At 46.3% G+C, this 144,179-nt stretch overlaps 1 protein-coding gene across 1 annotated transcript; it reads right to left on the minus strand.

The window, feature by feature from the left end:
* Window positions 1–27,685: 27,685 nt before the first annotated feature.
* anxa6 (annexin A6) lies at window positions 27,686–113,364 on the minus strand. Its single transcript, XM_068043054.1, has 23 exons — window positions 113,280–113,364; window positions 111,887–111,981; window positions 108,793–108,906; window positions 105,054–105,144; window positions 91,419–91,498; window positions 85,606–85,662; window positions 82,773–82,866; window positions 82,114–82,209; window positions 80,469–80,527; window positions 78,849–78,971; window positions 76,977–77,035; window positions 72,914–72,992; window positions 69,983–70,064; window positions 66,985–67,079; window positions 63,604–63,717; window positions 61,331–61,421; window positions 58,077–58,156; window positions 51,593–51,646; window positions 43,626–43,719; window positions 42,768–42,863; window positions 32,457–32,515; window positions 31,227–31,349; window positions 27,686–29,993 (listed from the first exon to the last, which is right to left on the minus strand). The coding sequence occupies exons 1-23, from the start codon at window positions 113,290–113,292 to the stop codon at window positions 29,934–29,936; spliced, it is 1,908 nt and encodes a 635-aa protein (XP_067899155.1). The 5' UTR covers window positions 113,293–113,364; the 3' UTR covers window positions 27,686–29,933.
* Window positions 113,365–144,179: the final 30,815 nt, after the last annotated feature.

A 144,179-nucleotide genomic window follows, 5' to 3' on the forward strand; every position in this document is an offset into this window, starting at 1 on the left:
TTGAGGGATAAACACTAGCTGGGACACTGTGAAGAACTCCTCTGCTCTTCTTCAAAACAGGATCTTTAATGTCCACCTGAGAGGGCAGACGAGCCTCGGTTTAATGCTTCATGCAAAACATGGCACCTTCTACAGTGCAGAATTCCCTCAGTACTGCACTGGGGGTGTCAGCCTGGATTATGGGCTTGAGTCTGTGGAGTAGGAACTTGAAAGCATGACATTCCCTGCATCAAAACTAACATTACTTGCATCAATAACGTAGATCCATAGCATTTCTGGTCTAACCATGTGGAGCACATGCAGGTGCCTGTTGCCAGTTTGAAACAGGAAAGAATACGCAGCATTGAGCTACATTTAAATGTTTTCTCTTCCTCCATCTGCCCCGGGGCAAGAGAACGCTACCCACTGAGCCATGGGGTGACATTGTAATGAGGAGCGTGGGGGATACTAGTCACTGGCCAGAAACAAGAGATGGGCAATGATTTGGTTTCTGTTTGGAGAACCTTCCTGATTTTCATACAAACATACGAATTAGGAGCAGGAGTAGGCCACTCGGCCCTTCAAGAAGCTCCACCATTCAATAAGTCCATGGCTGAACTGATTACTCCACATTCCCACCTACCCCCGATAACCTTTCACCCCCTTGTTTATCAAGAATCTATCTACCTCTGCCTTAAAAATATTCAAAGACTCTGCTTCCACCGCCTTTTGAGGAAGAGAATTCCAAAGACTCACGACTCTCTGAGAGAAAAAAATTTCTCCTCATCTCTGTCTTAAATGGGCGACCCCTTATTTGTAAACAGTGACCCCTAGTTCTAGATTCTCCTACAAGGGGAAACATCCTTTCCACATCCACCTTGTCAAGACTCCTCAGGATCTTATATGTTTCAATCAACTCACCTCTTACACTTCTAAATTCCAGCAGATACAAGACTAGCCTGTCCAATCTTTCCTCATAAGACAACCCACCCATTCCAGGTATTAGTCTAGTAAACCTTCTCTGTACTGCCTCCAACACATTTACATCCTTCCTTAAATAAGGAGACCAGTACTTACACAGTACTGCAGATGTGGTCTCACCAATGCCCTGTATAACTGAAGCATAACCGCCCTACTTTTGTAATCAATTCCCCTTGTGATAAACGATAACATTTTATTAGCTTTCCTAATTGCATGCTGTACCTGCATATTAACCTTTTGCGATTCATGCACTAGGACTCCTAGATCCCTCTGCATCTCAGAGCTCTGCAATCTCTCACCATTTAGATAATATGCTTCTTTTTTATTCTTCCTGCCAAAGTGGACAATTTCACCTTTCACATTATACTCCATTTGCCAAGTCTTTGCCCACTCATTTAACCTATCTATTTCAGATTGTGAATTCGTGCACAGAGCTCCACTCCATTAATCTTTGATGCCTCTTGCTTTAAAATTAACATTGTTGATCTTTCTGAACCACCTCACTTATCGACAGGTTGCTATGTGCTGTACAAAGAACAGGAAGCTCAGTGCGTCTGAATACCTAGAAGTTAAAGAAAGTTGGGGATTTCCAAACCGGTTTCTTTCTTGTGCGTGAAACTCAGTTGACGTTGAGAGCAGCTGAACCAGTTCCATGCTTGACTTGAAAGAGCAGACACCTGACAGAAAATTATTTCCCTCCTTTCACCAGTCCTCACAAGCTTTCCATAGAAACCAATTGATGCAGCAGCTGAACAGGTCAACCTTTAAATGTCACAATGACTACAAATATTTACCCTGTTCTATTCTTGGCTATCGTTGCTGCATGCTAACACATGCAACCCTTTCTTCAATTGAGAAACCTGGGTACAAAGCTCAGCCCACAGAATGATATCAACCAGTCCCCACAGTCACAAAGACAAACCAGGCCCCACAGTCACAAAGACAAACCAGGCCTCATCGTGACAAACACAAACCAGGCCCCATCGTGACAAACACAATCCAGGCCCCATCGTGACAAACACAATCCAGACCCCATCGTGACAAACACAAACCAGGCCTCATCGTGACAAACACAAACCAGGCCCCATCGTGACAAACACAATCCAGGCCTCATCATGACAAACACAATCCAGGCCTCATCGTGACAAACACAAACCAGGCCTTATCGTGACAAACACAATCCAGGCCTCATCGTGACAAACACGATCCAGGCCTCATCGTGACAAACACAATCCAGGCCTCATCGTGACAAACACAATCCAGGCCCCATCGTGACAAACACAATCCAGGCCTCATCGTGACAAACACAATCCAGGCCTCATTGTGACAAACACAATCCAGGCCTCATCGTGACAAACACGATCCAGGCCTCATCGTGACAAACACAATCCAGGCCTCATCATGACAAACACAAACCAGGCCTCATCGTGACAAACACAAACCAGGCCTCATCGTGACAAACACAATCCAGGCCTCATCATGACAAACACAAACCAGGCCTCATCGTGACAAACACAAACCAGGCCTCATCGTGACAAACACAATCCAGGCCTCATCATGACAAACACAAACCAGGCCTCATCGTGACAAACACAATCCAGGCCTCATCGTGACAAACACAAATCAGGCCTCATCGTGACAAACACAAACCAGGCCTCATCGTGACAAACACAATCCAGGCCTCATCGTGACAAACACGATCCAGGCCTCATCGTGACAAACACGATCCAGGCCTCATCGTGATAAGTATAAACTCAGCCGCATAGTGATAGATACCAACCAGTGCCTAGTGATAGAAAGCAAGGGGATAGCATTGTTGTGCTCAGAGATGTTGCCAGCCACTTGTTAAAAAGCGAAAGAAAAGATTTGCATTTATATGGATCCTTTCCTGTTCTCAGGCCATCCCTACTCTTGAATAGTGCAATTGTATCTTTTATTTCCACCTGAGGGAGCAGGCAGGACCACAGTTTAACCCCCCTCTGAAAGACAGAAAACTTGACAGTGCAGCAATCCCTCGGTACCACAATGAAATATCGGCCTGGATTATATGCTGAGGTCACTGGAGTGGGACTTGAACCCACAATCTACTAGATTCCACAACGAATACGACCCTCTGAGCCACCATTGGCACCTCAATTTCCTTGCTTGGTAGCCTCAGATTTTTTGGTGAATGCCTCTTTAATCTCATATACAGGGAATTTCCTCTGTCTTTGAGTTGAGTCTTTTAAGGCCTCGATTGTGGGGGAGACCAAAACTCGGGGCCATAAATATAAAACGGTCACCAATAAATCCAATGGGGAATTCAGGAGAAACTTCTTTACACAGAGGGTGATGAGAATGTGGAACTCGCTACCACAGGGAGTGGTTGATGTGAATAACATAGATGCGTTTAAGAGGAAGCTGGATAAACATGATGGAGAAAGGAATAGAAAAATACGTTGATAGAGTGAGATAAAGTAAAGTGGTAGGAGGCTCGTATGGAGCATAAAATACAGGCATGGATCAGTTGGACTGAATGGCCTGTTTCTCTGCTGTACATTCATTTGATTTCTCCAGCCTTTATAAATGTGCTTCAGCCTTTTGTTCCCTTTGGTTAAATACATGAATAGGATGGGAATAGAGGGATACGGTCCCCGGAAGTGCAGAAGGTTTTAGTTTAGGCAGGCATCAAGATCGGCGCAGGCTTGGAGGGCCGAATGGCCTGTTCCTGTGCTGTACTGTTCTTTGTTACTACCTGACCTTTCTGCTCTCTGTCACTGGTATTCTCCTCAATCTTAGAATCTCCCCAGTAGTGCCTTTAACTTTGTTACTGCCTATGCTGCAATATATAATCTGCTTTAAGACAGAGATTCTCCTGTTAATTCCTTCTCTCTTATTTATTTATTTAGAGATACAGCACTGAAACAGGCCCTTTGGCCCACCAAGTCTGTGCCAACCAACAACCACCCATTTATACTAACCCTACAGTAATCCCATATTCCCTACCACCTACCTACACTAGGGGCAATTTACAATGGCCAATTTACCTATCAACCTGCAAGTCTTTGGCTGTGGGAGGAAACCGGAGCATCCGGTGAAAACACACACAGTCACAGGGCAATCTTGCAAACTCTGCACAGGCAGTACCCAGAATTGAACCCAGGTCCCTGGAGCTGTGAGGCTGCGGTGCTAACCACTGCGCCACTGTGCCACTGTGCCGCCCCAGTTACTTGGCTCAACTGCCAGTTCATGCTGAATTAGGGATAGCTTCGTATCATTTGCTAAACATTTGATCCAGACCAGTACAGCCCCAGTTTAAAGAGAAGACTTTCACCCTCTCGCTCTGAACCAGGTTAGTATGTCGTTCCCAGAGGTTCAAGGTCTGTGTAAAACCCACTCCACTGCCCGTTCCCTCAGAAGGATAATGTAACATATGCAGAGTAATAAAGATGGAATATAGGAACAAAAGGAGGCTATTCAGCCCCTTGAGCCTGTTCTGCCATTCAATTAGATCATGGATGATTTGTAGTTTAACTCCGTCTACCCACCTTGACTTCATAACTGATTGATTCTCATGCCTATAAAAAGCCCGCTGAATAAAGAAACACATTTATGTCGCATCTTTCACCTCTTCAGGAGGTCCCAAAACAATTTTAACAACCATGGAAGTACTTTTCAAGTGTAGCTGCTGTTGTAACATAGGAAACACAGCAGCCAAGTTGTACACAGCAAGATCCCACCAACAGCAATGTGATAATGATTAGATAATTCATTTTAATGATGTCAGTTGAAGGGCAAATATTGCCCAGGACACCTCCACAGCTCTTATGACAAGTTAATGTATTTGGATCTTTCATATTCACCTGAGAGGGCAGATAGTGGGGGCAGGGGGGGCCTTGGTTTATTGCCTCATCTGAGCATCTTGAATACCTCTGACAGCACAGGGAGTGCACACTGAGTGCTGCCATACTGGCACTGGGAGTGTCAACCTGGATTATGTGCTCAAGTTTCAGTGGTAGGGCTTAACGCTGTGACCTTCTGAGTCAGAGGCAAGAGTGTTAGCCATCGAGCCGCAGTCTACATCCTGCACAGAACGTTCTGTCCCCTTACCCAACCAGCACAGGAAGAGATTTTAATGAGAACTCTTGACTAATCATCATCTCTGGGAATCCCCTTCTAAAATACTGCAACAGGACAGGAATTCAGGAATTGAGTAGCAAATTACTGACTAGTTAACCTACTGATAAGGCATTATCGACCTCTCAATATTCCTTACAACCTAATCTTAAGCCAATAAAAAATGTTTTCCTTATTGAGAAATGTAGACAAAGGGCCAGGGTTTACCAAGTTGAACACAAGCAAGGTTGAAAAGAGTTGGCCCGATAGGAACGCGGGAACAAAAGGAGGCCATTCAGCCCTTTGAGTCTGTTCCATTGTTCAACAAGATCATGGCCAATGTGTATCCTAACTCCAAATACTCACCTTCTCCCCATATCCCTTAATACCTTTGATTATTAAAAATCTGTCAATCTCAGCTTTAAATTTAACAATTGACTCAGCAACAATCGCCATTTGTGGACGAGAGTTCCAAACGTCTACCACTCTCTGCATGTCAAAGTGTTTCCTAATTTCCCTCCTGAACGTTCCCCCATTCAATGACATCATTGTTTATCCGAATCTTCACTCCATTTACCAGCCTTGGTTTCATAACCCTGAATACTCTTGCCCGAATCATTTAATCATCTTAAACACCTCAATTAGATTGTCCCTTATTTTTCTATATCAAGGGAATACAATGCAACTAGTCCTCATCATTTAACCCTTTTTAGGCCCTGGCATCATTCTGGTGAATCTGCACTGCACCCCCACCAAGGCCAATATATCCTTCGCGAGGTGTGGACCCCAGGACTGAACACAGTTACTCCGGATGCAGTCAAACCTGAGCTTTATAGAATTGTAACATAACTTTTACCCCATTGTATTCCAGTTCCCTTGGGATAGAGGCCAACATTCCATGAGCCTATTTCTTTTATCTACCATTGCCGTAGTGTTTGTGATTTCTATGCTTGGGCCCCTAACCTCTTTAGGCAGGAGAGAAGACGGGGTAAATTGAGAAGCACTGTTTCACTGACACTAAGTTTGGGCTTTAAAAGCCTCGTTTGTCGGCGGAAGGAATGTCTCATGGAGATGAGGCACTCCATAATTGTGAGAGAGTTCTTGAAAGAGTGAGTTTGGGGGTGAAATTCAAGTTTGACAGGGTGGAGATGGAGTTTCAAAATGAGTGTTAGTGGTTTCCTTACCTGTTATACAACCCGCTTGGGTTTCCTGAGCGTCTCAGTTGTATTGTTTTTTTGTGGGGGGGAGGGAGGGGGAGGGGCGGGGGGGGGGGGGGAGATGAGATACCTCAGGAAGTGCTGGTCAACTGATGCCAAACTTTGGGCTGGATTTTGTTCTCCCCAAGGCATCAGTTTCCGTGGCGGGGTGGGAGGGGCCTGAAGATGCCTGCGGGAGAGGGCCGCCACACAACCTGACGCTGGGAGGGCCCGGCCTGATATTACCAGCGGTGACGAGGCCGCTCGGCAATGTGACCTCAACTTGAATATTTACACAAATTGAAATTAATGTATTAATGGAACTCACGTCAACGCCTGATATCCGGCTACAACCTTTGGCCCAGTGGCCGGCACTCCCACCCCTTTGGATCCCTGTCTGGGGAAACGAGGTGCCACACCGGTGAGGAGGGTGGAGGAGGTAGGTTTATCAGTGCGGGAGGGGAAGAACAGGGTCAAATTAACATCATGGGTGTAGGGGACGGTAGGAAGGGTTGTCGTTGTAAGTCTGTGCAGTTTGGAGGGGGAAGGTTGGATGATAAAGGTGTGTTTAGGGGGGGGAAAGGGCAAAGAAATAATTTAATTGTTATGGGGGGGGATCGGAGAGGGTCAAAAGAAATGTATTTATTTATTTCAATTCACTTTACCTTTAAATATTTAAATTAGCCGGTAGGCCTAACATCCCTTTAAAAATGGTGTCAAGGCCTCCACGTGATTGGGTGTGGGTGGGAGATGGTGGCCCCACCCCGGCTATTTAAATGCGCCACCCTGTTTAGAATGGTTATACACACAGCTTATACACACTACTGAGTCAGCGGCGCTTGAGATGGCTTGGCCATGTGAGCCGCATGGAAGATGGCAGGATCCCCAAAGACACATTGTACAGCGAGCTCGCCACTGGTATCAGACCCACCGGCCGTCCATGTCTCCGCTATAAAGACGTCTGCAAATGCGACATGAAATCGTGTGACATTGATCACAAGTCGTGGGAGTCAGTTGCCAGCATTCGCCAGAGCTGGCGGGCAGCCATAAAGACAGAGCTAAATTGTGGCGAGTCGAAGAGATTTAGTAGTTGGCAGGAAAAAAGACAGAGGCGCAAGGGGAGAGCCAACTGTGCAACAGCCCCGACAAACAAATTTCTCTGCAGCACCTGTGGAAGAGCCTGTCACTCCAGAATTGGCCTTTATAGCCACTCCAGGCGCTGCTTCACAAACCACTGACCACCTCCAGGCGCGTATCCATTGTCTCTCGAGATAAGGAGGCCCAAAAGAAAGAAACATTAATCCCATTACCCTCTCACATCCCCACCTTCCCTCAATTCCCCTACCATCTACCTATACTCGGGGCAATTTATAACGGCCAATTTACCTATCAACCTGCAAGTCTTTGGCTGTGGGAGGAAACCAGAGCACCCGGCGGAAAACCCACGAGGTCACAGGGGTAGATCAACCCAACAGGTAATCAGTCCCAACTGATGTAAAAACAAAAAGTGCTGGAAATACTCAGCAGGTCAGGCAGCATCTGCAGAGAGAGGAGCAGAGTTAACGTTTCAGGTCTGTGACCTTTCATCAGAACTGATATGAACTGAGAACTGAGTTCCGATGAAAGGTCACTGACCTGAAACGTTAACTCTGCTTCTCTCTCCACAGATGCTGCCAGACCTGCTGAGTATTTCCAGCACTTTTTGTTTTTATTTCAGATTTCCAGCATCTGCAGTATTTTGCTTTTGTTTTAGAGTCAACTGATATTCAGTCACAACAGGAGATATTAGGACAGATGAACAGGTTAAAGGGCCATTTTAACTGAGGAGAGAGAGTGGAGAGGTTTAGGAATTGCAGACTTTAGGGCTAGGCAGCTAAAAGCACGGTCGCCAATGGTGGACTGATTAAAATTCAGGATATGCAGGCCAGAATTGGAGGAGTGCAGAGGTCTCGGAGGGTTGTGGGGCTGGAGGAGATTACCGAGATAGGGAAGGAGCGAGGTCACGGAGGGATTTGAAAACACAGATGAGAATTTTAAAATCAAGGCATTGCTCAACTGGGAGCCAATACTGGCCAGCGAGCACAGTGGGTGATGGGTGAACGGGATTTGGTGCAAGTTCGGATACAGGCAACAGAATTTTGGATGATCTCAAGTTTATGTGGGTCAAGTTTACATTCATGTCAATCATCGAAACATTTAAGTTTGCTCCAGGCCATATTTGTAAATTCAGAGCAAATCAAATTACAAATATTTTCACAAATTTTTGAAATCCAATCCTTTTTTCTTGCTCTCTTTTCAAAACAGGAGTATTTTCATTTTTATTACAAAGCTGATACTGTAAGTAGTTTATAAAGAAGTATTGAAGCTGATGATGGGGATCTTTGATCATCATCAGTTTCTGTTCCTTTTTCACCGGTGTACATGTTGACTAAGACCAGAGGTTTTACAAATTTAACTCATTCAAAGCTATGCTTCTGAACTATGAGCAGATTTCTCCGTTCAGCAAGTGTCAATTCCCGGGATCAGTCACATGGCTGACTTCCAAGCCTTTGGGAGGTACTCCTTTCCCCAGGTTAGGGCATCTACCCACTACAGATACCCTGACCACCAGAGACTGTTGACTGACCTGAGTGAGATGCATTATGTGGAGAGACTGGAGAAGCTGGGGTTGTTCTCCTTAGAGCAGAGAAGGCTAAGAGGAGATTTAATAGAGGCGTTCACAATCAGGAAGGATTTTGACAGAGGAAATAAGGATAAAATGTTTCCAATGGCAGGAAAGACAGTAGCAAGGGGATACAGATTTAAAATAATTGGCAAAAGAACCAGTGTCAACATGAGAAAACTTTTTTTTTTACACAGAAGGTTGTGATATGGAGCGCGCTGCCTGAAAGGGCAGTGGAGGCAGATTCAGTCGTAACTTTCAAAAGGGAGTTGGATAAATACTTGAAAAGGGAGATTTCGCAGGGTTATGGGGAGAAGGATTAATTGAATAGCTCCAACAAAGAGCCAACACTGGTATGATGGGCTGAATGGCCTCCTTCTGTGCTGCAAGAGTCTACGTTTCTATAATTTGTAGAAGAAACAAACTGGATTCATTTTATTTGGCTGAAAGAGCTGTAAACATAGGAACAGAAGTAGGCCATTCAGCCCCTCAAGTCCATTCCACCATTCAATTAGATCATGGCTGATCTTTTGCTCAACTCCATTGACCTGTCTTTGACCCATATTCAAAATCATGAAAGGGGTTTAAATAAGAGAAACTTTTTCCACCAGCTGAACTGCCCATAACCAGAGGACACAAATTTAAGGTAATTAGCAAAAGAACCAGAGGTGAGATGAGGAGAAATCTCTTTGCACAGTGACTTGTTATGATCTGGAATGCGCTGCCTGCAAGCAGATTCAACAGTAACTATCAAAGGCGAATTGGATAAATACTGGAAAGGGATAAAATTGAAAGGATGTGGAGAAAGGGCAGGGGTGAGACTATTTGGATAGCTTTGTCAATGAGCTAGCACAGCTACAATAGGCCGAATGGCTGCCTTGTACACTGTAAGATTCTCTGGTTCTATGCCTTGATACCCTTGCCCAATAAAAATCAAATGTTTCTCCGAATATTTCTTTATGCGGCTCAGTGTCACATTTTGTCTGATAATGCCCCTGTGAATGCAATTTAAAAATAAATAAACAAGTAAATGTGTTTCCTGAGAACTGAGGATGTTTTGTTCCTATCTCATTTAAATATTTTCTACTCTCCTCTCCGGAAGGTACTGACTGATGGCTCCTCTGACAGATTTTTTAAATGTAGTTTATTCATTCTTGTAAGAACATAAGAAGTAGGGGCAGGAGTAGGCCATTCGGCCCCTCGAGCCTGCTCTGCCATTCGATAAGATCATGTCTGATCTGATTGGGGCCTCAACTCCATCTAACTCAGCCTTGCATATTTTCAATGACTGAGCCTCCACTGCTCTCTGGGGAAGAGAATTCCAAACACGAACGACCCCTTTGAGAGACTAAATTCCTCCTCATCTCTGTCTTAAAAGGGAGACCCCTTATTTTAAAACTGTACCCCCTAGTGATAGATTCCCCCATGAGGAGAAACATCCTCTCAGCATCTACCCTGTCAAGCCCCCTCAGAATCTTATGTTTCAATAGGATCACCTCTCAACCTTCTCAGCTCCAATGAGTATCGGCCCAACCTGCTCAATCTTTGCTCATAAGACAAGCCCCTCATCCCAGGAATCAACCGAGTGAACCTTCTCTGAACTGCCTCCAATGCAAGTATATCCCTCCTTAAATAAGGAGACCAAAACTGTACACGGTACTCTAGGTGCAGTCTCACTAATGCCCTGTACTGTTATAGCAAAACTTCCCTACTTTTACACTCCATCCCCCTTGCAATAAAGGCCAACATTCCAATTGTCTTCCTAATTACTTGCTGTACCTGCGTGCTAACTTTTGGTGATTCATGTACAAGGACACCCAGATCCCTTTGTATCGCAGCATTCTGCAGTCTCTCTCCATGCAAATAATATTCACTTTTTCTATTCTTGCCGCCAAAGTGGACAACCTCACATTTTCCCACATTATTCTGCATCTGCCAAATTTTTGCCCACTTACATAACCTATCTATAGCCCTTTGTAGACTCTATGGGCTGGAGTTAGGAGTTTGTCGCGGATCCCAGGAGCGAACCCAGAAATGGCGCCAACCCCGCTCGTCACCTGTGCAGCCGGCCCACCGCAAACAGGTGGCGGGGGGGCCGAATATAACAATGGAGGCACGGGGCCTGCCCAATTACGTGATGGGGTTGGGCCTGGAGATGCCAAATACAATGTCACATGACTCCAGAGCAGGTGCATATTTAAAGGTCTGCCAGCCCTGCATGTACTTCTGCCTGGTTTAAATGAGTGCTTTCCTGAGTGCCCTCTGATGCCCCAGGACCCCTTCTGCAGCCACTGCTGCCTGATAAGCAAGGAGCTGAATGTGAGCCTGCAGCGACCATGGCCCCATGCTTTAGCGTTGCCTCCCTCGAGATTCTCCTCCAGGCTGCAAGGGAATGGTAAGAGGTCCTCTTCCCCAGCAATGGCAAGAAGAGATCCTCCTGCCTGATCAAGCAAGCCTGTATGGAGATCACAGAAGAGATCAGCAGCCATGGTGTCACGCCCCTGAACATGGGTGCAGTGCTGCAAGAAGGTCAATGACCTCCTTCGTTCTGCCAAAGTGAGTGTTCCATACCTCTCTTCTTTTTAGGGTCTGCATGTGGCTGTGCAGGAGAAAGTGGGACATGGGGAGGGAGCGAGACATGGGGAGAAAGTGGGGAGAAAGCGAGACATGGGGAGAGAGCGCGAGACATGGGGAGAAAGTGGGGAGAAAGCGAGACATGGGGAGAGAGCGTGAAACATGGGGAGAGAGCGGGACATGCAGGCTGCACAGGCCAAGAGGGTTAAGCATCACCTCATCCTGACAGATGCATGGCTGCATCCCAGCCACAGGTCACTTTCTTTCACAGCTCACCCTCAATAACTCCACTGAGAGCTGACAGGATGATGAGCTATATGGGAAAGCCCAGTAGGGGAGGAGGGGCTGCTACTAGCAGAGCTGTCATGTGGATCACTCTGAGAAAAATAACTATCTCCCTCTTTCTACATGCAGGACAAGAGGGCACATAACAGCAGGGAGACTTCCCAGACTGGCGGAGGCATCCCAGACATCCGGACTCTCTCCATCGCTGAGGGGGAGGCATTTGAACTAGTGGGGGCCCAGGGTGGCTGCACAATCGCAGATGGTGAAACTGGAGTCTCTGTGCAAGAGAGTGAGGATTGTCTTCCATCAACATACAGATCACTTCTGGAGACCCACATCATTCCTGGTTGACATGCCGAGGCCTCTGATAATCAGAGGGCTGTGGGTGTCCAGGCCCATGCTGAGCCCCAGACTGATGATGAGCCTCTGGTGTCGACAGCACAGGGCATGCTGGAGTTGTAGGGAGAGGTAAGGCAACATCTGGCGGAGATGCCAGAGGAAATGTGCAGCAGTGAGTGGATGATGGAGGAGTCCATTCTTACCATGCGTGCTGCCGTATCCCAGGCATGTGAGCGCATGGCTTCCCCCATCGAGAAGTTGGTGACCCTCATGGAGAGCCAGATCCCACAGGTGCGCACAGACCTGCACATCATCGCCTTGGCCATGAGTTCAGTGCAGCAGCGGCAAGGTAAGAGAAGGACAAGGCCCCTGGAGTCTTCTGCAGCTCCTCGTCCTACTCTGGTTAGCAAGGAGGTTCAAGAAAGCCTTGAAAGGGATGAGGAGAGGCTGACCTCACAGCTGGGGGCTCCCGTCAGGGCACTCCAAGTGTGGACACTGGCTCCTCAGCCCCTCTGCCAATGAGCCCAGCTCCAGCAGTTGCAACGCCTGAGGAGAGTCCTGCACCTGTTCAGGAAACCCTCAGGCAGCCGGGGTCCTCCAGACCTCAGTTAGCCAGAGGACGGCCGCCAAAGTCATCACAGGCCAAGGGGCAGCCTGATCATCAGCCTGCCTGCAGCCCAGTTGTTAGCGCAGGGGTGACACCGCGCAGAAACATTTGTAAATGTATAAAGAAAACCGCCTTGAGACACTTGTGGTTTCATGGAAGTTTGACATTTGTTTTCTCTGATTAAGTTCTTTTATTTTTGAAGTTAACTTGCGTTGTGGAAAATGATTATTCTATCATGGCTTAACTGCGAGCTGCTGAATTCACCCTTCCCACTTCGTGGATGTCAGTTTAGGCACGGCCCTATTTGATTAGCATCTCCCATGGGCCATTGTGTGTGGTTTCGCTGGGCGCTAGGCAGGGAACACAAATAGAAAGGAGGCGACAGATCGCATGCACTGAGGTGAGTCTTTATTGATTTTACTCTGAGAGTCCATCATGGTGGCTGGAAGCGGGTAAACGGGTATGTGGGTAAGCCTCCTTGGCCTGTTGCTCAATTTGGCGAGCCTCTGGTGCAAGGGCTTCACCATCCAGTGCTGTTTGTTCATCTCCCTCCACCATGTCCTCCTCATTGTTTGAGGAGTGACGTTCAATCATGTCCTTATCATGCAAGACCTTCCCACTCTGCAGTGCTCGGTTGTGCAGACCACCACGATATGCGAGACCCTCGCTGGGGCATACTGCAGGGCTCCACTGCATTGATCCAGACACTGGAATCTCATCTTCAGCAGCCCAATGGCCTGCTCGATGGTTGCTTGGGTGGAGCCATGGCAAGTGTTGTACCTCTACGCCACTGTAGTGCAAGGGTTCCTCACAGGCGTCAGTAGCCTTGTCTTCAATGGGTAGTCCTTGTCCCAGATAATCCATATCTGAAGGCGAGCGGGGGGGCCTGAAGAGCTGTGGCACCTGGGACTGTCGAAGTATGTAGGTATCATGGCTGCTTCCCAGGAAGTGGGTACACACCTGCAGGAAACCCTTTCAGTGGGCACCAGACCAGTTGAACGTTGACAGAATGGAAGCCCTTCATGTTGATGAAGATGGCTGGCTGGTCCATTGGAGACTTGATGGCCACAAGCGTGCAATCTATCACACCTTGCACCCTGGGAAAATCCAGCAATGGCCACGAATCTGATTGCCCTCTCGGCTTGACTGTCAGGGTCGGTCCGGTACTGCACATAGTCACCGGTCCGCTCAAACAGGGCAATGGTCACCTTCTTGATGCATCATTGAGCTGCTCCCTGGGAAACACATGTCCCTGGTGAATCCCTAGAAAGATCCAGATGCGTAAAAGTTAAGTGTCATGGTGATCTTCAAGGCCACTGGCATAGGGTGACCCCAAATCCCATAGGTCGCAACTCATCCTGCAGCACGTCGCATAAGTTGGTGTCAGCCTGCCTGGAGAGCTGCAGTCTTCACTGACAATGCCACTCAGACATTTGGAGGTAGCTGATTTGAGTCCGGTACGTGCTCTGGCGCAGGTGGGCCCTTCTTGGCATGGCCAGCTGCTGTCTCTCTTGTTGTGGAGCTTCACGGGCAGCACTGGCACAAGGCACTGCATCATGCCACAGGGGTACAAAAAGACAGGGTGTGTGAGATCCATGCCAGGTGATCAGTGGGCCTCCAGAGCACCGTCCTTGCAGAGACGAAAGTGCCTTGTCACATTTGCCTTTGCTACCCCTCTCAGTTTCCTCACTAATGGCCCTCAGCATCCACTCGTGCTGATAGCCAAAACCTTTTACCCTGCAGGATGGGCAAAACTGCCACCTGAAACCAAGCCAGTCCTTGCAGAACACCTGAGACCCAGGTCACCTGGTACTGCCACCCCAGACCCAGCTCACCCATGCAGAAACACACAGCACTGCCATCGGACAAAGGCCTCTGCTTCCCCATCTTCCCCAATGCAATGCTGGTCATGGCTGTCTACCCTCATGGCACTGAGGTCTCGCCTCGGTGCTGCCAGGTTGCCAAAGGCAAATGAGGGTTGCCCATCATTCATTTAATATGAAGCGTCCCATTGAATTGCTTTCAATTACATGCAAATACATTAAAACTCACTGTTCTACAATTAAAGTTACACTTCTGTATTTGGCAGGATGGGGTGGGGGTTGGGGGAGGGAGGTGGTGACATCACCTTGGTGCTTTTCTGCCGCTGACTAAATCCAGAACCAATGTCATGACGTCAGATTTCTGGTCGGACTCGTCTGACCCTATTCTCCGGTCCCCCACACTTCCACTCTCTCTACACACGGCCTCACTACATTCAGCTATTTGGCCAGTATTTTATGCTCTCCCCCATGGTGAGTTTGGAGGCAAAGAGGGCATTTAATCAGGCAGGATGGTTGCGGGTGGAGACTCTGCCACCTCTCATCTCCGTCCCAATTAAGTCCGTGGCAGGAAGGCCCGTGTTTGGCTTTCTCGCCCCTCTGCCAATTGAGGCCAATAAGGGTCAATTAATATCCAGTTATGGTCTTCTTTCCACCGCCACTAGTCTTAACCCAGTGGCCTTAGGGTTAGGCCTTAGGGTTAGGCGTTAGGGTTGGGCCTTAGGGTTAGGGCTGGGGCCGGAGGCGAGGGTTACATTAATGTTAGGGTCGGTTACGGTCACAGGTCAGGTATCAGGGCCAGTCGCTACACGGGGAGCATGACATGCAAGCCCGTGCCGGGTTGCTTGTGTTCTCTCGGGGCAGGTGAGGGGCGTGGGGTCCCTCATTCAAAGAGACTCAGTGCCTGATGGAGGGATCTAGCATCAGGAAGGGGGGCCCCGCTGAGAGCCACTCCTCTGCCTTTGCTGCCGACAGCCCCCCCCCCCCTCCAACCTTCCCCCCCCTCCAACCCTCTTCCTCGTAAGCCCCACCCCATGAAACCCCTCCCACCATCACTTACTTGTAGCCTGGGTTGCTCCACAATCCTGGTCCTCCAGTGGGTGTCATTCTGGCAGCAGCCACCACCTCCCCAGTGGCGCTGCTGAGCGAAAGAATGGCTGGCCTCTGATTGGCCGGCAGCTCTTGGAAGGCGAGACTTCCCGCCCCTCCGGGTCCTGATCCCGGGAAGGCCCGCCAGTGGCCTGTTAAATGCCTGATTGCCACGTAATACCCGCAGGCCTTCCTGGAGGAGGCAACATGTGTCTCTCTCTGGCTCCCAAGCTGTCAGCCGAGACCCCAGTCGCCTCCATAAAACTCCCCCATTTATGTCCTCCTCACAACTTGCTTTCCTACCTATCTTTGTATCATCAGCAAATTTGGCTACAATATCCTTGATCCCTTCACCCAAGTCATTAATATAGATTGTAAATAGTTGAGGCCCCAGCATTGATCCCTGTGGCACTCCACTAGTTACAGTTTGCCAACTGAAAATGGCCCATTTATCCCGACTCTCTGTTTCCTGTTAGTTAACCAATCCTCTATCCATATATTACCCTAACAACTCAAGCTCAGGAATCCCGACCCCCACCCAGCCTCTGATTTCCCACTCGACACCAGACCCAGATCCCCCACCCCCATGCCCAGGCCTCTGATCCCCCCCTCTATCATGAGCCCTGCAACCTTCCCCCACTCTTTCAGGTCTTGACCTCCCCCCAGGAATCGGCAGCCCACCCGATCGCATCCCCTCTTCCCCTGAAACAGATTGTACCTGGGCCTGGGTCTTGAAGTCGGGACCTCCTTGTCTAAACAGACCCTCCCCCTTTCCTGCCTTGTGACTCCCCTCCCCCAACCTGTCTTGTGACACAGTTCCTAACAGAGCCAGACAGAACATTCAATCAAGAACCTTAACCAAAACGGAGTCTCATTTTCAATTACAAACTTCTGAAAGGATTAGAAAGGATAGGTACTTGATGGCCGACACAGAGTTAGTCCAGCAGGGAAGAATGGGAACAGATATTTGGACGGAACTATGAATTGACAATAAAACAGTTGTGGATGCTGATCCAGTATCATATTCCTGTTTGTGTGCTGTATAACTCTATGACTCTATGTCCTATTTACACCTCACCCCCTGTACTCACTGGCACCTGGTCCACCAACACCTGGTTTTAAAATTCTTATTCTCGTGTTCAAATCACTGCATGGCCTCTTCCCACCTCCCCAACAACAACCCCTCCTCCCATCTCTGTAACCTACTCTCCGAGAGCTCTGTGTTTCTCCATCTCTGGCCTCTTGTGTAGCCCCCACTCCCTTCGAGCCATCATTGGCAGCCGTGTTTTCAGCTGTCCCGGCCCTAAGCTCTGGAATTTCCTCCCTAAACCTCCAGCCTTTCCACCTCTCCTTTAATCATCTGAATTAGGTGTGATTTAATTGGCATGTTTAAGACAATTAAAGGATTTGAGAGGATGGATAGAGAGAAACGATTTCCTCTGATAGGGGGAGTCCAGAACAAAAGGGGCATAACCTTAAAATTAGAGCATTCAGGGATGATGTCAAGAAAGACTTTTCACGCATAGGTTAGTGGAAATCTGGAACTCTCCCCCCCAAGAAAAGCTGTTGAGACTGGGGGTCAACTAAAAATTTCAAAAGTAAGACTGATAGCTTTTCGTTAAGAAGGGATGTAAAGGTTTATGGACCCAAGACTGATAAATGGAGTTAAGATAGAGATCAACCATGATTTAAATGAATTGTGGCCTCCTCCTGTAAGGCACTCCTTAAAACTTACCTCTTTGATCAAATGTTTGGTCACCTGTCCCCATGTCTGTTTCTTTGACTCAGTGCCAATTTTCTTACTGATTTACACGTCCCTGTGATATACGCTCCGTGATTGATCCTGGTGATAAATGGTTCTCACAGTGAATGCTACAGTTGGTACTTCAGGGGTTAAAGAGTACAGTTTCCCTTTCAGAACAAAGCTCTGACCCCCACCCCCCCCCCCCCCCCACCCCACCCTCCCTCTAACCACCACTACCCCAGCTCCCTGCCAAAAAGAAAGACTAATGTTTATCAGTGCCAGAAAAATCTTTCAATGAAAGACAGCCAGTTCCCTTCGAAACATTAATAGTTGCTACCATAAAAGGGGCATGTCAGTAATGATGGGGATTTCCAGCTGTCAAGATCTGGTTCAAGTGTGAAACAATTGTTGTTCAGCAATTTGCAGAACTGATCTGCTTAAAAAAAGACTTCCTGTCGGGGAAAGCAAAATGCTCGACCCTTTCAATTATTTATCTCTCTCTCTCTTGACATACCAGAAGACATTCGGTTAACAATGTAACTGCTGGATCTTTAGTGCAGTGGATTTAAGTCTGAGCCTTAATTCTCAAATTGTTCCCTGTGCAAAAATACACTCCATAGAATCGTAGAATGATACTGCACAGAAGCAGGCCATTCGGTCCATCGTGCTGGTGCCAGTTCTTTGAAGAAGCAGTCCAATTATCCCAAACCCACTGTTCCTTCCCCATAGCCCGGCAAACAATTTCTCCTTCAAGTAAAAAACAATTTCTCCTCATCTCTCCGTCTGGCTCTTTTGCCACTTGGGGGAATTTTTTTTTTAATCGGAGGAAGTGACCAGAAATTCACGCCTTTAAATGCGAAGTGCGTAACTCGGTCTGATTGGCCCATGCAATGTCAAACCAACGTGAGCATTGATTCTGAGTGTCGGGGGCTTGTGTTATGATGAAGGGTGAAGGAAGTTGTGGCTGTATTCTCTGGAAAAGAGATAACTTTGAGTGGCCTATATTGGCAATGCCTCAATTTTAAAATCCTCAACTTTGTGTTCAAATCCCTATGTGGCCTTGCACCTCCCTATCTCTGTAACCTCCTCTTGCTCAACCTCCCAGTTTTAATCACTCCACCATTGGCAGCCATGCCTTCAGCTGCCTGGGCCCCAAACTCTGGAATTCCCTCCCTAAACCTCACGCCTCTCTACCTCTCTCCCCTCCTTTAAGATGCTCCTTAAAATCGACCCCTTTGACCAAGCTTTTGGTCACCTGTCCTAATATCTGCTTATGTGGCTCAGCGTCAAATTCTGGCTGAAAATGCTCCGGCGAGCATTCAGTGGACGGTGTAAACGGATTCAAAGTGCAACTGGGGGGAACGTTTAATGATCCCTGCTCTCAGAATTTGAGCACAAAACCCAAGCGGATACTCACAGTGCCAATACTGAGGGAGGAGAGAGAGGCGCAAGGTTTAGGGAGGGAATTCCAGAGCTTCCAGGGATGTTTTACTCTGTTAAAGGTGCAAGTTGATGTTATTGATGAAATTGAAGTGTTCAGGATTATGGAGTGAATTGGCCAAAGCTGAGCTGTTGCATGTGGTGACAGTGACCATGTGTCATATTGGCTTGACTTCCTTCAGAAAAATGAGGAAATTGGAATTTTTTTAAAAAGGGAAGTCGGGGTGAGGTGGGACTTTTTCATCCTAAGGGTTTTAAAATTGTTGACCAAGTTACCAGAGAAGGGGTTTGAAGTGGACAGTGTAAATGGGTTCAAAGGGCAACTGGAGGACACTTTTAATGATCCTTGAGTACAAAATCCAAGCTGACATTGCGACTGGCAGTACTCAGGGAGTGCTGCACTGTTGGAGGTGCCGTCTTGCGGATGAATTGTTAAATTGAGGCCCAAAAGAGCCCATGGTACTGTTTCAAAGAAGGGCAGGGGAGTTTTCTCCCCGTGTCCTGGGTCATACTTATTCCTCAACCAACATTTCTAAAAACAGATTATCTGGCCACATCACATGGCTGTTTGTGGGAGCTTGCTGTGCACAAGTTGACTGCTGCTTTTCCTTACATTACAACAGTGTCATAGAATGCGAAGTGCTTTGGGGGTGTGGTGAGGATGTGAAAGGTGTTCAATCAATGCAAGGTCTTTCTTTCTCAGGGCTGCAGTGCTGTACCCCAGGCTCCCTCTGACAACAGTCTAAAGTCTGGTGTGTGGGAGCACTGAATTTACCTGCAGCTGTGTTGCTGGAGAGAGCAGAGATGGGGGACGCTGTGGTGAAAAGGCAGATAAGTGAAGTTGAGACCCAATGTAAAATGGAGAGGCTCCCTAGGGCATAATAGGCCTTTGCAGTTCTTAAAGCTTTGGAGCTTGACAGGGGTAAATGGCAGGACGTTGTTTCCCCTGGCTGGACTGTCTAGAACTAGGGCTCGCACTCTCACGATAAGGGGTTATCCTCAGGATTGAGATGAGGAGAAATTTCTTCACTCAGAAGGTTATGAATCCTTGGAATACTTTACCGCAGAGGCTGTGGATGCAAAGCCATGGAGTATATGCGAGACAGAGATCGATAGTTTTTTGGGGGCATTAAGGAAATTAAGGGATATGGGGATTGGGTGGGAAAGCGGAGTTGATGTAGAAGATTAGCCATAATCGTATTGAATGGCAGAGCAGGTTAAAGGGGCCGAATGGTCTACTCCTGCTCCAGTTTCTTATGGTCTTATGGATGCAATGGCCTAGCTTTTCCTTGGTACAGTCCATATGAGCCCAAATTTAAGAATCTGCGGTATTCTTGGCTAACTTAATGGTACTTCAAATGAAATTTGTGGTTTTAATTTGTGAAAGCTATTGAACCCAGGAGGCATTGATAGTTCAGATAAAAGGCAAAATCCTTTTTGCTTTAGCCAGCTATCAGGCTGTTTCTTTCACATGATAAACAAGATAACTGGACTATGATGAAAAGCAACTTTCAGGTTATGGTATTTCTGACCAAGAGACCCAGGGATCATAAATAGGGCTGAAATCAACAAACAGCCATATTTCAAAGCTGTGTTTTGCTTTGATGTAAAGTTAGAAACTTAGTGAAATTCTATGTTGCGATAACTCTGATAAGAAATGAAACAGGACATAAAGAAAATGGATATGTTGTTGTTTGTTCCAGGGGATTCTAAAACCCAACTAAGAGACTCAGCTGATTTAAGTGGTGCAGAGTGTTTTGAAGACTGCAAGAAGATACCACAAGGTGACATTGATTTGATGATGCCAGTGTTTATCTTTTTTTGAAACGCAACGAGGGTCAGCTATGTGTGTTTTCTGTGCTTCCTAGTCATAGAATCATAGAAGGTTTAAGGCTCAGAAAGAGGCCAGTTGGCCCATCATGTCTGTGCTGGCCGAAAAACAATCCACCTGTGCACTTGAGGTGCATATCCAGACTCCTTTTGAATGAGTTGAAGGTTTCTGCCTCAACTACCAGGCTACAGGCCAAGTGCTGGAAAATAGGATTAGAATAGATAGGCTTGGTGGCTGGTATGGACATGGTGGGCCGAAGGGCCTGTTTCTATGCTGTATAACTCTAAGACTATACCCTTTAAGGTGGTGAGTTCCAGACCCCCACCAACCTCTGGGTGAAAAAGTTTTTCCTCATCTCCCCTCTAATCTTTCTACCAATCATTTTAAATCTATGCCCCCTAATCACTGACCTCTCTGCTAAGGTGAATAGACCCTTCACCTCCACTCTATTCAGCCCCTCAAAATTTTGTACATTTCAATCATATCTCTCCTCAGCCTTCTCTGTTCCAAGGAGAACAACCCCAGTCTATCCAATCTTTCCTCATAGCTGCATTTTTCCAGGTCTGGCAACATCATCGTAAATCTCCTCATTCCCCTCTCTAGTGAAATTACATCCTTTCTGTAATGAGGGGACCAGAACTGCACACAGTACTCAAGTTGTGACTTAACCAATGAGTTATACAGTTCCAGCATAACCTCCCTGCTCTTAAATTCTATACCTCGGCTAATAAAGGAAAGGATTCCATATGCCTTCTTAACCACCTTATCCACCTGTCCTGCTACATTCAGGGATCTGTGGACATTCACTCCAAGATCCCTCACTTCCTCTACACTTCTCAGTATTTTCCCATTAATCATGTATTCCTTTGCCTTGTTTGACCTCCCCAAATGCATCACCTCACACTTCTCCAGGTTGAATTCCATTTGCCACTTTTCTGCCCATCTGACCAGACCATTAATATCTTCCTGGAGCCTACAGATATCCTCCTCGCTATCTACCACACGGCCAATCTTTGTGTCGTCCGCAAATGTCTTGATCATTCCCCCTACATTTACATCCAAATTATTGATATCTACCACAAAAAGCAGGAGACCCGGTACTGAGCCCTGTGGAATGCCACTGGAAACAGCCCTCCAGTCGCTAAAACACCCGTCAACAATTACCCTTTGTTTCCTGCCACTGAGCCAACTTTGTATCCACCTTGCTGCATTTCCCTGAATCCCATGGGATTTAATTTTTTTAACCAGTCTGCCATGTGGGACCTTGTCAAAAGCCTTGCTAAAATCCATGTAGACCACATCAACTGCATTACCCTCTTCTCTCTTCCTTGTTACCGCAAAAAAATTGATCAAGTTGGTCAAATCCATGCTGACTGTCCTTGATTAGCCTGTGCTTTCTAAGTGACAGTTTATCCTGTCTCTCAGAATAGATTCCGATAATTTGCCAATAATAATTCCGATAATAAACTGAGGTTAGACTGATTGGCCTGTAATTATTCGGTCTATCCTTCACTCCCTACTTAAACAGAGGTACAATGTTAGCCATTCTCCAATCCTCCAGCACCACACCTGTATCCAGTGAGGACTGGAAAATGATGGTCAGACCTTCTGCTATTTCCTCTCTTGCTTCTTTGAACAGCCTCGGGTACATTCCATCTGGCCCTGGTGATTTATCAACTTTCAAGGATACTAATCCTATTAATACTTCCTCTCTCCCTATGTTTATCACATGCAATACTTCACACTCCTCCTCCTTAACTACAATATCTGCATCGTCCCCCTCTTTTGTGAAGACAGACGCAAAATATTCATTAAGGACCATACCAACATCTTCTGCCCCTACACATAGGTTACCTTTTTGGTCTCGTATCAACAACATGCAAGAAGTCAGTACTTTGTGGAACTCTGATTGTTTAATTATCTTGGTGGTCCTGGAATGTGTGACCAGGAAAAGAAGTCTAAGAAAGGTGTAAAAACATTAAGGCAGGCTCTAACACCATGGTTTGAACAAAGAATCAGACGTCCCATTGGACAATTGTAACTTAAGGTGGATTTTGATAGGACAGTATGAAGCTGCAATGAAACGTCCATGCCCACCTTGGAAAGAAGGGTAAAATGATTGTTATAAAGAACGATTTGATGCTGCAGCTTAGCAACTTGGTCAGTTGCCGAAGAATACGATCAACATAAGGTGACCACTCACTGCATGATCGTATACATTACTTCTTGTAATGTATTTGTGCTATTCTTCCAAATCTAGTTAAGGCATTAGTGTTTAATTTGAGCTTTGAGTGTTGTCCCAATATTTATCGTAATTCTTGTATCCAAGTCATAGATTAAGCTACCAGGGGTAGAAGTTTTTGATTTATACAAAGATAAAGCAGAAAGAACTTTCTGCTAATGCTGTCCATTTTACACCTGCCCCCTTTTTCCATTACTTCTTGCAGATGTAACCAAATGAGATGGTAATGATGTTGTACAACTATTTAAGGGTTGCCACCCCTCCAGGATTGGCCTGGAGATTCCAGGATTTAAAGATTAATCTCCAGGCCACTGCTGTGAGCAGGAACTCAAGGACAGAAATCCTAAGGACGTTAAAAATTGAGTTTTTAAAGAAATTTCTGAGGGCTTTTGTTTCCTTATTGGAGATTGGGGGTTGGGGGGGCGGGGGTTGGTGTTACATCTTCTGGTTGATTTCTAGTTCCCAGATGTTGGAAATAATCATACTTTAAACTTGGAAAGGCTGGAGTCTTTGTTTATTCATTCAGCCATGCTGCCTGGTGTAAGACATCTTGAGACTGGTTTCCTGTTACACATCACATGACTCTCCAGTGCAGCTGTGAATGTGCCCCCACTAGAACACTTACACATTACAATTAGTTCCTAGCACTTTACAGATATGTCATGCAGACCCCCACCTGCCAAGAATGAGGCATATTATTTTTGTCATATGAACATTGATTTTAAACAGCTGCTGGAGTGAAGAAATGACTTGTCTGAAGATCACCAAACACTGGCCTGGAAGGACATTTGCATACTAAGAGACGTTGCTTGTGGAGACAAAGGACTATTCCATGATCTAATTAACCCAAATGGATTTTGATCACCAGACATTGAAGATGTAAGGAAGCACATTCCAGGGCCTGCTAGGATGATACAATCCACAAAGCCAGGACTGGTTAAACCAGTTGGTCACATGATTAACTGGCAGGTCCAGGTTTTTTGAACTAGCCACAGGTCAGTTTGAATTCAGAAGGCAGTATTTCAACTGAAGCTGGAACAAGGAAGTCTCTCTCCTGGCTGTCTCTCTCTCGCTTTCTCCCAAGCCACCAGACCCATGGAGGACGCATAAACCTCAAGAGAGAAAAGACTCCGAAATTGAAACAAGTTGAAACGTGAACTGGGCCCCAACGAACAGCAGGATTTACTGGCAACCAGACTCCACATTGAACTTAAAGGCCAGTGAATACCTAATAGATATTGCCTCAAACTAAGCTTTTAGTCACTTGTCCTAATGTTTCCAGCTGTGACTCTGTATCAATTCTATAAGATAGTGTTCCTGTGAAGCACCTTCAGACATTTCACTCTGTTGCAGGTGTTATATTAATTCCAGTTTTTGTTGTTCTTTATCCATTCTGATGCCTAATTTTGCTACAGTCTTATTAAATTATCGAATAAACACAGTACCAGTGGAGAGGCAAACATTTTTGAAGTTACAGTTTGCAAACTAATTATGTTGCAAAGTATAGTACAGCAGCAAGTCCATCACTTCACCTCTAGACTACGAATCCAGTCCGTTTATATTGTCTGTCTGGCCACAGCTTGAGTACGGTGTGCAGTTCTGGACACCTCATTACAGAAAGGATGCACTTTCACTAGAGAGGGTACAGAGGAGATTTACGAGGATGTTGCCAGGACTGGAAACATGCAGCTATGAGGAAAGATTGGATAGGCTGGGGTTGTTCTCCTTGGAACAGGGAAGACTGAGGGGAGATCTGATTGAACTGTTCAAAAGTTTGAGGGGCCTGGATAGAGTGGAGGTGAAGGGTCTATTCACCTTAGCAGAGAGGTCAGTGACAAGGGGGCATAGATTTAAAATGATTGGTAGAAAAATTAGAGGGGAGATGAGGAAAAACCTTTTCACCCAGAGGGTGGTGATGGTCTGGTACTCACTGCCTGAAAGGGTAGTTGTGGCAGAGACCCTCAACTCATTTAAAAGGAGTCTGGATGTGCACCTCAAGTGCCGTAATCTGCAGGGCTACGGACCAAATGCTGGAAGGTGGGATTAGAATATGTGGATCGTTTTTTTGGCCGGCACAGACACGATGGGCCAAGTGGCCTCTTTCTGTGCCTTAAACTTCCTATGATTCTATGATTCACAGCACAGGAGAGTGAGAAGGTATACACAAACAGTCTCATTTCTGGTTCATAAACTTTCCTTGCAGCAGTAACATGTGGAACATAAAACAGCGGCATCAACAGTTGAACCCAATGGCTTGCTCCTGTTTGATTTATAAACAGAAAATGCTGGAAGAGTTCAGCAGGTAAGGCAGCATCTGTGGAGAGAGAGAGGGTTAACGTTTCAGGTTGATGACCTTTTATGAGAATTGAATTTAACTCTGCTTCTCTCTCCACAGATGCTGCCAGACCTGCGGTGTATTTCCAGTATTTTGTTTTTATTTCAGATTTCCAGCATCCACAGTATATTGCCTTTCGCCTTCTGTGTAATCCTCTATTTGACTCAACTGAATTTTGACTCAGATCCAAATCATTTACTATTCAGTCACAAAACTCATTGTGTTTTCCTTAATTGAGCGGGAAAGGTTTGGAGAGAGACAGAACTGAGCAGGTCCAACACAGGAAGCTGCCCTTGGCCGTCTTTGCACTCAAGTAGGCACAGGGATAAAGAACAGGCTGAATTGCTTAAAAGTCAATTACCTGATTGAGAACATGTTGTCACACTTACAAGACGTGAGACAGAAAAAAAAGACTCAAACTGAAGAGTTATAGAAGTTGACATTAAAAATGGGAATTCTGTAAAAGATGCATACTTGAACTGTTAAAAACAAAGGATGCCTAACCAGGTTGACAGGTGTTAATTGAACCCATCAAGAGACACTTTTGAATTGAATGGGTTCTTCTGAAACAAAGAAAGTGTGAAGTAGGCACATCCTAGTCTATTGTTGGCAACCACAGGGAGGAAGATCCATGTCTCCCATCAGAGACAAAGGCATGAAACCATTTTTGACCTTAAAGGTAGCGGCCCTTGAAGAGAGAGAGATAGAGACCAGGAATAAAGCATCAAACAGTCTTTCCAGCTAAGGGGCTGGGAAAAATCCAGCAAGCCAGAAGAGATGCACCCTGCTGTGGAATTCTTCATCTTTACTCATACAGCAGTGAATTAGAAGTGATGCACTGTCTTCAACTGAACTTTCAACCAAGAGAGAAATCTACAATCAACTCAGGCCTGCAACACATGAGAACTTGACTTCTGAGACAATGCGACGGGTTTACCATGACCCCAAAAACTACCCCCACTTACAGCCACATACTAGAGGCCTGCTCAGGTCGGGAAAAAGGAACCCAACCGAACCACAGCAGACCCTAGCCCAACCCGGCCCGAGTCCCTCTGATTTAGCCCTGAGCCCGACCCGACCCGAACCCGCCCTGACTCAACCCCGACCCGACCATCCATTTACTTACCTTCCTGTCACTGAACCTGCAAGAAGCTGCAGCGCATGCGCGATGACATCATAGTGATGTCACTCGCTCACTGCGCAGACTCAGTTTCGTCCTGGACTCCCAGCTCAGGTTAAGCTTTTGAATTTCAATACTCACCAGAAGAGCACTTATCGTGTGTGTCCGGCCCGGCCTGACCCGACCCGACCCAAGCCCGAAAGCCGGATCCGGAAGATGGGCCCGACTCGACCTGAACCCAACACACGGCGTCGGGTCCCGTCAGGTTTGGGTCGGTAGCAGGCCTCTACCACATACCCCTTTTCCTCTCTATCTGTCTCTTGTGTGTGTGTCTGCGTGGATCCGGTTACGAAAATTTTGGGTTAGGCATATTGATCAATTAATAATTGATTTTCTGTTTTAAACATGAACAAAAAAACCTGTCACTGTCTGTTTATTTGGCAAATAAAACACAAAAGGGGTTAAACTCTAATAAAAAAAAACACTAGCTATGGTCCGGTGAGAGTTAAACAATGGGAACCACCCAGAACCCTCACTATGTGGCCCTGGCAATGGGGAATGGGAAAGAACATTTCTTCTGTCAGGATGTGAGTTCATTTCAGAGGGAGAACAGAAAACAAACTGAGATGGCCAGACTGTGCTCAGTGGGAAGGACTGTTGGCTGAGTCATCAAGATTGTCTTTGAGTTTAAGTTGAGGTTTAAATATTGGCCAGGTCACAGGGAAGAACTCACCCACTCTTCTTTGAACATTGGCCATGGGATCTTTTTTATCTTTACCTGAGGGACAGACAGGGCCTCGATTTAATGTCTCAACTGAAAGACAACACTTCAAATGTTTTTTTGTAATTTATTCATAGGGTGTGGGCATCACTAGCAAGACTTGAGTTTATTCCCCATCCCTAACTGTCCTTGAGAAAGTGATGATGAGTTCCCTTAGTGGTTTGTCAGGCCATTTCAGAGGGCTGTTAAGAGTCAACCACATTGCTGTGGGGCTGAAGTCCATGTAGGCCAGACCAGGTAAGGACAGCAGATTTCCTTCCCTAGAGGACATGAGTGAACCAGCTGGGTTTTTCATAACAGTCTGATGTGTGGTCACCAATGCTGATACTGGCTTTTTATTCCAGATTTATTTAATTAAAGTGAAACCAAGTTGCCCCATTGCCATGATGGGGTTTGTACTCACATCTTCAGAACAGTAATCCAGGCCTCTAGATCACTAGTTCAGTTACATAACCGCTATGCTACCGTATCTATTTAAGGAACAAAGCAATGCTTGCTGACTTCATAAAGAACAAAAAGGAAAAGACGAGAAAAGTGGATCTTCACAAGTTTATTGTAATTTTTTTGTAAACATAAGGCAAGCTCACTTGTAACGTGGGGAGGGTTAAGAAGGACTCAGAGCATGCGGAAGAGAATGGTGGCTGAGATTGGCAAATGTTGGACCAGTGGGAAGGTATTGCACCCTGAGCAGTGATTCTCAGTGCCGAGAAGGTAAACCCGAGTCAGCATTGGAATGACGTTCTCTGATCTTTGACGATTGGTGCTATCAGTCTTGTGTTACCAACTCTGGTTGGATGTAATAGTGAACATTTCATCACATGACCTCCTGCCCAGTTGAACATCCTTTTCTCTCATCTCCAATATTTTTATGAACGTGCTGAAAGAAAATAAATAAAACTCCCAATTGTTTTTAAGGCCCTGATTTTTTTTTTCCTGGGAGTTTCTCATAGCAGGAGATTAACCTTCAATTCCTGGAGACTCCAGAGTAATCCCGGAGGACTGGAAACTCTCCTCGGTGGGGGTGAGGATAGCGCAAGACAAGCAATTGCAAATCGACAGCCTGATTTTAACTTCCATCATGGCTGCCGATTGGAGATACCAGTAATTGGATGGTAGCCAAAGACCCATTTCTTCCTCCCTCAATGTATGAGATCTGACGGGTAAGACTTCACGTCTTGCTATTGTAAGTCACTTTTCTATCAGCTTCTATTAGAAGCTGACACTAACATTGATGGGGGAAGGTGGGGAGGGATGAGCAGAAATGATGTCATCCTGTGTAGCAAGCCAATTGCAGGTGGAGTCTACCTCTCCAGGACCATCCTGGTTAGTTGGAGGGCTCCAAGTGTCCCATAATACATCGGAGTTGTCCAATCTGATAGAACTCATCACAGAGCCCAGGGGCCGCTGCTGCTAGTGGTTAAGCCTTGAACTTAAGGCCTCTGGTATGTTGCTGGAGCTTGAATTAGACAGGGAAATAAAATGGAGTTTGTTTTACCTGAGCCTGGGAAAGTGATTAGTGAGGAATTCACCCTGTGGATGAATTCACTCTCTGTGGCTCCCAGAGCAAAAGATGAGGAATTCCCCTCCTGCCTAATTGAATAGTCCGAATTCTTATAATGAGTCACAGATGATGTGTGGATTCCAAAGAAAAACTCGACATTTGAATGATTTTTTTTTTTGGAAAGGGATTTCCTTCGCTCTTCTTGGGTTTTCCAGTGGATTTTTTCCTCAAGGAGAGAATAGTCCCAGATAGTTTGAAGTCTAAAGTCCATCTGTTCATCTTCATGAGTTAGAAACCAAAATGCAAAAAACTTTCAATGAAGCTGGTTCTTGCAAACAATTTGCATGTTGACCAGGTATTGAGAGATACAAGAAAGTGCTGTGTGAGGAGGGGACGGTGTGGTGAGGGAAGGGCAGGGGGTTTTGCAATGCAATTCAACGATGGAAACCTGGAGGCTAATCTAAAATTCAGCCTTATAGAGTAGAAGATCTTTTTAACTAACATGTAGGTTTTAAAAAATCTTTAAAACACATTATTGATATGAGATAACATTGTATTGAAACTAATAGCAATTAAAATTTAGTTGAAATATAAATGAAACTTGGAGGTCAAGTGGCCACAACATCAGAGCAAGAGGATCTTGAAAACGGGGAGTGAGGCGGCGAGGTAGAGGGATTTAGAGGGCAGGAGTGCGGAGGCTGAGAGTGGAGCTATCAGTGGTGGAGTCGGAGCAGTGAGGGTGGGGAGGGAAGGGGAGTTGGTGGGAATTCTTAACTGGAGGTGTTTTGAAAGCTAAGGATGGGACTTTAACAGCAATCCACTGGGAATGTGGGAGTGAGGTACCGGGGCAGATTGCCCCTAAACAAGGGGGCGGTGTGTCAAGGGTCAGGGTCGGGAGACCTCCCAGTGGGAGATGCTGAGTCTTAATTGGAAAGCTGAACCATGAAAGTTCAAAACAGTTTACCCCGGGGCTCAATATTGACTAAAGAAGTTTCGGCATCTGTAGACTGGATTGTGAAGTTATGGGAGGTGTTTTTGCTGCATGAAATACCTATAACTCGAACCACTAGATGACTAGCTGTGATGAAGAAGGGTATAAAGGACTGTCAAGCTCAACTCCCGACTCAGAGCTTTGGTAGACACAAACATGGGGTGGGGCGGAGTAGGAGGCTGACAATTCCTTTCCCCCCCCCTCGACCCGCATTGACGTCTAGTGAGGCCCTGTTTCAGCAGTGGAGCCTGATGACCTCCGCCCTTGTGTCACCCCAAAGGTAGATGATAACAGCAACATGGTTCAACAGAATAACATCTTCTAGTCCTCACCACCGCACAATGCCAGGAGAACCTTGCCATAGTCCCCGGAAGTGTCTCCCTAAAAATAAACACATTGTTAATTCTTTTGTCCTCGTACACAATGAAAGTTCACGCAACCTAGATAGAGATCAGCATGCGGCACAATAGGAGGCCATTCAGCCCATTGTACCTAGGCTGGCTCTTTTGAAAAAGCTACCCAATTAGTCCCACTCCCTCTCATTCTTTCCCCACTGTCCTGCAATTTTTTCCTTTTCAAATATTTATCCAATCCCCCTTTTGAAAGTTACTATTGAATCTCCTTCCACTGCCCTTTCAGGCACCGCATTCCAGATCACAACAACTCACTGCATAAAAAATTCACCCCCTCTGGTTCTTTTGCCAATTATCTTAAATCTATGTCCTCTGGTTACTGACCCTCCTGCGACTGGAACCAGTTTCTCCCAATGTGCTCTATCAAAACCCTTCATGATTTTGAACACCTCTATTAAATCTCCCCTAATCTTTCTCTGCTCAAAGAAGAACAGCCCCAGCTTCTCCAGTCTCTCCAACTATTGTCACCAAGCTCAAGCTGTACCTCAACTTCAGGAGTGGGTAAGAGGCAATGTTGGCCCCTGTAGTACTAGCAATGAGTACGTCTGTAGCATGATAACTTTGAATGGGTCAATGAACGAGTTACAGTACAGAATTTCATTCAGACCCATTAACATGCTTAGTGCAAATATATCCCGAACCATTTTACTAGCTCGCAGTTTGTTCATCTTTTGCTCCTAGTCCTGGAACACTTGGCATCTAAAATTCTCATAGTCATTCAAATCCTTCCCAGGCCTCACTCGCCCCGCCCCACCCCCATCTCTGTTCCTACAATCCTGGCCTCTCGCGCATACCTCAGTTACTTCACCCCACCATGGGCCGCCTGTAGCTGTGGGCACTAAGCTCTGGAATTCCCTCCTTAAACTTCTCCACCTCTCCCTCTCCTCCTTTAAGACGCTCCGTAAAACTCTACCTCTTTGACCAAGCTTTTGGTCATCTGCCGTAATATCTCCTTATGTGGTTCGGTGTTAAATTCTGACATGGAGGGAATTGAACAAAAGGATGAGAATTTTAAAATCAAGACATTGGTGAATTGGGAGCTGGAGCAGGTCAATTGGTACAGGGGTGATGGGTGAAACCCAATTTCACCCTGGTCTGAATGACTCAGCCAATCTGTGGATGTATTAGCAGTGTGAGGGAAACCTCACTCTGATACTCCTGAAGTGGAGTTAAGGTTTGACAGTTCCCCTTGGACACTTGCCTCTATCGAGGAGTAGAGGCACACGTCATACATCTGCTTGAACTCGTGCCGGATGTTTAAAAGATCTATTTCACTCCTGGACACCATGATCCTGATCAGTGTCCTATCATCTGTCCCTGCACCCTAGAAAACAACACAAAAAGGTCTAGAGTCAACACCAAAGATACAATAAAAACATATCTACTGGCTGTTAAAAGCTATTTAAACAAAACTAGCTGTTCTCTGACTCCCCTCATGGTAAGTTGGAGGATATGCTAGAAGCGATATATCATGAACGACACAATGTATTATTCTGCTGCTAAAGCACATGCTTATCGTGGCCTGTTGCTTTAAGACAACAAAGTCTAATTCGAGAGGCTGCAGAGACAGAGAGGAGTGAAAGCCTTGGAGACAGTTGTTGGAAGATGAGGAATTTGATGATGATGCACTGACGGGAAGCCACCAGAGGTTGGCAAGGATGCAGGTGATAGGCGGGCGAGATTTTGTGTGGCTTTGGATGTGGACGCTGGAGATTGGCATGAGGGAGTTGATGAAAGGTGGAGACTGGGAAGCCAACACAGAGAACGGTTGAAAAGTTGAGAGTTTCTGGAGCTGTGTGGGTGATGTTGGGACACAGCCAGGTAATATTTTGCAGGTGAATGTTGATGGTCTTGGGTGATGAGGTCCAGTTCAGGGTGGAGCAGGTCACACTCCGTGAGTCATTCAGGACGAGGGAGATGAGATCAGGAACTCAGGTGTGATATTTTAGATGGTGCTTAGCAGAATGGTTTCCAATTCCCAAAACTGCTCTATGGGCTACGGAACTTTACCCAATAAAAAGAGACTAAAATACTGCACTGGAAAGCAAAGTTTCAAATTCAATATTCCCATGCTGGTTCCCTCTACAGCAACCCCATCCTGCAACAGCACCTCAACACTGCTTCCTGTTAAATCATGTTAATTCTCAACAAGCTCGACACCATCCAAGACAAAGATCTCCCTCCCTAACAGCACTGTGGGTGTACCTACACCACACAGACCGCAGAGGTTCAAGAAGGCAGCTCACCACCACCTTCTCCAGGACAATTAGGGATGGGCACATCTTGCTGAAGCTGCAATGGGGATAGTCACAAGTATAATTCTTCTCCAAGCGTGATGGGAATTTTAAAACTAGAAACATGTGGGTATGGAGTAAACACATCAGGACTGCATTTGATCCGCAAATGAGGTCAATCAAATATTGTAATTTACCTTCATTGACTTGTAGAGGCGTTCAGCAAAGAAGGCTGGCTTGTTTTTGATGGAACGAACTAGGGGAGAGGAGACAGAGAAATGAGTCATCCAACAGTGTACAACAACAACTTGCATTTATATAGCACCTTTAACAGAGTAAATTATCCCAAGGCGCTTCACAACAACATCTGAATTTATCTCATTAAGTGTGAATTATGATAGGGTGGTGGAAGCAGTTTCAATAGCAGCTTTCAAAAGGGAATTGAATAACTAGAACATAATAGGAGGAGTAGGCCATTCAGCCCCTCAAGCCCCGCCAAATACTTGCAGGAGAAAAAAATTGCAGAGATACGGGGAAAGAGTGGGGCTTTATGACTAACCGGATTGCTCCAGCAAAGAGCTGGCACAGACTTGATGGGCTGAATAGCCTTTTTCTGGGCTAAGTTATTCTACGATTAGATTAGATTAGTTGATTAGAGATACAGCACTGAAACAGGCCCTTCGGCCCACCGAGTCTGTGCCGAACATCAACCTCCCATTTAGACTAATCCTACACTACCCCATATTCCCACCAAACATCCCCACCTGTCCCTATATTTCCCTACCACCTACCTATACTAGTGACAATTTATAATAGCCAATTTACCTATCAACCTGCAAGTCTTTTGGCTTGTGGGAGGAAACCGGAGCACCCGGAGGAAACCCACGCAGACACAGGGAGAACTTGCAAACTCCACACAGGCAGTACCCGGAATCGAACCCGGGTCCCTGGAGCTGTGAGGCTGCGGTGCTAACCACTGCGCCACTGTGCCGCCCCATTGCAGTAAAGGGTTATGGTGCCATCAAGTCGCATAAGGAGACCAAAAGCTTGGTTAAAGCGGTAGGTTTTAAGGAGGGTCTTAAAGGAGGAGTGAGAGGTAGAGAGGCGGACAGGTTTAAGGAGGGAATTCCAGAGCTTAGAGCCTGGGCAGCTGAAGACGGGGCCATTAGTCGAGATGAATACCCTCTTTGGGCAAGACTTATTTGCATGGCACCTAATCGCAGTTCAAATACTTGATGAAACAGGAGTGCAGCATTCCATGGCAAAACACAGCAGCGACTCTGAAGCACAAAACATCATTGGGAAAATTGACCAATTTGTGCACAGCAAGATCCCAAAAACTGCAGATGAGTTAAGCAGCCAGTTAATAAGTCTTTTTGTCTTGGTTGAGGGGGGATTTTTGGCCAGGGCAGTAGATGGACAGACGGGTCTTCTTCTATAATCGCCACTGGATCATTAGCGCCAACTTTGCAGAATAAGGCAAGCATCAGTTTAATGTCATCCAACACCCCTCAGTACGATACATGAGTGTCAGGGTAGATTATGTGCTCAAGTCCTGGACTTAAACTCACAACCTTCTGACTAGACAGCGCTACCCACTCAGCCACAGCTGGCACCACACCAGGGATCAAACAGAGAGTGAGCCTCGCCTTCTCTGGATCTTTAGTCTCACCAACCACAACATTTCATAACAGCATTCTGGATGAAAAAATACATTTGCACACACACATGAAGAGCTGGCATTGGGGGAAGGGGCCAATGGGTAGGTGGGCATCAGTGCCCATGGAAATGGAGCCGGCATCAGGAATAGCAATAGAGAATAAAGAAGCAACAACAGCTGGTGAGGGAAATTGTAGAGATACAGGTTCTCTCCGATGGTTTGTTTACTTCCTGACAGAGTGCTGACTCACTCCGTACAGAATGGGAAGCTGAGGCCCTGGAATTGCCCCATGTAATTTAATCCTGGAAGCTGTACAAAGCCTTCCGCTCCATGGGGCTCAGTGCAGCCACTGGAAGAAACAGGAAAATCCGATTCCCCTTTGCACCATTCATCCTTTGCACAGAGCTTTTGTAACTAAGTAATGAACAACATGTTTTATTACATGAAAGGGTAATGTAGGGAAAAAACATGAGTGAAAAAGCAACAAAGGCGCAAGCTAAACTCAAGGCGGTAGAATTGGAAGAGGAATGTCATTGATTAAAGGTTATTAGGATAAGGAATGCTTTATCGTGAGGGGCTATTGACAACTAATAGTTCACAACAATTAAGGGAAAATCAGAGAAACTTCTGAGGAACTAATATATTAATGGAAAGAGAGAGAAAGGAAATGGGGTCAGGGAGCCCTGATCTCGGTGCAGGCTATTGTAATCTGTGACAAAATGTCGACGATTCTGTCATTCTCTGCTGACTTCTATGGTTGAGTAGTTTGCAACCGTCTAGACTGCCACGCAAGGAATGACCTCTGGTGTGGGGTCAGAGGCCGGTCAGTGCCCATGGAACCAGAATCAAGGTGAGGGTCAGTGCCTTTACAAGCAAAATGTGGGAGGAGATATAGATAATGAGAGTGAGTATTGATATCACTGTGTCAGCCAATGAGGTGGAGGCAGGGCAGGACTTACAGTAAACAGAGTCTCCTTAAAAAAAAAGAGTTTCTATGAACTAACAGCCAGCAGAAATCATGAGTACAATACAGCAAAGTCTCTTGATAAAAGCAGGATTATTTCTCCAGCAAAATACAGTCAGTGGAGGATAGTTACATTATACAAATTATGGATGTAAAGTCACTCCCAGTTACTTACTACAGCATGGTCTCCAGGCGTGATTGATGGGGGAATTAACCCAGTCATCTCCATTCTGGCTGGGACTAATTGGGCCAGATTTTCAAAGGGCCACAGGATTGGGATCTGGTGTGGATGCAATTTGAAGATCACGGTTCCGGAGGTCATATCCAGAACCTCACGCCTCTGGGACAGTCTGCAATTTTCAATGTCAGGCTGGGGGGGTGGGAGGATGAGGGATGGAGAGGATGAGGGAACAAGGAAGCCGTTCGCTTCCGATGAAGAGCCCATTAAGGCCTTTAAAGGTAATAATCTCCGGATTATTACCTGAATCATGAGCAAATTGGCGTAGAGTAAATAAGATTAGAAAGTTAAATGCGTGGCTCACACATTGGTGTGGGAGAAATGAGTTTCAATTCATGGGGCACCGGCACCAGTACTGGGGAAAGTGGGAGAAGTACCGTTGGGACGGTCTTCACATGAGCCATGCTGGGACCAGTGTTCTGGCAAGACGTGTAACTAGGGTGGTAGAGAGGGCTTTAAACTAAACAGTGGGGGCAGAGGATCAAGTGAGAGAAGATGTGATAATTTAAAGAGAGAGGAGAAGGCAAGAGAGCAAGATAGCAATAAGGATAATGATAATCAGGGTGCGACAGGAAGTGTCAGTGTGTACAAACATAAGACTTCACCAGCAGATAAGGCTAGATGTTGTGAAGATAATAAAAAGACAGAATTAAAGGCACTTGATTTGAACGCACACAACATTCACAACAAATAGAAGTAAACAGGTAGGATCTAATTGTCATTATGGAGATGTGGCTGCAGAGTGACCAAGGCTGGTAACTGAATGTTCAAGGGTAGTCAACATTTAGGAAGGATAGGCAAAAAGGAAAAGGAGGTGGGATAGCACTGTTAATAAAGGATGAAATCAGTACATTGGTGAGAGAGGATCTTAGTTCAAAAGATCAAGATATAGAATCAGTTTGGGTGGAGCTAAGAAACACAAAGGGCCACAAACATCGGTAGGAGTTGTCTATCGGCCACCAAACAGTAGTTGTAATGTAGGGCATGGTATAAATTAGAAAATTAGACATGCACGTAACAAGGGTAACATAGTAATCATGGGGGACTTCAATCTACATATGGGCTGCTAAACCTAATTAGCACTAATGCTATGGAGGATGAATTCGTGGAATGTATACAAGATGGTTTTCTACAATAGTATGCTGAGGAACAACTACAGAACGGGCTATTTTAGACCTGGTATTGTGCAATAATAAAGGGCTAATTAGTAATTTTGTTGTAGGGAAGCGTGTCCATAATATAATAGAATTTTATATTAAGTTTGAAAGTGATTGATTTCAATCTGAAACTAGGGTCTTAAACCTAAACAAAGAAAACTGCAAAGGTATGAAGGGCAAATTGGCTCTGGTAGATTGGGAAACTGCATTGGAGGGTATGATGGTAGACAGGCCATGGCTTACAACAAATTTATATTCCTTTGAGGCACAAAAACCCAGCAGAAAAAGTGATCAGCTATAGTTAACAAGAGAAATTAAAGATTGTATTAGATCAAAGGAAGAGGCTTATAAAGTTGCCAAAAATTAGTAAGCCTGAGGATTAGGGAGCATTTTAGAATTCAGCAAAGGAGGACCAAGAAACTGAAAAAGAGAAAATAGAATATGAAAGTAAACTAGCGAAAAACATAAAAATGGACTGGAAAATCTTCTATAGGTATGTAAAAAAGAACAGATTACCAAAGACAAATGTGGGCCCATTACAGGCAGAGATAGGAGAATTTACAATGGGGAATAAGGAAATGACAGGGAAACTAAACAAATACTTTGTGTCTGTCTTCACGGAGAAAGAAACAAAAAACTCCCAGAAATACTAGAGAACCAAGGGATTAGCGAGAATGAGGGACTGAAAAAAATAGTATTAGTAAAAAAGTAGTACTGGAGAAATTAATGGGTCTGAACATTGATAAATCCCCTGGACCTGATGATCTACATCCCAGAGTGGTGAAAGAAGTAGCTATGGAGATAGTGGATGCATTAGTGATCATCTTCCAAAATTCTATAGATTCTGGAATAGTTCCTGAAGATTGGAAGGTAGCAAATGTAACCCCACTATTTAAGAAAGGAGGGAGAGAGAAAACTGGGAACTACAGACTTGTTAGCCTGACATCAGTAGTAGGGAAACTGCCAGAATGATTTACAAAGGATGTGATAACAGAACACTTAGAAAATAATGGTAGGATTGGGAAGAATCAACATGGATTTATGAAAGGGAAATCATGTTTGAAAAACCTGTTGGAGTTTTTTGAAGATGTAACTAGCAGAATAGATAAAGGGGGAACTAGTGGATGTGGTGTATTTGGATTTTCAGAAGTCTTTCGTTAAGGTCCCACACTAGAGGCTAGTCAGCAAAATTAGAGGACATGGGTTTGGGGGTAATATACTACAATGAATTGAGAATTGGTTAATGGACAGAAAACAGAGAGTAGGAATAAATGGGTCATTCTCAGATTGGCAGGCTGTGACTCGTGGGGTGCCATAAGGATCAGTGCTTGGGCCCCAGCTAGTCACAATCTATATCAATGATTTGGATGTGGGGACCAAATGTAATATTTCCAAGTTAGCTGATGACACAAAACTAGGTGGAAATGTGAGTTGTGAGGAGGATGCGAAGAGGCTTCAAGAGGATGTAGACAGGCTAAGTGAGTGGACAAGATCATGGCAGATGGAATATAATATGGAAAAATGTGAAGTTACCCACTTTGGTTGGAAAAACAGAAATGCAGAGTATTTCTTCAATGGTGAGAGATGGTAAGTGTTGATGTCCAAAGGGACCTGGGTGTCCTTGTTCATGAGTCACTGAAAGCTAACATGCAGGTACAGCAAGCAATTAGGAAGGCAGATGGTATGTTGACCTTTATTGCAGGAGGATTTGACTACAGGAGTAAAGAAGTCTTGCTGCAATTGTATGGAGCCTTGATGAGACTGCACGTGGAGTATTGTGTACAGTTCTGGTCTCCTTACCTAAGGAAGGATATACTTGCCATAGAGGGAGTGCAATGAAGGTTCACCAGACTGATCCCTGGGTCCTATGAGGAGAGATTGAGGAGGCTGGGCCTGTATTCTCTAGAGTTTAGAAGAATGAGAGGTGATCTCATTGAAGCATACAAAATTCCTACAGGGCGTGACAGGGTAGATGCAGGAAAGTTGTTTCTCCTGGCTGGGGTGGGTCTAGACCAGGGGACACCATCTCAGAATAAGAGGTAGGCCATTTAGGACTGAAATGTGGAGGAATTTCTTCACTCAGAGGGTGCTGACTCTTTGGAATTCTCTTGCCCAGAGGGCTGTGGAGGCTCAGTCATTGAGTATATTCAAGATAGAGATCGATAAAGATATCGAGGGATATGGGGATAGTGCGGGAAAATGGCGTTGAGGTGGAAGATCAGCCATGATCTAGTTGAATGGGCTAATTACACCGAACCATCTCAAAGACACCCTCGGCAGTCATGGAAATGGACAAACTGAAGAAAAACCTCCCCACAGAACTACATGTTTATTGGGATGCCAGAAAAGGGCAGTTTAAAGCAACACTGCTACCAAGAAAAGACAGGTCCTAATAAGTGTTAGGATTTATGAATGAATGTGAATGACTGAGAGAGAGACGCATGGCTTTTTCCTGTACCTTATATTTTCTCTCTCGACCCTTTTAATGAAATGCGCTTTTCTCAAATCGCATTTCATGCCTCTGGGTGTGGAGGTGTCATGCAGGCCCCCACCTGCCACGAATGAGGCATATTAATTTTGTCATATGAACATTGATTTTAAACTGTTGCTGGGAAGAAGACAGCCTGTTACAAGGGCTGCAAGACACCTAGCTGATAAACATTTGCATACTAACAGATATTGCTTGTGGAGACAAAGAACCATTCCCTGACACATTCAACCCACAATGGATTTCGATCACCAGACATTGAAGGTGCATGGAAGAGCATTCCAGAAACTGCGAAGGTGACACAAAAGTCAGGACTAGTTCAAACAGCCGGTCACATGGGTAATTTTTGAACTCAGAAAGACTGTTTGCTCCTGGAGTGAGAAGATCTTTCTCCTGTCTGCTCCCATCTCTTTCTCACAAGCCTCTGGACCCACTGAGGACACATGAACCACAAGAGAGAAAAGTCTCCTATATCGAACAAGGTTTAAGAAGAATTTGGGCCCCAACGAAAAGCAAGACTTACCTACAATCAAGGACTCTACAGCGAGCTCGAAGAACAATACCCAAAACCATCTTTAGATATTGCCTCAAACTTTTCCACTTCATTTCATCTGCTCTTTTCTGTCACTATCTGCAAGTGTGTACTGCGTATGCACGTGTGTACCGCGTATGCACGTGTGTACCGCGTATGCATGTGTGTACCGCGTATGCACGTGTGTACCGCGTATGCATGCTAGTGTGGGCGCTTCGCATATCTGTAGGCGTTAACCGCATTAGAGTTTAAGTTTAATAAAGTTCAACCTTGTTTCTTTAAACCTAAGCAAACCTGTTTGGCTAGTTTCTTTGCCTCATATTTGGAAGTTACTGAACAAGGATTCACTAAGGGGGAGCTAAAAAAACGGTGTGTTTAAAATGAAACTCTTTTACGTTAAGACCAGCTGAAGGCTTAGAGGGACTCCTAGACATCTTCCTCACCTGGTCTGAACAGGGGGGAGCAGGTTGCAGGGGGAACAGCCTGGGCACGAACAGGTTGGTGGGGGAGAAGAATCAAAGAAAGTTTAAGGCACAGAAAGAGGCCACTTGGCCCATCATGTCTGTGCCGGCCAAAAAACGCTCCACCTATTCTAAACTCACCTTCCAGCATCTGGTCCGTAGCCCTGCAGATTACAGCACTTGAGGTGCATATCCAGACTCCTTTTGAATGAGTTGAGGGTTTCTGCCTCAACTACCCTTTCAGGCAGTGAGTTCCAGACCCCCACCATCCTCTGGGTGAGAAAGTGTTTCCTCATCTCCCCTCTAATTTTTCTACCAATCACTTTAACTCTATGCCCCCTAGTCACTGACCTCTCTGTTAAGGTGAATAGACCCTTCACCTCCACTCTCTCCAGCCTCCTCAAAATTTTGTACATTTCAATCAGATTTCCCCTCAGCCTTCTCTGTTCCAAGGCAAACAACCCCAGCCTATCCAATCTTTCCTCATAGCTGCATTTTTCCAGTCCCAGCAACATCCTCGTAAATCTCCTCTGTACCCTCTCTAGTGCAGTTACATCCTTTCTGTAAAGAGGTGACCAGAACTGCACACAATACTCAAGTTGTTAAAGGTGTTAGTTTAGGCAGGCATCAAGAGCGGAGCAGGCTTGGAGGGCCGAATGGCCTGTTCCTGTGCTGTACTGTTCTTTGTTCTTTCTTCTTTGTGGCCTAACCAATGAGTTATACAGTTCAAGAATAACCTCCCTCCTCTTATATTCTATACCTCGGCTAATAAAGGAAAGGATTCCATATGTCTTCTTAATCACCTTATCAACCTGTCCTGCTACCTTCAGGGATCTGTGGACATTCACTCCAAGCTCCCTTACTTCCTCTCCACTTCTCAGTATTTTCCCATTAATCATGTATTCCTTTGCCTAGTTTGACCTCCCCAAATGCATCACCTCACACTTCTCCAGGTTGAATTCCATTTGCCACTTTTCTGCCCATCTGACCAGACCATCAATATCTTCCTGCAGCCTACAGATATCCACCTTGCTACCTACCACACGGCCAATCTTTGTGTCATCTGCAAACTTCTTGATCATGCCCCCTACATTTATGTCCAAATCATTAATATATACCACAAAAAGCAGGGGACCCAGTACTGAGCCCTGTGGAATGCCACTGGAAACAGCCCTCCAGTTGCTGAAACACCCGTCAACAATTACCCTTTGTTTCCTGCCACTGAGCCAACTTTGTATCCACCTTGCTGCATTTCCCTGGATCCCATGGGATTTAATTTTTTTAACCAGTCTGTCATGTGGGACCTTGTCAAAAGCCTTGCTAAAATCCATGTAGACCACATCAACTGCATTACCCTCTTCTCTCTTCCTTGTTACTGCAAAGAAAATCGATCAAGTTGGTCAAACAAGATCTTCCCATAACAAATCCATGCTGACTGTCCTTGATTAACCTGTGCTTTCTAAATGACAGTTTATCCGGTCTCTCAGAATAGATTCTGATAATTTTCCCACTACTGGTTAGACTGATTGGCCTGTAATTATTTGGTCTATCCTTCACTCCCTTTTTAAACAGAGGTACAATGTTAGCCATTCTCCAATCCTCCAGCACTACACCTGTATCCAGTGAGGACTGGAAAATGATGGTCTGACCTTCTGCTATTTCCTCTCTTGCTTCTTTTAACAGCCAAGGGTACATTTCATCTGGCCCTGGTGCTTTATCAACTTCCAAGGATGCTAATCACATTAATACTTCCTCTCTCCCTATGTTTATCACATCCAATACTTCACACTCCTCCTCCTTAACTACAATACCTGCATCGTCCCCCTCTTTTGTGAAGACAGACGCAAAGTATTCATGAAGAACCTTCTGTCCCTAAGCATAGGTTACCTTTTTGGTTTTTTACGGGCCCTACTCTCTCCTTAAAAATCCCCCCAACTCCGCTCCCCCCCTCCACTCCCAGCTCCTTAATTATCCTCTTATTCTTAATGTTTTGATAGAACATCTTTGGGTTCACCTTGATTTTTCTTGCCAATATTCTTTCATGCCCTCCCTTTGCTTTCCTAATTTTCTTTTTGATTTCACCCCTCCATTTTCTAGACTCCTCTTGGTTTTCCGTAGTATTGAGTTCTCAGTGTCAGACATAAGCTTTCCAGAAGGTCGTGCAGCGAGGGGGGAGGAGCAGAGGGCGGAGGAGGAGAGGGTGGGGAGCAGGAGAGGGTGGGGGAAGGAGAAGAGGGAGGGGTGGAGGAGGAGGAGGAGGAGAAGAGGGGGGGGGAGGAGGAGGAGAAGGGGGGGAGGAGGAGGAGGAGGAGAAGGGGGGGAGGAGGAGGAGGAGAAGGGGGGGAGGAGGAGGAGGAGGAGGAGAAGGGGGGGAGGAGGAGGAGGAGGAGGAGAAGGGGGGGAGGAGGAGGAGGAGGAGGAGAAGAGGAGGAGCGTGGGGGGAGGAGGAGGAGGAGCGTGGGGGGAGGAGGAGGAGGAGAGTGGGGGGAGGAGGAGGAGCGTGGGGGGAGGAGGAGGAGGAGAGTGGGGGGAGGAGGAGGAGAGTGGGGGGAGGAGAGGAGGAGAGTGGGGGGAGGAGAGGAGGAGAGTGGGGGGAGGAGGAGGAGAGTGGGGGGAGGAGGAGGAGAGTGGGGGGAGGAGGAGGAGAGTGGGGGGAGGAGGAGGAGCGTGGGGGGAGGAGGAGGAGAGTGGGGGGAGGAGGAGGAGAGTGGGGGGAGGAGGAGGAGAGTGGGGGGAGGAGGAGGAGCGTGGGGGGAGGAGGAGGAGAGTGGGGGGAGGAGGAGGAGAGTGGGGGGAGGAGGAGGAGAGTGGGGGGAGGAGTGCAGGGGAAGCAGAATGAAGAAAGGAAGGGAAGACGTTAGTCTGAGCTGCCCCATGACTCCTGGAAGGCCGTTAGTTGAACCTCATGGTGACAACCCTGTGTGTGTGTCTGTGTGTGTGTGTCTCTGTGTGTGTACCACAGGCCAGCATACTGGTTATTTTGTTTAGAAGGAGATACATAGACTCACCAATAGCAATTAGTGCATTCCTCAGGTCTCCAGAAATATCGTTCTTGATGATTTGTTCTATGTCTTTGTTGGTTAGTTTAATGTAATCCTGGAAAACTGCAAGAAGAACAAGCCACAAATCAACTCCCAACATCCAGCAGTGTGATCGACAACACTGACCCCAACAGCCTTTAACATGATAAAGCATCACAATGGGTTTCAGAGGAGCATTATCAAACAAAATATTTTATGTCTTAAGGAGGTATTAGGACAGAGGTAAATTTTAAATAGTGTCTTAGGAACATAGGAGCAAGAGTGGGCCTTAAAGGAGAGAAGAGGGGTGGAGATGTTTAGATAGGTAATTCCCGAGCTTAGGGCCTTGGTAGCTGAAGGCACGGTGGAGCGGTGAATATCAGGGATGCTCAAGATACAAAAATTGGAAGGGTGCTGATATCTCAGAGGGTGAAAGGAGGTTACAGAGAGAGGAGGCTATGGAGGGATGAGAATCAGCGATGGGAGGAAGAGTTAGTAGTAGGTGTTAAGGAGCATTTTCTGGGAGAACGGAGGGGTTTAAGAAAAGCAAGAACACTGAGGAGAACTCCCTGCAAACAGTGTCATGGGATCTTTTACATTCACCTGAGAGAGCAGACAGGGCTTCAATTTAACATCTCATTCGAAAGACAGAAGTGCAGCACTGGGAAGGGTTAGTGTGGATTTGATTCTCTGGAGTGGGATTCGAACACACGACTGTCTGACACAGAGGCGAGAGTGCTACCTCTGAGCCACACCAAGGCTCATAGCTAGATGGCCACAGGAGTCGATGGGAGAACAGAAGATCAGTAAACAGTGGAGTGTCAGCAGCAAACTGTTAACACTCACCTCTCCTGAGATGGGGGTAGCTCCTCATACACAGGATACTGATGAACTTTGATTCCATGGAACCCGAGTCCTCATCAGTTGAGCCGCACAATTCCTAGTGATCAGAATTACACAGTATTTACAATACAGAAGCAGGCCATTCGGCCCAACCAGTCCATGCCAGTGTTTATGCTCTACATGAGCCTCCTCCCATCCCTACTTCATCCCACCCCATCATCATATCCTTCCATACCTTTCTCCCTCATAGGTTTATCCAGCTTCCCCTTAAATACATCGATACCATTCACCTCAACCACTCTCTGTGATAGTGAGTTCCACATTTTCACCACTCTCTGGGTAAAGACATCTCTCTTGAATTCCCTATTGGGTTCATTAGTGATTATCTTATAGTCATGGTCTCTCATTCTGAACTCCCTCACAAGTGAAAACATCTCTAAATCCAACCTATCAAAACCTTGCACAATCTTAAAAACTTCAATCAGGTCACACCACTTTCTCTTTTCGAGAGAGAAATATCTTTACTTTACAAGCGCTAAAACCTCCTCATTAGATCTGTGGCTGAATCCAGTGGAGTTTTAAACTGGAATTCCCAAGACTCTGTAACTTCACCGGGAGTGTGTGTGTGTGTGTTTTTGTGTGCGGGGCTTCCAGGAAATTCACATCTTTCACTTTGTCATCTAATTCTCATTTTGATTAAAGGGTCAGCAAAAATGACAAAAAATAATAAAGTGGCACAAATGTGCCTCAGTTGGAATCCTGTGTCCAATTCTGAGCCAAAAGCTTTAGGGAAGGTGCCAAGGCCTTGACAGGGTTTAAAGGAGATTTACTCAAATGGTCCCCAGGGATGAGGGACTTCAGTTATGTGGAGAGACTGGAGAGTCTGGGATTGTTCTCCTTGGAAAAGAGAAGGTTAAAGGGAGATTTAATGGAGGCGTTCAAAATCATGAAAGGTTTTGACAGATTAAATAAGGAGAAACTGTTTCCCGTGACAGGAGAGTCGATAACCAGAGCTCACAGATTTGAGGTACTTGGTAAAAGATTTGGGGGGGGGGGGGGGGAATTTTTTTTTAAAAACCCAGCGAGTTGTTGTGATTTGGAATGTGCTACCTGAAAGGGAATTAGAAAAATACTTGACAAGGAAAAATTTGCAGGGCTCTGGGGAAAGAGTGATGAGAGGGCGGGGGGGGGGGGGGGTGGTGCAGAAGTGGGGCGGCACAGTGGCGCAGTGGTTAGCACCGCAGCCTCACAACTCCAGGGACCCGGGTTCGATTCCGGGTACTGCCTGTGTGGAGTTTGCAAGTTCTCCCTGTGTCTGCGTGGGTTTTCTCCGGGTGCTCCGGTTTCCTCCCACAAGCCAAAAGACTTGCAGGTTGATAGGTAAATTGGCCATTATAGATTGTCACTAGTATAGGTAGGTGGTAGGGAAATATAGGGACAGGTGGGGATGTTTGGTAGGAATATGGGATTAGTGTAGGATTAGTATAAATGGGTGGTTGATGTTCGGCACAGACTCGGTGGGCTGAAGGGCCTGTTTCAGTGCTGTATCTCTAATCTAATCTAATCTAAAGTGAGACTAATTGGATAACTCTTTGAAAGAGCCAGCACAGGCACGATGGGCCGAATGGCCTCCCTCTCCGCAGTAAGATTTTATTCTATGATTCAATTCTCAAACAGCTGCACTGCCAAAGAGAGGAATGTTGGTATTGGGATCTGTTCCCACGCAACGCTGCAATTCCCAGCATTCAGAATAGACTCTGTTTACACTGGGTGTGGTGGGGAGTTGAAATCAGAGCATGGGCCGCAGTTATGGGACACAGATAACCGAAGAGGTGCTGCTGAGCAGGACTTTAACTTCTTTTCACTCATACATGGCCAGCATTTATTGCCCATCCCTAACAAAAGCTGAGACTTGCTCGGCCATTTCAGAGGGCATTTAAGAGTCAACCACATGGCTGTGTGTCTGGAGTCACATGTAGGCCAGACCAGGGAAGGACAGCAGATTTCTTTCTCTGAAGGACATTAGCGAACCAGATGGGTTTTTACAACAATTCAGTAGTTTCATGGTCGTAATTACTGAGGCTAGCTTTTTATTCCATATTTATTAAACAAACTGATTTCAAATGCGCCCCAGCAGTCATGGTGGGATTTGAACTCATGTTTTTGGATCTACAGGGGAGGCGGTAGTGTAGTGGTATTGTCACTGGACTACTAACCCAGAGACTCAGGATATTGCTCTGTGGACATGGGTTCGAATCCAACCACAGCAGAAGGTGGAATTGAATTCAATTAATAAACCTGGAATTAAAACCTAGTCGAATGGGCATCATGAAACCATTGTTGATTGTTGTTAAAAACCCATCTGGTTCACTAATGTCTTTTCGGGAAGGAAATCTGCAATCCTTACCTGGTCTGGCCTACATGTGACTCCAGACCCACAGCAATGTGGTTGACTCTTAAATGCCCTCTGAAATTGCCTAGCAAGCCACTCAGTTGTACCTAACTGCTATGAAGTTAAAAAAGAATGAAACTGGACAGACCACCTGGCCTTGACCTAGGCACCGCCAACAACAATGGCAAACCCAGCCCCGTCAACCCTGCAAAGTCCTCCTTACTAACATCTGGGGGCTTGTGCCAAAATTGGGAGAGCTGTCCCACAGACTAGTCAAGCAACAGCCTGACATAGTCATACTCACGGAATCATAAATTACAAAGAATGTCCCAGATACTGCAATCACAATCCCCGGGCATGTCCTGTCCCATGGGCAGAGATAGCGGCACAGTGGTATACAGTCGGGAGGGAGTTGCCCTGTGAGTCCTCAACATCGACTCCAGACCCCATGAAGTCTCATGGCATCGGATCAAACATGGGCAAGGAAACCTCCTGCTGATTACCACCTACTGCCCTCCCTCAGCTGATGAGTCAGTACTCGATGTTGAACACCACTTGGAGGAAGCACTGAGGGTGGCAAGGACGCAGAATGTACTCTGGGTGGGGGACTTCAATGTCCATCACCAAGAGTGGCTCGGTAGCACCACGACTGACCGAGCTGGCTGAATCCTAAAGGACATGGCTGCTAGACTGGGGCTGTGGCAGATGTTGAGGGAATGAACAAGAGCGAAAAGCATACTTGTGCTCACCAATCTGCCTGCCACAGATGCTTCTGTCCATGACAGTATTGTTAGGAGTGACCATCGCACTGTCCTTGTGGAGACAAAGTCCCGCCTTCACATTGAGGATACCCTCCATCGAGTTGTGTGGCACTATCACCTGCTAAATGGGATAGATTTCGAACAGATCTAGCAATACAAAACTGGGCACCATGAGGTGCTGTGGGCCATCAGAATTGTACTGAACCACAATCTGTAACCTCATGGCCCGGCATATCCCCCACTCTACCATTGATAGTCAGGAGACCAACCTGGTTCAATGAAGATTCCAGGAGGGCATGCCATGAGCAGGACCAGGCATACCTCAAAATGAGGTGTCAGCCTGGTGAAGCTACAACACAGGACTACCTGCATGCCAAACAGCAGAAGCAACATGTGATAGACAGAGTTAAGTGATCCCACAATCAACAGATCAGATCTAAGCTCTGCAGTCTTGCCACATCCAGTCATAAGTGGTGCTGGACAATTAAATGACTGACAGGAGGAGGAGGCTCCACAAACATCCCCATCCTCAATGATGGGGGAGCCCAGCACATCAGTGCAAAAGACAAGGTTGAAGCATTCGCATCCATCTTCAGCCAGAAGTGCCGAGTGGATGATCCATCTCGGCCTCCTCCTGAAGTCCCCAGCATCACTGATGCCAGTCTTCAGCCAATCCGATTCACTCCATGTGATATCAAGAAATAGCTGAAGGGACTGCAGACTGCAAAGGCTATAGGTCCCGACAACATTCCGGCAACAGTACTGAAGACTTCTGGTCCAGAACTAACCGCACCCAGAGCCAAGCTGTTCCAGTACATCGACAACACTGGCATCCACCTGGCAATGTGGAAAATTGCCCAGATATGTCCTGTACACAAAAAGCAGGACAAACCCAACCCAGCCAATTACCGTCCCATCAGTCTATTCCCGATCATCAGCAAAGTGATGGAAGGGGTCATCGACAGTGTTATCAAATGGTACTTGCTTAGCAATAACCTGCTCACTGATACTCAGTTTGGGTTCAGCCAGGGCCACTCAGCACCAGACCTCATTACAGCCTTGGTCCAAACATGGATAAAAGAGCTAAACTCCAGAGATGAGGTAAGAATGACAGCCCTTGACATCAAAGCAGCATTTAACCGAGCATCAAGGAGCCCTAGCAAAACTGGAGTCACTGAGAATTGGGGGAAAGCTCTTCGCTGATGGTTGTGGATATTGGAGGCCAATCATCCCAGTCCCAAGTCATCCCTGCAGGAGTTCCTCAGAGTAGTGTCCTAGGTCCAACCATCTTCAGGTGCTTCATCTATGACCTTCCCTCCATCATAAGGTTAAAAGTGCAGATGTTCGCTGATGATTGCACAATGTTCAGCACCATTCACGACTCCTCAGATACTGAAGCAGCCCATGTCCATATGCAGCAAGACCTCGACAATATCCAGGCTTGGGCTGGTAAGTGGCAAATAACATTCACGTCACACAAGTGCCAGGCAATGACCATCTCCAACAAGAGAGAATCTAACCATCTCCCCTTGATGTTCAATGGCATTACAATTGCTGAATCCCCCACTAACAACATCCTGCGGTCACCATTGACCAGAAACTGAACTGGACAAGCCACATAAATGCTGTGGCTACAAGTGCAGGTCAGAGACTGGGAATTCTGCGGTGAGTAACTTACCTCCTGACTCCCCAAAGCCTGTCCACCATCTACAAGGCACAAGTCAGGAGTGTGATGGAATACTCTCCACTTGCCTGGATGAATGCAGCTCCAACAACACTCATGAAGCTCGACACCATCCGGGACAAAGCAGCCCGCTTGAGTGGCACCCCATCCACAAACATTCACTCCTTCCACCACCGACACACAGTGGCAGCAGTGTGTACCATCTACAAGATACACTGCAGCAATGCACCAAGGCTCCTTAGACATCACCTTCCAAACCCACAGCTTCTACCACCTAGAAGGACAAGGGCAGTAGATACATGGGAACACCACCACCTGCAAGTTCCTCTCCAAGTCACACACCATCCTGACGTGGAACTATATCATTGTTCCTTCACTGTCGTTGGGTCAAAATCCCAGAACTCCCTTCCTAACAGCACTGTGGGTGTACCTACACCACATGGACTGCAGCGGTTCAAGAAGGCAGCTCACCACCACCTTCTCAAGGGCAATTAGGAGTGGGCAATAAATGCTGGCCTGGCCAGCGACACCCACATCCCCCCGAACCAATAAAAAAAAATCTGTTTCAGCAATGTTGACTGACGAAAAATATTGGTCAGGACACTGAGGATAACTCTCCTGCTCTTCTTTATAATATCAGCCATGGGATCTTTCACGTTCACCTGAAACAGCAGACAGGGCCTCTGTTCAACATCACCAGAAATGCAGCACCTCTGACAGTGCAGCACTCCCTCAGTACTGTATTGGCAGTGTCAACCCGGACGTTGTGCTCAAGTCCTGGAGTGGGGCTTAAACCCACAACCTTTGACTGAGAGGCAAGGCTGCTACCCACTGAGCCACAGCTGACATCATATCAATTACTTCCAGTTTCTTGATCTTGTTCAGTTGTTATTAAATCAGGTCCTCAAAACCTATTGAGTTCGTTCCCTCCTTCAGACTGCCCTTCCACCCAATGACTTCAATTGAATTAAATACTGGGAAAGATGCAAAAAAAAAAAAAGGAATCTGATTCACTATCACCAGTGCATTAAGTCAACATTAGCCCCCTTTGAGTAAGACCACTTGCATGAGGTGACGGAGTGCAGTTCATGGAACTGTTGCCTGTCAGGAAGCTTGGGAGAGGAAGGGGAGGAAATGGGATTAAAAAAACAAAATTCTACATTCAAAACAAAGAGTCAACCAGCATCATTTCCTCAAATGCTAAAAAATTACCAGTCAATAAGGAAGTGTGTCAACCCTGACACAACAATGGTGTTTTGCATAGACTTACCAGATAGTCTGATATAAGCTGACATGGTTTGCATAGGAAAGGAAAGAAAAGAGAGGTGTTTTTGTTTTCTGTCATGTTAGCAAGAATTCATCTGCCTGGCAATAAGAACATGAGAATAATGGGACACCAAAAGACCGCAGTGCCATCTGATGGGAAAGGATGACAATTGTGACCATGGTGATTGGAGGTCTGTTCCTCCATTAGTTGCTTTGCTTCTGAATTTTGGGGCCGATCCTGTTCCTGACTTCAATTGAATTTTGATAGAGTAAATGAGGAGAAACTGTTCCAGTGGAGGAAGGGTCAGCCATGAGAGGACACGCATTTAAGATAATTTGCAAAAGAACCAGAGGGGGAGATGAGGAGTTTTTTTAAATGCAAAGAGTTGTTGTGATCTGCAATGCACTGCCTAAAAGGGTGGGGACAGATTCGATAATAACTTTCGAAAGGGAATTGGATAAATACTTGAAAAGAAAAAATTGCAGGGCTATGGGGAAAGAGCAGTGGGACTAATTGGATAGCTCTTTCAAAGAGCCAGCACAGACATGATGGACTGAATGGCCTCCTTCACTGTTGTGGGGACAGTCAGCAACTCGAGACCACGCACTCCCTGAAACAAGAGAGTCACATGGCAGGACTGGGGGAGCTCTATTTTGAATAGGGCCCTTTCATGTGTCCTGTGCATGCTGGGATACCTCAGCTTCCTTTGCCTTGTTGACCAGGATGGTCACAGAGCATGGAACAGCTGATGCATTCCATAAAACAGAGATGCAGACACAACTGTTCTGATAGTAAGTTATGAGTCATGGGTTAAATCCAAAAGTGGTTGAGGGTCATGTTCTGTGCACTAGGCATTATAAAGAAAGAACAAAGTTGCATTCTTATAGTGCCTTTCACAACCTCAAAATGTCCCAAAGTGCTTCACAGCCAATCAAAGCACTGCTGGTTTCTAGGAAATGTGGCAGCCAATTTGCATGTACCAAGCTCCCACAAACAGCAATCAGAATGTTGGTTAAGGGATAAATATTGGTTCTGGGACATTGGGGAGAACTCCCTACTCATCATTGGTGCCATGGGATTTTTGCATCCAGCTAAGGGAAGCAGACAGGGCTCCAGTTTAAAAGCTCATCTGAGAAACAGCAACTCCCGACAGTTGGGGTGTCAGCTGAGATGATTTACTTGAGTACCTGGAGTGGGAATTGAACCAATAAGCTTCTGACTCAGTAAGCTAAGGCTGACAGCTGGGAGCCTATTCCTAATTGTCCTTGCTCCTCTTTAAGCCTGTTTATTCAGTTCCATTTTTCTGTATCCTGATGTCTGGATAATGTGGTCCGTGAAGGCAGGGAAGAGGACCGAGAACTTAAGAAGCGTTAGAGTTCACAAGAAAACACTTTAAAGAAAGGCATGCATTTCGATAGTGTTTTTCACAACCTCAGGATGTCCCAAAATACTTTACAGCCAATTTAACTGCTTATTCCATTCTCCAATACTTCTGCGATTAATTAACAAAAACATTGAAGGAAAATGAATTACAGAAACTCTGCTATGAATTTTTTCTCCTGAATTTTGCTTGCAGCAGTGTCTGGGAGATTCATTTTTATTTCCTGTAGACTCTCAGGCAATCCTAGAGGATTGACACCCCGTCCCACCAAGGCTCCATAATCAACACCTCTGAGAGGCTGGCACATTCCCAAGATGTATACAACAGTCATGGTTTAGAAAGTGTGGCATTGACAGTAGTGGCAGGGATTGGAGGAAATGGGTAATGACCATCACCTGTTAAATGGAGTGAATTTCATCTCCCACCCACTCCCTTTGTTTAAGCACACAGCGTTTCAACTCCCTCTGCCCTAACGGCTTCAGTACCTTGGCGTCCTCTATGGCACGGGTCAGGTCTGCTTCTCCTTCCTCTCTGTTACCCTTTTGTAAAGAACAGAAAGAGCATTGTAAGGACAGAGCAACTTTAAGACACTTTCAACAACAATCTGTATTAATATAGCGCCTTTGACATAGCAAAGCACTTAAAAAGAGTGTTATTTTTTAAAAATTGACACTGAGCCATAGAAGGAGATATCAGAAGAGATATCAACATCCTTGGGGTTACCATTGACCAGAAACTGAAATGGACAAGTCACATAAATGCTGTGGCTACAAGAGTAGGTTGAAGGCTGAGAATTCTTTGGCGAGTAACTCACCTGCTGTCTCCCCAAAGCCTGTCCACCATCTACAAGGCACAAGTCAGGAGTGTGATGGAATACTCTCCACTTGCCTGGATGGGTGCAGCTTCAACAACACTCAAGAAGCTTCACACCATCCAATATAAAGCAGCCCACTTGATTGGAACCCCATCCATCACCTTCAACATTCACTCCCTTCACCACCGACGCACAGTGGCAGCAGTGTGTACCATCTACAAGATGCACTGCAGCGACTCACCAAGGCTCCATCGACAACACCTTCCAAATCCGCGACCTCCACCAACTAGAAGGACAAGGGCAGCAGTTGCATGGGAACACCACCACCTGCATGTTCCCCTCCAAGCCACACACACTCCTGATTTGGAACTATATCGCCGTTCCTTCACTGTCGCTGGGTCTAAATCCTGGAGCTCCCTTCCTAATAGCACTGTGGGTGTACCTACACCCCTAGACCTTCAGCGGTTCAAGAAGGTGGCTCACCACCACCTTCTCAAGGGCAATTAGGGATGGGCAATAAATGCTGGCCTATCAAGGGATGCCCACATCCCATGAATGAATTTAAAAAAGACCAAATGCTTCAGCAAATAGGTAGATTTCGGGAGTGTTTCAAAGGAGAGAGAGGTGAAAAGGTGTAGGGAGAAACTTCCAGAGCTTAGGGCCCAGACAGCTAAGCATCAATGGTGGCACAATTAAAATAGAGGATGCTCAAGAGGCCAGAACTGACAGAGTGCAGAGATCTCAAAAGCTTGTAAGTCTGGAGGAGGTTACATCGATAGGAAAGGGACAAAGTCAAGGAGGATTTTGAAAATAAAGATGAGGATTTTAAAACTGAGGCTTTTGTCAGACCGGGAGTCAGTGTCAGTCAATGAGCACAAGGGTGATGGCTGAACAAGACTTGATGCAAGTTAAGAAATGGGCAGGAGAGTCTTGGATGTGCTCCAGTTTGTGTCAGGTGGAAGATAAGAGGCCAACTACGAGAGTATTGGGATAGTCAAGTCCAGAAATAAGAAAGACAAGGATGAGGGTGTTCGCAGTAGATGGGCTTTGGCAGCAGCAGAGTTGGACAATGTTACAGAGGTGGAAGTAATCTTGGTGACAGAAATGATAATTTCAAGATTTCAAGGGAAGCAGATAGAGTACATAGAGAGAAGCTATTACCACTGCTTGGGGAGTGTAGGACCAGGCAGCATAGTATAAAAATTAGAGCCAGACCTTTCAGGAGTGAATTGAAGAAACACTTCTACACATTGTTATGACTGACCGCTCAATACAAAGCCTCCAATAAAAATATATGATTCTGTTTGTGGTGGGAGAAACGCACTGTTGATTCAGTGCTGCCCCTCCACAGATCGCCTAACATATCACTTTAAACTTTCCAAATTAAAGAAAACCATAGCCGAATTGAACCATCTATTAACCTCTGAATGAGGCTAATCAAACCAGGCGTCTTTAGATCAACAAATTAACTGTTTAATTAGAAAAACTAAATTCTTAAACACTACTAAGATATAGACAACATATAAAATAGAAAAAATTAGTGTCCTTGCAGATTTACGCTCCTGCCGAAGTGGAAGCTTCCAATGTGGAACTGTCCAAGGTTGCTCAAGTCCTCACAGCTGTCCGATGGGGGAAAAAAAGGTTCTTCAACAGGAGGACAGTCAGTTGTTTATTTCAGAAGTTGAAGTGATGCTTTTTTATTTTTTGATTTAGCAATCAACAACTTGCAGATACTTTTCAATGGATCAATTTGGCTTTAAAATTGTTTTGAGGGGTGAAAAAGTGATCAGTCTAAAGTTCACCTTCTTTCAGTTTAAATTATCAGAGAACTCTTAGGTTCCTGCTGGTCCAGCTATCTGTGTGTTCGTTAACAGTGTCTGTTAAGTGTGTCTCAAAAGCCAGTTTTTCAGCTAGTTTCAAACGTCAATCAGCAACATTGTATCTTTGTCCTTGTTTTCTGAATGGCTGTATCCTACGGCAATGAGAATTCATTCTATGACTCAGTACCTGGAGCTTGCTGCCTTAAAGCAGTACTGATCCTTTTCCAGCCTTAAAAGGCACACCGCATGCTTCCCAGAAAAGAGAAAAAAAAACTACAGGATCATAACAACATAAAGGTGGTAGAAGTTTGAAACTCTATTCCACAAATGGTAATTGATGCTAGATCAATTGTTCATTTTAAATCTGATGGTAGGCTTAAGGAGCTGTTACTGTAAGACCAGGTGAAGGCTGAGAGAAAACCCTAGACACCTTTCTCACTGGGTCGTAACACCATCTTGAGTAACTGTGTTCAGTTCTATGCAGCATACCTCAGGGTGGATATATTGGCCTTGGAGGGGGTGCAGCACAGATTCATCAGATACTGGGGCTAAAAGGGTTAAATTATGAGGACTGCTTGCAGTCCTCAAGAATAAAAGGTTAAGGGGCAATTTAATCGAGGTGTTTACGATGATGAGAAGAGTTGATAAGGTAGAGAGAAAGAAACTATTTCCTCCGGTTGGGTGAGTCGACAACAAGGGGGCAGAACCTTAAAATTCAAGACAGGATGTTGAGAGGTGATGTCAGGAAGGACTTCTTCACACAAAGGGTAATGGAAATCTGGAACTCTCTCCGCCAAAAAGCTGTTGAAGCCGGGGGGCGCGGTGGGGGGGGTGGGGGTGTCAATTGAGAATGTCAAAACTGAGATTGATAGATTTTCGCTAGACAAAGGGTATTAAGGGATATGGAACCAAGGTGGGTAGACGGAACTAAGATGCAGATCAGCCATGATCTAATTGAATGGTGGAACAGGCTCGATGGGCTGAATGTCGTCCTCCTCCTGTTCCTAGGTTCCTTCCCATGAATCAGCACCTCTGGGAGATGAATATGGAACATTGGAGCGAAAAGTAACACGTTTGAGCCATTTTTAGAAACGAAAAGAAGCTTGGGGAACCGAGACACCTTAATTCCCATTTTATGTGGTTTTGTGTCTGGTGTTGATACAATCTGAAGCAATTCCGTTGAACCTCATTCAATTCCCTTCGCAACTTGAACAGCCAGTGTCACTGCCCTCAACCTAACCTCCTCTGTTTTATCGCACCTTTCACGACCTCAGCTCATCCAAAAAGCCCTTCACAGCTAACCAAGCATTTACTTCATCCTCCAACATGTTTGTAACTAACAAACATAATTGCTCAAAGAAAAAGCTATTTTTTAGATGACCCTATGGTTTTCCTCCTGGGCTCTGCTTGCAGTGTCCAAGAGTGTCCAATCTTTAATTCCTGGAGACTCTGGGGCAATCCTAGAGGGTTGCAACACCTTTGAGAGGCTTGGGCACTCCCAATGTATGGTCATGTTATAGAGAATGTGCCAGTGACACCCAGTGGCTGGACCCCAATCCTGCAATTGATGGAGGTTTCAGAGAGGAGGTGGTGCAAGGTGAAAGGGGGTCCTTAGAAACTCAGGTTATTCCATCAGTGCATGAGGCCATTTGGCCCATCCAGTCTTTCACTCTTCCCACCTCATCCGCATATTTTAATCCCTCTCTCCGGCTCTCTCTGCATGCCCTCCAATATTCCTCCTGTTTTTTGAAGCACCATCTAATTCCCCTCTGAAAGAATTTAAAGCAGGGGAGCTCTAGGAAAAGGGTATTAAAAATGAATCAGACACGGATCCCACTCCCAACTACTGTTCCACAAGACCATTACTGCAAAATACATGCTGGGTGAGCATGTGATTGGGATCTTGATGCAGAATGGAATGACGCAGCATCTGAATCCTAGAAACATAGGAAAAGGAGGAGGCCATTTAGCCCCTTGAGCCCACTCTGCCATTCAATGAGATCATGGTTGACCTGTATCGTTACTTCATCCACCAGCCTCGGTTTCATATCCTTTAATACCCAATGGCTAGCAAACTTCTATCGCTCTTAGATTTTAAATTATTAATTGAGCTCAACATCTACTGCTTTTAGTGGGAGAGTTCCACACTTCCTACCACCCTTTGCGTGAAGAAGCGTTTCTGAACTTCTGTTCTGAATGGCCTGGCTCTGATTTTAAGGTTATGTCCCTATGTACTAGACACCCACACACCAGCAGAAAATGTTTCTATCTATCCTATCAATTCCTTTCAAACTCCAAAACCACAATTAAATCACCCCTCAACCTACATATTCCAGGGATTAACAAGCCTAGTTTATGTAAACTCTCATCATAATCGAACCCTCAGAGCTCTGGTAATATTCTGGTGAATCTGTGTTGCAGTCCTTCCAAGGCCAATATCTTCTTACTAAGGTTCGGTGCCCAGAACTGGACACAGTTACTCTGGACAACACAAAAGCAAAATACTGTAGATGCTGGAAATCTGAAATAAAAAACAGAAAGTGCTGGAAATACTCAGCAGGTCTGGCAGTATCTGTGGAGAGAGAAACAGAGTTAACGTTTCAGGTCGATGACCTTTCATCAGAACTGGGAAAAATTAGGAATGTAACAGGTTTTAAGAAGATGAAATGGGGGAGGGGGGGGGGGGAAAGAACAAAAGGGAGGATCTGTGATTGGGTGGAAGATGGGAGAGATTAAATGATAAATGATAAGGTGGTGCAGTGCCAAAGGAAGTGGTAATGAGACAAGTAAAGAAACAAAAAGATGTACCTATGAGGAGGTGTCAATGGCAGAATGATAAACAGCTGCCGTCTGTAAGCAAAAATGAGAGAGAAAAACAACAGAGTAAAACCCAAACCTATAAAGAAATAGGAAACAAGATGGAGCCAGAGTTTACAGTCTGAAATTGCTGAACGCAGTGTTGAGTCTGGAAGGCTGTAAAATGCCGAATCGAAAGATGAGTTGCTGTTCCTCGAGCTTCATTGCAACAGTGCAGGAAGCTGAGGACCGAGAGCCAGGTGGAGAATTAAAATGACAGGCGATCAGAAGCTCGGCATCATGCTTGCTGACTGAACGGAGGTGTTTCGTAAAGCAGTCACCCAATCTGCATTTGGTCTTCCCAGTGTAGAGTAGACTGCAACAGTACGCCAGATGTGCTCTAAACAGGGCTTTGTATAGTTGTAGCAAAACTTCCTCCTCTTTATATTCTAGCCCTCTAGTTTTTGCTGTCATGGTCCTGTGTTTCTTTTTTCCTCGGAAATATTGCAGTGCACCTTTAAGAGTATAAAGGGATCAGTGCACCTTTAAAAACTCCCCGAAGCCAAGGTGAATTCTGGTTGCCAAGCAAAAGCCACAGAGAGAGAGAGAACGAGATTCAATGTAGCAGTTTTGACTTGGAAAACTAGCTGGTAAAAAACTGGTTTGGACAGAGACAGACTGTTCCAGCAATTGAAGGAAGGAGTTGAGAGCTCTCAGAGACAAGTTAAACTGAAGGGGAAAGAGCTGTGTTATTTCTCTCTCAAGAAGATTCTACAAAGCAACAAGATGAATTAATTCCCTAAGAAAATAAGAAAAGCTTTTCTCTGTTAAACACAGCAATACTGATGCTTTGTTATCACTGAGGGAACAGTTTATGCTACAACTGCTGAACTGAACTGCTGAATTCCTATCTGTGGAAGGACCTCCTGTTTCATCAGACCTTGGAAGACTGCAAGTGAACTTTGACTGTGTTGTATTGGAAAACTCCATTTGTCAGGAACATAATTTGCAAAGACATAAAAAAAAATTTGGGGGGCAGCTAATTAAAAACCAAACTACTGTTAGTTTGAGTATATGTATGCGAATGCGGGAATTAGAGTTTTAAACAAGAAGTTATAAAGTCTTTAGATATTGGTTTATCTTCGTAGTGTTTAAAGATTTTAGTCTTTTTTAAATAAATAGTTAATTTGTTGATAGCTAAAGATACCTGGTTTGGGCTTGCTTCATTCAGGGGTTACAAAATGTTCAATTTATCTGTTTTTTTCCCGATTTGGAAAGCTTAAAAGGAATATGTTGCCACCTGTGGAGTGACGGGACTGAATTGACAGTGCGTTGCTCCCACCGCGATCAGAATCATATATTTTGATTGGGGGCTTTGTCCTGAGCAGTCGTAACATAGCTCATGTGGAAATGGATCCCAGAAATGAAACTTTCGGCTGAGAAAAGGAGAAGTGAGGAAGGTGGACTGGGATAGACAGCAATGTAAATCCAATCTCAAAGAGATAATCATTTTACCTTGAGTCCTTATTGAGCTCGTACCTGGATCAGTGAAATCAGAAGTCTCCTAAAGTGACCAGATGTATCCGAGCTTAGGTCATCCTCCAAACTCTTATGATAGGCTGCGGAGAAAAAAGGAACAGCAGTGGGGATTAACAGGAGAAGAGGAGTGCCAGTGATAATAGGACTGGACTGCGCAAGATGCACTATCGCCCCTGGCTCAATAGGTTATGGCCTCGAGACCTCCACTCCAGAGACCTGAGCACATAATCCAGGCTGAAACTCCCACTGCAGTACTGAGGGAGTGTTGCACTGTCTGAGGTGCCAACTTTAGAGAAGATGTTAAACCGTGTCTGCCCTCTCAGGCAGTTGTAAAATATCCTATCGCCACAATTATAAGAGCAGGGGAGTTCTCCCTAGTATTGTGGCCAATATTTATCCGTCATGAAAACAGATTAACCAGTCATCCATCTTACCAGTTTCCTTAGATGTCCCTGACCTCCAAAAAGAAAATTCACTGTATGTTGCTCGTATGCTAACTCGCACAAATTCCCTTTCACCCATCCTCTGTGCTCGCTGACCTACATTGGCTCCCAGACTGACAATACCTCGATTTTAAAATTCTCATCCTTGTGATCAAATTCCTCCATACCCTTCCCTACCTCTGTAATCTCCTCCAGCCCTACAACCCTCTGTGAACACTGCACTCCTTTATTTTTGCCCTCTTGTCCCTATCCCCCTCTTCCTTTGCTCCACCAGGACAGCCATGCCTTTGCTGCCTTGGCCTAAACTCTGAAATTTCCTTCCTAACTTTCTTGACTTTTCCACCTCCCCTTCTCCTTAAATCTACCTCTTTGATCAATCTTTTGGACAATTGTCTCCTTTTTATTCTTTCATGGGATGTGGATGTTGCTGGCAAGGCCAGCATTTGTTGTCCATCCCTGATTGCCCTTGACAACAGAGTGGCTTGCTAGGTCACTTCAGAGGGCAGTTAAGAGTCAACCACATTGCTGTGAGTTTGGAGTCACATGTAGGCCAGACCGGGTAAGGACAGCAGATTTCCTTCCCTAAAGGGCATAAGTGAACCAGATGGGTTTTTATGACAATGATAGTTATTGATGACCGTTACAGAGACTGTGGATGCAGGTACACCCACAGTGCTGTTAGGAAGGGAGTTCCAGGGTTTTGAGCCAGCGACAGTGAAGGAACGGCAATATAGTTCCAAGTCAGGATGGGGTGTGACATGGAAGGGACCTTACAGGTTGTGATGTTCCCATGCATCTGCTGCCCTTGTCCTTCTAGGTGGAGGAAGTTGTGGGTTTGGAAGGTGCTGTCGAAGGAGCCTTGGTGCGTTGCTGCAGTGTGTTGTTATGACTGAGGCGGGAGGAATGCATTGTTAATTCAGTCCCATTTCTCCACAGGTCACAACATATTTAAAAAATTTTCCCACTTACTGAAACAGTCGATCAGATACAATATTTTCCCCAGAATAGAACACACTAACCAGGGTTCTTTACTGAATAACAAAATTAACAGTTTATTATAGAACAAGTCTTAACTAGTAATAAAGTAAAACAATATCACACAGACCAAATTTAAAAAAAAAATAACATTAAATTTTAAAAATCCCCTTTCTACCTTAACCAAATTTTAAAGTTCCTTTTTACCTTAGTCCACACACACACACACACACACACACACACACACACACACACACACACACACACAGAGAAAAAGTAAAAAAAGGATTTTTAGATCAGAGCTCTGTTACAGACAAAAAGCATTTGGGTTAACGACTTGCTCATTTTTGAAGGAAAGAGCAGATGAGATATGTTGTTCCAAACTGGCATACAGTCTAACTTCTGAGCACACGCAGAGAGAGGTCACTAGAATCTTCAGAACAGTTCTCTTCGGGCGACGTTGAGAATTATTTTTTAGCAAGCTTTCTTCAAATACAGGAATCAAGACAAATCGACACAGTGGACTTCACAGGGGTTCTTTTCCGGAATTTCTGGGAAATTGGTTGTGGTCTTCTGTCCTTTTGTGACTATTCAGCAGCACTTGCCTTTATCTCCTTCCAGGAGGTAAAACACACTCGGACACATAACCGGAAAGGTTGCCAGTTTTTCTCTGCCCTTCCAGGTGCTCTGTTACTACTGGGCTTGTCCAATCACTTTTCTGCCCCTGTTACCAGGGTTTCTGCTCCATCTCCAACCCAAGTCATGAGACAACCAGCAGCGCTGTTGCCAATCCGGCTCCCTCCGTCCTCTTGATGGCTTCTTTTAAAAAAAAACCTGGTCTAACATTTATTTAGTTTAACCATAAATTCCTTTAAAAATATTTTTTTAACAAAACAGAATCACTTTCATCACAGCGTCTTGTAGATGGTACACACTGCAGCCACTGTGCATCGGTGGTGGAGGGAGTGAATGTTTGTAGGTGGGGTGCCAGTCAAGCGGGCTGCTTTGTCCTGGATGGTGTCAAGCTTCTTGAGTGTCGTTGGCGCTGCATTCATCCAGGCAAGTGGAGAGTATTCCATCACATTCCTGACTTGTGTCTTGTAGATGGTGGACAGACTTTGGGGAGTCAGAAGGTGAGTTACTCGCTGCAGAATTCCCAGCCTCTGACCTGCTCTTGCAGCTACTGTATTTATATGGCTGGTCCAGTTCAGTTTTTGGTCAATGGTCACCCCTAGGATGTTGGTGAGCAACCGAAGGCAACAAGGAGAAGACCATTTGGCCCAACGTGTCCTGCTTGTGACTAACTGCCAACCCAACACACAACCTTCTCACTACATTCTTCAATCCTTTCTCTATGCTGCAGTCCACATCCAATTGGTCAATATTTATCCCTCAACCAACATCATTAAATCAGATTACCTGATCATTGTGATATTGCCGTTTGTGGGAGCTTGCTGTGCATAAATTGGCTGCCGCAGTCCCTAGATTACAACAGTAACTACACTTCAAAAACGTACTTCATTGGCTGTAAAGCGCTTTGGGATGCCCTGAGGTCATGAAAGGCGCTATAGAAATGAAAGTTTGTCTTTTGTTCTCCATTGCCTTTGAACCCACTTCCTAAGGAATTATTCCATAAACTTTAGTATCCCTTTGGGTAAAAAAGTCCCACAACTTCCCTCCTTAATCTGAGTTCCTCATTTTCAATGCCTTCACAATGGAATGTGGAGTAGCAGAAGAAAAATTATATAAAAGGAGGACAAAACAACAGAATACCAATTTAAACCAACCCCCAACTCGCAGGAAGTGAGAGACCATCTACCATGTGTTGTTACTCACCTTCCTTGTAGGCTTCATTGATGGCTCTTATCTCCTGATTTGTTTTTGTGGTCAAGATTTCTATCAGTGCTCTCTCATCGGTGCCAATACCCTGCATAAGATAAAAACAGAAGAACATAAGAAATAGGAGCAGGAGTAGACCATTCGACCCCTCAAGCCTGCTCCACCATTCAATATCATAGCTGATCGACTTCAACTCCACATTCCCGTCATTTCCAGATATCCCTTATTTCCTTTAGTGCCCAAAAATCTATTGATCTCGGTCTTGAATATACTTAATTGAACATCCACAGCTCAGAGAGCTCTCCAAAAAATAGAGTGTGTCCCTGAAAACTTTAACACTGGCTCCCATTGGGTGTGTCTGTGGGGGTAGAGGCAGGATCACAACCTAGGATTTCTCAAAGATCCCGCATCAAAAGAGGAGCCGGCAATTCTTCAGCTACCGGAGAAGCTGGAATGTTCTCCTTAGAGCAGAGAAGGGTCAGGGGAGATCTCACAGAGACGTACAAAACGATGAAGGGTTTTGGTAGAATAAATAAGGAGAAACTGTTTCCAGTGGCAGGAGGGTCAGTAACCAGAGGACACAGATTTCATGTCATCGGCAAAAGAACTGGCAGGGTTGGTGGGAGATGAGGAATTTTTCTTTTTACACAGCGAGTTGTGATCTGGAACGCGCTGCCTGAAAGCGCGGTGGAAGCAGATGCAATAGAAACTTTCAGAGGGAAATTGGATAACTCTTCTCAAAGAGCTGGCACAGGCACGATGGGCCAAATGGCCTTGCTCTGTGCTGTAAGATTCTATGATAGTAATTGACAGCTGAAACCTGGGCCAAGACTCCCGACTCAACCAACCAATGCAAACCACTGTTGTTTAACTCACTGTTGTTCATGGGATCTTGATGGAAGTGATACATTGTGTAGGAAGAACGAGGAGAGGGAGGACAAAATAAAGGGCACAATTCTAAAGGGGGTGCAGGAACCGACAGACCGGGAGTGGGTGGGTGGGTATATGTGCACAAATCATTGAAGGTGGCGGGACAGGTTGAGAGAGTGGTTACAAAGACTTCTGCCTTGTAGATGGTGGATGGCAAACCAGATGGCGTGATGCTCGAGGGATTGAGAGGCTATTGCTGGGAGAACTGAACTAGTCCCGAGCTGACTAATCACTACAACAAAACTTTCATCCAATGGATAGCTGATCTAGACAGACCAGAAAGCTCCAATTTTGAATCCTGGTCAGTCCTGTGATAGCTGAGCTGTGCTGCAGTGGCAGACGGGGTGCAACAATTGACCTCGGTGCCTGGGTTGGGGAAGGGATGGGAGAGGGGAGCAACCAGCTGGGCTGCGCTGTCTCCCATGATCAAAGTAGCCTGCTGGCATTCACTGACTAGGCCTCCCCTGCCTCTATGTCGGAAGATTCATGCGTTCACACCCCAATCCAGAGACTTGAGCACAAAATCTAGGCTGACACTCCCAGTACAGACTGAGGGAGTGCTGCAGTGTCAGAGGGCCAGTACCGAGGGAGCGCTGCACTGTCGGAGGGCCAGTGCTGAGGGAACGCTGCACTGTCGAAGGGCCAGTGCTGAGGAAGCGCTGCACTGTCGGAGGGCCAGTGCTGAGGGAGCGCTGCACTGTCAGAGGGCCAGTGCTGAGGGAGCGCTGCACTGTCAGAGGGCCAGTGCTGAGGGAGCGCTGCACTGTCAGAGGGCCAGTGCTGAGGGTGTGCTGCACTGTCAGAGGGCCAGTGCTGAGGGAATGCTGCATTGTCGGAGGGTCTGTCTTGGCGGGATTAGATGTTAAAACCGAGGCCCCGTCAGCCCTCTCAGGTGGACCCAATAGATCCCAGGACACTGCTGCAAAGAAGAGCAGGACAGTTCTCCTCAGTGTCCTGGTCAATATTCATCCCTCAATGAACATCACAAAAACAGATGATGTCATCATTCACTATCTCATTGTTATTTGTGGGAGCTTGCTGTGCAATAATTGGCTGCCGCGTTTCTACATTACAACAGTAACTTCACTTAAAAAAGTTTTTCACTGGCTGTAAAGTGCTTTGGGATGCCCTGAGGTTGGGAAAGGCGCTAGAGAAATGCAAGTATCTTTTATCGTTACTTTCCCTCTGGAATACAGGGGAGCCCACTCTCAATCATTTGCTAATGGATGAAGAGAAAGGCTGAGGTACAGAGGGTCGGAGAGCAGGTTTCCCCCTGTCGGGAGAGTGCCTTAATGTCGAGGAAGGTAGGAATACACAACACAATGCAACATGTGTCTCACTTGGATAGCTTTTTGCAGCTGTTTGGCATCCATTTGGGCTGGAGTCATCATCAAGGCCAGAAGGATCTTCTGTAAATTGCCACCAATCTCTGATTTCAGGTCTGCCATCAGGTCCTAGGAGAGAAACGGCTGGATCAAAAACGGCAACAAACATGGGGCATAAAGTTGATTTACTGCATCAGAGTATGAAATTTTCCAGCATAGAACCATGCTAATTGGCTCCTTCTTGTTCTGCCGAGAAGTCATTGACCTGAAACGTTAACTCTGTTTCTCTCTCCACAGATGCTGCTCTGACCTGCTGAGTGTTTCCAGAATTTTCTGTTTTTATGTCTGTGTTGGTGTTTATTATGACAAGGCACCCAGTCTAATCCCACTCTACTGCTCACTCCCTTACTCAGTCAATAACCTTGAGTTACACTGCACTGGGCAACAGTTCACATTACACAGTGCATCACACACACAGGTCGCTTATTCTGTGACTTTAAAATAGACATTTTAAGGACAGGAAAGGACAGTTAAATCTGACAATCCAGACCCTTCGATCAGGTTAAATTCCATCTACCCACCATCTCCCAATATCCTTCATCCACTCCTATCCATCTTATCCCCGTATCCCTCAATCCCTTTGCTGTCCAGAAATAAATCTCCTGAAACCATGGCTGATCCAGTGAACATCCTGCCACAAAATCGATTAGCTTTATGTTATCTCTATTATTCTATGTCCTTTTATACACCATGAATTTCTCCCGCTAATTATGTCTCTATGTAGCAGCTTTCTCTGGAGAATCGAATCAGAGGCTGCAGTACCACAGTGAGCTTGCTGGTGGCACTGTTGCACAGAATCAACACTGCCACCTGAAGGTACCTGGAGGTACTGCAGATCTCCGCAAACTCATATTAAACATCTGGAATGTTCTGGATTGTGCTGCTTGAAAGGGCAGTGGAAGCAGACTGAATCGTCACATTCAAAGGGGAATTGAATAAATGAACAAAAGGAATTTTTTTATTGCTGAAAGAAAGAGACATGCTGTCGAAGCTTTTCATCTTGCACTCATCAGGACAGATACAAGAATGCCAAATTTCAAAGGGGAGCAACAATTTATACTTATTTTCATCACAGTGGAATGGGGAAAGAGTTTCCAATCACCTGTTCTAATATCATCTTATGTGGCCCTGGGTCAAATTCTGGCTGATTACACTTCTGAGGGGCACTTTGGGATATATTATTACTTTCAAGGTGCTGTACAAATGTAATTTGTTGTTGTTGTTGAGTGGGGGTAATCGGATACCTCTTTCAAACAGCCAGCACAGGCACGATGGGCCAAATGGTCTCCTTCAGAGCTGTATTATTCAATGATTCTGTTTAATAATTTGAGGTCAGCATCTCGTTGCAAACTCTAACTTGCAGACCGCTGTTTGGTGGAGTCTGGATTTTTTTTTATTCGTTCATGGGATTTGAGCATCACTGGCTAGGCCAGCAATTATTGCCCATCCCGAATTGCCCTTGAGAAGGTGGTGGTGAGCTGCCTTCTTGAACCACTGCAGTCCATGTGGGGTAGGGACACCCACAGTGCTGTTAGGAAGGGAGTTCCAGGATTTTGACCCAGCGACAGTGAAGGAACGACGATATAGTTCCAAGTCAGTGTGGCTTGGAGGGGAACTTGCAGATGGTGGTGTTCCCATGCATCTGCTGCCCTTGTCCCACTAGGTGGTAGAGGTTGTGGGTTTGGAAGCTGCTGTCGAAGGAGCCTAGTGCAGTATTGCAGTAATATCAGGTGCTGCTTGTTAAGGGGCTCACAGTGCCTCTCATGAGAGGGATGGGAAGGTAATTCAGCAAATTCATTACATAATGATTTGGTAAATCTTTTGGGATAGATGGATGCATTGCTGCAAGGCTGACATTTATTGTACATCCCATTGCTTTTTGGAGAAGGTGGTTTGAGACAGACTGTCTGGGTTGCTGGTAGAGCATGGCTACCCAACCCGAACCCGACGGGACCCGACGACACGTGTTGGGTTCGGGTCGGGTCGGGTCGCTCTTCTGGGTCCAGCATTCGAGCTCAAGTCGGGCCGGGTCGGGCTCGTGTTGGATGTGGTTCTGTCGGGCTCGGGTCGGGTTTCATTTGCAAACCCGATCCGCCCTTTAGTTGCTGGGCTTTGTGTTTGCTGTGGCTTCATTGGTAGCCCTCTCACCTCTGAGTCAAAGAGTTACAGATTCAAGTCCCACAGAGCACAAAAATCTAGGCTGGCACTCCGGGGCAGTGCTGCACTGTCAGAGGTGCCTTCTTTCAGATGAGATGTGAAACTGAGACCCGTCTGCTCTCTCGGGTGGACTGAAGCAATCCCTGATACTATTTCAAAGACGAGCAGGGCTGTTCTGCCCAGTGTCCTGGGGTCAATATTTATCCCTCAATCAACATCACAGAAACAGATGATCTGGTCATTATCACATTGCTGTTTATGGGAGCTTGCTGGGCGCAAATTGTCTGTTGCTTTGCAGCAATGACCATACTTCAATAGTACTTCATTGGCTGTATGTGCCTTGGGATGTCTTGAGGTTTCGAAAGGCACTATAGAAATGCAAGTCTTTCTTTCTCTCATTTCAGAGGGCAGTTAACAGTCAATGACATTAACAAAACTGCAATTGAATGCAGACAGGATCAGGTTTATAGAAACACTGGAGCCCACTGCCCAGTATCTTATTAAATAAACAGCTTCACCGGGTGTCAGTAACTGGGTAGAGCAATCACTGGCCCTGTTACTCTCTACATCAAGAACTGGTTAGGCCCCAGTTGGAGTTGTGGGTCCAATTCTGAGCACCACACTTTAGGAAGGATGTCAAGGCCTTGGAGAGGGTGCGGAGGAAATTTATTAGAATGTTCCCAGGCATGAGGGACTTCAGCTAATGTGGCGAGAATGGAGAAGCTGGGATTGTTCTCCTTAGAACAGAGAAGGTTAAGGGGAGATTTAATAGAGATGTTACAATCATGAATGGTTTTGATAGAGTAGATAAGGAGAAGTTGTTTCCACTGGCAGGAGGGTAGATAACCAGAGAACATGGATTTAAGGTGATTGGCAAAATAACTAAAGGCGACATGAAGAAAAATGTTTTTTAGCCAATGAGTGGTTAGGATTTGGACTGCACAGCCTGATAGGGCGGTGGGTACAGATTCAATGGTAACCTTCAAAAGGGAATTGGATAAATACTCGAGGGGAAAAAAATTGACAGGGCTGTGAGGAAAGAGCCAGAAAGTGGGATTAATTCAACAGCTCTATCTAAGAGCTGGCACAGGCACGACGGGCCGAATGGCCTCCTTTTGTGCTGTATGATTCTATGGTTCTATGAGGAGGTTGATCTTCAGTGTCAGACGGGTGACCTACCCTGCCCAGCTGGGATTTGAACTGCTGTCGCAGCTGCTGCCTTTGTGCGTTACTTCTCTGTGTAATTATATTGATGATTGTTTCTTCGTCAGTGCCTGAAATGAAAAACCAGACGGGACACATTAAACATCGCTCTGCACTCCTAGCCAAAAAATCCATCAAGAGCCAGTTTCCCAGACACAGAAACAGGCAAGGTGATTAAATAAAAGCAAAATACTGTGGATGCTGGAAATCTGAAACAAAAACAAGAAATGCTGGATTCACTCAGCAGGTCTGGCAGCATCTGTGGAAAGAGAAGCAGAGTTAACGTTTCGGGTCAGTGACCCTTCTTCGGAACTCGCTGACCCGAAACGTTAACTCTGCTTCTCTTTCCACAGATGCTGCCAGACCTGCTGAGTGGTTCCAGCATTTCTTGTTTTTGTTTAAGGTGATTAAATATGTACAGTCTGTCTCTTTCGGATAGCTGCTCACCATGTACCTCAATCCCTCACTCTCTTAACACATCCAGTTATGCTGAAGCCACACTGTTTAGGGTCGATTGTTGTTCCAGTGGCTAATACTCTTGCCTCTGCCTCATGAAGGCTGCGGGTTTATGTCCCACTCCAGAAATTTGATCACAGAATCTCGGCCATCAGCTCAGTGCAGTATTGAAAGAGTGCCACACTGCCGGAGGTACCGTCTTTCAGATGAGCTGTTAAACCAAGACCCTGATTGCCTTCACAGATGGGTATAAGATATCCCACAGCCATTATTTGAAGAGTAGAGGAGCTCCCCCCAGTGTCCTGGGGCCAACACCACTGAACCAGAGCTCTGCTAATTCACCTCACTGGTGTGAAGGACTCTGCTACTTTTGAGCATCCCTGGAATTAAGGGCATCAGTCAGTAACGTGGAGTTGAGGCAGGTGATCAGCCACGATCTTGTTAAATGGCAGTGCAGGCTTGAAGGACAGAATTATTTTTTTTTATTCTTTCATGGGATGTGGACGTCGCTGGCTAGGCCAGCATTTATTGCCCATTGCTAATTGCCCTCGAGAAGGTGGTGGTGAGCTGCCTTCTTGAACCGCTGCAGTCCATGTGGGGTAGGTACACCCACAGTGCTGTTAGGAAGGGAGTTCCAGGATTTTGACCCAGCGACAGTGAAGGAACGGCGATATAGTCCCAGGTCAGGATGGTGTGGGACTTGGAGGGGAACTTGCAGGTGGTGGTGTTCCCAAGCGTCTGCTGAATGTCAAGGGGAGATGGTTAGATTGTCTCTTGTTGGAGATGGTCATTGCCCGGCACTGTGTGGTGTGAATGTTAATTGACACTTATCAGTCCAAGCCTGGATGTTGTCCAGATCTTGCTGCATATGGACATGGGCTGCTTCAGTATCTGAGGAGTTGCAGATGGTGCTGAACATTGTGCAATCATCAGTGAACATCCCCACTTCTGACCTTACGATGGAGGGAAAGCAGCTGAAGATGATTGGGCCTAGGACACTACCCTGAGGAACTCCTGCAGTGATGTCCTGGGATGGAGATGATTGACCTCCAACAACCACAACCATCTTCCTTTGTGCTAGGTATTACTCCACCCAGTAGAGAGTTTTCCCCCGAATCCTTTAATTTTGTCAGGACTCCTTGATGCCGTGCTCGGTCAAATGGTGGCCGACTCCTGTTCCTATTTCTTATTTTATCAGGAGTGGAAGGCACTACATAAATGTACGTTCTTCCCCATCATTTAGCCATGATTTCCTGTTTCCTTATCCCACCAGAAAACTCCTAGCCCACAAAATAACTGGGCTTGTTTTCACCATGTCTAGTTCCTGGTTGTGTGTCAGCTGAACTGCAGGAGCTGAATGTCTCATTCACATACATTTCCAGCAGGGTTCACTGCTCAGCGATCGGGCAGCTTTTAAGAGACAAGTATTTGAACCAGAAGAAAGCACAGGGCTATCGGGAGCGAGAAGGGGCGGGTAGATTAGATTCAGATTGCTCTGGTCAATTTTAATGCCCCAAAGCCATTGTCCATTAAACCTTCTCAAAGAAAATCAGACAGTTGCTGGACATAGAAATATGGAAGGATTTGGAGAGAGGTCAAGAGAGTTTTTAAAACTGATTGATTTATGTGGCCATCACTGGCGTTTATCACCCATCCTGAGCTACCCGGAGTAGCAATTAGATACAAATTGAGTGGCGTACTGGGCCACTAGAGGGCAGTCAAGAGTCAGCCACATCAGTGTGCAACTGGAGTCACTTATAGGCCAGTCCAGGCAACATGTGATTATAAGAAATAAAAACAGGAGTAGGCCATTTGGCCCTTTGAGCCTGCTCCACCATTCAGTAAAATCATAGCTGATCGTCTACCTCAGCTTCACCTTCCCGCATTATCCCCATATCCCTTAAATTCAAAAAACTCCATCGGCCTCAGTCTTGATTATACTCAATGACTGAGCATCCACAGATCTCTGGGATAGAGAATTCCAAAGATTCACAACCCTCTGAGTGAACGAATTCCTCCTCAGCTCAGTCCTAAATGGCCGACCCCTTATTCTGAGACTGTGACCCCATGTTCTAGACTCTCCAGCCCGGGGCAAACATTTTCTCACCCATCTGCCCCGCCCAAGCCCCTTGAGAATTTTATATGTTTGAATTCGATCCGCTCTCATTCCAGGGATCATGGATGGGCAGATTTCCTTCCCTGAAGGACATGCGTGAACCAGTTGTGATTTTTACAACAATCTGACAGCTTCACAGTCACTTTTACGGAGAGCAGTTTTTTGTTTTATTTACTGATTTTTTTTTTCAATTGAATTCAAGTTTTCAAAATGCCCATGGAAATGGGATTTGAACTCACGTTCTCTGGATTATCAATCCAGGAGCGTCACCGCGACCTTACCGCACCCATGTGATTAGAGTGGGCAGCTTGTGGTGGTGAGTGGGGGAAGGTATGAAGTCTAGTTCTGCCCTGATGGGCCAAATGGCCTGTTTCTGTTCTGCAACAGTCTCTAAACACTGACCGAGTCCTTTCATTGCTTTGCGGAGTGCCTTGACGTCCACTTCTGGCTTGAAATCGGGAGCTGCGCGTATTGTCCCTTTCAGCTGTTTGGGAACAAATAAGACTGCATTGGTAAGTGAGAGTGTTGTGTTGTGGAATGAGGTGGTACGGAGTCCAGGGGAGAGGTGGGGGGGAGCACAGTGAGTGTAAACCCCCTGGAGTACAGACCCTACATCTCTCCATCCCTGCGCATAGTTCCCATAGTAACATGCCTGTTGCATGTTATGGGGAGATTTTATTTTTTCTACAGTGAGTTGTTATGATCTGGAACGCGCTGCCCGAAAGGGCGGTGGAAGCAGATTCAATAGTAACTTTCAAAAGGGAATTTGATAAATACTTAAAAAGGAAGATGATGATTTGCACGGCTATTTTCTCTCTTCTCAATGGCACTGACTGTCACTGGACCAGCTCCAAAACTCACCCCAAATGGTCATTCTTCAGGAATGAACCTAGAGGATTGGTGGACTATTTGACTATCGTAGGCATCAGGGCAGAACCTCATCCAGACCATTCCAGCAGGGGTTATTGGATAGAGATCAACTGGCTGTTCCAGCTGCCCCCCCTCCCCCAACCCACCCAACCTAGCTTGGGTGGGGGGAGGGGGGAGGGGAGAGACAGGGTGCTGGAGGGCAGCTGACATTAATTTTTTAAAATTCATTCACAGGATGTGAGTGTTGCTGGCCAGGCCAGCATTTATTGCCCATCCCTAATTGCCCTTGAGAAGGTGGTGGTGAGCTGCCAACTGAGTGGCTTGCTCGGCCATTTCAGAGGGCATGTAAGAGTCAACCACATTGCTGTGGGTCTGGAGTCACATGTAGGCCAGACCAGGTAAGAACAGCAGATTTCCTTCCCTAAAGGGCATTAATGAACCAGATGGGTTTTTACAACAATCGACAATGGTTTCATGGCCATCGTTAGACTAGCTTTTTAATTCCAGATTTTTTAAATTGAATTCAAATTCCACCTTCTGCTGTGGTGGGATTCAAACCCATGTCTCCAGATCAATATCTTGGGTCTCTGGGTTACTAGTCCAGTGACAATAACACTACGCCACCGCCTCCCTAATTGAAGCACCTTATTACAGTACGAGCTGATAGCAGCTACTCAGCACAAACCAAGGGTGAAAACTAGGGTGTGGTTGCTACACTCCACTAACACACAGGACACTAGGACCCTGTGCATAGCCCAGTAACCCACAGGGCACCGGGACTCAATGCACAGCTCAGTAACACACACGGAAGTGGGACCCTGTGTATAGTTCAATGAAAGGACACTAGAATCCTGTATATAGCCCAGTAACACACATGACAGTGGGACAATTGTCTACTCCTGATTCTATTTCTTATGTTATGTTTCACCTTGTGTATACCTCATTGACGCACAGGGGACTAGGACCCCGTGCATAACCCAGTAACACGCGAGAACAATGGATTTGAACCTTAAATGTACGTCCATAATGACCTGAAATGGGAGGAAATTGCAAGGATGCGTTGTCGATTAATTCAGCAGCAACACAGAAAAACAGGAGCGTATCCTTTGGTTAAAGAGAAGGTATTAGGAATCAGTAGATATTGGTGAGGAGTTTACAATCAGTCCCGATATGTTGGTACTTACATTCCAACCTATGGGGAAAGTGAGCAGAGCAGAGCAGTGTTAGTGGAACAGCAGGAGGCACTAGCAAATCAACGAGGCCATCAATTTCTTCACTTAAAGAGACAGTACCCCAGTGTTCGCTGGAGAAGATTTCAGGTGTTGAGACAATTCTATCGCACAGACACAATGGGCTGAATGGCCTCCTTCTGCTGTATAATTCTATGATATCACCAATATAAAGACATCATTAAAAATCTTGCCTAGGCAGCACTTCCTGTTATTGTGACTCTTGATCAGTAATTTGCATCAACACTGAAACAGCCTATGTAAACATGCGAATGGAAACCCTGTAATGTAAACAGTTGGCTGTAACGATCTAGTTGCAGGCTGTAACCTATAGGTGGCACTAAAAAGAGTTAGTTTCTGAAGTCTCTCTCCCAGCTCTGCCACCATCATATTAAATAAACTTATATTCATTAACTGACTGTGGGGAATTTAACAGTGATTTTTCAAAAATGCGAAATCAAAACTGAGTCTATTTTAATATATTGATCTAAATAGCGAAATAGACATTAAATTCACTCTCAAAATTTTTTGTTTTCCTTTTCAGAAGTTAACAGGTCTGCTTTAAGTTCAATGTTTTATGGATAGGTGGAAGGGTCTAATTTCTGACTTAATGAGGGTCACAGGTTTTTAAACTTTGTACATATCCTATGATGCCTGTAAGGCATCCAATAACCCCTCAAAGACGACAAACAACACACACCTGTCAAACGTGTCCTTGGACTGGTACAATTGTGAGTCTAATACATAGTGATCAACATTCACCAGAAAGACTGGATTAGTGTTTTATTGACTACCACACTTCCCTATGTTACAACAGTGACTACACTTCGAAAATACTTCATTGTCTCAAACGCTTTGGGACATCCTAAGGTCATGAAAGTCTCTGCAGAAATGCAAGTTCTTTGTTTCTTATACAAATCATTCACATTCAAAGAACAAAGAACAGTACAGCACAGGAACAGGCCATTCGGCCCTCCAAGCCTGCGTCGATCTTGATGCCTGCCTCCTCACAATGCTGAGGGGCATTATGGACAATAAACACCCATTCCAACTTTGGAATGCCTTCAAATTTAAGCTCCCCGAAAACTTTCAACTGGTGACTACTGTCTCTTTAAGATCTGAGTTGTGTGTTTTGTACCAAGAGATCAAACGCAAGCTTGCATCCAGCAGAAGGTGTGGGGGGTAGGGGAGCAGGGGAGGAGAGAGAGGCTGAAGCTAGGTGTGTAAACCAAACCTCAATTCGGGTGGCAGCACTGAGTTCCCAAATCTGATAGGCAACCTGCGCAGCCTCGGGAAAGAATTCACCTGCAGCACTGCAATGTCAAGCAAACAGTATAAGTGGTGAGGCCCAGGAAAGGAACAGGACTCCGAGAAAAATGGAGGGAACACAAGGGACATGTGTAGTATTTGACCCTGAAATGAGCTCCCAACAACATATCTGCGCTAAGACCATTTACTTCCACCTCCGTAACATTGCCCCCCCCTCAGCTCATCTACTGCTGAAACCCTCATCCATGACTTTGTTGCTTCCAGACATGACTATTCCAGTGCTCTCCTGGCCAGCCTCACACCTTGCACACTTTAGAAACCTGAGCTCATCCTAAAACTCTACTGCCCCGTATCCTAACTCACACCAAGTTCCATTCACCCATCACCACTGTGCTCGCTGACCTACACTGGTTCGGCAACTCCTTAATTTTAAAATTCACACCTTCCTTTTCAAATTCCTCCATAGCCTTGTCTCTCCCTATATCAATAACCTCCTCCAGCCCCACAACCCTCTGAGACCTCTGCGCTCCTCCAATTCTGGCCTCTTGTGCATCCTCAACTTTAATCATTCCACCATTGGAAACCGTGTCTTCAGCTGCCGAGGGCCAAAGCTCTGGAATTCACAGAGAATCACAGAAGCACGGAACCCAACCCAACCCAACTCAACCCAGGTCAATGGAAACCAATCCAACCCAACTCAATCCAGGTCAATGGAAACCAATCCAACCCAACTCAACCCAGGTCAATGGAAACCAATCCAACCCAACTAAACCCAGGTCAATGGAAACCAATCCAACCCAACTCAACCCAGGTCAATGGAAACCAATCCAACCCAACTCAACCCAGGTCAATGGAAACCAATCCAACCCAACTCAACCCAGGTCAATGGAAACCAATCCAACCCAACTCAACCCAGGTCAATGGAAACCAATCCAACCCAACTCAATCCAGGTCAATGGAAACCAATCCAACCCAACTCAACCCAGGTCAATGGAAACCAATCCAACCCAACTCAACCCAGGTCAATGGAAACCAATCCAACCCAACTCAACCCAGGTCAATGGAAACCAATCCAACCCAACTCAACCCAGGTCAATGGAAACCAATCCAACCCAACTCAACCCAGGTCAATGGAAACCAATCCAACCCAACTCAACCCAGGTCAATGGAAACCAACCCAACCCAGGTCAATGGAAACCAATCCAACCCAGGTTAATGGAAACCAATCCAACCCAGGTCAATGGAAACCAACCCAACCCAAATTCTGTTACCTCTGTCCTTGATTACTCCTAATTCCTGTGCTGAGTGTACTGAACTTTATCTACAAGGCCACAGTTTGGGAACTTTTTCATTATCCCCCAGAGCTTGTTATGCACTGGAGTGGTTGGGGCAGTGGGGGGGGGGGGGGTTGGTGGGGGGAGGTAAATGGAGGTCCCTTTCACTGTTGCAAATAACAGAGCCCCCACTGTAAAAACCTAACTCCAACAGAACTTAAGAGGACCCAGAAATATGTTGCAGAAATCCACTGAAGAAGTCAGTATTAAAGGACAAAGTCATCTGATTCCATAATCAAAGCTTCTCCTATCATCTTCCTTGGAGATTAGGAACACAGCAACAGGAGGCGGCCAAAGAGCCCCTCACACCTGTTTCACCATTCAATTAGATCATAGCTGATTTGAATCTAACTCAAAGAACAAAGAACAGTACAGTACAGGAACAGGCCATTCGGCCCTCAAGCCTGAACCGATCTTGATGCCTGTCTAAACTAAAAGCTTCTGCACTTCCGGGGTCCGTATCCCTCTATTCCCATCCTACTCATGTATTTGTCAAGATGCCTCTTAAACGTTGCTATCGTACCTGCTTCCACCACCTCCCCCTGCAGCAAGTTCCAGGCACTCACCACCCTCTGCGTAAAAAACATGCCTTGCACATCCCCTCTAAACTTTGCCCCTCTCACCTTAAACCTATGTCCCCTAGTAACTGATTCTTCCACCCTGGGAAAAAGCTTCTGACTATCCACTCTGTCCATGCCACTCATAACTTTGTAAACCTCTATCATGTCGCCCCTCCACCTCCGTCGTTCCAGTGAAAACAATCTGAGTTTATCCAATCTCTCCTCATAGCTAATACCTTCCAGACCAGGCAACATCCTGGTAAACCTTTGCTGTACCCTCTCCAAAGCCACCACATCCTTCTGGTAGTGTGGTGACTAGAATTGTACGCAATATTCCAGGTGTGGCCTAACTAAGGTTCTGTACAGCTGCAGCATGACTTGCCAATTTTTATACTCTATGCCCTGACTGATGAAGGCAAGCATGCCGTATGTCTTCTTGACTACCTTATTCACCTGCGTTGCCACTTTCAGTGACCTGTGGACCTGTACGCCCAGATCTCTCTGCCTGTCAATACTCCTAAGGGTTCTGCCATCTTCCCACTTGTATTAGACCTTCCAAAATGCATTACCTCACATTTGTCCGTATTAAACACCATCTGCCATTTCTCCGCCCAAGTCTCCAACCGATCTATATCCTGCTGTATCCTCTGACAATCCTCATTACTATCCGCAACTCCACCAACCTTTGTGTCGTCCGCAAACTTACTAAACAGACCAGCTACATTTTCCTCCAAATCATTTATATATACTACAAACAGCAAAGGTCCCAGCGCTGATCCCTGCAGAACACCACTAGTCACATCCCTCCATTCAGAAAAGCACCCTTCCACTGCCACCCTCTGCCTTCTATGACTGAGCCAGTTCTGTATCCATCTTGCCAGCTCACCTCTGATCCCTTGTGACTTCACCTTTTGTACCAATCTGCCATGAGGGACCTTGTCAAAGGTTTTACTGAAGTCCATCCATTGCCCTTCTTTCATCAATCAACTTCGTCACTTCCTCAAAAAACTCAATCAAGTTAGTGAGACACTACCTCCCCTTCACAAAACCATGCTGCCTCTCGCTAATAAGTCCATTTGTTTCCAAATGGGAGTAAATCCTGTCCCGAGGAATCCTCTCCATTAATTCCCTACCATTGACGTAAGGCTTACTGGATTATCCTTGCTACCCTTCTTAAACAAAGGAACAACATTGGCTATTCTCCAGTCCTCTGGGACCTCACCTGTAGCCAATGAGGATGCAAAGATTTCTGTCAAGGCCCCAGCAATTTCCTCCCTTGCCTCCCTCAGTATTCTGGGGTAGATCCCATCAGGCCCTGGGGACTTATCTACCTTAATGTTTTGCAAGACACCCAACACCTCCTCCTTTTTGATATCGACATGACCCAGACTATCTACACTCCCTTCCCTAGGCTCATCATTTACCAAGTCCTTCTCTTTGGTGAATACTGATGCAAAGTACTCATTTAGTACCTCGCCCATTTCCTCTGGCTCCACGCATAGATTCCCTCCTCTGTCCTTGAGTGGGCCAACCCTTTCCCTGGCTACCCTTTTGCTCTTTATATACGTATAAAAAGCCTTGGGATTTTCCTTAACCCTGTTTGCCAATGACTTTTCATGACCCCTTTTAGCCCTCCTGACTCCTTGCTTAAGTTCCTTCCTACTGTCTTTATATTCCTCAAAAAAAAACTCCAGGCTGTTTGGTTCTGTAACCCTTAATAACCTGACCTAACAAAAATCTATCAATCTCAGTTTTGAAATTTTCAATTTCCCCTGCAACCTCAAGAGTTTTTTTTGAGGAGAGTATACCAGATTTCCACCACCTTGTGTGAAGAAGTGTTTCCTGACATCACCCCCGAATGGCCTGGCTCGAATATTAAGGTTATGTCCCCTGGTTCTGGATTGCCCCAATCAGAGGAAATAGTTTTCCTTTATCTACCCTCTGAACTCCTTTAACCTGTCTCTTCCCCTATTGGGGACTGACTGATCTCTTTTGTATCACCAGCAGTTTTCAGGTTTTCTTTAACCACCCTGCCCCTTAATACTCACTCCACCAAACGGATTGCAAATACCATCAGTATAGGCGGGACCCGTATTACTCACATGGGGAGAAATGAGAAGATGAAGGGACTTACTCATCATCACCTCCGCAGAGTCGCAGCAGAGCTCGCTTGTAATCTCCAGAGGTGTCACTCTGAAAGGAAGCGGATAGCAGTGATACAAGGCAGTCTGTCGACATGGCGCAAATGGTTTGCGCTTTTATCCCCTTGCAAGCTACTCCCCACTCCTCACCATGGCTTTACCTGCAGGATCGGTGGTCCCAGCAGCAATGAATTAACCAATGCATTTCTTGCTCTCCCCCTCATTTCTCCCCACCAATTACGCCTACTGGAAGCATGGGCATGAGCCACCTGCCACTCCTGACCACCTCTGCCACACGTCCGATTTCCTGGCTGGCTCGACTCCCTGCCAGTGAGGGACCTGCCCATCAGTGGCACTGGCTGGTGAAGTTGCCTCTCTCTCATTAGAACCAGGATATGCTTCCATTCCATAGCCGCTGCTGGCCACTCGGGTATCACAACCAAGTGGTCTTTTTCCTTAACGAGTGCCAGATGGCTAATCGACCATGGTGGGGAAGCATTATATTTGAGGCTGTTCCTGACCTTACCCAACACACCCACGCACTCACACCCACTTACACTCACACCTATCAGATGATTTGCAAATGCTGAAACAGATGTATTATGTAAAAATCAGATGTGGTGTAACAATGTGTGCAACGAGGAGGAGGGGTAGACTGTGCAACATCGAGATTGGAGATCCCATCAGAATGAAGAACTTACGAGAGCCACAGGTACAGTAACAAGTTGAAACTTGCAGAGAACTGGGCTGATCTAATCAGTGTGAGACAAAGGAAGGCACGGTCAATAGATTCTGGCCTGCGATGGACAAGGAAGCGATTGAAAGCCAATCAGGTGAGCTGAAATTGGCTATTGGCTGAATATGGTTGCATACAGCAGACCTGCTGACATCACAGGTAATTGGAATGCAGCCAAGAATTTAAAAGTCGGAGCAGGAGAAGATCTGCCCTGAGGTCGGGAGGGAGAGACCTGGTCAGTCACCGGAAGACATTTGAGGAGAAGTTGGTGGTGGATTGACTACCCGGGGCGGGCTCCAGCATGCAGGGACGCCACCCGGGGCGAGCTCCAGCACGCAGGGACGCCACCCGGGGCGAGCTCCAGCACGCAGGGACGCCACCCGGGGCGGGCTCCAGCACGCAGGGACGCCACCCGGGGCGAGCTCCAGCACGCAGGGACGCCACCCGGGGCGAGCTCCAGCACGCAGGGACGCCACCCGGGGCGAGCTCCAGCACGCAGGGACGCCACCCGGGGCGAGCTCCAGCACGCAGGGACGCCACCCGGGACGAGCTCCAGCACGCAGGGACGCCACCCGGGGCGAGCTCCAGCACGCAGGGACGCCACCCGGGGCGGGCTCCAGCACGCAGGGACGCCACCCGGGGCGGGCTCCAGCACGCAGGGACGCCACCCGGGGCGGGCTCCAGCACGCAGGGACGCCACCCGGGGCGGGCTCCAGCACGCAGGGATACTAAGCAACCGGGAATTATTGTTTCCTGTAACTTGAAAATAAAGTTTAGTAAAGGCACCACCAGGTGTAAGTGGAAACAATACTCTCCATGTCTGTCATTATTCTAATTATTCTAAGAGTACGGATCTAACCCAAAGTAATTGGCCTGCACACACACTCAAGCACATGCACAAATACAAACCTGTGCATATACTGCCACACAAACATACAACCAGGAATGGGAACCCTGGTAGATTTTCCCCTCTCTCTAACCCAGGGACATTGCTCCCAAGCTTCACAGTGCTGCACGGAGAATAGTTTTGTGTTAATGACTGGGCCAGGTTGGAAGGAAGTTCCCAGGTCAGCCTGAGGATTGAACAAACCCACCTGCAGTTCAAACACGTTGTGACGCTGGCACTCACCCTAATCATATTGTGCAGCGATTTCTCGTATTTCATCCTAAACTCTTCCCTGATGTCCAACATATCGATCTCACTGCGGGAGATCATGATTCGGATCAGAGTGTTGTCCCTCGTACCCATGCCCTGCACACAAGGACAAAGAGAGAGAGAGAGAGAGACATCAGTTATCTTTCACTCCGCAAATGGTTTGCTGCATGAAGTATTCATTTGTCTTGTGACAACACCACGGACACCTCTCATTGGGCACAACACAAGGAATGAACAGCATCTGATAGGGCGTCACTTTAACACTCCCAGGTATTAATGTGGCTCAGCACCGAAGTCAGAAAGTTGTGGGTTCAAGTGCCACTCCAGATATTTGAGTGCATAATCCAGGCTGACTCTCCCAGTGCAGTACTGAGGGAGTGCTGCATTGTCAGAGGTGCTGAGATCTTAAACCAAGGCCCTGTCAGATAGGTGTAAAAGATGCCTCGTTACTATTTCAAAGAACAGCAGGGAAGTTCTCTTCAGTGTTCTGGCTAATATTTATCCTTCATTCAACCTCTCAGATTATCTGATCACTTAAATCACTGCTGTTTATGGGACCCTCTGTGTAAATAGGCTTCATTACAAATGTGAGGACACTTCAAATGCATTGGCTGTCAAATACTTTGAGATGTCCTGAAGAGGCACTATATAAATCCAAGTCTGTATTAATTGCTGTTTGTGGGATCCTGTTTTCTGTAAGGGGTACAGTAGCACAGTGGTTATGTTAGTACACTGGTAATCCAGATGTCTGGGTTAATGATCTGGAGATATGAATTCAAAGCCCACTTACAGCAGAGGGAGAATTCAAGCTCAGTTAATAAATAAATAAATCTGAAATAAAAAGCTAGTATCGGAAATGGCGATCATGAAATGACTGGCTTGTTATAAAAACCCTTGTAGTTCACTAATGTCCTTTAGGGAAGGAAATCTGCCGTCCTTACCCAGTCTGGCCGACATGTAACTCCAGACCCACAGCAATGTGGTTGACTCTTAACTGCCAGCTGGAATCGCCCGAGAAAGCCACTTAGTTGTATTAAAAAAAAACATGACTACTGTGCGAGTATTTTAACCACATGGACTGCAGTGGTTGAAGAAGGTAGCTCACCACCACTTTCGAGGGCAATTAGGGCTGGCCTTGCCAGTGACATCCACAAGTCCCGAATGAACAACAATCAAAGTGTGTTGGGACATCCCAGTGTCGTGAAAGGCACCACAAGTCCTTCCTTATATCATAAAAACAGGAAGTGCTGGAAATACTCAGCAGGTCTGACAGCATCTGTGGAGAGAGAAGCAGAGTTAACGTTTCAGGTCCGTGACCTTTCATCAGAACTCACTTTCGTTCTTCCTTTTTATTGCTACCTGCTGCATTTGCAACCTAACAAGAGCAGCTAATTCTGTGGGATTAGAGTGCCTTGGGATGTCGGGCGTCAAGGGATTATAGGGATTAAGGCTGGACAGTGGAGTTGAGGTAGAAGATCAGCCGTGATCGTACTGAATGGCCCGAGGGGCCAAATGGCCTACTCCTATATTTTAGGTTCTTCTGCAATTCAGTGAATTTTGTGATTCTTATGTGGTGAGGTTTTGTTGTTTTACCTTCATCGCTTTATATAGCCTGGAGGCAAAATATTCTTGCGTATTTCTGGCACATCTGACTGTGGGATTCAAAAGAAAGAGGCAATGTTAGACCACCAATGATTCGGAGAGCCAGTGCCTCCTTCTGCACTGTAACAATTCTGTGATTCTGTGAAAACCGTCAGATCCTGCACTAATAATAGAGGTCACTTGTTAACATATGTAAATTAACGTAAAATAATCCCTAATCTGGGGGCATGACGGAATAACTTGGAGAAAAACCCAGTCCAACTGGAACCCCGGGGCAGTGAGTGTGGTACAAGGCTGGGGGCGGGGCTGTTTACAGAGGTGGTGGGTGGGGGGGCTGTGTTTTACAGCAGGGGGTGTTTTATGGCGGTGGAGGCTTGTGGGGGGGGTGTCACGAGAAGTGACCATGAAGCTGTGGAATCATTGTTAGAATCCCGAATGATTCACTAATGTCCCTTTAGGGAATTAAACCGGAATGGTCAGTTAAAAATGTCCGTAATTCTATATGGACTCATCGGGCGATTTTTACTGGATGCCAGCGCTATGGAGCCTCCATGGTGGCCAAGATAGGGTCTACCGCTGAAACGCCAGTTTAACCCACACTGCAAGACGCCATCTTGGTAACGAATTGAATCTTGCACTAGGAACGGCCGCCCAGGTGACCATTGAGGATGCTGATTGACAATTAAATTACCTGCCAGCGCTCAGTAAAGAGGCAGCACAATAGTGCTCGGCGTAACGCTGTCTCCTAATAGCAACCAGCTGATCGGCAGTAAACTAGTCGTTGCTGAGGATTTCAAGCACCACTTAAAGCGATATCATCTTTTACTGTTCACTTGCTGCTGGAGGTTTGAACTGGACTTTTGAAACACATCGGGAGACTTTCTGGGACACTTTGTCAAGACTTCGCCAACACTCCATTTTCTGGAAACTCACTGAGGACTTCACCCAAGTAGGGTAACTGCTGTAATACCTCACCTTACTGGAAACCTTCTGGGAGTCACCAGGAAAATGGGAGCGCTTGGTCATCAGTATCTTTCTCGGGGTCCCCTTGGTCTGCAGAAGGAATGGGAGGAGGATGAGAGGTCGAGCAGAGCAGCATCAGCTGCTGTAGGAGAGGAACAAGAGGGTGAGGAGGGCGGTGCAATGGCCCTCCCTCCCCCCACCGTTAGGAACGGACATCCCTCCTCCCTGCATCTCCTCCATCAGGACCTCCAACATGTCTGAGAGCTATGTGCACTATTGCTCAACCCCTGACCCAGTCTGAAACTTGCTGTGTGTCAGCCAGCACATTCCACATCCTACAGGGGGAGAGTGAGTGAGTGAGTGCAGGAAACTCTCACAGCTCCAGGAAAATTGTGTCCAATCAGCACTCGAGTGTTAAACCAGTTCTTGTCGCTTTCAGCACCTGCCGGCACTTTGAAATCATGATGTCATCAATTAGCCCAAAAAATTGGTCTACCAAAACCAGATTTTCAAACAGGCGTTTCTTTAATATCAAAATGCATATTTAGTGCCTGTTTTTACTCTTTGGTCAAACTAACACCCTTAAAGTTGAGGCTCAAGATTTCAGACAGCCCCACCCTTATTTTTAAAATTCTTTGCTGCTCCAACAACCAGCAAACAAGTTTAATCTTACCCACAGCCAGCATCAACTTCTCAAAGTCACCCGAAAGTTCACCCCTCAGGCTCTCTTCAATTTCCTTTCCAGCGATCTTCTGATATTCATCAAACACTGAGGAAGATTCCAAGCAGAGAGAGGTCGGTAACAAACATTAAAGTACACACACACGCACACATCCCAACCTGCACGGACATGTATACACACACACGTGCAAACACACCCCAACTTGCACGCGCATACACACACACGCACACATGAACACCCAGACAGGCACGCACAATGTGTACTCATGCTCTTGCAGACACATGAGCATGTGGACATGCACACATACACACACACACACGTGTGCTAACACACAAGTGTGCACAAACACCTGCGTAGACAATTGGATGTCAATGTGAAAGTCCATGGGGCCAAATTTCCACCAGGTGTACTGACGGAGCCGTTAGAGGTGATTTTGCCCGTGGCACAATTACAGGAAAAGTTCCAAAGCTGAAAGGAAAATACGGTTCACACATGGGGCGGATATTAGAGGCACTGAACCAGCCAACAGATTAATAAACCAGGATATGCATGAGGCGTTAATGGGTGTTTTTTTTATTTAACCCACTGGGATATTGGCGGATCGAGTGGCTGTTAAATGGTGGATTTATCACACTGCTCAGTCACTCTACCTAACTGAAGATGCAAGAAGCTTCTGTTTCCCAGGATTGTAATAAATGAACTCTCGGTCGTTCCCCACTGCAGTTCTCCAGCTTCATACAGCTCCTGTGGGAATTAAACACAAGAACATTAGGAACAGGAAGACTCCATTCAGTCCCTCGGATCTGCCCTGCCATTTAATTAGAGCCTGGCTAATTTATACCTCGACTCCATTTCTCCGCCTTGGCACCATATCTCTTGATGCCTTTGCCCAACAAAAATCTATCGCTATCGGTCTTGAAAGTTTCAATTGTCCCTCAGCATCCACAGCCTTTTGGGGAATAGCATTCCAGATTTCCACTTCCTTGTGTGTGAAGAAGCACTTCCTGATTTCACTCCCGCACAGCCCAGCTCTACTTTTAAGATTCTGTCCCCTCGTTCTCGATATCTCCATCAGAGGAAATAGTTTGTCTGTCTCTACCTTATCAACTCCTTTTACTATTTCAAACACCTCGATCAGATCAGCCCTCAATCTCCTATTCTCAAGGGAATACAAGCCAAGATTATGCAACCCATCCTCATAATTTAACCCTTTTGGATGAGATCTTAACCTGATGCCCTGTCTGTTTGTTCAGACACTATTGGAAAAACAGCAAGGAAGTTCAGAGTTCTGGCCAATAGTAATCCCCCAACCAACATCACTAAAATGTATCAACTGGTCATTATGTCATTGCTGCTTGTAGGATTGCACAGAGCACAAATTTGCTGCCGTGTTTCCTACAGTGACTACATTTCATAGAATCATATTATCAATCATTCAAATGGGGCTATTTGGCCCATCATGCCTGTGCTAGCTCTTTGAAAAAGCTATCCAATTAATCACATTACCCAGCACTATCCCCAGAGCCCTCAATATTTTTTCCTTTCAAATCTTCATCCAATTTTTTTGTTGTAAATTACTATTGAATCTGCTTCTATGACCCTTTCAGGCAGTGCGTTCCAGATCACAACAATTCACTGACTAAAATTCTCCTGATCTCCACTCCAGTACTTTTGCCAATTATTTTAAATCTGTGTATTCGCTTACTGACCCTTCTGTCACTGGAAACAATTACTCCTTATTTACTCTACCAAAACTCTTAATGATTTTGAACACCTCTATTCAATCTCCCTTTAACTTTCCTCTAAGGAGAACAATCCCAGCTTCTCCAGTCTCTCCACATAACCGAAGTCCCTCATCCCTGGTACCATTCTAGTAAATCTCCTCTGTACCCTCTCCAAGGCCTTGACATCCTTCCAGTGTTCGGCCCAGCACTGAACACAGTAATCTGGCTGAGTTCTGACCTGTGATTTACAAAGGTTTAGCATACGTTTTTTGCTATTGTACTCTAAGCTTCTGTTTATAAAGCCAACGATCCCGTATGGTTTGTTAGCAGTCTTCTCAACTTGTCCTACCACCTTCAAAGATTAGTGTACATGCACCCCCAAGTCTCTCTGTTCCTACGCATTTTAAAATTGCACCATTTAGTGTATATTACCTCTCCTCACTCTTCCTACCAAAATGCATCAACTTCAAAAAGTATTCAAAGTGATTACTGACAATGCAGCCGGCATCCGACTGCGCCAATCTGTGCACCTGCGCAGATTGGTTCCTACCCTCTGTGCATGCGCTGCGTTCTGCAGTGCCAGGACTGGTTGGTGCATGGGCAGATGACGCATTGCGTAACGCGAGCAGATGGTGGGGGGGGATCCGGGCCGGAGAGAGCAGGGGTGGGGGGAGAGGGGGTCTGGGGAGCGGGGAGAGAGAGAGGGGAGCGGGGAGAGGGGGTCTGGGTAGCAGGGAGAAAGAGGGGAGGAGGGAGAGAGGGGGGAGCGGGGAGAGCGCAGGGGTGGGGGGGAAGAGAGGGTCTGGGGAGCGGGGAGAGAGAGGGGAGCGGGGAGTGCGCAGGGGTGGGGGGAGAGGGGGTCTGGGGAGCACAGGGGTTGGGGAGAGGGGGTATGGGGAGCGGGGAGAGAGAGGGGAGTGGGGAGAGCGCAGGGATGGGAGGAGAGGGGGGTCTGGGGAGCGGGGAGAACGCAGGGGTGGGGGGAGAGGGGGGCATGGGGAGCGGGGAGAGAGAGGGGAGTGAGGAGAGCGCAGGGGTGGGAGGAGAGGGGGATCTGGGGAGCGGGGAGAGCGCAGTGGTGGGGGGAGAGACGGGGGCCTGGGGAGTGGGGAGAGCGCAGGGGTGGGGGGAGAGAGAGGGGAGCGGGGAGAGAGCAGGGGTGGGGGGAGAGGGGGTCTGGGGAGCAGGGAGAGAGCGGGTGCGGGAAGAGCGTGGCTGAAGATCTTACTGGTGGTGGGTGCGCTCTCCTTCCCCTCCCCCCCACACACCAGCACCCACTCCCGACCCCCGGTCCGCTCACCCACAGCCCCTGGCCTGCTCGCTCCCTCCCCTCCGGCCATTGTGTGCTGCTATGTGTTTAGGTTGCCATCGTGTGATTATTTGAGCAGCGCCATCTTTAATCCTGGCAGCTGCCTGACATCACAGACTGTGACGTTTTAGTGGCACAGGCTGCATTTGTGCATGTGCCATTGCAGCGCCACCTAGTGGTGGCATTGTCAGCAAACACAGCCAAAAGTATTTAATTAGCTGTAAAGCACTTTGGGTCCTGAGGCTGTAAAAGGCGCTACAGAAATGTAAGTTCTTTCGCTGGGTTGAAGGTTGCCTTGAGCAGCGTTAGAACTTAATTACACCCTCCACTCTCTGGCCAGCCCTCAGTGCGTGCAATGGGATTGGTGTTGGGAAATGGGTTGACATTCGGGGTGGAGATATTTAGCCAGAGTTCAGCAATGCTGGAGATCCAAGTCTGTTTTGGACCTACCTTTGCATCCTCGGCCACTAGATCTTCACTGACAACATCATCCTCTTCTCTGCTTCCCTAGAAAACACAAGACATAAAGGAAACAAAGATGAATTTTACATGCCTTTCTTAAAACTCTATTTGCCTCTTAGGAACAGGAGGAGGCCATTCAGCCCTCGAGCCTGTTCTGCTAGTCAATTAGACCATGGCTAGTCTGCATTTCAAACCCATTTACCAGCCTTTGCTCCATATACCTTTATACACTTACCCAACAAAAATCAATCACATACTTTACATGGACAATGAAGGAAGGAGTGAGATATTTGTTTGTGTTGTAGAGAATGCAAGTTTACATCGCATATTCCATGGAATATCACACTGTCGGTAACTGCATGCTAAAATTATTTTCAAATTCTGGGCACCACACTTTAGAAAGGATGCCAAGGTCTTAGAGAGGGTGCAGAGAAGATTTACTAGAATGGTACCCAGGATGAGGGACTTCAGTTATGTGGAGAGACTGGTGAAGCTGGGATTGTTCTCCTTAGAGCAGAGAAGGTTAAGAGGAGACTGAATTGAGGTGTTCAAAATTATGAAGGGTATTGATTGAGTAAATAAGGAGAAACTGTTTCCAGTGACAGAGGGGTTAATAACCAACGGGCACAGATTTAAGGTAATTGACAAAGATCCAGAGGTGAGATGAGGGAAAATTGTTTAGTTAGTACAGAACTTGAGTATTGCTGAAAATAGAGACATGTTGCTGAATCTTTGCATCTTGCACTCATCAAGACAATCCACAAGAATACCAATGTAAGGGAAAACAACGACTTTGTACTGTATGAGAAATTGTTTTACGCAGGGAGTTGTTGTGATCTGGAATGCGCTGCCTGAAAGGGCAGTTGAAGCAGATTCAACAGTAACTTTCAAAAGGGAATTGGATAAATAACTTGAAAAGGGAAAAATCTACAGGGCTATGGAGAAAGATCAGGTGGAGTGGGACTAATTGAATAGCTCTTTCAAAGAGATAGCACGGACTTGATGGGCCAAATGGCCTCCTTCTGTGCTGTATAATTCCATGAAAGGAAAGTCCTGCCCCACAAAATCTCTCAGACAATTTGCACTGTGACTGTGCATCTTGGCAGCCAATAGGTGAATTCCTAATTGGGGAGGTGGTGGCGTAGTAATAATGTCACTGGGCTAGTAATCCAGAGGTCCAGGCTAATACTCAATGGACATGGGTTCGAATCCCATCATGGCAGGTGATGAGATTTGAATTCGCTCAATAAATCTGGAATTAAAAGCTAGTCTAATGGTGACCATGAAACCATTGTCAATTGTTGTAAAAACCCATCTGGTTCACTAATGTCCTTTAGGGAAGGAAATCTGCTGTCCTTACCTGGTCTGGCCTACATGTGACTCCAGATCCACAGCAATGTGACTGACTCTTAACTGCCCTCTGAAATGGCCTAGCAAGCCACTCAGTTCAAGGGCAATTGGGGATGGGCAATAAATGCTGGCCTAGCCAGCGAAGCACACATCGCACAAATTAATTTCAAAAAATTCACCATGTGGCGTGGAACCACTCCCCAGGATGGATGCCTGAACGGTGCTGAACTCTCGAGTGGTTTCAGAAGAGCAGCAGTAGGACTGCTACAGTTATTGCCACACCGTGTTCTGCCCTGGGCTGCGACTGGGATTTGCACTTCAAACCCACTTACCTGCCTCTGCTCCAGATCGCCCTGACCCAACAAAAATCAAAGTTGATTGATGAGGGAAGGGCTGTAGATGTCATATACATGGACTTCAGTAAGGCGTTTGATAAGGTTCCCCATGGTAGGTTGATGGAGAAAGTGAAGTCGCATGGGGTCCAAGGTGTGCTAGCTAGATGGATAAAGAACTGGCTGGGCAACAGGAGACAGAGAGTAGCAGTGGAAGGGAGTTTCTCAAAATGGAGACGTGTGACCAGTGGTGTTCCACAGGGATCCGTGCTGGGACCACTGTTGTTTGTGATATACATAAATGATTTGGAGGAAAGTATAGGTGGTCTGATTAGCAAGTTTGCAGACGACACTAAGATTGGTGGAGTAGCAGATAGTGAAGGGGACTGTCAGAGAATACAGCAGAATATAGATAGATTGGAGAGTTGGGCAGAGAAATGGCAGATGGAGTTCAATCAGGGCAAATGCGAGGTGATGCATTTTGGAAGATCCAATTCAAGAGTGAACTATACAATAAATGGAAAAGTCCTGGGGAAAATTGATGTACAGAGAGATTTGGGCGTTCAGGTCCATTGTTCCCTGAAGGTGGCAACGCAGGTCAATAGAGTGGTCAAGAAGGCATACGGCATGCTTTCCTTCATCGGACGGGGTATTGAGTACAAGAGTTGGCAGGTCATGTTACAGTTGTATAAGACTTTGGTTCTGCCACATTTGGAATACTGCGTGCAGTTCTGGTCGCCACATTACCAAAAGGATGTAGATGCTTTGGAGAGGGTGCAGAGGAGGTTCACCAGGATGTTGCCTGGTATGGAGGGCGCTAGCTATGAAGAGAGGTTGAGTAGATTAGGATTATTTTCATTAGAAAGACGGAGGTTGAGGGGGGACCTGATTGAGGTGTATAAAATCATGAGAGGTATAGACAGGGTGGATAGCAAGAAGCTTTTTCCCCAGAGTGGGGGATTCAATTACTAGGGGTCACGAGTTCAAAGTGAAAGGGGAAAAGTTTAGGGGGGATATGCGTGGAAAGTTTTTTACGCAGAGGGTGGTGGGTGCCTGGAACGCGTTGCCAGCGGAGGTGGTAGACGCGGGCACGATAGCGTCTTTTAAGATGTATCGAGACAGATACACGAATGGGCAGGAAGCAAAGAGATACAGACCCTTAGAAAATAGGCGACAGGTTTAGATAGAGGATATGGATCGGCGCAGGCTTGGAGGGCCGAAGGGCCTGTTCCTGTGCTGTAATTTTCTTTGTTCTTTGTTCAATCAAACTCATATTTAATGTGGACAATGTAGGAAGGAGTAAGACATTTGTTTGTATTGCAGAGAATGCAGTTTTACTTCACATATTCTGCAGAATATCACACTGTCACTAACTGTATGTTAAAAATGTTTCCAAATTCTGAGCACCACACTTGAGGTTCCCAATCCCAACTGCTCTCTGGTGTCCCCTGCTGGAAATTCCAGGTATCTTCATGCAGGATCTAAATTGACTGTGATGCCCTCACGGTAGAATGACCATCTGCCACTCACTGTCTCCTCTCGCACATAAAAGATAAAACGACTGGACCACTGTGTGTCAAACTAAGATTGTTCCCCAGGCTGCCACACACAACTTTAGTCATTGAGGTAAGGTCTACATTTACAGTGTTCCACAAGGATCTAGAGGGCTTGACGGGGTAGATGCTGCGGTTGTTTTTCCCTGGCTGGAGAGTCTAGAACTAGGGATGGCCGAGAAATTTCTTCACTCAGAGGGTTGTGAATCTTTGGAATTCTTTATCCCAGAGAGCTGTGGATGCTCAGTCACTGTGTACATTCAAGGCTGAGATTGATAGATTTTTGGACATGAAGAGAATCAACGGAGATGGGGAGTGGACGGGAAGGTGCAGCTGATGTAGAAATTCAGCCATGATCTTATTGAATGATAGAGCAGGCTCGAGGGGCCGAGTGGCCAACTACTACCTTTATTTCTTATGTTCTTATATCCTTATGATCAGTGCTGTCGTGGTCTCTTCAGACTACTAGAAAAGATTGGATGTCCACCAAAGCTACTAAGTATCATCACCTCATTCCATGACATATGAAAGGCACAATTCAACATAGCGGCACCTCATCAGACCCCTTTCCTATCCTGAGTGGCGTGAAACAGGGCTGTGTTCTCACACCCACACTTTTTGGGATTTCTTTCTCCCTGCTGCTCTCACATGCGTTCAAGTCTTCAGAAGAAGGAATTTTCCTCCACACAAGATCAGGGGGCAGGTTGTTCAACCTTGCCCGTCTAAGAGCAAAGTCCAAAGTACGGAAAGTCCTCATCAGGGAACTCCTCTTTGCTGACGATGCTGCTTTAACATCTCACACTGAAGAGTGTCTGCAGAGTCTCATCAACAGGTTTGCGGCTGCCTGCAACGAATTTGGCCTAACCATCAGCCTCAAGAAAACGAACATCATGGGACAGGACGTCAGAAATGCTCCATCCATCAATATTGGCGACCACGCTCTGGAAGTGGTTCAAGAGTTCACCTACCTAGGCTCAACTATCACCAGTAACCTGTCTCTAGATGCTGAAATCAACAAGCGCATGGGAAAGGCTTCCACTGCTATGTCCAGACTGGCCAAGAGAGTGTGGGAAAATGGCGCACTGACACGGAACACAAAAGTCCGAGTGTATCAGGCCTGTGTCCTCAGTACCTTGCTCTATGGCAGCGAGGCCTGGACAACGTATGTCAGCCAAGAGCGACGTCTCAATTCATTCCATCTTCGCTGCCTCCGGAGAATCCTTGGCATCAGGTGGCAGGACCGTATCTCCAACACAGAAGTCCTCGAGGTGGCCACCATCCCCAGCTTATACGCACTACTGAGTCAGCGGCGCTTGAGATGGCTTGGCCATGTGAGCCACATGGAAGATGGCAGGATCCCCAAAGACACATTGTACAGCGAGCTCGCCACTGGTATCAGACCCACCTGCCGTCCATGTCTCCGCTTTAAAGACGTCTGCAAACGCGACATGAAGTCCTGTGACATTGATCACAAGTCGTTGGAGTCAGTTGCCAGCGTTCGCCAGAGCTGGCGGGCAGCCATAAAAGCGGGGCTAAAGTGTGGCGAGTCGAAGAGACTTAGCAGTTGGCAGGAAAAAAGACAGAAGCGCAAGGGGAGAGCCAACTGTGTAACAGCCCCGACAATCAAATTTTTCTGCAGCACGCGTGGAAGAGCCTGTCACTCTAGTATTGGCCTTTATAGCCACTCCAGGCGCTGCTCCACAAACCACTGACCACCTCCAGGCGCTTACCCATTGTCTCTCGAGATAAGGAGGCCAAAGAAGACGATGATCAGTGCTGTCACGTCAAATATTCAATATATTTATTAATGACTTGGACAAAACAATAGACAAATATACATTCAAGTTTGTCAATGACACAAAGATTGGTGGTATAGTAAATAGTGAAGATGGGAGCATAAAATCACAAACAAACATTAATAGATTAAGTGAGTGGGCAAAACTGTGGCAGATAGATTTCAACACAGGTGAATGTGAGGTCATTCATTTTGGATCAAAAAATAATAGATCTGAATATTATTTAAATGGTGAAAAGCTAAGAACAGTGGCGATCCAAAGAGATTTAGAGATCACTAAGATGTAGCAGTCAGATACAAAAAGTAATCAAAAAAGCAGAAAGATATAAAGGGGAGGAGGTTTTGCTACAACTATCCAAAGCCCTGGGCACTGCACCTTAGAAAGGAGATATTGGCCTTGGAAGGAGTGCAGTCCAGATTCACCAGAATGTCACCGGGCTACAGGGGTAAGATTACAAAAACTGGGCTTGTATTCCCTGGAATATTGAAGTTTAAGGGATAATTTGATAATTTTCAGGATTTTGAAAGGAATTGATAGGCTGGATAGAGAGAAGCTTTTACCACTGGTGGGAGATTTAGGACAATTGGACATATTTTTAAAATCAGAGATAGGATATTCAGCGGTTTAGAAACACTTCTTCATACAAGCTATAATCACATTGAATGGCGGAACAAGCTCGAAGGTGTCCTCCTCCTGTTCCTGTGTTCATGCAAAATAATGTGTTTTGAACATGTTATTCTTACACACAGAATCATCAGTGTAGTATTTACCTGCAGGAGCACCACTAACATCTTCTTAAAATGCCCCGCTGTGTCGCCAACGATATCGCTTTCCAGATCGGACTCATACACTGTACAGAACACAAGGAGATTAAATACCATTAGATACTAGGGAGAAACTATTTGCTCCAATAAGCTTGTCCCTTTTTCGATAGATCAGTATCACCTTCCCACCTTCCCCCCATAACCCTCAATCCCACCTTCTCCCCAATTTCCCTCAAACCCACCTTCCCACCCTCTCCCCATAGCCCTCAATCCCACCTACCCACCTTCTCTCCATATCCCTCAATCCCACCTTCCCACATCCCTCAAACCCACCTACCCCCCATATCCCTCAATCCCACGTACTCACCTTCTCCCATATCCCGCAATCCCACCTACCCACCCTCTATATCCCTCAAACCCACCTACCCACCCTCTATATCCCTCAATCCCACGTACTCACCCTCTCCTCATATCCTTCAATCTACCTACTCACCTTCACCCATATCTCGCAATCCCACCTACCCACCCTCTCCCCATATCCCTCAAACCCACCTACCCACCCTCTCTCTATATCCCACAATCCCACCTACCCACCTTCTCCCCATATCCCTCAATCCCACCTACCCACCTTCTCCCCTATCCCTCAATTCCACCTCCTCCTCTATCCCTTAATCTCACCTACCCAGCTTCTTGTGAGAGATTGACTAGAATGAGCCTCTACCCTCTGGAATTTTGAAAAACGAGAGGTGTTCTCATTGAAACATACAAGATTGTTAGAGGGTTTCACAGGGGAGATGCTGAGAGGCTGTTACTCTGGTTAGAGAAATGGGGGGGGGGAGGGGGGGGAGGGGGTGTGCCCTAGTCTCAGGATAAAGGGTAGAACTGAGATGAGGAGAAATTTCTTCACTCAGAGGGTTGTGAATCTTTGGAATTCTCTATTGCAGAGGCCTGTGGACGTTCAGTCATTGAGTATATTCAAGACAGAGATCAATAGATTTTAGGACTCTAAGGGAATCAAGGTATAAGTACAAGGGCAGGCAAGTGGAGATGAGGTCGAGGGTTGGCCATGATCTTAATGAAATGCACAGCAGGTTTGAGGGGCTGAATGGTCTACTCCTGCTCCTATTTCTTATGTTCCTATTTTCACCATTGGCCTCAAATCAAACCCTCCAACCTTCTCCCTATATCCCTCAATCACTTTTCTCTGCAGGAAGACATCAGAGTTACCTTTCAGAAGCAACCCCAGTGTGGGAAAAGGACCTTTTTTAATATTCATTCATGAGATGTGGGCGTCGGTGGCTAGACCACCATTTATTGCCCATCCATAATTGCCCTTGAGAAGGTGGTGAGCCCCTGGAGCCTATTTCTCCGATGTACAGCTACACGGTTGTAATTTCCAACAAACCCAATCTAAATGTTCCTGAGGAAACTTGTAAAAAAACAATACAACCTGCTTCCTCCACATGTTCTTGTGGTTTAAGTGACGCAGCACTGTATTACAGAGTCATTACAGCACAGAAGGAGGCCATTTGCCCTATCGTGTCCATGCCGCATCTCCATAGAGAAACCCAGTCAGTTCCATTTCCTCTTCTCTATTCCAGTAGCCCTGCAAGTTTATTTCCCTCAAGTGTCCATCCAATTTCCTTGTCATCCACCATCGTCATAGGCAGCGAGTTCCAGGTCATTACCACTCGCTGAGTAAAAAATGTTCTTCCTCATGTCCCACCTGCATCTTTTGCCCAAAACCTTAAATCTGTGTCCCCTGGTCTTGTACCATCAGCTAATGGGAACAGCTTTTCTTTGTCTAGCTTGTCTCAGCGTGTCATAATCTTGTACACCTTTGCTCCAAGGAGAACAACCCCAGCTTATCCAACCTCACCTTGTAACTAAAATCCCCCATCCCTGAAACTATTCAGGTAAATCTGAACCCATCTGGTTCACTAATGTTCTTTAGGGAAGAAAATCTGCCGTCCTTACCTGGTCTGGTCGACATGTGACTCCAGACCCACAGCAATGTGGTTGACTCTTAACTGCCCTCCGAAATGGCCTAACAAGCCACTCAGTTGTATCAAACCACTAGAAAGTCGAAGAAAAGGAATGAAACTGGATGGAACAACTGACATCAAACTCGGTGCGGAAATGACAACGGCAAACTCAGCCCTGTCGACCCTGCAAAGTCCTCCTTAGTAACATCTGGGGGCTTGTGCCAAAATTGGGAGAACTGTCCCACAGACTAGTCAAGCAACAGCCTGTTATAGTCATAGTCACAGAATCATACCTTGCAGACAATGTCCCAGACACCACCATCACCATCCCCGGGTATGTCCTGTCCCATCAGCAGGACAGACCCAGCAGAGATAGCGGCACAGTGGTATACAGTAGGGAGGGAGTCGCCCTGGGAGTCCTCAACATCGACTCCAGACCCCATGAAGTCTCATGGCATCAGGTCGAACATGGGCAAGGAAACCTCCTACTGATTACCACCTACTGTCCTCCCTCAGCTGATGAGTCAGTACTTCTCCACGTTGAACACCAATTGGAAGAAGCACTGAGGGTAGCAAGGGCACAGAATGTACTCTGGGCGGGGGACTTCAATGTCCATCACCAACAGTGGCTCGGCAGCACCACGACTGACCAAGCTGGCCGAGTCCTAACGGACATAGCTGCTAGACCGGGTCTGCGGCAGGTGGCGAGGGAATCAACAAGAAGGAAAAACCTACTTGACCTACTCTACCTGTCACAGATGCATCTTTCCATGACAGTATTGGTAAGAGTGACTACCACACAGTCCTTGTGGAAAGAAAGTCCCATCTTCACACTGAGGGTACCCACCATCGTGTTGTGTGGCACTACCACTGTGCTAAATGGGAGAGATTTCAAACAGATCTAGCAACTCAAAATACTGGGAATCCATGAGGTGCTGTGGGCCATCAACATGAACAGAATTGTATTCAACCACAATCTGTAACCTCACGGTCCGGCATATCCCCCACTCTACCATTACCATTAAGCTGGTGGACCAACCCTGGTTCAATGAAGAATGCAGGAGGGCATGCCAGGAGCAGCACCAGGCATACCTAAGGTGGGTAGGTAAGACAACATGCATGCCAAACAGCAGAAGCAGCATGCAATAGACAGGGCTAAGCGATCCCACAACCAACAGATCAGATCTAAGCTCTGCAGTCCTGCCACATCCAGTTGTGAATAGTGGTGGAAAATTAAAAACGAACAGGAGAAGGAGGCTTCACAAATATCCCCATCCTCAATGATGGGGGAGCCCAGCACATCAATGCAAAAGATAAGGCTGAAGCATTTGCATCCATATTCAGCCAGAAGTGCCGAATTGATGATCCATCTCGGCCTCCTCCTGAAGTGCCCAGCATCACAGATGCCAGTCTTCAGCCAATTCGATTCACTCCATGTGATATCAATAAATAGCTGAAGGTACTGGATACTCAAAGGCTATGGGACTTACAACATTCTGGCAATAGTACTGAAGACCGTGCTCCAGAACTTTCCGCACCCCTAGCCAAGCTGTTCCAGTACAGCTACAACACTGGCATCTACCCGGCAAGGTGAAAAATTGCCCAGGTATGTTCTCTACACAAAAAGCAGGATAAATCCAACCCAGCCAATAAAGTGATGGAAGGTGTCGTTGACAGTGCTATCAAGTGGCACTTGCTTAGCAATAATCTGCTCAGTGACGCTCAGTTTGGTTTTGCCAGGGCCACTCAGCTCCCGACCTCATTACAGCCTTCATCCAAACATGGGCAAAAGAGCTGAACGCCAGAGTTGAGGTGAGAGTGACGACCCTTGACATCAAGACAGCATTTGACCGAGTATGGCAACAAGGAGCCCTAGCAAAACTGAAGTCAATGGCAATCAGGAGGAAAACCCTTTATTAGTTGGAGTCATACCCAGCACAAAGGAAGATGGTTGTGGTTGTTGGAGTCAATCATCCCAGTCCCAGGACATCACTGCAGGAGTTCCTCAGGGTAGTGTCCTAGGTCCAATCATCTTCAGCGGCTTCATCAATGACCTTCCCTCCATCATAAGGTCAGAAGTAGAGATGTTCGCTGATGATTGCACAATGTTCAGCACCACTCGTAACTCCTCAGATACTGAAGCAGCCCATGTCCAGATGCAGCAAGACCTGGACAGCATCCAGGCTTGGGCTGATAAGTGACAAGTAACATTCGCGCCACACAAGTGCCAGGCAATGACCATCTCAAACACAAGAGAATCTAATCATCTCCCCTTGACATTCAATGGCATTACCATTGCTGAATTCCCCACTATCAACATCCTGGGGGTCACCATTGACCAGAAACTGAACTGGACCAGCCACGTAAATGCTGTGGCTACAAGACCAGGTCAGAGGCTGGGAATTCTGAGGCGAGTAACCCACCTCCTGTCTCCCCAAAGCCTGTCCACCATCTACAAGGCACAAGTCAGGAGTGTGATGGAATACTCTCCACTTGCCTGGTTGGGTGCAGCTTCAACAACACTCAAGAAGCTCGACACCATCCAGGACAAAGCAGCCCTCTTGATTGGCACCCCATCTACAAACATTCACTCCCTCCACCACCGATGCACAGTGGCAGCAGTGTGTACCATCTACAAGATACACTGCAGTAACTCACCAAGGCTCCTTTGACAGCACCTTCCAAATCTGTGACCTCTACCACCTAGAAGGACGAGGGCAGCAGTTGCATGGGAACACCAGCACCTGCAAGTTCCCCTCCAAGCCACACACCATCCTGACTTGGAACTATATCACCGTTCCTTCACTGTCACTGGGTCAAAATCCTGAAACTCCCTCCCTAACAGCACTGTGGGTGGACCTACACCCCAAGGACTGCAGAGGTTCAAGAAGGCAGCTCACCACCACCATCTCAAGAGCAATTAGGTATGGGCAATGAATGCTGGCCTAACCAGCGACGCCCACATCCCCCAAACAAAAAAAAAAATCTCCTCTGCACTCTTTCAAGGACCTACACATCCTTCCTAAAGTGTGGTGACCAGAACTTCCCTGCTTTTGTACTCAATGCCTCTATTTATAAAGCCCAAGATCCCATATGCTTTGTGAATTACTCTCTCAATATATCCTGCCACCTTCAAAGATGGTTTCACATGAGCCCCAAGGTCCTACTGTCCCTGCACACTCTTTAGAATTATGCCAGTTAATTTGTACTGACTCTCACTATCCCTTCTGCCAAAATGCATCCCCTCACACTTCTCTGCATTAAATTCCATCTGTCACTTCTCTGCTCATTCTGCTCGTCTATCTATGTCCTGTTTCAGTCAATTGGTATCATCCTCACTGTTTGCCACACCTCCAAGTTTGGTATCATCAGAAAATTTTGAAATTTTATTCTGTATTCCAATATCCAAGCCATTTATCAGACAAGCAGTGGTCTCAGCACTAATGGTTGGGGAACATGACTGTCTACCATCCTGCAGTCTGAAAAACAAGCATTTACCACAACTCGTTGTTTTCTGTCCCTAAGCCAATTTTTCATCCAAGCTGACCCTGGCCCTCCTCGTCCATGAGCCTCAATTTTGTTAACCAGCCTTTTATGTGGTACTTTGTTAAATGCTTTCTTACAACCGTATAGACAACACCTACCATTTCCCTTCATCAACCTTCTCTGTTATTTCATCAAAAAATTCAATTAGGTTAGTCAAGCATGATTTGCCTTTTACAAATCCGTGCTGACTATCCTTAATTAACTCAAACCTCTCCAAGTTCCTGTTGATTTTTTTCCCCGATTATTGTTTCTGAAATCTTACCCACCACTTGTTAAACTGACTCACCTGTAGCCGATAGGACTGTCCTTACACCCTTTCTTGAAAAAGGGTTTCATATTTGCCACTCTTCAATCCTCTGGCACCTCCCCCCGTATCCAGGGAAGATTATGGCAAGCTCTTCCGCTATCTCCACTCCCACTTCCTTTAGCAACCTGGGATGCAAGCTATCTAGGCAACTCAAAGCATAGCCAGCCTTTCCAGTATAACCTGCCTATCAATTTTCACTCCATTCATTACCTCTGCCATCTCCACTTCTACCGATATTTTGTCAGCACTCTCTTCCTTAGTAAACACCGATACAAAGTACTCATTAAGTATTCTAGCCTTGCCCTGCGCCTCTAAGTATATATCACCCTCTTCGTCCCTAATAGGACCTACCCACCTCTTACTACCCGCTTACTATTGACGTGCTGTTAGAAGATTTTGCGGTTCCTTTTATTTTAATTGCTATTCTTTATTTATTTATTTAGAGATACAGCACTTTCTGTTCAATATTCACTCCTTTCTAGTCTTATTTAGGAACATAGGAGCAGGAGTAGGCCATTCAGCCCATCGAGCCTGCTCCGCCATTCAATATGATGATGGCTGATCATCCACTTTGCTGCCTTTTTCCCCACACTATCCTCATATCCCCTTATATCATTTGTATTTAGAAATCTGTCAATCTCTGCTTTAAACATACTCAATGACTGAGTTCCCACAGCCCTCTGGGGTAGAGAATTCCAAAGATTCACAACCCACTGAGTAAAGAAATTTCTTCTCATCTCTGTCCTAAGTGGCTTTCCCCTTATTTTGAAATAGTGTCCCCTGGTTCGAGACTCCCCAGCCAGGGGAAACATCTTACCTGCATCTACCCTGTAAGTATTTTGTAGGTTTCAATTAGATCACCTCTCAATCTTCGAAACTCTAGAGAATACAGGCCCAGTTTCCCCAATTTCTCTTCATAGGACAGTCCCACCACCCTGAGAACAAGTCTGGTGAATCTTCATTGCACTCCCTCTATGGAAATAATATCCTTCCTAAGATAAGGGGACAAAAACTGCACACAGTACTCCAAGTGCTGTCTAACCAAGGTTCTATACAATTGAAGCAAGACTTCACTACTCCTGTACTCAAATCCTCTTGTGATAAAGGCTAACATACCATTAGCCTTCTGAATTGCTTGCTGCACCTGCATGTTAGCTTTCAGTGACTTATTGACAAGGACACCCAGGTCCCTTTGTACATCTACACTTTCTAATCTCTTACCATTTAAGAAATACTCTGCACATCTGTTCCTCCTACCAAAGTGGATAACCTCACATTTTTCCACATTATATTCCATCTGCCACATTCTTGCCCACTCACTAAGTATGTCCAAATCCCCTTGAAACCGCTTTGCATCTTCCTCACAACACACATTCCCACCTAGTTTTGTGTCATTTACGAGCTTGGAAATATTACATTTGGTCCCCACATCCAAATTATTGATATATATTGTGAACAGCTGGGGCCCAAGCACTGATCCCTGCAGTACCCCATTAGTCACAGCCTGTCAATGCAAGAATGACCCGTTTATTCCTACTCTGTTTTCAGCCTGTTAACCAATCCTTAATCCATGCCAGTATATTACCATCTATCCCACGTGCTTTAAGTTTGCTAACCAGCCTCCTATGGGGGACTTTATCAGAAGCCTTCTGAAAATCCAAGTATACCACATCCACCGACTCCCCTTTATCAATTCTGTTTGTAACATCCTCAAAAAACTCCAACAGGTTCCTCAAACGTGATTTCCCATTCATAAATCCATGTTGACAATGCCCAATTAGATCATTATTATCCAAGTGTCCATTTATCACATCCTTTAGATTCTAGCATTTTCCCACCGACTGATGTAAGGCTAACAGGTCTGTAATTCCCAGTTTTCTCTCTCCCTCCCTTCTTAAATAGTGGGGTGACATTTGCAACCTTCCAATCTGCAGGAACCGCTCCAGAATCTATAGAATTTTGGAAGATGATCACCAATGCATCCATTATCTCTATAGCTACCTCTTTCAACACTCTTGGATATAAAACATATGGTCCTGGGGACTCATCTACCTTCAGTTCCATTAATTTTTCCAATACAACCTTCTTACTAATACCAATCTCCTTCAGTTTCTCATTCCCTCCAATCTCTTGGATCTCTAATTCTGGGAGATTTCTTGTATTTTCCTCAGTGAAGGCAGACACAAAGTAATCATTTAGCTTCTCTGCCATTTCTCTATTCCCCATTATAAATTCTCCTGACTCTGCCTGTAATGGACCCACATTTGTCTTCGCCAAACGTTTCCTTTTCACGTACCTGTAGAAGCTTTTACAGTCCCTTTTTATATTTGTTGCTAGCTTACATTCATATTCTATTCTCCCTTTCTTTATCAGTTTCTTGGTTCTCCTTTGTTGTATTTTAAAATCCTCCCAATCCTCAGGTTTACTACTATTTCTGGCAACTTTATAGGCCTTTTGTTTTAATCTTATACAATCCTTAACTTCCTTTGTTGTCCACGGTTGACTGCCTTTACTTTTGGGGTTTTTGTGCCTTGAAGGAATGTATATTTGCTGTAAACTATGTAATATTTCTTTAAAGATTATCCATTGCCTATTTACCGTCAGATCTTTTAATGTATTTTCCCAATCCACCTCAGCCAATTTGCCCCTCATAACTTCATAATTTCCTTTGTTCAACTTTAACACCCTTGCTTCAGATTGAACTACCTCACTTTCAAACATAATGTAAAATTCTATCATATTATGGTCACTCACCCCTAAAGGTTCTTTTACAACTAGATTATTAATTAGCCCTTTCTCATTACATAATACTAGATCTAAAATAGGCTGTTCTCTAGTTGGTTCCTCAACATACTGCTCTAGAAAACCATCCCTAGCACACTCCAGAAACTCGTCCTCCACAGCACTAGTGCTCATTAGTTTACCCAGTCTATATGCAGATTTAAGTCACCCATGATTACTGTATTACCCATGCCACATGCTTTTCTAATCTTCTGATTAATACCATGCCCCACACTACCACTACTGTTTGGTGGCCTATAAACAACTCCTACCAATGTTTGCTGCCCCTTTCTGTTTCTTAGTTCCACCCAGATTCCACATTTTGTTCTTCCAATCTGAGATCGTCCCTTACTAATGTGCTGATTATCAGCGCAACACCACCTTCTTTCCTTTTTGCTTGTCCTTCCTAAATGTCGAATATCCTTGAATATTCAGTTCCCAGTCTTGGTTGCCCTGTAGCCACGTTTCAATTATGGCAATTAGATCATACCCATTTATCTCTATTTGGGCCTTTAAATGATCTACTTTGTTGATAATGCTGCATGCATTCAGGTAGAGTGCCCTTAACAATGTCTTCTTGACATTCTGCATTCTAAGCCTAGTTGCTGCTTGCCTTTGTTTTGCCTGCCTTCTAATGTCACTTGCTACTTTTCTACATCCTGTTACCAACTTTACTTCCTTCCAATTTGAGCTACCCCTCAAGTTCCCATCCCTCTGACAAGCTAGTTTAAACCCTCCTCAACAGCACTAGCAAATCTCCCTGTGTGGATGTTAGTTCCGGTCTTGTTAAGCTGTAGCCCGTCCATCTTGTACAGGTCCCACCTGCCCCAGAACTGGTCCCAATAACTCAGAAATCTAATGTCCTCCCTCCTACACCAATTCTCCAGCCATATGTTCAATCTATCAATCCTCCTATTCCTATGCTCACTAGCACGTGGCACTGGGAGTAATTCTGAGATTAGTGCTTTGAGGTCCTGCCTTTTAATTTCCTTCCTAACTCCCCAAAATCTGCTTTCAGGACCTCATTCCCTCTTCCTACCTATGTCATTGGGATTAATGTGGACCATGACCTCTCGCTGTTCACCCTCCCCCAGAAGGATGTCCTGCAGCCACTCTAACATCCTTGACCCTGGCACTAGGGAGGCAACATACCATTCTGGAATCATGTTTACTGCCTTAGAAGCGCCTGTCTGACCCCCTGATTATCGAATCCCCTATCACTATTGCTTTTCCGCTCTTCTTCCTCCCCTCCTGTGCATCTGAGCCACCTGTGGTGCCACAGACTTTGTTCTGGCTGCATTCCCCCGAGGAACGATCACTCTCACCAGTATCCAAAATGGAACTGCAAGCAAGATAGACTCAGGGGACTCCTGCACTGCCTGCCTAGTTCTCTTAGACTGCCTGACGGTCACCCATTCCCTCTCTGCCTGCATGCTCCTAACCTGCGGTGTGACCACCGCCCTAAACATGCTATCCACGTAGTCCTCTGCCTCGCAGATGCACAACAGTGACTCCAGCCACTGCTCGAGTTCTGAAACCCGGACCTCAAGCTTCTGCAGCCGGTGACACTTCCTGCAGACGTGTTCGTCTACGACACGTTTTCCTCTTCCCTTTCCCTCTCAACTTATTGCACTTGGCCTGGTTCTCACTTCAATCTCACATGCATCATACACCATCTTTGTTTGTTTCATCATATTCTCCCTGGTCATCCAAGAAGCCCTGGCTTTGGTTCCCTTACCTTTCACCCTCGTTGGAATGTAACTAGCCGGTACCTTAAACATCTCCTCCTTATAGATCATCCATTGTTCCGTTACAGTTTTTCCTGTCAGTCAGTCTTTAGTTCCACTTTACTCTGGCTAGATCTCCTCTCATCCCATTGAAGTTAGCCCTCTTCCAATTTAGGAGTTCTATTTTAGATTGCTGCTTGCTCTTCTCCATTACTCGAACTTGTTGTGATATCACTTTAACAGTTTGAATACCTCACACATCATCATAGGAAGTGATGTCATCCAACATGTGGTAAGGCAGTTGGAGATGTGTTAAGTATCTAGTCACACGTGTATGACAGAGCTCTCTTGTAAATTTGTTACTTCACAAAGACCCCACGATTTATTTACCTTCCGACCCAAGATTGTCTGGTACCCTACTGCTGACAAAAGCAGTAACACAACAGAACTATCTAAGTAACCAGGTCTAAATTTACCCCAAAACCTTCAACCCTACTTCCTGCCGAATAATCATCAGCCTCTTTGAATAGGACCTCATTGAGGTTCCGAAGAAGGGTCACTGACCCGAAACGTTAACTCTGCTTCTCTTTTCACGGATGCTGCCAGACCTGCTGAGTGGTTCCAGCATTTCTTGTTTGTGTTTCAGATTTCCAGCATCTGCAGTATTTTGCTTTTATCTCATTGCGTTAGTGCTGGCTAAAGCTGGTGGAGCTCCATTTCAGAGACAAGTGTGCTAGCACTGAGCCATGCTAAGAGGAGAAACGCAGATTCACTTTAAGTCCTGTTACATTACAGCACAGAAACAGGCCATTCAGCCCAACTGGTCCATGCCAGTTATGGGCTCCACACCAGCCTCCTCCCACCCTACTTCCTTTCACTCCATCAACATAACCTTCTATTCCTTTCCCCCTTGTGTTTATCTAGCTTCCCTTAAATGCATTTCTGCTATTCACCTCAACTACTCCTTGTGTTAGCGAGTTCCACATTCTCACCACTCTCTGGGTAATAATGTTCCTCCCAAATTCCCTATTGGATTTATTAGTGACTATCATATTTAGCTCCGGCCTCCCCTGCAAGTAGAAATATCTTCCCTTTGTCTACCTTATCAAATCCTTTCTGAATCTTAATGATCTCCAACACACTCCTCAGTCTCTTCTTTTTGTGCAAAAAAGAGCCCCAGCCTGTTCAATCTTAGGTAGGATGAGATGAGGCTCACGTGGAGCATAAACACTAGCATGGAAATGTTGGGCTGAATGTCCTGTTTCTGTTTTGCATCATTCTATGATGCACAAGCTGTGCAATGGGATGTAATTTTGAATTGCAACCTTTCGCAAAGATAATTTCTTTCAGCCGGTGTGGCCCGTGAAGCTGTCCAATAATTTTTCATGGAACTGCCTGTAGATTGCAAGCTACTTAACATTGCACACTGTGACTGTGCCTCTTTGCTAGTCAAGTATCAAAGAGCCTCGCCATTGCGGAAACATTTAAAGAACTTGTACTTGTAGGAATATTCTTTAACAGAGGTCCCTCACAGCTCACACCGTGTTATGGGTCCGGTTGGCTGTGCACAGCACAGTGTAATGCTGAGCTCCAGACAGACCGGGAAGCTCCCAGGCTCAGTGGTCGGTCTGTTCAGAGTGTGCCGATCTCAGCCTGGGTTGTGCTAGCGGGCCATGATGATGTGCCCCAGCCTCCCTGGTCTGTGAGGAGCAGCTGGGATTTCTGCACAGAATCTACTGCAAAGTTTTGGGCGCGTTTGGACATTAAAATGGGGCTCATTTGGGATGTCCTAGCCATTGCCCAATACTCTCCTGAAACTCACTACTGGACAGACAATGGATGCAGAGGAAGAACTGTGCACAATTGTCTTCGTATTATAAAAAAAAATAGAAGCACAGAAGAAGGTGCCAACCATGGTACCAGATTTGAGAGGTTAAAGCCATCAGTGAACACTGAGTAGGCTGAGGGGTGACCTGAAAGGGTTTGTTCGGGTAGACGCAGAGAAAATGTTTCCACTTGTGGGCCAGACCGGAACTGGGGGCCATAAATATAAGATAGTCACTCATAAATTCAATAAGGAATTCAGGAGAAACTTCTTTACCCAGAGAGTGGTGAGAATGTGGAACTCACTATCACAGGGAGTGGTTGAGGTGAACAGTATCGATACATTTAAGGGGAAGCTGGATAAACACATGAAGGAGAAAAGAATAAAAGAATATGCTAATAGGGTGGGAGGAGGCTCGTGTGGAGCATAAACACCAGCACGGAGCAGTTGGGCTGAATGGCCTGTTTCTGTGCTGTACATTCCATGTAAAGATATTGTGCTATAGAAAGAGAGCAGACATAGGGATTATCTGATCTCCTAGACTGGGTTTGATCACCTGAGGGGCTCGGAGAGGAATTTTCCAGAATATTTTATTCCTCTTATTGGCCCAGGGTTTTTCACTCTGGTGTTTGACTCTCCCAGGAAATTACATGGCTCCAGGGATGGAGGGAAGGGCCCGGTCATGATGCTCCGGCTATTGTGGAATGTGAGGCAGGCTTGATAGACCAGCTGATCTTTTCCTGCTGTTTGTTAGAGCAATCCAAAACCAAACTAAGAGCTGCCAAAGACACAATGGGCTGAATGGCCTCCTTCTGGCTGTAAAATCACTAGGGAGGCTCTGCATGGGGTCCTACATCCATAGAATTTGTATCCAGCTTGAAGTCAGTGGAGATGGGAAGCTGGGGGGGGTGGTGGGGAAGAGGGGGTTTAAATCAGCAACAACTTTCATTTATATAGCACCTGTAACATCATAAAACATCCCAAGGCACTTCACAAGAGTATAATCAAATAAAATTTGGCATGGAGCCACATAAGGAGACATTAGAATAGATGACAAAAAGCTTGGTCAAAGAGGTAGGTTTTAAGGAAGGTCTTAATGAAGGAGAGGGCGGTGGAGAGGTTTAGGGAGGAAATTCCAGAGCTTGGGGCCCAGGCAGCTGAAGGCACAGCCGGCAATGGTGGAGCGATTAAAATTGGGGATGCTCAAGAGACCAGAATTAGACAAGCATAGGTATCTCGGAGGGTTGTGAGGCTGGAGGAGGTTACAGAGATAGGGAGGGGCGAAGCCACGGAAGGATTTGAAAACAAGGATGAGAATTTTAAGATTAAGATGTTGCCTCTCTGGGAGCCAGTATGGGTCAGCAAACACAGGGGTGATTGGTGAATGTTGGGACATGGTACGGGTTAGCACCCTGGCAGCAGAGTTTTGGATGAGCTCAAGTTCAGGTAATCAGAATGCGTTAACTCGACCTTCTTTATAAGCTTTAGTCAGCTCATGGATCTGCTTGTTGTTCCTGGATGCAAGAATTTCAATCACGCTTTTCTCATCGGTTCCAAGTCCCTGCCAAGGTAAAGAAAAACATTAAAAACAATGGATTGGCTCCTTTATCCAGCGAGTGGCTCAACCAAACAGACCAGATTGGTTGCAGGTTCGATTCCCGACTCCTCCTGCTCTTCAACTGAATAATGGCCGTGGGATCTGTTACCTCCCACCTGAGAGGCCAGCCAGAGTTTCGGTTTAATGTCTCATCCAAAAGACAGCACCTCCGACAGTGCAGCATTCCCTCAGTACTGTACCAGGAGTGTTTTTTTCATTATTTGTTCATGGAATGTGGGCGTCGTTGGCTAGACCAGCATTTATTGCCCATCCCTAGTTGACCTTGAGAAGGTGGTGGTGAGCTGCCTTCTTGAACCGCTGCAGTCCATGTGGGGTAGGTACACCCACAGTGCTGTTAGGAAGGGAGTTCCAGGATTTTGACCCAGTGACAGTAAAGGAACGGCGATATAGTTCCAAGTCAGGATGGTGTGTGACTTGGAGGGGAACTTGCAGGTGATGGTGTTCCCATGCATCTGCTGCCCTTGTCCTTCTAGGTGGTAGAGGTCTAGGTGTCAGACTGGGTTATGTGCTCAAGTCTCTGGAGTCTGTCAAGAAGCTCGACACCACCCAAGATAAAGCAGCCTGCTTGACTGGCACGCCATCTAACATCTTCAACGTTCATTCCCTCTACCAGGGGAGTACAGTGGCAACAGTGTGTATCATCTACAAGATGCACTGCAGCAACGCTCCAAGGCTCCTTCAACAGCACCTTACAAACCGATAACCTCTACCACCTAGAAAAACAAGGGCTGCAGATACATGGGAACACCACCACCTGCAAGTTCCCCTCCAAGTCACACACCATCCTGACTTGGAACTATATCGCCGTTCCTTCACTGTCAGAGAAACATAGAAAATAGGAGCAGGAGTAGCCCATTTGGCCCTTCGAGCCTGCTCTGCCATTCATTATGATCATGGCTGATCAACCAACTCAGTAGCCTGTTCCCGCTTCCCCCCCATACCCTTTGATCCAAGAGATATACCTAACTCCTTCTTGAAAACATACAATGTTTTGGCCTCAACTGCTTTCTGTGGTAGCGAATTCCACAGGCTCACCACTCTCTGGGTGAAAAAATTTCTCCTCATCTCAGTCCTGAAAGGTTTCCCCCGTATCCTTAGACTATGACCCCTGGTTCTGGACTCCCCCACCATCGGGAACATCCTTCCTGCATCTACCCTGTCAAGTCCTGTTAGAATTTTTTAGGTTTCTATGAGATCCCCCCCATCACTCTTCTGAACTCCAGTGAATATAATCCTAACCGACTCAATCTCTCCTCATACGTCAGTCCCGCCATCCCAGGAATCAGTCTGGTAAACCTTCGCTGCACTCCCTCTATAGCAAGAACATCCTTCCTCAGATAAGGAGACCAAAACTGCACACAATATTCCAGATGTGATCTCACCAAGGCCCTGTATAATTGCAGCAAGACATCCCTGCTCCTGTACTCGAATCCTCTCGCTATGAAGGCCAACATACCATTTGCCCTTTTTACCACCTGCATGCTTACCTTCAGCGACTGGTGTACGACAACACCCAGGTCTTGCTGCATATGCCCCTCTCTCAGTTTATAGCCATTCAAATAATAATCTGCTTTCCTGTTTTTGCTACCAAAGTGGATAACCTCACATTTATCCACATTATACTGCATCTGCCATGCATTTGCCCACTCACTCAACTTGTCCAAATCACCCTGAAGCCTCTCTGCACCCTCCTGACAACTCACCCTCCCACCCAGTTTTGTCTCATCTGGAGATTGTGTCATTTTGCAAATCTGGAGATATTACATTTAGTTCCCTCATCTAAATCATTAATATATATTGTAATTAGCACCGATCCCTGTGGTACCAACTAGTCACTGCCTGCCATTCAGAAAAAGACCCATTTATCCCTACTCTTTTGTTTCCTGTCCACCAACCAATTTTCTACCCATTGCAATACACTACCCCCAATCCCATGCGCTTTAATTTTACACGCTAATCTCTTATGCGGGACTTTGTCGAAAGCCTTCTGGAAGTCCAAATAAACCACATCCACTGGCTCCCCCTCATCAACTCTACTAGTTACATCCTCGAAGAATTCTAATAGATTTGTCAAGCATGATTTCCCTTTCGTAAATCCATGCTGACTCTGCCCGATTCTACCACTGTTCTCCACGTGCTCTGCTATAAAATCTTTGATAATGGGCTCTAGAATTTTTCCCACTACCGACGTCAGGCTGCCTGGTCTATAATTCCCTGCTTTCTCGCTACCTCCCTTTTTAAATAGTGGGATTAGCTGGATCTGGAACTCCCTTCCTAACAGCACTATGGGTGTAGCTACATCACACAGACTCACCACCACCTTCTCAAGGGCAATGATGGGACGGGCATAAATGCCAGCCTTGCCTGTGATGCTCATGTCCCAGGAATGAATTGAAAAATAATAAAGCAGTTTGGGGAAGTGCTGAGGTCATTAATGGTGCCTTAGAAATATAAATCCTTCCTTTTTATTGTTACTGCAGTGAAATCAGTGAATGAATTGGCTTTTTGCTTGTAATCTTTCTCCTCATATCAACCCACAAGCTACTGAATTTATTGGATTTATTCACGACTTGCCACGGTGGAATCAGAACTCATTCTCTCGGTTGCTATCTCTGGAGCACAGCACTAGATTCTGACTGGTTGAGTGCCATACTTCATCAAATTATTTGACTGTCTATAGCAGTGTTTTTTGACCCCAGGACGTCCCAGATTTCTTTACAGCCAATTAAGTACTTTGAAGTTTAGTCACTGTTGTAATGTAGAAAACACACCAGCCAGTTTGTACAGAGCAAAACCCCACAAACAGCAATGTGATAATCACCAGATAATCTGTTTTTTTTAAGTGATGTTGGTTGCAGGATAAATATTGGTCAGGACACCAGGAAGAACTGCTGTCCTTTGAAATAGTGGCCATGGGATCCACCTGAGAGGACTGACAGTTTAACGACTCATCCAAAAAGCAGCATCTCCCTCAGTACTGACCCTCCGACAGCGCGGCTCTCCTTCAGTACTGCCCCTCCGACAGCGCAGCACCCCTCAGTACTGACCCTCCAACGGTGCAGCCCTCCCTCAGTACTGACCCTCCAACAGTGCAGCCCTCCCTCAGTACTGACCCTCCGACAGCGCGGCTCTCCCTCAGTACTGCCCCTCCAACAGCACGGCTCTCCTTCAGTACTGCCCCTCCGACAGCGCAGCACCCCCTCAGTACTGCCCCTCCGACAGTGCAGCCCTCCCTCAGTACTGACCCTCCAACAGTGCAGCCCTCCCTCAGTACTGACCCTCCAACAGTGCAGCCCTCCCTCAGTACTGACCCTCCAACAGTGCAGCCCTCCCTCAGTACTGACCCTCCAACAGTGCAGCCCTCCCTCAGTACTGACCCTCCAACAGTGCAGCCCTCCCTCAGTACTGACCCTCCAACAGTGCAGCCCTCCCTCAGTACTGACCCTCCAACAGTGCAGCCCTCCCTCAGTACTGACCCTCCAACAGTGCAGCCCTCCCTCAGTACTGACCTCCCGACAGTGCCTTAAGAGTCATAGCCTTTCTTTGGGTCACTCTGAAAATGAATCTCCAAACAAGTAAAGACATTCTTACCTGAATCGCATCCCTCAGCTCTTTGGCATCGTACACTGCAGGAGGTTTCATGAGGCCGATGATCAGTCTCTCAAATTTCCCAGTTAGCTCATACTTCAGGTCATCAATCAGATCCTGTGACACAGAAATCTTAGTCATTTTCTATAAAAATGTGAACAGTTTTTTTTCGAACCCCTCAAGCCTGTTCCGCCATTTTATTAGTTCCTGGCTGATCTGTATCTTTCTGTGTTCCGATGTAACTCCATCTACCCGCCTTGGTTCCGTAACCCATATTACTCTTACCCAACAGAAACTTATCAATCTCAGTTTACTCCCCAACCTCAACAGCTTTTTGGTGGGCGAAGGAAAGAGTTCCAGATTGCTACTACCCTTTGTGTGAAGAAGTGTCTCCTGATATCACCTCTGAATAACCTGGCTCTAATTTTAAGGTTAAGCCCCCTTGTTCTGGTCTCCAGAACAACCCTATCAAATTATCTGATCATTTTAACAACCCTTTAATCTTCTTTACTCAAGTCATTACAAGACCTGGCTGATCTTCCCTCCCTCGCTAACTCCACAGTCAATTATAGACCTCCCCTTTCCCATATCGCCATTTTGGCTTCAATGAGCTAACCCAGCAGAGACCTGGGCTGTCTCTGCCCTCTACATTTGATTCTACAATCCACACTCTTGTCAAGTGAGTTCCTATGCAGTCTCTTTCTGTATCCTTGCTCTATCTGACCTTACAATGCCCAAAAGCTCTTTCCCCGACGGTGTGATTATAACAGGGTTTAACTCCATATGCGGCTAATTTTAGCACAGTAGCTAATGCGGTGTTAACACCCTGTAGGTATAAGTCTGACACAGCCCATCAACCTGTTTATTTTTAAAATGCCACAGTTTGGTAATTATACTTCCGCAGTAGGTAAACTGTCTTGCAACCGATCATGGCTCAAAAACGCTAATTTTGAAAATTGCAGCTTAGGCACCCGATGATCATGACCCAGGAGCCTACACAAGACATTTGACAAGCTGCACTTGAAGATTTGAGTGTGCTTTTAGTCAGCCCAGTCAACCCATTACATGTTCTGCCTTATCTCTGACCCATGGGGAGGCAGTGGCCTAGTGGTATTCTCACTGGGCTAATTACCCAGAGACAAAATCAAAATACTGCAGATGCTGGAAATCTGAAATAAAAACTGAAAGTGTTGGAAATACTCAGCAGGTCAGGCAGCATCTGTGGAGAAGGGTGGAGACAGTATTTCCAGCACTTTCTGTTTTCATATTAGAGACCCAGGGTATTGCTCTGGGGACATGTATTCGAATCCCACCACGTTAGAAGATGGAATTTGAATTCAATTAATAAATCTGGAATTAAAAGCTAGTCTAATGATGGCCATGAAACCATTGTCGATTGTTGTAAAAATTCATCCAGTTCACTAATGTCCTTTAGGAAAGGAAATCTGCTGTCCTTACCTGGTCTGGCCTACATGTGACTCCAGATCCACAGCAATATGGTTAACTCATAAATGCCCTCTGAAATGGCCAAGCAAGCCACTCAGTTGTACCTAACTGCTACGAAGTCAATGAGGAATGAAACCGGACAGACCACCCAGCATCGACCTAGGCACCGAAAACGACAATGGCAAACCCAGCCCTGTCGACCCTGCAAAGTCCTCCTTACTAACAAAGTCATAGAGAGATACAGCACTGAAACAGGCCCTTCGGCCCACCGAGTCTGTGCCAACCATCAACCACCCATTTATACTAATCCTACATTAATCCCATATTCCCTACCACATCCCCTCCTACATTAATCCCATAATCCCTACCATTCTCCTACCACCTACCTACACTAGGGGCAATTTAGCTATCAACCTGCAAATCTTTGGCAGTGGGAGGAAACCGGAGCACCCGGCAGAAACCCACGCGGTCACGGGGAAAACTTGCAAACTCCACACAGACAGTACCCGGAACCGAACTCGGGTCGCTGGAACTGTAAGGCTGCAGTACTAACCACTGCGCCACTGTGCTGCCCATCTGGGGGCATGAGCCAAAGTTGGGAGAGCTGTCCCACAGACTAGTCAAGCAACAGCCTGACATAGTCATACTCACGGAATTATACCTTAACATTCACTCCCTCCACCACTGACGCACAGTGGCAGCAGTGTGTACCATCTACAAGATGCACTGAAGCAACGCAACAAGGCTCCTTAGACAGCACCTTCCAAACCTGTGACTTCTACCTCCTAGAAGGACAAGGGCAGCAGATGCCTGGGAACACCACCACCTGCAGGTTCCCCTCCAAGTTATACACCATCCTGACTTGGAACTATATCGCCATTCCTTCACTGTCACTGGGTCAAAATCCTGGAACTCCCTTCCTAACAGCACCGACCCCACATGGACTGCAGTGGTTCAAGAAGGCAGCTCACCACCACCATCTCAAGGGCAATTAGGGATGGGCAATAAATGCAGGCCTAGCCAGCGACGCCCACGTCCCCCAAACGAATAGAGAAAAAGTTATCCACTTCATCCCATTCCTCTACCCTTTGGCCATTCAGCCCATCATGCCAGTGCCAGCTCTCTGAATGAGCACTACACTTAGTTCCGTTTCACCTGTTGTACATGTGGTGCCCAGCAAAAGGAAATAGCAGCCATTCAAAAAGAGATTTACTATGATCATCATAGCAGGATACAGACCATATGGTTATAAGGAAGGGAGACAAGATGAAATTATGAATGGGTTTGACTGGATTACATTTATTCCAACTAGTCGATGAATCAGTAACAAGTGGCAATAAACTTAGAATCAGTGTGGGAAGCATAAAGCAGAAGGTTGGAATCAATTATTTTGTCCAGAAAAGATTAGAGTATTTATTGAATTTCCAAAAGAGATGATTGAATTTAAGTCCATCACATTTCTGAGAAAATTAAATAAATACGTGCAAAATAAAGGACGCTGAGAAATGGTCTCAGAGCTGGTAGCAACAAAGTGGAACTAACACAACACAGATTTCCGTCTGAGCTTGAACAGCCAACTTTCTGGAGCAGAGATTTGTCAAAAAAGACAAATGACTTTTTAACATGGACAAGAACATCAATAACAAATTACCCTTCCATGCAGAGTCTTGTAACTTGCACAGATCTGCTGACGTTGTGCATTAGACCTGAAGGTCAATAAGTCGATGATGGTTTCTTTATCGCTGCCTGTATTCAATACAAAAAAAGGACAGGAGTTCAGCTCTTGCATATTAATCATGGTTGCCTGTCAATACAAGTCATGTTTAGCTCAGTGGGGCATCTGTGTTGATCAATACAATCCCAACACTCTACCAGAGTCATAGCCTCCTGTTACTCTCCCCTGTATCTGATCAGGAAACCAAGGACAGAGGAGGAAACACCAAGGTGGGCCTTTCCAATCCAGACCAAAGCACCTGCTTGATTGCAACCCCATCCACCACCTTTAACATTCACTTCCTCCACCACCGACGCACAGTGGCAGCAGTGTGTACCACCAACAAGATGCACTGCAGCACTGCAGCAATGCACCAAGGCTCCTTAGACAGCACCTTCCAAACCCATGACCTCTACTAACTAGAAGGACAAGGGCAGCAAATACATGGGAACACCACCACCTGCAGGTTCCCCTCCAAGTCACACACCATCCTGACTTGGAACTATATCGCCGTTCCTTCACTGTCGCTGCGTCAAAATCCTGGAACTCCCTCCCTAACAGCACTGTGGGTGTACCTACACCACACAGACTGCAGCAGTTCAAGAAGGCAGCTCACCACCACCTTCTCAAGGGTAGTTAGGGATGGGTAATAAATACTGGCCTCGCCAGTGAAGCCCACATCCCAAGGATGAATTTTTAAAAAAGGTTCCTTTTGCTTCCGAGCAACTGATCATAAGGAGACATGGGTGGAGAATTGAAAGCAGCAGCTAAACCAGTCAAGAGTTACAGCTGAGCATCCATGTGGATTTAGGAATTCAGCTTGTTTTCTTTTCATTAGAAATTCATTCTCAGGATGTGGGCATCATTGGCAAGGCCAGCATCTATTGCCCATTTCTAGTTGCCCTGAGAATGTGGCAGTGGGCCTTCTTCCTGCTTTGATACAACAGAATGTCATGCTCCGCCATTTCAGAGGGCAGTTAGGAGTCAACCACATTGCTGTGGGTCTGGAGTCACATCCAGGGCCTGTCTGGGTAAGGACGGCAGGGTCCGGCCTTAAAGGCCATTAGGGAACCAGATGGGCTTTTTCGACAATCTGCCAGCTTCATGGTCACTTTTTTCTACTGATAATCAGCTCCTTATTTCCAGACATTCTTTTCAACTGAATTCCAATTCCCAAACTGCCATGGCGGAATTTGCACTCATGTTCTATGGTCTTGGTATCTGGCTAATTAACCCTGTAACCTGACGAATACATGACTGTACTCACTAACGACTGTGCCAAGCTGACACTAGTTGTGCGAGAGTTACTTTGTAGAGGAAGCTTCCTTACCAAATCCTTTCATCGCATTGTAGAGAGCTTCTGCATCTTGCTCAGCGGAAAATTTCTGAGCGGTTTTCACACTGCCTCTGTATCCAGATCTGCTGCCCTGTTAGAATTAAAAGATCATAATTCCTGAGGTGTTTTTAAAAAATATAAATAAACCTCTTACATTCCCCTCCACGTCACAGACACCATCTCAACTTGGATAAACATCAGCCGTTGTTTCACCGTTACTGGGTCAAAATCCTCAACCTCCCTGCTTACCAGCACTGTGGGTTTACCTATACCACAAAGACCTAGACCCTTCAAGAAGGCAGCTCACCACCACCTTCTCAAGGCAACTGGGGATGGGCAATAAATGCTGGTCTTGCTAGTGATGCCCATATCTCCTGAAGAAGGCCTACCTTCTTAGACTTTCATGTGATTGCTTGGACAACTCCGAGCACTTGAGTCCATTATTAGTCAACCTCATCATAGAATGATACAGCACAGAAAGAGGCCATTTGGCCCATTGTGTCTGTGCCAGCTCTTTGGAAGAACCATCTAATTAGTCCCACTCTCTTGCTCTTTCCTCACAGATTTCTTTCAAGTATTTATCCAATTACCTTTTAACATTTACTATTGAATCTGCTTCCACTGTGCTTTCAGGCAGCGCGTTCCAGATTACAGCCACTCGCTGTGGAAAAAAAACATTTTCCTCAACTCCTCTCTTGCTCTTTTGCCACATAGTGTGGGATGAAGTCACATGCACACCAGTGTTAATCTGTTAATTGTGTGTCAATTATTTGATTATATGCAGGTGGACGGTGTTAATTGGAGTCTAACTTGAGCACTTATAAGCAGACACTTACTGAGGAGGGTTTGAGTGAGGAGAGACATGTTTGTAACCCTTTTACTCTGCACAATAAATGTGAAACTGAGTAAAGATAGGCTCCAGCATTATCCTTCCACAACAAGCTTTCTGGAGTTTAACAACCAGGACATGTGGTGAGCGTATTGTGCTTAGGAAAAACAGGTGACTTTCAACCTATGGTTCCTCAAGTTTTCCACTATTGGGGGTTTCACTCACCGTATGTCTGGATCTGTTTTAGACTCACTGATAGAGATTAATCACTGTGATTAGTCAACAACTGCACTATCTTTATTGTTATCTTTGTACCGAGTGTCTCCTGAAAACACAGAACACACGCAGAGCAATCGCCAAAGTCGTCATTGCATCTGACCATTTGCCAGCTTGTCAGTATAGGTCCACGTATGCACGCGTCACCATTACCATGTAATGGCATCAGACGTAATGGCGTCCGAGTGTTGCTTCACCCCTCAATGACAGCGATCGCTGCCTCCACCCCTCTAACAGTACCCCACTCTCTCCCGCAATTGGTGCCTCAATCATTGCTTCTCTTCCCCTCTCCCTCTTGCCATTCTCTCCCGCATCCGTCTGCTCACTGCTCCATTCTGCCGCTCGCTTCCCACCTCGCCACTCACACTCCGCTCGCTCCACATCCCCGCAGCTTCTCCGGGAGGTGAGGCGTGGAGCAAGCGACAGGAGGGAATGAAGAGCAGTCGGGCACAGGAGAGAATGGCGGGATGAAGCAGCAGGCAGTCTGTCTGAAGCAATGGGAGGGAGCACCGAGAAGGTGGGCACGGGAGGGAGCAAGGAAGAGAAATGGCCATTGCGGGAGGGAGCAGGAAACTGAATGCGGCGATTGCGGGAGGCAGCGGGGTGTGGAGACGGTGATCTTGGCCATTGAGTGGTGAGGGGGCTTGGGTTCAATTTGTTTTTTGTGCCAAATTGAGTGGCGCCATCTTTATTACTGGCAGCTGCCTGAACGTCACAGTGACATTTCAGTGGATGAGGCTACATTTGTGCATGTGCCGGTACTCCACCACCAAGCACCAAGTGAATGCATTATCAGCAAATGCAGCTATCTTTGTATCATGTGACTACCAGGACAGTTGAAGGTGAACAAGTTAGACCTTGATCTTCCTTCGTCTAGCTGTTCCTATGATTTTCATGTAGGTAAACATGTCAGCCATGCTATGCAAGTGAAGTCCCACAAGTAGCACGTCAATGAATGGCCAGGTAATCTACTTTCAGTGGTACTCATTAAAGTGGGAATGTTGGCCAACACATTCAGAGAACATCCTGCAGTCGTTTCAATAACTTCATGACAACACTTCAAACCATCTGATCAAACAGACAGGACCTTGGTTTAACAGTTCAAATCCTGGAGTGAGTCTTTAACCAATAATCCACTGACCCAGGCTGTCACCACCTAAACCAGAATATTTTGAAATGGGATCAAGAGGAAAATTGGGTTGTCCTTTAACTGGGAAACAGACTCAAAATTCAGGATGGCTTCAATGATCTTTCTCTATATAAAACAAAAAGGTAGAGGGTTTTAATGTAAAAAGTGAATTAAGACACTACTGCCCACTTAATCTCCTTCCACAGTCCATGTACCCAATCAAGAACTCTTATTTTAATGTATTTATTCTTTCATTGGATGTGGGCATCACTGGCTAGGCCAGCATTTATTGGCCATCCCTAATTACCCTTGAGAAGGTGGTGGTGAGCTGCCTTCTTGAACCACTGCAGTCCATGTGGGGTAGGTACACCCACAGTGGTGTTGGGAAGGGAGTTCCAGGATTTTGACCCAGCGACAGTGAAGGAACGGCGATATAGTTCCAAGTCAGGATGGTGTGTGGCTTAGAGGGGAACTTGCAGGTGGTGGTGTTCCCATGCATCTGCTGCCCTTGTCCATCCAGGTGGTAGAGGTCGTGGGTTTGGAAGGTACTGTCAAAGGAGGCTTGCTGAGTTGCTGCAGTGCATCTTGTTGATGGTACACACTTTTCTACCTTTGTACCATGTTAAGGTTAAGCTTGGCTCAGTCAGTACCCTTCTTTCCTCAAAGTGAGGAAGGTTGTGGGTTCAAGTCCCACTCCAGAGATTGAGCACAAAAATCCAGGCTGACACTTCCAGTGTGGTACTGAGGGAGTGCTGCACTATCTGAGGTGCTCTCTGTCTGCCCTCTCAGGTAAATATAAGTGATCCCATTGCACCATCCCAAAAAGAGCAGGGGTGTTCTTCCCCGAGTCCGGCATCAATAACTATCCATCAGCCAGCATCTGTAAAGCAGAATAGCTGGCCATTCTCTCACTGCTGCTTGTGGGAGTTTCTGTGCAAAAATTGGCTGCTGTGTTTCCCCCATTACAATAGGTACTTCACAGGCTGTAAAACCACTTTGAAAGGTTTTGAATACAAATGTGAGTTTTAGCAATCTTGGCAGCTGTTCATTTTGAGGACTGCCCATCTGATTTTGCTGGTCCTTTACCAGGTTGCTGGTTTTCCATCAGAGATGCATGACTTCCAATTGCCAGCTTAAGGCAGAATGTGACAGAAATCAGGAGCTTGCTGAGCAGGAGGATCACAGCCCCAGATCCATGTCCCATCAATACTTGGTGACTCTACAGTAAAATGCTGATTCTGCTGTGAGGCTTTAATGTAGGTTAGTGAATGATGCTTCTGGGCACCGCAACTTGGGAAGGATGCATTGGCCATGGAAGGAGCACAGTGCAGATTCATCAGAATGTTACCAAGCCTCCAAGGTTTACATTATGAGGAGGTTTTACATAAACAAGGCTTGTATTCCCTGGAATATTGAAGGTTAAGGGGTGATTTGATTAGAGTTTTTAGGATTTCCTTAATTCCTTAACGTTAATTGGGACAGTCATCGTGTTAAGGGCTTAGATGGAGTGGAGTTCTTAAAATGTATACAACAAGGGAGGGTGCAGTGCTGGACCTAATTCTGGGGAATGAAGCCGGACAGGTGGTTGATGTGTTGGTGGGGGAGCATTTTGGTGATAGCGACCACAACATGGTACAATTTAAGCTTGTTATGGAGAAAGAAATAGACAAGTTTGCAAAAAAAGGTTTTGGATTGGGGGAGAGCGAATTTTAGTAAAATAAGGCAGGATCTGGCCAAGGTAGACTGGAAAGAGTTACTTGTCGGGAAATTTACAGAAGAGGAGTGGGGGTTTCAAAAAGAAAATGGGGAGGGTATAGGTCCAACATGTTCCCTCGAGGGTAATAGGTAGGAGCAACAAGCCCAGAAACATGGATGTTTGGATGACCAGAAACATTCAGGGTATGATGAGAAGGAAAAGAGAGGCTTTTAGCAAATACAAAGAGAGCAAATCAATGGAAGCATTAGTGGAGAACAGAAAGTGTAGGATGGAGCTTAAGAAAACAATTAGGAGAGCAAAGGGGGGATATGAGAAAGCTCTGGCTGGTAAAAGTAGGGAAAATCCCAAGATATTCTATAAGTATATCAATGGGAAGAGGATAACCAGGGCAACAGTAGGACTGATTAGGCACCAAGGGGGAAATCTGTGGGTGGAGCCAGAGAACATTGGTAGGGTGTTGAATGAATACTTCACATCTGTCTTCACCCAAGAGAATGAGGATGTAGATATGGAACTCAGAGAGAGAGTCTGTGAGGTTCTTGAGCAAATTGTCATAGGGAGTGACAAGATATTGGAGGTTTTGGCAGGCTTAAAAGTGGACAAATCTCCAGGTTTGGACGATTTGTGTCCCAGGATGCTGTGGGAGGTGAGGGTGGAGATTGCAGGGGCTCTGACCCAAATTTTTAATTCCTCTCTGGCCACGGGGGAGGTGCCAGAGGACTGGAGAACAGCTAATGTGGTCCCACTATTTAAGAAAGGTTGTAGAGATAAGCCAGGGAACTACAGACCAGTGAGTCTCACATCAGTGGTAGGGAAACTATTGGAGAAAATTCTGAAGGAGAGAATCTATCTCCACTTGGAGAGGCAAAATTTGATTAGGAATAGTCAGCATGGCATTGTCAGAGAGAGGTCATGCGTAACAAATTTGATTGAATTTTTTGAGCATGTGACCACGTGTGTAGAAGAGGGTAGTACAGTTGATGTAGTTTACATGGATTTCAGCAAAGCCTTTGACAAGGTCCCACATGGGAGACTTATCAAGAAAGCAAATGCATATGGGATACAGGGTAACTTGGTAAGGTGGATTCAAAATTGGCTTAGCTGTAGGAGACAGAGAGTGATGATAGACGGCTGTTTTAGTGACTGGAAGCCAATGTCCAGTGGCGTACCGCAGGGATCTGTGCTGGGTCCCCTACTGTTTGTCATTTATATAAACGACATAGATGACTATGTGGGGGGTAGGATCAGTAAGTTCGCGGATGACACAAAGATTGGCCGAGTGGTTAACAGTGAGGTTGAGTGTCTTGGGTTACAGGAAGATATAGACGGGATGGTCAAATGGGCAGAAAAGTGGCAGATGGAATTTAACCCTGAAAAGTGTGAGGTGATGCACTTTGGAAGGAGTAATGTGACACAGAAGTATTCAATGAATGGCCTGGCACTGGGAAGTTTCGAGGAACAAAGGGACCTTGGCGTGTTTGTCCATATATCCCTGAAGGCAGAAGGGCAGGTTAATAGGGTGGTGAAAAAGGCACATGGGACACTTGCCTTTATCAATCGAGGCATAGATTACAAAAGCAGGGAGGTCATGTTGGAGTTGTATAGAACTTTGGTAAGGCCACAGCTGGAGTACTGTGTGCAATTCTGGTCGCCACGAAGGATGTGATTGAACTGGAGGGGGTGCAGAGGCGATTCACCAGGATGGTGCCTGGGATGGAACATTTAAGCTATGAACAGAGGTTGGATAGGCTTGGGTTGTTTTCGCTGGAGCAGAGAAGATTGAGGGGTGACCTGATTGAGGTGTACAAGATTATGAGGACAAGGTGGATAGAGAGCAGCTCTTCCCCTTAGTTGAAGGGTCAGTTACTAGGGGACACAAGTTTAAGGTGAGGGGCAGGAGGTTTAAGGGGGATTTGAGGAAGAACTTTTTTACCCAGAGGGTGGTGACAGTCTGGAATGCACTGCCTGGGAGGATGGTAGAGGCAAGTTTAGTTTAGTTTAGTTTAGAGATACAGCACAGAAACAGGCCCTTCGGCCCACTGAGTCTGTGCCGACCATCAACCACCCATTTATACTAATCCTAAACTAATCCCATATTCCTACCACATCCCCACCTATCCCTATATTTCCCTACCACCTACCTATACTAGGGCAATTTATAATAGCCAATTTACCTACGTCTCACGTCCTTTAAAAAGTATCTGGATGAGCACTTGGCATGCCATAACATTCAAGGCCAAGTGCTGACAAATGGGATTAGGTAGACAGGTCAGGTGTCTTTAATGCATCGGTGCAGACTCGATGGGCCTCTTCTGCGCTGTATTATTCTGTGATTCTGTGATTTAAGGAAATTGATCGGGTAGAGAGAAGATATCTCCCCTGGTGTGAGGGTGTTTAGAACACGGGGACATGCAGAGACTACTCAAGATCTGATGGCAAGACATGGTTCCAAATACTGAGATTCTTTCCCTGACCGACATGCCGAGCATCCACACGCTACTGAAGAGAGCTCAGATAAGATGGGAAGGGCATGTTGCCAGAATGCCTGATGACTGTTTGCCAAAAGAGCTCTTCAAGGTGAGCTAGTTGAAGGGAAATGTTCATATGGAAGCCAGAAAAAGTTCTTCAAGGACACCCTTAAAGGTCTCACCCTGAACATACGAACATAAGAAATGGAGCAGGAGTAGGCCACTCGGCCCCTCAAGTCTATTCCGCCATTCAATAAGTTCATGGCTGAACTGATTACTCCACATTTCCACCTACCCCCGACAACCGTCCATTCCCTTATCAAGAATCTATCTACCTCTGCCTTAAAAATATTCAAAGACTCTGCTTCCACCATCTTTTGAGGAAGAGAATTCCAAAAACTCACAACCCTTAGAGAAAAAATTTCTCCTCATTTCTGTCTTAAATGGGCGACCCCTGATTTTTAAGCAGTGACCCCTAGTTCTAGATTCTCCCACAAGGGGAAACATCCTTTCCACATCCACCCTGTCAAGACCCCTCAGGATCTTATATGTTTCAATTGCCTCTTACTCTTCTAAATTCCAGCGGATACAAGCCTAGTCTGTCCAATCTTTCCCCTTAAGACAACCCGCCCATTCCAGGTATTAGTCTAGTAAACCTTCTCTGAACTGCCTCCAACCCATTTACATCCTTCCTTAAATAAGGAGACCAGTACTGTACATAGCACTCCAGATGTGGTCTCACCAATGCCCTGTATAGCCGAAGCATATCCTCCCTACTTTTATATTCAATTCCCCTCATGATAAACAATAACATTCTATTAGCTTTCCTAATTACCTGCTGAACCTTCCTACTAACTTTTTGCAATTCATGCACTAGGACACCCAGATCCCTCTGCATCTCAGAGCTCTGCAATCTCTCACCATTTAGATAATATGCTTCTTTTTTATTCTTCCTGCCAAAATGGACAATTTCACATTTTCCCACATTATACTCCATTTGCCAGATCTTTGCCCACTCACTTAACCTATCTATATCCCTTTGTAGCCTCCTTATGTCCTCTTCACAAGTTAGTTTCCTACCTATTTTTGTGTCATCAGCAAATTTAGCAACCATACCTTTGGTCCCTTCCTCCAAGTCATTTATATAAATTGTAAGAAGTTGAGGCCCCAGCACAGATCCCTGTGGCACACCACTTGTTACATCTTGCCAACCAGAAAATGACCCATTTATGCCTACTCTCTGCTTCCTGTTAACTAGCCAATCTTCTACCCATGCCAATATGTTACCCCCTACACCATGAGCTTTTATTTTCTGCAATAACCTTTGATGTGGCACCATATCAAATGCCTTCTGTAAGTCTAAGTACAATACATTCACCAGTTCCCCTTCATCCACAGCACATGTAACTCCCTCAAAGAACTCCAATAAATTGGTTAAACATGATTTCCCTTTCACAAAACCATGTTGATTCTGCCTGATTACCTTGAATTTTTCTAAATGCCCTTCTATAAAGTCTTTCATAATAGTTTCTAACATTTTCCCGAAGACAGATGTTAAGCTAACTGGCCTGTAGTTTCCTGCTCTCCGTCTCCCTCCCTTTTTAAATAAAGGAGTTATATTCGCTATTTTCCAATCTAACAGAACCTTCCCCGAATCTAGGGAATTTTGGAAAATTAAAACTAATGCATTAACTATCTCACTAGCCACTTCTTTTAAGACCCTAGGATGAAGTCCATCAGGACCCGGAGCCCGCAGCTCCAACAGTTTGTTCAGTACCATTTCCCTGGTGATTCTAATGTTCTTGAGTTCCACCCTCCCTTCTATTTTCTGATTTACAGCTAATATTTGGATGTTACTTGTATCCTCTATAGTGAAGACCAATGCAAAATACTTGTTCAATTCATCTGCCATCTCCTATTATCCATTATTAACTCGGATCACAAGTCGTGGGAGTCAGTTGCCAGTGATCGCCAGAGCTGGCGGACAGCCATAAATGCGGGACTAAAGAGTGGCGAGTCGAAGAGACTTAGCAGTTGGCAGGAAAAAAGACAGAAGCGCAAGGGGACAGCCAACTGTGTAACAGCCCCGACAACCAATTTTTTCTGCAGCACCTGTGGAAGAGTCTGCCACTCTAGAATTGGCCTTTATAGCCATTCCAGGTGCTGCTTCACAAACCACTGACCACCTCCAGGCGCTTACCCATTGTCTCTCGAGACAAGGAGGCCAAAGAAGAAGAAGACTCCCCAGAGTTTCAACATTGCCCATGGGACATGGGAGAACCTCGCAGAGGATCAGTCTATATGGCACAGTTTCATCAGCAAAGGCGCCACCTCCGATGAACAGAAACGAGTCGCACTGGCCAACAGGAAACACGAGCTTCACAAGTCCAGAGCCACAAGCATCTCCTCCTCATCAACAATACATGTGTCTAATGTGCAACAGATCTTTTTGTGCTCAAATTGGATGGATTAGTCAATTTCAAACACATTGCAGCTGGAACTTAACCAATGAATACTAGTTGATATCATGATCATCTTCAACTATGAAGGACAAACACTATAACCATAGAACATGGGGACGTCACCTTAGAATCAAAGCCATTCAGGAGAGAAGTTAGGAAACATTCGCACGCAAAGGGTGGTAGAAGTGTGGAACTCTCTCTCACAAAAAAAAGTAGATGCAAGCTCAATTTATGAAGAGGCGGTAGCATAGTGGTAATGCCACTAGACTAGTAATCCAAAGCCCAGACTAATGCTCTGGGGACGTGGGTTTGAATTCCACCACGGCCAATGGTGAAATTTGAATTCAATTATAAATCTGAAATTTAAAAAAAGCTAGTCTAATGGTGTCGATTGTTGTACAAACCCACCTGGTTCACTAATGCCCTTTAGGGAAGGAAATCTGCTGTCCTGACCTGGTCTGGCCTACATGTGACTCCAGACCCACAGCAGAGTTGGCTCTTAAATGGCCTAGCAAGCCAATCAAACAGCTTGTACTGTTGGTGTACCTACACCCCTAGCCCAAGAACTTCAGTTGTTTAAGAAGGCAGCTCACCACCACCTTCTCAATGGCAATTAGAGATGGGTAATAAATTCAGGCCTAGACACTGATAATTTTAAATCAGATTTTTGCTAGACAAGGGTCTTAAGGGATACGGAGCCAAGGTGGGTAAATAGAGTTAGAATACAGATCAGCCATGATCTCACTGAATGATGGAATGGGTCCTAGGGCTGAATGGCCTTCGTCTGTTCCTGTATTCCACATGACCAAAGAGAACGAAAAGTAAAATGGGCAGTCAGTTGTTTTGACTATCAGGCATACCCAGAAGGGACGGGAAATACTTTTACACTGGTGGAATCTGACACCAGCGTGGGAACAGCTGGTGTATATAGCTGGAAGTGAGAGAGGTGTATTTATTCTAGGTCTGCACTGAGCAAACCTTACATTGACACTAGACTGTTACTGGAAGAGCAGTGGCTCGCCTCTGATAGGGTCACGTCACTGTACCCCCTGACTAGAGCATTGCCAGCCTTAGTTATCAATGTTAGTCCAACATACCACTTAAGATCATCCAATATAGGCAGTGAAAAGGCCTTACTTAAATAGAACTACTCGTTGTACGCTGCACTCAAACCTCACGACTGTTCCACCACCAGAAGGAGCCATGTCTACCTGTGTAATATGGCCAGATTCTGTGAAAGCTTAGAGTCATACAGCACAGAAACAGGCCCTTCGGCCCATCGTATCTGTGCCAGCCATCAAGCACCTATCTATTCTCATCCCATTTTCCAGCACTTAGCCCGTAGCCTTGTATGCTATGGCGTTTCAAGTGTTCATCTAAATACTTCTTAAATGTTGTGAAGGTTCCTGCCTCTACCACCCCTTCAGGCAGTGCGTTCCAGATTCCAACCACCCTCTGAGTGAAAAATTTTTTCCTCAAATCCCCTCTAAACCTCCTGCCCCTTACCGTAAATCTATGCCCCCTGGTTATTGACGCCTCTACTAAGGGAAAAGGTTTCTTCCTATCTAACCTATCAATGCCCCTCATAATTTTGTATACCTCAGTCATGCCCTCCCCCCCTCAGCCTTCTCGCCCCCCCACCCCCCTCAGCCTTCTCTGCTCTAAGGAAAACAGCCCTAGCTTTTTCAGTTTCTCTTCATAGCTTGTTCAATCAGTAGCTCTAAGAGAAATCTCTGTTTAGGCCTCAGCTGGAGTATTGTGTCCGATTCTGGGCACCGTACTTTAGGAAGGATGTCAAGGCCTTGGAGAAGGTGCAGAGGAGATTTACCAGAATGGTACCAATGATGAGGGACTTCAGTTATGTGGAGAGACTGGAGAAGCTGGGATTGGTCTTCCTCGAGCAGAGATGTTAAGGGGAGATTTGATAGAGGTGTTCAAAATCATGGAGGGTTTTCCTAGAGTAAATAACTGTTTCTGGTGCCAGGAGGGTCAGTATCCAAAGGACACAGATTGAAGGTAATTGTAAAAGAAACAAGGGAGAGATGAGAAATGCTTTTATGCAGTGAGTTGTTGTGATCTGGAATGCACTGTTTGAAAGGGCAGTGGAAGCAGATTTGATAATAACTTTCAAAAGGAAATTGGATAAATACTTGAAAAGGACACAAAATAATGCTGGGCGATGGGTAAACAGCAGGTTGTGCAACTAATTGGATAAGACTTCCAAAGAGATAGCACAGCCACAATGGGTCAAATGGCCTCTTTCTGTGCTGTAACTTTCTATATCAGTGTAATCTGGCTTGATTCTGTGTTAGCTTGACTCAGTCCATGGCCAGCGATTGCGGGTTAAAAGTCCACTGCAGGGCACGTATAACAATGAACTAGGGAATAAATAGTAAACCCTTGAAGATCTCTGCACTCGTTCGAATTTGGCATCTTGAACATCCCCAGTTTTAATCACTCCACCACTGGTAGCTGTGCCTTCAGATGCCTGGGCCCGAAGCTCTGGAATTCCCTCACTAAACCTCTCTGCCTCTCTATCTCTCTCCTTTAAGATGCTCCTTAAAACCTCTTTGGTCAAACTTTTGATCACCTGTCTAGAGATCATCCTATTTGGCTCTGGTATCAAACTTTGTTTGGCAATGTTCCTGTGAAGCACCTTGGAAGTTTTTTAAAAATTATTATTCGTTCCTGGGATGTGGGCGTCGCTGGCAAGGCCAGCATTTATTGCCCATCACTAATTGCCCTTGAGAAGGTGGTGGTGAGCTGCCTTCTTGAACCGCTGCAGTTCATGTGGGGTAGGTACACCCACAGTGCTGTTAGGGAGTTCCAGGATTTTGGCCCAGCAACAGTGAAGGAACAGCAATAGTTCCAAGTCAGGATGCAGTGTGGCTTGGAGGGAAACTTATAGGCGGTAGTCAGCCCATGCATCTGCTGTCCTTGTCCTACTAGGTGGTAGAGGTCACGGATTTGGAATGTGCTGTCTAAGGAGCCTAGGTGCGTTGCTGCAGTGCATCTTGTAGATGGTACACACTGCTGCCAATGTTCGTTGGTGGTGGAGGGAATGAATGTTTGTAGATGGTGTGCCAATCAAGCGGGCTGCTCTGTCCTGGATGGTGTCGAGCTTCTTGAGTGTTGTTGGAGCTGCACCCATCCAGGCAAGTGGGGAGTATTCCATCACACTCCTGACTTGTGCCTTGTAGATGGTGGACAGGCTTTGGGAAGTCAGGAGGTGAGTTACTCGCTGCAGGATTCCTAGCCTCTGACCTGCTCTTGTAGCCACGGTATTTATATGGCTACTCCAGTTCAATTTCTGGTCAATGGTAGCCCCCAGAATGTTGATAGTGGGGGATTCAACGATCGGAATGCCACTGAATGTCAAGGGGAGATGGTTAGATTCTCTCTTGTTGGAGATGGTTATTGCCTGGTACTTGAGTGGCACGAGTGATACTTTTATTACATTATAGACTCTATATATATGCTGGTTGTTGTCTGACACTACAGTGCTGGACTGAGAGTGCTGCACAGTTGGAGGTGCCACCTTTTGGATGAGATGATAAGCCGAGGTCTGGTCTTAGATGGACGTAAAAGATCCCATGGCACTATTGGAAGAGGAGTAGGTGTCCAGGCCAACATTTATCCCTCCAGAAAAACAGAGTATCAGGTCAAAAATCTCATACTTGTTTGTGGGAGCTTGCTGTGCACAAATTGATTGCTGAGATTCCTACATTACAGCAGTGACTACACTTCAAAATTAATTACTCGGCTGTAAAGCTCTTTGGGACGTCCTGTGAGCATGAAAGGCGAAATGCAAATATGTTCCTAATTGAAGACCCGGGATGGGCAACTAATGCCGGCCTTGCCAATGATGCTCATATCCCAGGAAAGAATTCCAAAGTGGGGGAAAGAATTTGTATTTTCTACAGCACTTTTCACAGCCCGAGGATGTCTCAAAGCACTTTACAGCCAATGGGGTCCTTTCGGAAATGTAGTCAGTGTTGTAATACAGGGGAAAGTGAGAGCCTATTTGTGCATGGCAAGATCCCACAAACAGCAATGAGATAAATGACCAGTTAATCAGTTTTAATGATGTTGGTTGAGAGATAACTATTGGCCCAAGACACCAAAGAGAACTCCCCTGCTCTCCTTCAAAACAGTGGCATGGGATCTTATATGTTCACCCAAGAGGGGCAAACAGGACCTCAGTTTAACATCTCTTCTGAAAGACAGCACCTCCAACAGCACTGCACTTGGATTATCAACATTGCTTTGTACTACAAGTTGCCAGAATGGGACTTGAACCCACAACTTTCAGAGTGGTAGGAATGCAACCCACAGAGCCACAACTGAGGAACGTGTGGGTTGGAGTTTTGGTCAATGACATTAGTCTCGACCTTTAATTATTTCACCAGCCAGTTCTGATCATTTGTACCTATCCACTGGGATAGCCTCAAACTTCCCATTTCTAAACATTCTGACATGCAGAGGACCCCTTAGTTAAAATTCAACTCTTCTGAACGACAGCAAGAAAACAATTAGGATTAGAGATTAGTATAGATTCAAAAAAGTGAAATGCATTTAAAGACAAGTAGAAGTGTTTGCGATTGGAGAAATGAAGAACAAGGGGACATAATGTTAAAATAGCTGGTGGTTCGGATGTTAATGCACAAAGGGGAAGCGGTGGAGTAGTGGTATTGTAACCCAGGGTATTGCTCTGGGGACATGGATTTGAATCCCACCACAGCAGAAGGTGGAATTTGAACTTAATTAATAAACCTGGAATTAAAAGCTAGTCTAATGATGGCCATGAAACCATTGTCGATTGTTGTAAAAACCCATCTGGTTCATTAATGTCCTTTAGGGAAGGAAATCTGCTGTTCTTACCTGGTCTGGCCTACATGTGGCTCCAGACCCACAGAAATGTGGTCGACTCTGACATGCCCTCTGAAATGGCCTAACAAGCCACTCAGTTGTATCTAACTGCTACGATGCCAATAAAAAGGAATGAAACCGGACGGACCACCTGGCATCGACCTAGGCACCGGAAACGACAATGGCAAACCCAGCCCTGTCGACCCTGCAAAGTCCTCCTAACTAACATCTGGGGTCTTGTGTAAAAGTTGAGAGAGCTGTCCCACAGACTAGTCAAGCAACAGCCTGACATAGTCATACTCACGGAATCATACCTTACAGATAATGTCCCACACACTGCCATCACTATCCCCGGGTATGTCCTGTCCCACTGGCAGGACAGACTGAGCAGAGGTGGTGGCACAGTGGTCTACAGTAAGGAGGGAGTCACCCTGGGAGTCCTCAACATTGACTCTGGACCCCATGAAGTCTCATGGCATCAGGCCAAACATGGGCAAGGGAACCTCCTGGTGATTACCACCTACTGCCTTCCCTCAGCTGATGAGTCAGTACTCCTGCATGTTGAACACTCCTTGCAGGAAGCACTGAGGGTGGCAAGGGCACAGAATGTACTCTGGGTTGGGGGACTTCAATGTCCATCACCAAGAGTGGCTCGGTAGAACCACTACTGACCGAACTGGCCATGTCCTAAAGGACATAGCTGCTAGAATGGCTGTGCGGCAGGTAGTGAGGGAAAAACATAATTGACCTCGTCCTCACCAATCTGCCTGCCGCAGATGCATCTGTCCATGACCGCACAGTACTTGTGGAGACGAAGTCCCACCTTCACATTGAGGATTCCGTCCATCGTTTTGTGTGACACTGTTGCTTGACTGGTCTGTGGGACAGCTCTCCCAACTTTTACACAAGACCCCAGATGTTAGTAAGGAGGACTTTGCAGGGTCAACAGGGGTGGCACAGTGGTGCAGTGGTTAGCACTGCAGCCTCACAGCTCCAAGGACCTGGGTTCGATTCTGGGTACTGCCTGTGTGGAGTTGGCAAGTTCTCCCTGTGACCGTGTGGGTTTTCGCCGGGTGCTCCGGTTTCTTCGGGACAGGATTTACTCCCATTTGGAAACAAACGAACTTATTAGTGAGAGGCAGCATGGTTTTGTGAAGGGGAGGTCGTGTCTCACTAATTTGATTGAGTTTTTTGAGGAAGTGACAAAGATGATTGATGAAGGAAGGGCAGTGGATGTTATCTATATGGATTTCAGTAAAGCCTTTGACAAGGTCCCTCATGGCAGATTGGTACAAAAGGTGAAGTCACACGGGATCAGAGGTGAGCTGGCAAGATGGATACAGAACTGGCTCTGCCATAGAAGACAGAGGGTAGCAGTGGAAGGGTTCTTTTCTGAATGGAGGGATGTGACTAGTGGTGTTCCGCAGGGATCAGTGCTGGGACCTTTGCTGTTTGTAGTATATATAAATGATTTGGAGGAAAATGTAGCTGGTCTGATTAGTAAGTTTGCGGATGACACAAAGGCTGGTGGAGTTGCAGATAGTGATGAGGATTGTCAGAGGATACAGCAGGATATAGATCGGTTGGAGACTTGGGCGGAGAAATGGCAGATGGAGTTTAATCCGGACAAATGTGAGGTAATGCATTTTGGAAGGTCTAATGCAGGTGGGAAGTATACAGTAAATGGCAGAACCCTTCGGAGTATTGACAGGCAGAGAGATCTGGGCGTACAGGTCAGATCTGCCACTGAAAGTGGCAACGCAGGTGGATAAGGTAGTCAAGAAAGCATATGGCATGCTTGCCTTCATCGGTTGGGGCATAGAGTATAAAAATTGGCAAGTCATGCTGCAGCTGTACAGAACTTTAGTTAGGCCACACTTAGAATATTGCGTGCAATTCTGGTCGCCACACTACCAGGAGGACGTGGAGGCTTTGGAGAGGGTACAGAAGAGGTTTACCAGGATGTTGCCTGGTCTGGAGGGCATTAGCTATGAGGAGAGGTTGGATAAACTCAGATTGTTTTCACTGGAACGACGGAGGTGGAGGGTTGACATGATAGAGGTTTCCAAAGTTATGAGCAGCATGGACAGAGTGGATAGTCAGAAGCTTTTCCCCAGGGTGGAAGAGTCAGTTACTAGGGGACATAGGTTTAAGGTGCGAGGGGCAAAGTTTAGAGGGGATGTGCGAGGCAAATTCTTTACACAGAGGGTGGTGAGTGCTTGGAACTTGCTGCCGGGGGAGGTGGTGGAATCAGGTACGATAGCGATGTTTAAGAGGCATCTTGACATGAATACATGAATAGGATGGGAATAGAGGGATACGGTCCCCGGAAGTGCAGAAGGTTTTGGTTTAGGCAGGCATCATGATCGGCGCAGGTTTGGAGGGCCGAATGGCCTGTTCCTGTGCTGTACTGTTCTTTGTTCTTCTTTGAGGTGTCAACCTGGTGAAGCTACAACACAGGACTATCTGCGTGCCAAATTGCATAAGCAGCATGCAATAGACAGAGCTAAGTGATCCCATAACCAACGGATCAGATCTAAGCTCTGCAGTCCTGCCATATCCAGCCACGAATGATGGTGGACAATTAAACAACTAACTGGAGGAGGTGGCTCCACAAATATCCCCATCCTCAATGACGGGGGAGCCCAGCACATCAGTGCGAAAGATAAGGCAGAAGCATTTGCAACAATCTTCAGCCAGAAGTGCCAAGTTGATGATCCATCTCGGCCTCCTCCTGAAGTCCCCAGCATCACAGATGCCAGACTTCAGCCAATTCGATTCACCCCGCGTGATATCAAAAAGGCACTGGATACTGCAAAGGCTATGGGCCCTGACAATATTCTGGCAATAGTATTGAAGACCTGTGCTCCAGAACTTGCCGCGCCCCTAGCCAAGCTGTTCCAGTACAGATACAACAATGGCATCTACCCTGCAATGTGGGAAATTGCCCAGGTATGTCCTGTACACAAAAGGCAGGACAAGTCCAACCCGGCCAATTACCGCCCAATCAGTCTACTCTCAATCATCAGTAAAGTGATAGAAGATGTCATCAACAGTGCCATCAAGCAGCACTTGCTTAGCCATAACTGCTCAGTAACGCTCAGTTTGGATTCCGCCAGAGCCACTCAGCTCCTGACCTCATTACAACCTTGGTTCAAACATGGACAAAAGAGCTGAACTCAAGAGGTGAGGTGAGAGTGACTGCCCTTGACATCAAGGCAGCATTTGACCGAACATGGCATCAAGGTGCCTTAGCAAAACTGAGGTCAATGGGAATCAGGGGGAAAACCCTCCACTGGCTGGAGTCATACCTAGCACAAAGGAAGATTGTTGTTGGAGGTCAATCATCTCAGCTCCAGGACATCACTGCAGGAGTTCCTCAGTGTAGTGTCCTGGGCCCAACCACCTTCAGTTGCTTCATCAATGAACTTCCTTCAATCATAAGGTCAGAAGTGGGAATGTTCGCTGATGATTGCACAATGTTCAGGACCATTCGCGACTCCTCAGGTACCGAAACAGTCTGTGTAGAAATGCAGCAAGACCTGGACAATATCCAGGCTTGGGCTGATAAGTGGCAAGTAACATTCACACCACACAAGTGCCAGGCAAGAACCATCTGTAACAAGAGAGAATCTAACCATCTCCTCTTGACATTCAATGGCAATCAGTTTCTGGGGCGGCACAGTGGTTAGCACCGCAGCCTCACATCTCCAGCGACCCGGGTTCAATTCTGGGTACTGCCTGTGTGGAGTTTGCAAGTTCTCCCTGTGTCTGCGTGGGTTTCCTCCGGGTGCTCCAGTTTCCTCCCACATGCTAAAGACTTGCTGGTTGATAGGTTAATTGGCCATTATAAAAATTGCCCCTAGTATAGGTAGGTGGTAGGGAAATATAGGGACAGGTGGGGATGTGGTAGGAATATGGAATTAGTGTAGGATTAGTATAAATGGGTGGTTGATGGTCGGCACAGACTCGGTGGGCCGAAGGGCCTGTTTCAGTGCTGTATCTCTGAACTAAACTAAACATTACCATCGCTGAATTCCCCCACTCTCAACATCCTCGGGACTACAATTAACCAGAAACTGAACTGGAATAGCCATATAAATACTGTGGCTACAAGAGCAGGCCAGAGGCTAGGAATCCTGCGGTGAGTAACTCAACTCCTGACTCCCTAAAGCCTGTCCACCATCTACAAGGCACAAGTCAGGAGTGTGATGGAATACTCTCCCCTGCCTGGATGGGTGCAGCTCCAACAACACTCAAGAAGCTCGACACCATCCCAGGACAAAGCAGCCCGCTTGATTGGCATCCCATCCACAAACATTCACTCCCTCCACCACTGATGCACAGTGGCAGCAATGTGTACCATCTACATGATGCAGTGTACCATCTACATGATGCAATGCACCAAGGCTCCTTAGACAGCACCTTACAAACCCTCGACCTCTACCACCTAGAAGGACAAGGGCAGCAAATGCATGGAAACACCACCACCTGCAAATTCCCCTCCAAGTTACACACCATCCTGACTTGGAACTATATCGCCGTTCCTTCACTGTTGCTGGGTCAAAATCCTGGAACTCCCTTCCTAATAGCACTGTGGGTGCACCTACCCCACATGGACTGCAGCGGTTTAAGAAGGCAGCTCACCACCACCTTTTCAAGGACATTTAGGGATGGGTAATAAATGCTGGCTTAGCCAGCGATGCCCACATCCCATGAATGAATAAAAGAAAAATTCCCAGTCACTGTGCTTTGTGTTGTGGGTCTGGGGTATCTTTTCTCCACTCATGTATTTATAGAAGCCTCAGAATATCAGAGAATCAGTATTGGAAGATTGCCCTGGCTCCTCATTAGGACATCACTGATTGGTTTGCTCAATAATCAGTGTTTATCAACACACACTGGCCCAAATGGGGGAGATTTTCTCCTGTGAAGTTGCGAGTGGTGGGTAAAGTGACTCTAATGTTACACAGGGTGTTTATACTGGAGGGTACAGACAGCCCAGTCGGAGGAGAGGGACCTCACCAAGGCCAACACAGGAAGCAGCCAATTAGCTGCAACATTCACCAAGCACAACAATAAGGTGCGGATGGGGAACTTGTCCCAGAGAGAACTCGATTATTCAAGAATCTAATAGTGCTGGGTGAGCCTTTAACAATATCGTAACATGTGCTCAGGCACTGCAACTGGGCACGGAGGAGATGTTCACCCCCTGCAGTTTTGGCATCAACAAGTGCAGCCGCTGAGGTAGAGATCAGCCATGACCTCACTGAGTGGCGAAACAGATTCAACAGGCTACTCTTGTTTCTACATTGCAATGTACACAAAGTGATTGGTCATTTAATGTGTTAAACTCCTGCCTAATTGCTGCTTAATTTCAAAGAGTCAAATGAAATTTAAAATTACATTTATGAATAAAGCATGGACTGCTTAGCTTTGTAAATTTATAATGAATCTTGTTCGCTCTGTGGTATTCACAATAAGCCAACAGCTCTGAGCTCTGATCCACAGTGACAGATGAACCACACATCAAGGTTGGACACTGCGGCTGATGTTTTGGTGCAGTGGGAGAGGTGTCTAGATTGAGAGAGCTCTGAAGATCCAAAAGTAGCGATTGATAGGGAAAGGACAGAGAGAGGAGACAGAAACAGAGAGACAACAATAAAAACTTGTGTTTATTTGCGCCTTTAACAGAATAAAACATCCCAAGGTGCTTCACAGGAGCATTATAAAATATTGAGCCACATAAGGAGATATTAGGACAGGTGACCAAAAGCTTGGCCAAAGAGGTAGGTTTAAGGAGAATCTTAAAGGGGCAAAGATAGGTGGAGAGGTTTAGGGAATTCCAGAGCTTAGGACCCAGGCAGCTGAAGGCACGGCCGCCAGTGGTGGAGCGATTACAATCAGGGATGCGCAAGAGACCAGAATTCAATAAGTGCCAATATGTCAGAGGATTTTGGTGCTGGAGGAGATTACAGAGATAGGGAGGGGACGAGCACAAGGAGGGATTAGAAAATAAGGCTGAGAATTTTAAAATCATGGTGTTGCTTAACCAGGAGCCAGATCAGCAAGTACAGGGGTGATAGGTGAACCAGGCTTGGTGCGAGTTAGGACACAGGCAGCAGAGGTTTTTATGGCCTCGAGCTTGCAGAGGGTAGAATCATAGAGTCATAGATAGATACAGCACTGAAACAGGCCCTTCGGCCCACTGAGTCTGTGCTGACCAACAACCACCCATTTATACTAATCCTACATTAATCCCATATTCCCTTACTACATCCCCACCTTCCCTCAATTCTCCTACCACCTACCTGCACCAGGGGCAATTTACAATGGCCAATTTACCTATCAACCTGCAAGTCTTTGGCTGTGGGAGGAAACCGGAGCACCCGGCGGAAACCCACGCGGTCACAGGGAGAACTTGCAAACTCCATACAGGCAGTACCCAGAACTTAACACAGGTTGCTGGAGCTGTGAGGCTGCGGTGCAGACCAGCCAGGATGTGCGTTGGAATTGTCAAGTTTTCAAAGGCATGAAACAAGGCTTTCAACAGCAGATGAGCTGAGGCAGAGGTGGAGTTGGATGATATTATGGAGCTGGAAATTAAGCCTGACTACCCAACCCGAACCCAACTGGACCTGACTATGTGTCGGGCTCGGGACGGGTCGAAATTCCGAGTCCAGCATTCGGGCTCGGGTCAGGTCAGGCTGGACACTGCTTCCCGGAAAGCACGGGGTCAGGCTTACCCGTGATTCCCCACAACTCCAGCTGCAGGAATAGCCTGCTGCCCGGACAGATGAAGGAGATTCGTGTCGGTCAGGTCGGGCACAAAAAAAATTAAAGGACTCGGTTTCGGGTCGGTTCAGGTTTACTGTGGTCGGGTTGGGCTTTAATTTTATACCCGAGCCAGGCTTTACTGGAAATAGTGTTTGTGATGGCCCAAACAGGGAGAAACAGAGAGAGGGAGAGACAGGGAGAGACAGAGGGAGAGACAGAGGAGAGGGAGAGGGAGAGGGAGAGGGAGAGGGAGAGGGAGAGGAGAGAGAGAGGAGAGAGTGAGAGAGAGAGAGAGAGAGAGAGGGGAGGGGAGAGAGAGAGAGGGAGAGAGGGAGAGGGAGGGAGAGAGAGAGAGAGAGGGAGGGGGAGAGAGAGAGAGAGAGAGAGAGAGAGGGAGGAGGGAGGGAGAGGGAGGGAGGGAGAGAGGGAGGGAGAGAGAGGAGGGGAGAGAGAGGAGGGAGAGAGAGGGAGGGAGAGAGAGGAGGGAGAGAGAGGGAGGGAGAGGGAGGGAGAGAGAGGGAGGGAGAGAGAGGGAGGGAGAGAGAGGGAGGGAGAGAGAGGGAGGGAGAGAGGGAGAGAGAGGGAGGGAGGGAGGGAGAGAGAGGGAGGGAGGGAGAGAGAGAGGGAGGGAGGGAGGGAGGGAGAGAGAGGGAGGGAGAGAGAGGGAGGGAGGAGAGAGGGAGAGAGAGGGGGAGAGAGGGGGAGAGAGGGGGAGAGAGGGGGAGAGAGGGGGAGAGAGGGGGAGAGAGGAGAGACAGGGAGAGACAGGGGGAGACAGGGGGAGACAGGGGAGACAGGGGGGAGACAGGGAGGGAGAGACAGGGAGGGAGAGACAGGGAGGGAGAGACAGGGAGGGAGAGACACGGAGGGAGAGACACGGAGGGAGAGACACGGAGGGAGAGACACGGAGGGAGAGACACGGAGGGAGAGACACGGAGGGAGAGACACGGAAGAACAGTGAGGGAGTTAGAAAGGGACCAAAGCAGGAAGAGTTGAGAGAGACAGATGTAGAGAAAGCAAGATAAGAGGCTGGATTTTTACCAAGCCCATGACTTGGGCTCCATGGTGTGTGGGGGGGTGGTGGGGGGGGGGGGGGGGGGGGGGGGGGAGGGGGGAAGGAGGGGGGAGGGGGGTGGGTGGGAACCAGAAGATGGGTCTGGCAGCATCTCACCACAGAGACCATGCCTGACCTCCTGGCAGTGGCGTGGCTCCTTGGCACCCCCTCCCCCGCCGCCGCTGGACAACAGAACCTGCAACTATATATTCAATCAATAAAATGAATACGAGCATAAACTTACCTTCAATCTCCAGGCCCACCGCGACCTTCGGTGCAGCGGCGGCAATCAGCACCTCAATTCCCAATCCGGAGAAAGCCGGCATGATACTGGTGGGGAGGGGGGAGGAGTTAAGATTTTCAATGCGGGGAGGGGGGAAAACGGGGTCAAATAACGTAATGAGTGAAAGGGATGGTGGGTAGGGGTGAACTTTATAACTTTGTATAGTCGGGGGCGGGGTTGCAGTTGTTTAAAAGCTAAGTGTACTTGGGGGTGAAAGGGCAATAGTTAACTAAGTGTTTTGGGGGTGAAAGGGCAAATAGTTAATGTAACTGTTATTGCGGGGAGGGGGGGGGGGGGGTGTTGGAAAGGGGCGTTAAAAATGTATTTGATAAATTTTAGTGGGGGATGCATCTTTCAAAATTTAAATCTGGCGGCAGGCTGGCTGCCCTTGAAAAATGGCACCAGTGCCTGCGCACAGGCAGCTGATGCCATTGCTGGTGACGGACAGGCCGGCCCCTCCACATGATTGGGGGGTGTGGGCGGGTCGCCTCGGCAATTTAAATGAGCTGCCGCGCGGCGAGATTGCAGCACCTCTTTGGCGTGCGGGCAAGCCATTGTTTGAGCGCGCTGCCGAGATCGGCGGCAGGCTCTTAAAATCCAGCCCAAGGTGACAGAGGCAAAGCCACAAGAGAGAGAGAGAGACGGGAGAGAGCGAGAGACGGGTGAGAGAGCGAGAGACCGGGGAGATGAGAGCGAGAGACGGGGAGAGCGAAGAGAGAGAAGAGACAGAGTGAGAGAGAGAGACAGACAGAGTGAGAGAGAGAGTGAGAGACAGAGAGAGAGAAACAGGAGATGTAAAGAAACAAAAAGAGTGAGCTAGGCCGAGAAACATGAAGAAAGAGATTGAAGAAGGCAACGACAGACAGACAGACAGAGTGAAACGGACAATAAACTATACAGCAAGCACAGGAAGAGGGAGAGCTCTAACAGTAAGCTTGTGTGTTTCTAACCAGGAATGAAACAATCCAGTAGGGGTGTTGGACTCACTTTAATGATCAGACACCGAACTTCATGTAGTTTATGTAGTGGTGAGTAACATCACCACTGTAAGTAGGCAACCCCAGGTTTTGGTGGTGTATTTTCAACCCTCCAGGATTACCCAGGGGTCTCCAGGACCCTGCTGCAAACAATCTACAACGAGAGCCACTTGAACGCCGGAAAGATCATTTTCCAACTTGGGACTCTTTGGGCGGGCAGCCTCATTGGTCAACAGTGCGGGGAAGAAATTTAGTCGCACACCGTCCACAATTAGCAGACCACTTCTAGCAGTAAGAGGTCAGAACAATCTCTCTGATGGGCCGCAAATCACTTCAAGATCGTACCCAGGCTACAGAACGCAATCAAAAGGCTAATGAAATGTTAGACTTTATCTCAAAAGCAGCCAGAATACAAAAGGAAGTGATGCTTTAGTTGTAGAGAGACATTGGGCTGGACTTTTAGGCCTCGGTGGGGGCCACCAGCCGGCGTCCCAGTTTACCAGCTCCATCGCGCCACCACCCACCCCCGCCCCCCCTACCCCCCACACTCCCCTGGGCCACTTTTCCGGAGGCAGGATCGGAGACATCAGGGGTACCCGTCTGCAAGTGGCAGGTAGCCATCTATAGATTGCTGAAGGACAATTAAGGCCTAATGTCAAAGGCTGACTGGAATTTGCCAGTTAGCCTCCAGGCCTCTGGAGATATCGGGGAGTAGGCCCGCTGCCTAGAGGGGGGCCCGTCAGTGACAGACCCTGGGGGCCAATACTCCAGCCAGGTTTTGAGGCCCTCCCTGCCTGCCTATCCTGAGCTACAGCTACAGGCCACCCTCTGGGGGTGGGGGCTCCCCCTCCATGGTGGTGACCTGAGGGGATATTTTAATTTAAAAGTTAAGAAAAGTTTGGAGAGAGGGCAACTCCCATCTTGATGCACCGTCTCTTACCTGGAAAGGTAGCCTGCTGCTTCTTCAATGCTGGAGGGCCTCCTACTGATCCTCCAGGTTCGAGAGTCCACCCACCATCCTTAATTGTACAGTGAGCCCACCCTATGGCCACTAATTGGCCAATTTGGGGAAAATCACTGCTGGGTGACTGTTTCGCACACAGTGCCAGGTCCTGACCCCCATCTGACCCTGATGTCAGGGTCCCGAAGCCTGCAGAGAAAACCCTGCCCATGGTCACAATCCAACTATAGTAACTGGTTCAGTTCTGGGCACTGTCCCTCTGGAAGAATATACTGGTCCCTGGAGTGGGTGTCATGCAGATTCCGCTGATTGATATTGGGGCTTAAAGGGTTAAACTTTGAGGCCAGGCTGCATAGACCAGGCTTAGAAAATTACAGGGTGATCCAATCGAGGTGTTTAAAATGTTAAAAGGATTTTTAAAAATACAGAGAAGCGCTTTCCTCTGGTTTAGAAGTCCAGAACAAGGGGATATAATCTTAAAATTAGAGCCAGGCCGTTCAGGGGTGATGTCAGGAAGCACTTCTTCACACAAAGGTCAATGGAAATCTGAAACTCCCCCCCTGATAGGCTGTGAATGCCATGGGGCATTTGGAGTTTGAGACTGATGAATAGATTTTTGCTGGGTCAGGGTATTAAGGAATTTGGAGCAAAGGTGGGTACAGGAATAGGCTCAAGGGGCTGAATGGCCTCATTCTGTTCCTTCTCAGATCTGTGCACCAAATAAACAACAGCTAAGGATGGCCCAAGATTCAGCTTCATTCCTGAGAAAATTCTGTTACACTTTGCACAAACTCCCTGCAGCTGCCTGGCTTTATCACTCCTATGGAAACACTTTACAGTCTGCAGTCCAAATTGGGTCCCCTCCAAAGATTAACAAGGAGCTTTATTAAGACCCCTTTTGTAATATAGTGTGGTAAGGAAAATGTAGAAACAGGGCACAATATAAATGGACACCAAGATAGAAGGATCATGGGAATGAGGTCAGGCTTTAAAACACTTGCATCAACTTAAAAAACGGAGACCTTGTAGAAACCTCAACTGCTTGTGTAAGCTAAAAGAGCAGATATGTTGGAGACTCTCTGAGATAAGAGACCATGAGATGTAACAACTTGAGATAAGAGGAAGTAAAACAATGGTGAATATGGAGAATGTTACATAATGATGTTCAGGCTAATACAATTAACGTGGAATGTACAAGAAGAGGTTAATTGGACAAGAGCCAAGATAACAGAAAGCCTCCCGATTGAGCCCAAAAAGAAGCAGAGACCAAAAGACAAGAGATGAGAGGCACCTCCTTCTGGAATGTGTCTTTGCAAAGCAGGTGTGGAAAGAGATGCAGTGGTTTTTGTCGATGTTCATCCCAAGCAGCTCTGTAACACAGGAGTCTGTGCTCTACGGGCTGTTCCCAGGGACGCACACCAAGACAAACATCAACTGCTGCTGGAGGACTATCAATTCGGTGAAAGACGACCTTTGGTCTGCCTGAAACTTGCTGGTCTTCCAGCGCAAAGAGTTGTCTACGACCGAGTGTTGCAGACTGGCACATTCCAAGGTCCAGGACTACGTGCTGAGGGACGCACTAAAGCTTGGGGCAGCCGCTGCAAAGGCTCAATGGGGAAAGACCACTGTGTAAGGTCCTCCCACTAAAGTGAACGGAGGGGCTGGACCCATGGGAAACCCCTCGGGCTGTATACACCAAATATGGGTTTGCTGTAAAATATACATGATGTACGTGGCATGTAAAATGGAATGGAAGGGTTGTGAGGCAACTCACTCCTGTATTGAAGAAAACTGATTTCCTTTGCACTTTTTGGAATGTCAACTTGGTGCTTTTTTGAATTGTTTTGTAATGTAATTTTTACAGATTTTTATGAATGAAGTATATTTTTGGGAAAAAAAACCAAAGCAGCAAGAGGAGCCATGTGCTCCTCCTTCCAGACTTAATACAGGTAATATAGTCCTCATTAAATTGTTGCCCCAGTTTATTGCTGTAGTTTGCCTGAAACTTAATTAGAGATACAGCACTGAAACAGGCCCTTCGGCCCACCGAGTCTGTGCCGACCAACAACCACCCATTTATACTAACCCTACAGTAATCCCATATTCCCTACCACCTACCTACACTAGGGGCAATTTACAACAGCCAATTTACCTATCACCTGCAAGTCTTTGGCTGTGGGAGGAAACCGGAGCACCCGGCGGAAACCCACACGGTCACAGGGAGAACTTGCAAACTCTGCACAGGCAGTATCCAGAATCAAACCCAGGTCCCTGGAGCTGTGAGGCTGCGGTGCTGACCACTGCGCTACTGTGCCACCCAATAATAAATGTGCTCTGGTTTTGTCTCAGTAAAGTAGCTTTACAACTGAACTTTGTTGTCACGCGTGTCCCTGCGTGAGAGACAGACCTTACAAAAATTACAGGAACGCCCAAGATTTAGAGCATCACATTGCCGAGAAATTCTGTTACACTTCACACAAACACCCTGCAGCTGCCTGGCTTCATCAATCCTATTGGGAAACCCTTCACAGTCCGCAGTCCGAGCTAATGCCTCCTCCCCCACCCCCACTGGGTCGTCACTCACTACAGCTGCTACTGGCACAGATGAGCCAAGTTATAAATAACAGACTTTCTCACTGGCTCTGTCTGAATGTGATCACTTCATTCTCTTATATGGTTGCAGCCAGCAGCTTCCAAATAACAAGGCAGTCAGATCAGTTCCTGGGTGGTGTGCAGACAGCTGAAGTGTGTTTAAGTTCACTGCATCCCATGTGAGCTACTCCGAGAGGGGGAATACTTAATGCTGAAACGGATGAGGTAATACAGGAGAATTAAAAGGAGGAATGATGCTTGTTAATGTTTTAGTGATGTTGATTGAGGGATAGTTATTGGCCCCAGGGCAACGCCCCTCCTCCTCTTCACAATAGTGCTGTGGGATCTTTTACATCCACCTAAGGGGGCAAATACAGCCTCTGTTTATTATCACATCTGAAAGACAGCACCTCTGCCAGTGCAGCACTCTCCCGCAGGGCTGCATGTGGAGCATCAGATTGGATTTTGTATTGACCTCTCTGCAGTGGGATATGAACCCGCAACCTTCTGACTGAAGACTGAGTGAGAGTGTTACCCACTGATGCACAGCCAGTCAGCTGTGCTTTTTAAAGAGGTTAGCAATACAGGCTGTACCTGGCCCTGGGAGAATATCAATGGGGTAAATTCACACATCAGGTGGCAGGACTATATCTCCAACACAGAAGTCCTTGAAGCGGCCAACATCCCCAGCTTATACACACTACTGAGTCAGCGGCGCTTGAGATGGCTTGGCCATGTGAGCCGCATGGAAGATGGCAGGATCCCCAAAGACACATTGTACAGCGAGCTCGCCACTGGTATCAGACCCACCGGCCGTCCATGTCTCCGTTATAAAGACGTCTGCAAACGCGACATGAAATCGTGTGACATTGATCACAAGTCGTGGGAGTCAGTTGCCAGCATTCGCCAGAGCTGGCGGGCAGCCATAAAGACAGGGCTAAATTGTGGCGAGTCGAAGAGACTTAGTAGTTGGCAGGAAAAAAGACAGAGGCGCAAGGGGAGAGCCAACTGTGCAACAGCCCCAACAAACAAATTTCTCTGCAGCACCTGTGGAAGAGCCTGTCACTCCAGAATTGGCCTTTATAGCCACTCCAGGCGCTGCTTCACAAACCACTGACCACCTCCAGGCGCGTATCCATTGTCTCTCGAGATAAGGAGGCCCAAAAGAAAATTCACACAGTGTAACATTCATGAGGAGTGCATTACCCTAGGAGTTTTCTATCCAATTACCCTACCTGTTTAAACAGTGGACATGGGAATTTCAATTGAAGAGAGATTCATTATGAATTTCTCAAAGCATGATTCCGATCTGGACTCCATCATAGTTCACCACCCTTAACCCCCTGTGATTCACCACTAAAGCGCACAGACAACCAGCCCATTTGGGAAACTGGGGACGGAAACCTCCTACCCACCACAAAACCATCAAGCTATCAGCCCCCTATAACACCGACCCACAATATCGCAATTTATAAATGTATATTTAAACAAAGAATGCAACTGTTGGCTATCTTTTAACACTCTCCTCTTCCACATATTTCATATCCATAAGATTTCCACCGCTTTGTTATTAGAACATAGTAATTCTAAACACCACAGAGAGGGCAAGAATCAACAGGCTTACTGCAGAGTCACACAAGCTACAGTCAGCGGTTAAAATGAATGCTCTTTGTTTGCCTAGAGTTTTCGTCCAAACCTCCAAATTGCAACTCCTCCAGTCTCTGCCTTAATATTTGAAGTATTTTAGCAAGGTCAGGAGAATTCTCCTCCCCCAGTTGTTGTTGCTTCTTCCATGTTTCTAAAATGGTTGGCAATCTGCCGTGATTCCATTCGGGAACTGATTCCAACGACACAAAGACCTTGCATTTCTATAGCGTCTTTCACGACCTCAGGATGTCCCAAACACTCTACAGCCAATGAAGCACTTTTGAAGTGTAGTCACTGTTGTAATGATGGAAACGTAGCAGCCAGTTTGTGCGCAGCAAGATCCCACAAACAGCAATGTGATAATGACAAATTAATCTGTCTTCTCAATGATGCTGCTTGAGACATAAATATTGTCCCCTCTCATAGGTTCAAGCATCAGAGACTTGAGCAGTCTGGCGCTCCCAGTGCACTACTGAGCGAGTGCTGCACTGTCAGAGGTGCCGACTTTCGGTTGAAACATTAAACTGAGGCCCCACCTGCCCTCTCAGATAGGTGTAAACGATTCCGTGGCCATTATTTCGAAGAGGAGCAGGGGAGTTTTTCCCGATGCCCTGGGCCGATCTTTATCCTCAACCAACACAATTAAAACATGGGGTTTTTTATTTGAATATTATAATATGGGATCTGCATGGGGTAATTGTACATTTCCCATGAATTCGAGCAGGTAATGGAAGGGTATAAAAAAATGGGTGGAGAAATGGCAGAACGAATTCCGACACATTTCCTGGCATCAACCTGCCTAGTACCAGCAAAGAAGAGCAGCTGAGAAATATAGTCCAGTGTGTGAAGGGGCTTGGAGCATTTAATGAGAGTTCTGATAAGACATGATATAAAGTCAAGTCTTTCTTTCTCCAGCAGCTCCTTCAATAACATGTTAGTTCTGAGTGAACTTTATGTGTAATGGCAGGCAAATGATAGGCACAGGAGGAGGCCACTTAATCCCTCCGAGCCTGTTCTGCTCGTCAAGGAGATCATAGCTGATCTTTATCTCAACTCCATCCACCCTCCTTGGCTTCTTATCGCTCAATATCCCTGCAGAGCAAAAATCCATCACTCTCAGATTTAAAACGATGATTTGAGCCAGCATCTACTGCCGTTTGTGGGAGGGAGTTCCACAATCCTGCCACTCTTGATGTGAAGAAATGTTTCCTAACTTCTCTCCTGAATGGCTTGGCTCTGATTTTAAGGTTATATCCCCTTGTCCTAGACTCCCCCCACCAGCGTAAAAAGTTTCCTTCTAACTAATCGACCATAAAGAGCATAAGTTTCATACAATTTTCTTCCTAATTTATTCAAATTTGACAAATTTATGAACTGAATCTGAACAAACTTCTGATATAAATAGTGTTATTAAGTCCAGGTGGTTCATGATATATTTTGTTAGTGCCAGTTTATAAATATTTTCTGAATTAGATATCTGAACACATTCTCCCATCTTGTAAAGCCTGGCTCGGGTATAAAATTAAAACCCAATCCGGGCCCAAGTCCTTTAATTTTTTTTTTAAATGCCCAACCCAACCCGAACCTGACGCACCTGGTTGGGTTTGGTCGGGTAGCCAGGCTTTACTGTAGAGTGCGGGCTGCACGTTTCCCGCCTCGACATCCTGAATGTTCATTTGAGGATTACTTCCCGGAGCAAGGCAGCACTGTCCACGTCTAGCCCGACCCGACCCGAGCCCGAATGCTGGACCCGGAAGAGAGACCCAACCCGACCCCGACACACGTCATCGGGTCCGGTTGGGTTCGGGTCGGGTAGCCACACTTTATCGCCTTGTTCATCCAAGAATGACATTCTAAATGGTCTCCCTCCATTCACGCTGTTGAAAGCACCACTCGTCTTGTATTGTAGCTCATTCCTCCTCACACCTTAAAACAATGGAACTCCCTGAGACATCACTTCCCCCAGCGAGGCTTTTAAAGTCCAGTCTTAGCGCCATCTCACCCTGGTGTATCTCATCCTCACCTGACGACAAGGGAGCTAGTTTCATTGTAATCAAGGCTCGTCACGGGAACTGCAACACAACTATGTTGGACATCGCTTAAACCCAATCTCTATAATCCTGCACAAACACAGTGTTGAATAATTCAACATCTCGCACGGTGTGAAAGTCAACCTCTCTGATATTTATCAGTCACTGTGCTGCCTGATTTAATTTAATAAATTCAATTTAATAAAACACCATTAGAAAATAATTGGGTAGAATGATTTCTAAACTCTATTCCATTGCCTCAATTCACCTCTCCCGCAAATCCAATCTTAAATTCCCTTAAAGGAATGCAAAACATGTTAACCTTTTTGCCTGTATGCATTCCCAATGCCCCCCCACACACCCTCTCAGCCAACTCAGAGACTGAAGCAGTCCGCACATGCATGCGGCAAGACCTGCACAACGTTCAGTTTTGGGCTGGTACATGGTCAGTAACATTTGCACTACAAAAGTGCCAGGCAATGACCAGTGCCAACAAGAAAACTCCAACTACCTTCCCTTGACATTCAACAGCATTACCATCGCCGAATCCCGAGCATCAACATCCTGATCAGAAGCTGAACTGGATCAGCCATATAAATACTGCGGTTACAAGAGCAGGTCAGGTGCTGGGAATTCTGCAATGAATAACTCACCTCCTGACTCCCCAAAGCCTGTCCAGTATCGACAAGGCACAACTCAGGAATGTGATGGAATTCTCTCCACTTGCCTGAATTGATTGGCAACCCATCCACCGCTTACCAACAATGCCCACATCCCAAGAACAGATTTAAAAAAATACTCACAGGGCAGGTACAGCACATGT

This window comes from Heterodontus francisci, chromosome 12 (genome assembly GCF_036365525.1).
Source record: "Heterodontus francisci isolate sHetFra1 chromosome 12, sHetFra1.hap1, whole genome shotgun sequence".
NCBI classification, from domain to species: domain Eukaryota; kingdom Metazoa; phylum Chordata; class Chondrichthyes; order Heterodontiformes; family Heterodontidae; genus Heterodontus; species Heterodontus francisci.

Excerpts from the sequence above, each read along its gene's own strand:
- anxa6 (XM_068043054.1), bottom strand. Across the intron at positions 91,499-105,053 it reads GACTAAAGCTTATAAAGAAG|TGTATGAGTCCGATCTGGAA; the intron begins GTCGAGTTAACG and ends TGTTCTGTACAG. Across the intron at positions 32,516-42,767 it reads GAATGCACTAATTGCTATTG|TTCGTTCCATCAAAAACAAG; the intron begins GTGAGTCTATGT and ends CCTCTCCCCTAG.